This window comes from Dendrobates tinctorius, unplaced genomic scaffold, assembly GCF_039654945.1.
Source record: "Dendrobates tinctorius isolate UK_male_01 unplaced genomic scaffold, ASM3965494v1 ptg000098l, whole genome shotgun sequence".
Lineage (NCBI taxonomy): Eukaryota > Metazoa > Chordata > Amphibia > Anura > Dendrobatidae > Dendrobates > Dendrobates tinctorius.
Genome location: NW_027361766.1, coordinates 27,370,449 through 27,514,627, shown reverse-complemented (window position 1 = coordinate 27,514,627; position 144,179 = coordinate 27,370,449).

The window sequence follows — 144,179 nt, the reverse complement described above, 5'->3', positions numbered from 1 at the left end:
TGGTGTGTTGTACAGGCCAAATCGCTAGCAGCAGAAGCAGTTTTTTTTTCTTCTCAGCAGGACAAAAAAAAAAATTTGGGATGGCTTTTAAAAAAGCAGTTTGCGGAGCAGTGGGTAAACAGCAATGCAGGAATGTCAGGAAGCCTTAGAAGGCAGCCCAACAACCAACACCACTGATACACCACTATATAGCCTCCCCTTGCACTGCACAGTGATTGGTGTGTTGTACAGGCAAAATCGCTATCAGCAGAAGCAGTTTTTGGTGTCTTCTTCCCTGCCTAACGCTCTCCCTACAAAATCAGCAGCAGCAGCAGCTCTCCCTATTCTGAGATCAGCATGAGTAACATGGCGGTCGGCGTGCACGCCCTTTTATACCCCCTGTGACGCCCCCCAAAGCAAGCCAATCACTTGAATGCCCTTCTGAAAGATGGTGGTGACCCGTGCCTATGTCATCACGTTGCCCACAGTGTCCGTGGATCCTGATTGGCTGAAAAAGAGCGCAAAACAAACTTTTGAAACGTGACTTTGGCGCGTAAGTCGCCGACCTCGTGGCCGACCTCATCCTAGGGTCGGGTTTCGTTTCATGAAACCCGACTTTGCCAAAAGTCGGCGACTTTTCAATTTTTTCGACCCGTTTCGCTCAACTCTACTCCTAATATGTTACATGGGTAGATTATTTACACATTTTCCCATTAACATAGCTAAAAGGACCAACATAAAAAAGACTTACTTGTATATGTTTTAAAACTTTTGCTTTAAGTAGAGTAACATCTGTAACTGTGTCCTTGGTGTGCTGAAAAAAAGTCCAAATAAAAAAATAAATTATTACCATGTTCAAGTTCGCTGCAGGTGACCAGTACAACCGTAGGCAAAATATGGACAGTCCATTGGAAACCGCATTTTCAGCATTATAAAATATTAAACATACAAACAGCATCCTGAGCTATGTAAACTATAATACTCACACTTTTGTACAATCATTTTTTTCTTCAAAATATTTAGTTTTTTTTTCTAAAAGCTGGATTTTTTGTTTCACAGATTGTGTCTTTGATTTTTCAATGATAAGCATCATGGCATAATTCACAGCAGCTTTTGTGGCTATTTTTTAAAACTGTAGTTTATTCAAGTGAATGATGTAGAAAAAAACAAATATTACAAAAAAAGGACATATTTTTTTTTAAATAATATTCCAATTCCATGTACAGGGTGGGCCATGTATATGGATACAGCTAAATAAAATGGGAATGGTGGATGATATCAAGTTCCTGTTTATGGCGCATTAGTATATAGGAGGGGGAAAACTTTTCAAGATGGGTAGTAACCATGGTGGCAATATTGAAGTCGGCCATTTTGGATCCAACTTTATTTTTTCCAATGGGAAGAGGGTCATGTGATACATAAAACTTACTGAGAATTTCACAAGAAAAACAAATTCATCGCACCTATCTGGGTCATCCTCGTTGAGATACTGCAGCAGCTGAAGTTTGTAAGGGTACATTTGTGAGCTAATATCCGCCAAAGGGATGTTCGACTAATGCCTGATCGGCGTGCTGAATTCACAGAATGGGCAAAACAAAAACTGGAAGAGGACCCTCAGTATACACAGAACATTATGTTCAGTGATGAGGCAAACTTTTTTCAGTGGGCCATTTATATGGATACACCTAAATAAAATGGGAATGGTGACAGTTTTCTTGTGTAGTGTGTCTTGCATTGAAATCTGCTGCAATGACCCGGGTACTGTGTTCACCAGACATCAACACAATTTCCATCCGCTCCTCATGTGTTAATCTCTGAGACATGTCAATGGCTGTAAACAAAGAGAAACTTGTAAATAACTCATGAAAGAATAAATTTAAGTTAAAATGAAGCACACCATTGTTTTTCTTGTGAAATTCTCAATAAGTTTGATGTGTCACATGACTCTCTTCCCATTGGAAAAAATAATGTTGGATCCTAAATGGCCAACTTCAAAATGGCCAACATGGTCACCACCCATCTTGAGAAGTTTTCCCTCTCCCATATACTAATGTGCCACAAACAGGAAGTTGATATCACCAACCATTCCCATTTTATATAGGTGTAACCATATACATGGCCCACCCTGTAGATTTTTATCTGAAAAAATTTACCCATGTTCTGTATGTTTGAAATCCCTGTTAATTCATTTATATATTTTACCCTTGAGAGACATCTTTATGTCTATGAAGATTAAATATTTCATTAGCACTCTTTTGAAAAACATCAATATACCTTTGACTCTTAGCCATTTTGAAACATAATCGCTAATTTTAAGTAACTCCCCAATTCTGATATTCCTACTGTATGAATATCTAAATAGCCAGGGATCCCAACTTACCTTGTATTTACAAGTAGGTGGGAGGATAACATTGGCTCCTAATTATTCAGAATCTGGAGACTAGGGAATGTACATCAAGGAACTCTTTCTATAAGGCTCCTTTCACACATGGTTTTTGCTTACGTTCATTGGTCTTGCTGGTGCTTACGTCCGGACCCCCCCATTAAAAACTGAATTCGAACTCATGTGCTGACAGGGCCTTTAACTATACTGGTACCTGCAGAGTCAATGTGTGCTCTGCCGTGGATCATTTTCAGGTGTATACACCTGCTGGAGGAGGCTACTGAGGTAGACTGCATCTGGGAGTCAATCTCTAGTAAACTATGCACATCAGAGCACACGTTTGCTCTTTTGGCACTATTATAGTCAATGGCCTCGTCGATGTATACACCCGCATCCTTTTTTGCGAAGGGGTCCAGACATAAACCCTGACTGGACCAAGGTATATGGGCAAAACTCTGTGTGAAAAAGACCTAAGTTCAGTCCAAAATCTCCTGAAAAATTTTGCTCAACTGGAACTTAGTCCCCAATAGGCTCGCTTATGTTTTTCCAGGATATTCCCCTAATTGGTTTAGAGGTTGCTTTTCACCAAGTGGCATGTATCAAATTATGTTCACTCCTTGGATATTTTCTCTTATTGGCACTGTTTGTTACATTTCTTTCAGCAGCCTTGCTTCTTAAGTCTATTAAATGTGTTCTTCACAATGGGCAAAAATGTATCTTCTTCCTCCTGACAACTAAGGAATGCTTTTCAAAAGTTTTGTAGCAACTGAATTTTGAGTTCTTTGAAGTCAAGCAGAGACTAAATTTTCACATAATTAATGAAAAACTTAATGTTCCCACAATGGGAAACATAAAAACTTGTCACACCTGTTGGCTTGCATATCCCCCTCTTCTTTGAAGACTCCATTGAGATCGTAAGCAATCCATCTCCAGTTTTCCTTGCAACACCCTACCCTCCATCCTGTGTGTACCATTCCAAAAGCATCTTAATTTATAAGTGAGCTCAAAATATAAGAATTATGCAATAAGCATCTACGCCTTCTCTAAATCTAGTAGCAAGAATTAATACATTTAACTCTATGGTTATGAAGGCAATTTGGAACTAAAAAAAGGAAGATACAATATGCACAGAGTTTAGAGCCTAACTAACAAGCTATTTGTTATGTACTGTATATGTACAGATTATGTTATTTATGGAAACCATGTAAGGTATGGAATAAAAATATATTAACTCTGAATTTCCATATTTTATGGGCATACATCAAGTACAGAAGGCATAAAATGCAAAGTCATAACATTTTCTAAATCGATCAAATAAAAATATACTTTTCTCTACTAATAATTTATCTCACCAAAAATCTTTCTGTCATGTCGGACGCTATTCACACCACAGCGTCTGGCAGGCAGCGGTAGTTCCATCTCCGTCCACTATAGCCTCAGTGGCGCCGGCTTGATTTTACTCAGGTTATCAGGGGTTAATCTAGCTGGAAATCAGCTGGGATGTTTGGTCACGCCCACGGTCTTTAAATAGTCGTGCTGGCCTGTGGGCGTCGCCGATTATAGCTTGTGTTTTATGCCAAGTGGTTCCGGTCTGGAGAGAAGGTGTTGGAGAGAGAAATTCATATCTGGTGTCGTATGATCCGTTGTTACCTTTTCACCTTCCTTTATTTGTGCTTTGTTTTGCCCTGTTCACATTATGGTATTGTCCTGTGTGTATGCGGCGCGGTGCGGTTTAAGTTCTCCCTGTCTGTCATTACTGTGTGGGCTTTGGTGGTTTGACAACTCACTGGGTGGAGGGTGGAGGGTTCAGCTTAGGGCTGAGCAGGAGATAAGGAAAGGTTGGAGGCTCAGGCATTTGCACCATTAGCAAAAACCCTGGGTTGAGGGTCAGACAGGGTTTTCCCTAGCTTGACGGACTCCGCAGGGGCCCCAGGTATTTAAGCCTCCTTTGACCTAAGCCCCACATAACATTATAATCGGGCCAACATTTTTCCATGGATTCCATGACTTCTATAAACCGCCAGTTGGCGGCGCTGTCCTTACAGGTCACCGAGTTGAAGGGGGCAGTTCAGCAGCAGGGCCTGGTTGTAGCTAATGTGCAAGCGGCTTCTGCAGGTGCAGGTGTAGAGCCAAAGATTCCACTGCCTGAACGATTTTCTGGGGAACGCAGCAAATTTGTCATCTTTCGGGAGGCCTGCAAGTTATACTTTCGCATGCGCCCTGTCTCCTCAGGTAATGAGGCTCAGCGGGTGGGTCTGGTGTTATCCTTACTGAGTGGGGACCCCGAAGCATGGGAGTTTTCCTTACCAGCTGACTCTGCTACGTTTCATTCGGTTGAGAATGTTTTTTCAGCACTCGGGCTCATTTATGATGATCCCGACAGATTGGCTTTGGCGGAATCTAAAATCCGCGCCCTCCGTCAGGGGGAACGTATGGTGGAAGACTATTGTTCAGAATTTCGCCGTTGGGCAGTAGACACACAGTGGAACGACCCAGCGCTGCGGAGTCAGTTTATTCATGGGGTTTCAGAAAGAGTTAAACAGGCCCTCCTGATGTATGAGACTCCTGCATCGCTAGAGTCTGCCATGAGTTTGGTTATTCGTAGAGTTGAGCGACTTTTGGTTTTTTAGGGTCGCGTTTCGTTTCGTGAAACCGGACTTTTCCAAAAGTCGGGTCGAGCAAGATCGTCCGATTATAGGGAAAAGTCGGGGTCGTCCCGAAACACGAAACCCAATGTAAGTCAATGGGGAATAAAAGTCGGCAGTGAGAGGAGGACAGGAAACACACCTACAGTGCCCATTTGAATGCCAAAAGCATCAATTCTTCTTACTTAAGCTTGTCAACCTTAATTAACTTCATAATACAAGTTACGCACTAAAAAATGGGGGTTATTTGGCTAAAGTTGTGGGGGGGGAGGGCTGGCTGCAGGTTTTCATGTGCCCTGGGCGAAAAAGCGCCCCTTTAACACATACCACAACTCATCATGCTCCGATACGGCAGAGAAATAGCGGTATAGTACAATGAAAAATACCTCACTTTTTACATCTCATGACGAGGCCCATCTATTTCTCCATACAGAATCATTGGTCCCATATAATGTTTGAAACAGTATATGATGAGCTCCACATAATGCTACAGTATATATTGGTCCCCATGGATGAAGCTCCACTGTCTTATGGGCCCAAATAATGCCACAAACATAATGGGCCCCATTTCTAATGCTCTAGTGTATAATGGGCCCTGTAAATGCTGCTCCAGTGTCTGATGTCCACCTTTGGAATGTTCCAGTGTATGGTGGGCCCCATCTATCATTCTCCAGAGTATAGTGCTCCCCAAAAATTGCTGTCCCAACATTGAAAACAATCAAATAAGTCTCCTCGCTAGGGAATCCCTGTACTTGTCTGGACAGGTGCTATAGCTTGCTTAACAGCTCGCCAGCCGTTCTCACGCAGAGTATGGATTGCACGTGATTGCACAAAGGTTAGAAAGGGTACCGTATCCCTGGATAACATGTATGGATAGCGTACACATTCAAAATATATGTCTCAGGAGGCAGGCTCAGACGGTGTTAGGCCCAGTATGGATTGCACGTGATTGCACAAAGGTTAGAAAGGGTACCGTATCCCTGGATAACATGTATGGATAGCGTACACATTCAAAATATATGTCTATACAGCATGAGGCAGGCTCAGACGGTGTTAGGCCCAGTATGGATTGCACGTGATTGCACAAAGGTTAGAAAGGGTACCGTATCCCTGGATAACATGTATGGATAGCGTACACATTCAAAATATATGTCTATACAGCATGAGGCAGGCTCAGACGGTGTTAGGCCCAGTATGGATTGCACGTGATTGCACAAAGGTTAGAAAGGGTACCGTATCCCTGGATAACATGTATGGATAGCGTACACATTCAAAATATATGTCTCAGGAGGCAGGCTCAGACGGTGTTAGGCCCAGTATGGATTGCACGTGATTGCACAAAGGTTAGAAAGGGTAACGTATCCCTGGATAACATGTATGGATAGAGTACACATTCAAAAAATATGTCTATACAGCATGAGGCAGACTCAGACGGTGTTAGGCCCAGTATGGATTGCACGTGATTGCACAAAGGTTAGAAAGGGTACCGTATCCCTGGATAACATGTATGGATAGCGTACACATTCAAAATATATGTCTCAGGAGGCAGGCTCAGACGGTGTTAGGCCCAGTATGGATTGCACGTGATTGCACAAAGGTTAGAAAGGGTACCGTATCCCTGGATAACATGTATGGATAGCGTACACATTCAAAATATATGTCTATACAGCATGAGGCAGGCTCAGACGGTGTTAGGCCCAGTATGGATTACACGTGATTGCACAAAGGTTAGAAAGGGTACCGTATCTCTGGATAACATGCATGGATAGCGTACACATTCAAAATATATGTCTCAGGAGGCAGGCTCAGACGGTGTTAGGCCCAGTATGGAATGCACGTGATTGCACAAAGGTTAGAAAGGGTACCGTATCCCTGGATAACATGTATGGATAGCGTACACATTCAAAATATATGTCTATACAGCATGAGGCAGGCTCAGACGGTGTTAGGCCCAGTATGGATTGCACGTGATTGCACAAAGGTTAGAAAGGGTACCGTATCCCTGGATAACATGTATGGATAGCGTACACATTCAAAATATATGTCTCAGGAGGCAGGCTCAGACGGTGTTAGGCCCAGTATGGATTGCACGTGATTGCACAAAGGTTAGAAAGGGTACCGTATCCCTGGATAACATGTATGGATAGCGTACACATTCAAAATATATGTCTATACAGCATGAGGCAGGCTCAGACGGTGTTAGGCCCAGTATGGATTGCACGTGATTGCACAAAGGTTAGAAAGGGTACCGTATCCCTGGATAACATGTATGGATAGCGTACACATTCAAAATATATGTCTCAGGAGGCAGGCTCAGACGGTGTTAGGCCCAGTATGGATTGCACGTGATTGCACAAAGGTTAGAAAGGGTACCGTATCCCTGGATAACATGTATGGATAGCATACACATTCAAAATATATGTCTATACAGCATGAGGCAGGCTCAGACGGTGTTAGGCCCAGTATGGATTGCACGTGATTGCACAAAGGTTAGAAAGGGTACCGTATCCCTGGATAACATGTATGGATAGCGTACACATTCAAAATATATGTCTCAGGAGGCAGGCTCAGACGGTGTTAGGCCCAGTATGGATTGCACGTGATTGCAAAAGGTTAGAAAGGGTACCGTATCCCTGGATAACATGTATGGATAGCGTACACATTCAAAATATATGTCTATACAGCATGAGGCAGGCTCAGATGGTGTAAGGCCCAGTATGGATTGCACGTGATTGCACAAAGGTTAGAAAGGGTACCGTATCCCTGGATAACATGTATGGATAGCGTACACATTCAAAATATATGTCTATACATCAGGAGGCAGGCTCAGACGGTGTTAGGCCCAGTATGGATTGCACGTGATTGCACAAAGGTTAGAAAGGGTATCGTATCCCCGGATAACATGTATGGATAGCGTACACATTCAAAATATATGTCTATACATCAGGAGGCAGGCTCAGACGGTGTTAGGCCCAGTATGGATTGCACGTGATTGCACAAAGGTTAGAAAGGGTACCGTATCCCCGGATAACATGTATGGATAGCGTACACATTCAAAATATATGTCTATACATCAGGAGGCAGGCTCAGACGGTGTTAGGCCCAGTATGGATTGCACGTGATTGCACAAAGGTTAGAAAGGGTACCGTATCCCCGGATAACATGTATGGATAGCGTACATATTCAAAATATATGTCTATACATCAGGAGGCAGGCTCAGACGGTGTTAGGCCCAGTATGGATTGCACGTGATTGCACAAAGGTTAGAAAGGGTACCGTATCCCCGGATAACATGTATGGATAGCGTACACATTCAAAATATATGTCTATACAGCAGGAGGCAGGCTCAGACGGTGTTAGGCCCAGTATGGATTGCACGTGATTGCACAAAGGTTAGAAAGGGTACCGTATCCCCGGATAACATGTATGGATAGCGTACACATTCAAAATATATGTCTATACAGCAGGAGGCAGGCTCAGACGGTGTTAGGCCCACTATGGATTGCACGTGATTGCACAAAGGTTAGAAAGGGTACCGTATCCCCGGATAATATGTAAGGATAGCATACACATTCAAAATATATGTCTATACATCAGGAGGCAGGCTCAGACGGTGTTAGGCCCAGTATGGATTGCACGTGATTGCACAAAGGTTAGAAAGGGTACCGTATCCCCGGATAACATGTATGGATAGCGTACACATTCAAAATATATGTCTATACAGCAGGAGGCAGGCTCAGACGGTGTTAGGCCCAGTATGGATTGCACGTGATTGCACAAAGGTTAGAAAGGGTACCGTATCCCCGGATAACATGTATGGATAGCGTACACATTCAAAATATATGTCTATACATCAGGAGGCAGGCTCAGACGGTGTTAGGCCCAGTATGGATTGCACGTGATTGCACAAAGGTTAGAAAGGGTACTGTATCCCCGGATAACATGTATGGATAGCGTACACATTCAAAATATATGTCTATACAGCAGGAGGCAGGCTCAGACGGTGTTAGGCCCAGTATGGATTGCACGTGATTGCACAAAGGTTAGAAAGGGTACCATATCCCCGGATAACATGTATGGATAGCGTACACATTCAAAATATATGTCTATACTTCAGGAGGCAGGCTCAGACGGTGTCAGGCACAGTATGGATTTGACGGCCCAGATTACACAGCGGAGGAGCAGGGAGAGGTAAAGATTGCAAATGCTGGGGCCCTGCCCAAGCAAGGGGGGCCCACTCATGGGCGTCGGTACTGGCACTGGGCCCCTCATAGTACAGCGGTGTGTCTGACGGCGGGTGTGCACCACCACCGTCAGAGACACTTGATTGCACTATGAGGGACCCTGTGCCAGTGCCCGCACCCAAGAGTCGGCCTACCCACCTGTCCAGGGCAACGGCACTCGCACGGTGTCGTGCGCTAGGTGGTGACCCCGGCCACGGGGAGGGAGGCAGCACAGTTAGGGAGTTTTAAAAAGTGTCATATGTTGATGTTGGACATTCAGCTGATGCAAAAGGCGAAATAGGTGAAGTCCCAGGAAGAGGTGGACCAAAGCAAGCCATTTTTCTGTCACCCTATGTGTCATCAGGGGAAGGTGGGACAAAATCCTTGGAAACCCATGCATGGTTCATTTTAATGAAGGTTAGATCATCCACATTTTGGGTTGACAGACGGGTCCTTTTTTCTGTCAGGATTGATCCAGCTGCACTGAAGACTCTTTCCGATAGCACACTTGCAGCTGGGCAAGCGAGCTCCTGTAAGGCATATTGGGCCAATTCAGGCCAGGTGTCCAGTTTAGCGGCCCAATAGTCAAAGGGGAATGACCTGTGTGGGAGAACATCGATATGGGAGGAAAAGTAGTTTGTAACCATAGTTAACAACTGCTGTCTCCTGTCACTTTCCATCGATGCAGTATTACCAGTTGTGTGAGCGGTATTTGAAAAATCAGTCCACAACATTGTCATGAAACCCCTGTCTCCAACGCCACTTCTGCTGTGTGCACCACGAACACCTCTGCCAAGCTGCCCCCGGCCCGTACGGCTCGTGTGAGAACCATCACCACTGCTGTGTGCTGGGAATGCCTCAAGCAACCGATTTACCAGAGTTGCTTGTTTATTAGCCAATATTAGGTCAAGGTTCTCCTGTGGCATGATGTTTTGTAATTTGCCTTTATAGCGTGGATCCAGGATGCTGGCCAACCAGTAGTCGTCATCGTTCATCATTTTGGCAATGCGGGGGTCCCTTTTTAGGATCTGCAAGGCATAATCTGACATGTGGGCCAATGTTCCCGGTGTCAATGATGCACTGCGAGTGCTGGGTGGAGGAGCACTTTCTGGCAAATCCACATCCCTCCAGTCACGCACAAACCCTGTACCAGACCTTGCCACGCCAACATTTTCACCTGCCCCACGAGATGCATCCTCCTCCCCTAAGTAATCATCCCCATCATCATCCTCCTCCACCTCTTCTTCCTCCACCTCGTCCAGGAGAGGTCCCTGAGCAGACAATGGCTGAATGTCATCAAGGATTCCCTCCTCCTCTTCCTCCTCATCAACATTGGCTGCAGACGCCGGCTCCTTAAGGTGCGTCAAAGTTTGCATGAGCAGACGCATAAGTTGGATGCTCATGCTTAGGATGGCATCGTCTGCGCTTACCAGCCGTGTGCATTCCTCAAAACACTGAAGGACTTTACAGAGGTATTTCAGCTTCGACCACTGCACACCTGTCAACTCCATGTCTGCTCTCAAATTGCCTGGCCGTGTATCCTCCCACAAATGCATTATGGCCTGCCTCTGCTCGCACAGCCGCTCCACCATGTGCAGGGTGGAGTTCCACCTTGTTGCAATGTCGATAATGAGGCGGTGGTTGGGAAGGTGGAGCAATCGCTGCAGCTTCTGCATACGAATGGAGTGTACAGGCGACCGGCGGATGTGCGCGCACAGTCTTCGCACCTTCTGGAGCAGGGCTGTTAACTCCGGATAATTTTTGAGGAAGCACTGCACCACGAGGTTCAAGGTGTGAGCCAAGCAAGGTATGTGGCTGAGTTTTGAAAGGGCTATGGCTGCCACAAAATTACGGCCGTTATCACTAACTATATACACTGCCCAGCCATGACTCAGTTTGTCGCTTCAGGTACTCGGCCAGCACCTCGGCGGTGTGTCTGTTGCCCAAACACATCATCTGCAACACAGCCTGCTGACGCTTTCCACTAGCTGCTCGAAAGGGGATCACATCGTGTGTAACAGTGGCAGCTGCAGATGGCGCGCTCGTACGACTGCGCTCTGTGGACGAGTTTTCGCTTCTGGAGGAGGAGGAGGAGGAGGAGGAGGGTCGAACGCCTACAGCCAACTGTTTCCTATACCGTGGGCTAGGCAGCACTGTCCCACCACCGCTGTCCCCTGTGGACCCTGCATCCACCACATTAACCCAGTGCGCAGTGATGGACACGTAACGGCCCTGGCCATGCCGACTGGACCATGCTTCAGTTGTGAGGTGCACCTTTCCGCTCACTGACTGCTTGAGTGCATGGACAATGCAGTCTTTCACATGATGGTGGAGGGCTGGGATTTCTTTGTGAGAGAAGAAGTGGCGACTGGGTAGGTCATAGCGTGGTACTGCATAGGCCATGAGTTCGCGGAAAGCTGTGCTTTCCACCAACCGAAAGGGCATCATCTCAAACGAGATTAGTTTGGCAATGTGGGCGTTCAAACCCAGTGTACACGGATGAGAGACTGAGTACTTTCTTGACCTACTCATAGTGTCTGGGAGGGTGAGCTGGACTTGAGAGCTGCATATGGTGGAAGTAGCGGTGGACAGGGCGGACTGAGAGAGGGTTGATGATGGTGATGGAGTTGTTGTTCTTTCTGATGGCCTAGAATCAGTTTTTCGTTGATATAACAGTGGGATTCCCTGACTGCTGTGGCCTTGCAACGACACCTCAACATTTGCTGCTGTGCTAACCGGTGGGCTTACAGTGGGGGAAACAATGTAGCGTTGCTGACTACTTTCGTTGTGATCAGTTGCACATGTGGCACCTGAGGTTTGCTGTTGTGTCCACGCTTGCAAGTGCATGCTGGTTAAATGTCTAAGCATGCAACTGGTATTCAAATTTTTCAGATTTTTCCCTCGGCTAAAGGTCTTTGCGCACTTCTTACAGATAACCTTGGCCTGATCATGAGGATTTTGTTCAAAAAAGTGCCACACTGCACTCTTCCTACTTTGGCAGACATTTTGCGGCCTAGCACGCTGTGATCTTTTGACCCTCTGGACAAGCTGTCCAGCAACTATTTTGATGTTTGGAACCTGTCTTTGGAGTGCTCCGGGCCTGCCAGATAACAGCTGTTGCGATGTCAATGTCTGCTGTGGATGCTCCTCATCTGAGCTATTGGAAGCAGCACCCTCTTCCCCCAATGGATGCCAATCTGGGTCAACAACTGGGTCATCCATCACCTCCTCTTCTATGTCATGTGCACCTTCCTCTGTGTCACCGTGTATGGTGGTATAGTGTGCGGGAAGGGGCACCTGAGTCTCATCAGGGTCAGAATCTGGCTCTGTACACTGCGAGGACAATGTAGTGCTCTGAGTGAATGTACCAGCAGAATCATCCATCAGCGGCTGTGCATCAGTGCACTCCATGTCAGATTCATCTTGGCCTGGGTAATTCACCATTTCACTTGATAATCCAGGCATGGTATGTGAAAACAGCTCCATGGAGTAATCAGTACTATGGCCTGCGTCATCCTTCAATCTTGGTTGGGGTGAAGGACACAAGGAAAGGTGTGGTTCATGAACATGAGCCTCCAATGACGACTCAGTGCTTTTACTTTTTACAACTGAAGAAGAGGAGGCGATAGAGCTGGAGGCTGAGTCAGCAATGTAAGACAAAACTTTTTCCTGATGCTCTGGCTTTAAAAGCGGTTTGCCAACTCCTAGAAAACTAAGCGTTCGAGGCCTTATGTAGCCAGACGATGACGCAGGCTCAACACCTCCTGCATTCGGTCCTATTTTGCTCTTGCCACTACCATCAGATCCACCACCAACACCATCATTACCAGCTGCCAACCCCCGCCCAATTCCACGGCCTCTTCCACCAGCCTTACTCATTTTTGGTAGAAATGTAGACAAAACCCAACAAACTATATAGTAATGTAAAACAAGGTACAATGTGTCTATAGGACAGGGGAGATTTTTAATTTCTGCACACACTTGTGGACACTGGACACTTTTGGATTGTGTGAGGCCCAATGAATATCTGAGCGCTATGTGACAGGCTCGATGGCACAGCTGTGACCAAAGTGACTAGAGGATAAAGGAGATTTTGAATTTCTGCACACACTTGTGGACACTGGACACTTTTGGATTGTGTGAGACCCAATGAATATCTGAGCGCTATGTGACAGGCTCGATGGCACAGCTGTGACCAAAGTGACGAGAGGATAAGGGAGATTTTGAATTTCTGCAGACACTTGTGGACACTGGACACTTTTGGATTGTGTGAGGCCCACTGATATCTGAGCGCTAGGGCTCGATGACACAGCTGTGACCAAAGTGACGAGAGGATAAGGGAGATTTTGAATTTCTGCAGACACTTGTGGACACTGGACACTTTTGGATTGTGTGAGGCCCACTGATATCTGAGCGCTATGTGACAGGCTCGATGGCACAGCTGTGACCAAAGTGACTAGAGGACAAGGGAGATTTTGAATTTCTGCAGACACTTGTGGACACTGGACACTTTTGGATTGTGTGAGGCCCACTGATATCTGAGCGCTATGTGACAGGCTCGATGGCACAGCTGTGACCAAAGTGACTAAAGGATAAGGGAGATTTTGAATTTCTGCAGACACTTGTGGACACTGGACACTTTTGGATTGTGTGAGGCCCAATGAATATCTGAGCGCTATGTGACAGGCTCGATGGCACAGCTGTGACCAAAGTGACTAGAGGATAAAGGAGATTTTGAATTTCTGCACACACTTGTGGACACTGGACACTTTTGGATTGTGTGAGACCCAATGAATATCTGAGCGCTATGTGACAGGCTCGATGGCACAGCTGTGACCAAAGTGACGAGAGGATAAGGGAGATTTTGAATTTCTGCAGACACTTGTGGACACTGGACACTTTTGGATTGTGTGAGGCCCAATGAATATCTGAGCGCTATGTGACAGGCTCGATGGCACAGCTGTGACCAAAGTGACTAGAGGATAAGGGAGATTTTGAATTTCTGCAGACACTTGTGGACACTGGACACTTTTGGATTGTGTGAGGCCCAATGAATATCTGAGCGCTATGTGACAGGCTCGATGGCACAGCTGTGACCAAAGTGACTAGAGGATAAGGGAGATTTTGAATTTCTGCAGACACTTGTGGTCACTGGACACTTTTGGATTGTGTGAGGCCCACTGATATCTGAGCGCTATGTGACAGGCTCGATGGCACCGCTGTGACCAAAGTGACTAGAGGATAAGGGAGATTTTGAATTTCTGCAGACACTTGTGGACACTGGACACTTTTGGATTGTGTGAGGCCCAATGATATCTGAGCGCTATGTCACAGGCTCGATGGCACAGCTGTGACAAAATTGACTAGAGGATAAGGGAGATTGGATTGCTTTTAAAAAAGCAGTTTGCAGAGCAGTGGGTAAACAGCAATGCCAGCCTGTCAGGAAGCCTTAAAAGGCAGCCCAACAACCAACACCACTGATACACCACAATATAGCCTCCCCTTGCACTGCACAGTGACTGGTGTGTTGTGCAGGCCAAATCGCTAGCAGCAGAAGCAGTTTTTTTTACTTCTCAGCAGGACAAAAAAAAAATTGGGATTGCTTTTAAAAAAGCAGTTTGCGGAGCAGTGGGTAAACAGCAATGCAGGAATGTCAGGAAGCCTTAGAAGGCAGCCCAACAACCAACACCACTGATACACCACTATATAGCCTCCCCTTGCACTGCACACACAGTGACTGGTGTGTTGTACAGGCCAAATCGCTAGCAGCAGAAGCAGTTTTTTTTTCTTCTCAGCAGGACAAAAAAAAAAATTTGGGATTGCTTTTAAAAAAGCAGTTTGCGGAGCAGTGGGTAAACAGCAATGCAGGAATGTCAGGAAGCCTTAGAAGGCAGCCCAACAACCAACACCACTGATACACCACTATATAGCCTCCCCTTGCACTGCACAGTGACTGGTGTGTTGTACAGGCAAAATCGCTATCAGCAGAAGCAGTTTTTGGTGTCTTCTTCCCTGCCTAACGCTCTCCCTACAAAATCAGCAGCAGCAGCAGCTCTCCCTATTCTGAGATCAGCATGAGTAACATGGCGGTCGGCGTGCACGCCCTTTTATACCCCCTGTGACGCCCCCCAAAGCAAGCCAATCACTTGCATGCCCTTCTGAAAGATGGTGGTGACCCGTGCCTATGTCATCACGTTGCCCACAGTGTCCGTGGATCCTGATTGGCTGAAAAAGAGCGCAAAACAAACTTTTGAAACGTGACTTTGGCGCGTAAGTCGCCGACCTCGTGGCCGACCTCATCCTAGGGTCGGGTTTCGTTTCATGAAACCCGACTTTGCCAAAAGTCGGCGACTTTTCAATTTTTTCGACCCGTTTCGCTCAACTCTACTCCTAATATGTTACATGGGTAGATTATTTACACATTTTCCCATTAACATAGCTAAAAGGACCAACATAAAAAAGACTTACTTGTATATGTTTTAAAACTTTTGCTTTAAGTAGAGTAACATCTGTAACTGTGTCCTTGGTGTGCTGAAAAAAAGTCCAAATAAAAAAATAAATTATTACCATGTTCAAGTTCGCTGCAGGTGACCAGTACAACCGTAGGCAAAATATGGACAGTCCATTGGAAAACGCATTTTCAGCATTATAAAATATTAAACATACAAACAGCATCCTGAGCTATGTAAACTATAATACTCACACTTTTGTACAATCATTTTTTTCTTCAAAATATTTAGGTTTTTTTTCTAAAAGCTGGATTTTTTGTTTCACAGATTGTGTCTTTGATTTTTCAATGATAAGCATCATGGCATAATTCACAGCAGCTTTTGTGGCTATTTTTTAAAACTGTAGTTTATTCAAGTGAATGATGTAGAAAAAAACAAATATTACAAAAAAAGGACATATTTTTTTTCAAATAATATTCCAATTCCATGTACAGGGTGGGCCATGTATATGGATACAGCTAAATAAAATGGGAATGGTGGATGATATCAAGTTCCTGTTTATGGCGCATTAGTATATAGGAGGGGGAAAACTTTTCAAGATGGGTAGTAACCATGGTGGCAATATTGAAGTCGGCCATTTTGGATCCAACTTTATTTTTTCCAATGGGAAGAGGGTCATGTGATACATAAAACTTACTGAGAATTTCACAAGAAAAACAAATTCATCGCACCTATCTGGGTCATCCTCGTTGAGATACTGCAGCAGCTGAAGTTTGTAAGGTTATATTTGTGAGCTAATATCCGCCAAAGGGATGTTCGACTAATGCCTGATCGGCGTGCTGAATTCACAGAATGGGCAAAACAAAAACTGGAAGAGGACCCTCAGTATACACAGAACATTATGTTCAGTGATGAGGCAAACTTTTTTCAGTGGGCCATTTATATGGATACACCTAAATAAAATGGGAATGGTGACAGTTTTCTTGTGTAGTGTGTCTTGCATTGAAATCTGCTGCAATGACCCGGGTACTGTGTTCACCAGACATCAACACAATTTCCATCCGCTCCTCATGTGTTAATCTCTGAGACATGTCAATGGCTGTAAACAAAGAGAAACTTGTAAATAACTCATGAAAGAATAAAGTTAAGTTAAAACGAAGCACACCATTGTTTTTCTTGTGAAATTCTCAATAAGTTTGATGTGTCACATGACTCTCTTCCCATTGGAAAAAATAATGTTGGATCCTAAATGGCCAACTTCAAAATGGCCAACATGGTCACCACCCATCTTGAGAAGTTTTCCCTCTCCCATATACTAATGTGCCACAAACAGGAAGTTGATATCACCAACCATTCCCATTTTATATAGGTGTAACCATATACATGGCCCACCCTGTAGATTTTTATCTGAAAAGATTAACCCATGTTCTGTATGTTTGAAATCCCTGTTAATTCATTTATATATTTTACCCTCGAGAGACATCTTTATGTCTATGAAGATTAAATATTTCATTAGCACTCTTTTGAAAAACATCAATATACCTTTGACTCTTAGCCATTTTGAAACATAATCTCTAATTTTAAGTGAATACCCCAATTCTGATATTCCTACTGTATGAATATCTAAATAGCCAGGGATCCCAACTTACCTTGTATTTACAAGTAGGTGGGAGGATAACATTGGCTCCTAATTATTCAGAATCTGGAGACTAGGGAATGTACATCAAGGAACTCTTTCTATAAGGCTCCTTTCACACATGGTTTTTGCTTACGTTCATTGGTCTTGCTGGTGCTTACGTCCGGACCCCCCCATTAAAAACTGAATTCGAACTCATGTGCTGACAGGGCCTTTAACTATACTGGTACCTGCAGAGTCAATGTGTGCTCTGCCGTGGATCATTTTCAGGTGTATACACCTGCTGGAGGAGGCTACTGAGGTAGACTGCATCTGGGAGTCAATCTCTAGTAAACTATGCACATCAGAGCACACGTTTGCTCTTTTGGCACTATTATAGTCAATGGCCTCGTCGATGTATACACCCGCATCCTTTTTTGCGAAGGGGTCCAGACATAAACCCTGACTGGACCAAGGTATATGGGCAAAACTCTGTGTGAAAAAGACCTAAGCTCAGTCCAAAATCTCCTGAAAAATTTTGCTCAACTGGAACTTAGTCCCCAATAGGCTCGCTTATGTTTTTCCAGGATATTCCCCTAATTGGTTTAGAGGTTGCTTTTCACCAAGTGGCATGTATCAAATTATGTTCACTCCTTGGATATTTTCTCTTATTGGCACTGTTTGTTACATTTCTTTAAGGAGCCTTGCTTCTTAAGTCTATTAAATGTGTTCTTCACAATGGGCAAAAATGTATCTTCTTCCTCCTGACAACTAAGGAATGCTTTTCAAAAGTTTTGTAGCAACTGAATTTTGAGTTCTTTGAAGTCAAGCAGAGACTACATTTTCACATAATTAATGAAAAACTTAATGTTCCCACAATGGGAAACATAAAAACTTGTCACACCTGTTGGCTTGCATATCCCCCTCTTCTTTGAAGACTCCATTGAGATCGTAAGCAATCCATCTCCAGTTTTCCTTGCAACACCCTACCCTCCATCCTGTGTGTACCATTCCAAAAGCATCTTAATTTATAAGTGAGCTCAAAATATAAGAATTATGCAATAAGCATCTACGCCTTCTCTAAATCTAGTAGCAAGAATTAATACATTTAACTCTATGGTTATGAAGGCAATTTGGAACTAAAAAAAGGAAGATACAATATGCACAGAGTTTAGAGCCTAACTAACAAGCTATTTGTTATGTACTGTATATGTACAGATTATGTTATTTATGGAAACCATGTAAGGTATGGAATAAAAATATATTAACTCTGAATTTCCATATTTTATGGGCATACATCAAGTACAGAAGGCATAAAATGCAAAGTCATAACATTTTCTAAATCGATCAAATAAAAATATACTTTTCTCTACTAATAATTTATCTCACCAAAAAATCTTTCTGTCATGTCGGACGCTATTCACACCACAGCGTCCGGCAGGCAGCGGTAGTTCCATCTCCGTCCACTATAGCCTCAGTGGCGCCGGCTTGATTTTACTCAGGTTATCAGGGGTTAATCTAGCTGGAAATCAGCTGGGATGTTTGGTCACGCCCACGGTCTTTAAATAGTCGTGCTGGCCTGTGGGCGTCGCCGATTATAGCTTGTGTTTTATGCCAAGTGGTTCCGGTCTGGAGAGAAGGTGTTGGAGAGAGAAATTCATATCTGGTGTCGTATGATCCGTTGTTACCTTTTCACCTTCCTATATTTGTGCTTTGTTTTGCCCTGTTCACATTATGGTATTGTCCTGTGTGTATGCGGCGCGGTGCGGTTTAAGTTCTCCCTGTCTGTCATTACTGTGTGGGCTTTGGTGGTTTGACAACTCACTGGGTGGAGGGTGGAGGGTTCAGCTTAGGGCTGAGCAGGAGATAAGGAAAGGTTGGAGGCTCAGGCATTTGCACCATTAGCAAAAACCCTGGGTTGAGGGTCAGACAGGGTTTTCCCTAGCTTGAGGGACTCCGCAGGGGCCCCGGGTATTTCAGCCTCCTTTGACCTAATCCCCACATAACATTATAATCGGCCCAACATTTTTCCATGGATTCCATGACTTCTATAAACCGCCAGTTGGCGGCGCTGTCCTTACAGGTCACCGAGTTGAAGGGGGCAGTTCAGCAGCAGGGCCTGGTTGTAGCTAATGTGCAAGCGGCTTCTGCAGGTGCAGGTGCAGAGCCAAAGATTCCGCTGCCTGAACGATTTTCTGGGGAACGCAGCAAATTTGTCATCTTTCGGGAGGCCTGCAAGTTATACTTTCGCATGCGCCCTGTCTCCTCAGGTAATGAGGCTCAGCGGGTGGGTCTGGTGTTATCCTTACTGAGTGGGGACCCCGAAACATGGGAGTTTTCCTTACCAGCTGACTCTGCTACGTTTCATTCGGTTGAGAATGTTTTTTCAGCACTCGGGCTCATTTATGATGATCCCGACAGATTGGCTTTGGCGGAATCTAAAATCCGCGCCCTCCGTCAGGGGGAACGTATGGTAGAAGACTATTGTTCAGAATTTCGCCGTTGGGCAGTAGACACACAGTGGAACGACCCAGCGCTGCGGAGTCAGTTTATTCATGGGGTTTCAGAAAGAGTTAAACAGGCCCTCCTGATGTATGAGACTCCTGCATCGCTAGAGTCTGCCATGAGTTTGGTTATTCGTAGAGTTGAGCGACTTTTGGTTTTTTAGGGTCGCGTTTCGTTTCGTGAAACCGGACTTTTCCAAAAGTCGGGTCGAGCAAGATCGTCCGATTATAGGGAAAAGTCGGGGTCGTCCCGAAACACGAAACCCAATGTAAGTCAATGGGGAATAAAAGTCGGCAGTGAGAGGAGGACAGGAAACACACCTACAGTGCCCATTTGAATGCCAAAAGCATCAATTCTTCTTACTTAAGCTTGTCAACCTTAATTAACTTCATAATACAAGTTACGCACTAAAAAATGGGGGTTATTTGGCTAAAGTTGTGGGGGGGAGGGCTGGCTGCAGGTTTTCATGTGCCCTGGGCGAAAGAGCGCCCCTTTAACACATACCACAACTCATCATGCTCCGATACGGCAGATAAATAGCGGTATAGTACAATGAAAAATACCTCACTTTTTACATCTCATGACGAGGCCCATCTATTTCTCCATACAGAATCATTGGTCCCATATAATGTTTGAAACAGTATATGATGAGCTCCACATAATGCTACAGTATATGTTGGTCCCCATGGATGAAGCTCCACTGTCTTATGGGCCCAAATAATGCCACAAACATAATGGGCCCCATTTCTAATGCTCTAGTGTATAATGGGCCCTGTAAATGCTGCTCCAGTGTCTGATGTCCACCTTTGGAATGTTCCAGTGTATGGTGGGCCCCATCTATCATTCTCCAGAGTATAGTGCTCCCCAAAAATTGCTGTCCCAACATTGAAAACAATCAAATAAGTCTCCTCGCTAGGGAATCCCTGTACTTGTCTGGACAGGTGCTGTAGCTTGCTTAACAGCTCGCCAGCCGTTCTCACGCCCAGTATAGATTGCACATGATTGCACAAAGGTTAGAAAGGGTACCGTATCCCTGGATAACATGTATGGATAGCGTACACATTCAAAATATATGTCTCAGGAGGCAGGCTCAGACGGTGTTAGGCCCAGTATGGAATGCACGTGATTGCACAAAGGTTAGAAAGGGTACCGTATCCCTGGATAACATGTATGGATAGCGTACACATTCAAAATATATGTCTATACAGCATGAGGCAGGCTCAGACGGTGTTAGGCCCAGTATGGATTGCACGTGATTGCACAAAGGTTAGAAAGGGTACCGTATCCCTGGATAACAAGTATGGATAGCGTACACATTCAAAATATATGTCTCAGGAGGCAGGCTCCGACGGTGTTAGGCCCAGTATGGATTGCACGTGATTGCACAAAGGTTAGAAAGGGTACCGTATCCCTGGATAACATGTATGGATAGCGTACACATTCAAAATATATGTCTATACAGCATGAGGCAGGCTCAGACGGTGTTAGGCCCAGTATGGATTGCACGTGATTGCACAAAGGTTAGAAAGGGTACCGTATCCCTGGATAACATGTATGGATAGGGTACACATTCAAAATATATGTCTATACAGCATGAGGCAGGCTCAGATGGTGTTAGGCCCAGTATGGATTGCACGTGATTGCACAAAGGTTAGAAAGGGTACCGTATCCCTGGATAACATGTATGGATAGCGTACACATTCAAAATATATGTCTCAGGAGGCAGGCTCAGACGGTGTTAGGCCCAGTATGGATTGCACGTGATTGCACAAAGGTTAGAAAGGGTACCGTATCCCTGGATAACATGTATGGATAGCGTACACATTCAAAATATATGTCTATACAGCATGAGGCAGGCTCAGACGGTGTTAGGCCCAGTATGGATTGCACGTGATTGCACAAAGGTTAGAAAGGGTACCGTATCCCTGGATAACATGTATGGATAGCGTACACATTCAAAATATATGTCTCAGGAGGCAGGCTCAGACGGTGTTAGGCCCAGTATGGATTGCACGTGATTGCACAAAGGTTAGAAAGGGTACCGTATCCCTGGATAACATGTATGGATAGCGTACACATTCAAAATATATGTCTATACAGCATGAGGCAGGCTCAGACGGTGTTAGGCCCAGTATGGATTGCACGTGATTGCACAAAGGTTAGAAAGGGTACCGTATCCCTGGATAACATGTATGGATAGCGTACACATTCAAAATATATGTCTCAGGAGGCAGGCTCAGACGGTGTTAGGCCCAGTATGGATTGCACGTGATTGCACAAAGGTTAGAAAGGGTACCGTATCCCTGGATAACATGTATGGATAGCGTACACATTCAAAATATATGTCTATACAGCATGAGGCAGGCTCAGACGGTGTTAGGCCCAGTATGGATTGCACGTGATTGCACAAAGGTTAGAAAGGGTACCGTATCCCTGGATAACATGTATGGATAGCGTACACATTCAAAATATGTCTCAGGAGGCAGGCTCAGACGGTGTTAGGCCCAGTATGGATTGCACGTGATTGCACAAAGGTTAGAAAGGGTACCGTATCCCTGGATAACATGTATGGATAGCGTACACATTCAAAATATATGTCTATACAGCATGAGGCAGGCTCAGACGGTGTTAGACCCAGTATGGATTGCACGTGATTGCACAAAGGTTAGAAAGGGTACCGTATCCCTGGATAACATGTATGGATAGCGTACACATTCAAAATATATGTCTCAGGAGGCAGGCTCAGACGGTGTTAGGCCCAGTATGGATTGCACGTGATTGCACAAAGGTTAGAAAGGGTACCGTATCCCTGCATAACATGTATGGATAGCGTACACATTCAAAATATATGTCTATACAGCATGAGGCAGGCTCAGATGGTGTTAGGCCCAGTATGGATTGCACGTGATTGCACAAAGGTTAGAAAGGGTACCGTATCCCTGGATAACATGTATGGATAGCGTACACATTCAAAATATATGTCTCAGGAGGCAGGCTCAGATGGTGTTAGGCCCAGTATGGATTGCACGTGATTGCACAAAGGTTAGAAAGGGTACCGTATCCCTGAATAACATGTATGGATAGCGTACACATTCAAAATATATGTCTATACAGCATGAGGCAGGCTCAGACGGTGTTAGGCCCAGTATGGATTGCACGTGATTGCACAAAGGTTAGAAAGGGTACCGTATCCCTAGATAACATGTATGGATAGCGTACACATTCAAAATATATGTCTCAGGAGGCAGGCTCAGACGGTGTTAGGACCAGTATGGATTGCACGTGATTGCAAAAGGTTAGAAAGGGTACCGTATCCCTGGATAACATGTATGGATAGCGTACACATTCAAAATATATGTCTATACAGCATGAGGCAGGCTCAGACGGTGTTAGGCCCAGTATGGATTGCACGTGATTGCACAAAGGTTAGAAAGGGTACCGTATCCCTGGATAACATGTATGGATAGCGTACACATTCAAAATATATGTCTATACAGCATGAGGCAGGCTCAGACGGTGTTAGGCCCAGTATGGATTGCACGTGATTGCACAAAGGTTAGAAAGGGTAGCGTATCCCTGGATAACATGTATGGATAGCGTACACATTCAAAATATATGTCTCAGGAGGCAGGCTCAGACGGTGTTAGGCCCAGTATGGATTGCACGTGATTGCACAAAGGTTAGTAAGGGTACCGTATCCCTGGATAACATGTATGGATAGCGTACACATTCAAAATATATGTCTATACAGCATGAGGCAGGCTCAGACGGTGTTAGGCCCAGTATGGATTGCACGTGATTGCACAAAGGTTAGAAAGGGTACCGTATCCCTGGATAACATGTATGGATAGCGTACACATTCAAAATATATGTCTCAGGAGGCAGGCTCAGACGGTGTTAGGCCCAGTATGGATTGCACGTGATTGCACAAAGGTTAGAAAGGGTACCGTATCCCTGGATAACATGTATGGATAGCGTACACATTCAAAATATATGTCTATACAGCATGAGGCAGGCTCAGACGGTGTTAGGCCCAGTATGGATTACACATGTTTGCACAAAGGTTAGAAAGGGTACCGTATCCCTGGATACCATGTATGGATAGCGTACACATTCAAAATATATGTCTCAGGAGGCAGGCTCAGACGGTGTTAGGCCCAGTATGGATTGCACGTGATTGCACAAAGGTTAGAAAGGGTACCGTATCCCTGGATAACATGTATGGATAGCGTACACATTCAAAATATATGTCTATACAGCATGAGGCAGGCTCAGACGGTGTTAGGCCCAGTATGGATTGCACGTGATTGCACAAAGGTTAGAAAGGGTACCGTATCCCTGGACAACATGTATGGATAGCGTACACATTCAAAATATATGTCTCAGGAGGCAGGCTCAGATGGTGTTAGGCCCAGTATGGATTGCACGTGATTGCACAAAGGTTAGAAAGGGTACCGTATCCCTGGATAACATGTATGGATAGCGTACACATTCAAAATATATGTCTATACAGCATGAGGCAGGCTCAGACGGTGTTAGGCCCAGTATGGATTGCACGTGATTGCACAAAGGTTAGAAAGGGTACCGTATCCCTGGATAACATGTATGGATAGCGTACACATTCAAAATATATGTCTCAGGAGGCAGGCTCAGACGGTGTTAGGCCCAGTATGGATTGCACGTGATTGCAAAAGGTTAGAAAGGGTACCGTATCCCTGGATAACATGTATGGATAGCGTACACATTCAAAATATATGTCTATACAGCATGAGGCAGGCTCAGACGGTGTTAGGCCCAGTATGGATTGCACGTGATTGCACAAAGGTTAGAAAGGGTACCGTATCCCTGGATAACATGTATGGATAGCGTACACATTCAAAATATATGTCTATACAGCATGAGGCAGGCTCAGACGGTGTTAGGCCCAGTATGGATTGCACGTGATTGCACAAAGGTTAGAAAGGGTACCGTATCCCTGGATAACATGTATGGATAGCGTACACATTCAAAATATATGTCTCAGGAGGCAGGCTCAGACGGTGTTAGGCCCAGTATGGATTTGACGGCCCAGATTACACAGCGGAGGAGCAGGGAGAGGTAAAGATTGCAAATGCTGGGGCCCTGCCCAAGCAAGGGGGGCCCACTCGTGGGCGTTGGTACTGGCACTGGGCCCCTCATAGTACAGCTGTGTGTCTGACGGCGGGTGTGCACCACCACCGTCAGAGACACTTGATTGCTCTATGAGGGACCCTGTGCCAGTGCCCGCGCCCAAGAGTCGGCCTACCCACCTGTCCAGGGCAACGGCACTCGCACGGTGTCGTGCGCTAGGTGGTGACCCCGGCCATGGGGGGGAGGCAGCACAGTTAGGGAGTTTTAGAAAGTGGCATATGTTGATGTTGGACATTCAGCTGATGCAAAAGGCGAAATAGGTGAAGTCCCAGGAAGAGGTGGACCAAAGCAAGCCATTTTTCTGTCACACTATGTGTCATCAGGGGAAGGTGGGACAAAATCCTTGGAAACCCATGCGTGGTTCATTTTAATGAAGGTTAGATCATCCACATTTTGGGTTGACAGACGGGTCCTTTTTTCTGTCAGGATTGATCCAGCTGCACTGAAGACTCTTTCCGATAGCACACTTGCAGCTGGGCAAGCGAGCTCCTGTAAGGCATATTGGGCCAATTCAGGCCAGGTGTCCAGTTTAGCGGCCCAATAGTCAAAGGGGAATGACCTGTGTGGGAGAACATCGATATGGGAGGAAAAGTAGTTTGTAACCATAGTTGACAACTGCTGTCTCCTGTCACTTTCCATCGATGCAGTATTACCAGTTTTGTGAGCGGTATTTGAAAAATCAGTCCACAACATTGTCATGAAACCCCTGTCTCCAATGCCACTTCTGCTGTGTGCACCATGAACACCTCTGCCAAGCTGCCCCCGGCCCGTACGGCTCGTGTAAGAACCATCACCGCTGCTGTGTGCTGGGAATGCCTCAAGCAACCGATTTACCAGAGTTGCTTGTTTATTAGCCAATATTAGGTCAAGGTTCTCCTGTGGCATGATGTTTTGTAAATTGCCTTTATAGCGTGGATCCAGGATGCTGGCCAACCAGTAGTCGTCATCGTTCATCATTTTGGCAATGCGGGGGTCCCTTTTTAGGATCCGCAAGGCATAATCTGACATGTGGGCCAATGTTCCCGGTGTCAATGATGCACTGCGAGTGCTGGGTGGAGGAGCACTTTCTGGCAAATCCACATCCCTCCAGTCACGCACAAACCCTGTACCAGACCTTGCCACGCCAACATTTTCACTTGCCCCACGAGATGCATCCTCCTCCCCTAAGTAATCATCCCCATCATCCTCCTCCTCCTCCTCTTCTTCCTCCACCTCGTCCAGGAGAGGTCCCTGAGCAGACAATGGCTGAATGTCATCAAGGATTCCCTCCTCCTCTTCCTCCTCATCAACATTGGCTGCAGACGCCTGCTCCTTAAGGTGCGTCAAAGTTTGCATGAGCAGATGCATAAGTGGGATGCTCATGCTTAGGATGGCGTCGTCTGCGCTTACCAGCCGTGTGCATTCCTCAAAACACTGAAGGACTTTACAAAGGTCTTTCAGCTTCGACCACTGCACGCCTGTCAACTCCATGTCTGCTCTCAAAGTGCCTGGCCGTGTATCCTCCCACAAATGCATTATGGCCTGCCTCTGCTCGCACAGCCGCTCCACCATGTGCAGGGTGGAGTTCCACCTTGTTGCAATGTCGATAATGAGGCGGTGGTTGGGAAGGTGGAGCAATCGCTGCAGCTTCTGCATACGAATGGAGTGTACAGGCGACCGGCGGATGTGCGCGCACAGTCTTCGCACCTTCTGGAGCAGGGCTGTTAACTCCGGATAATTTTTGAGGAAGCACTGCACCACCAGGTTCAAGGTGTGAGCCAAGCAAGGTATGTGGCTGAGTTTTGAAAGGGCTATGGCTGCCACAAAATTACGGCCGCTATCACTAACTACCTTGCCTGCCTCAAGATGTACACTGCCCAGCCATGACTCAGTTTGTCGCTTCAAGTACTCGGCCAGCACCTCGGCGGTGTGTCTGTCGCCCAAACACATCATCTGCAACACAGCCTGCTGACGCTTTCCACTAGCTGCTCGATAGGGGGACACATCGTGTGCAACAGTGGCAGCTGCAGATGGAGTGCTCGTACGACTGCGCTCTGTGGACGAGCTTTCGCTTCTGGAGGAGGAGGAGGAGGAGGGTCGAACGCCTACAGCCAACTGTTTCCTATACCGTGGGCTAGGCAGCACTGTCCCACCACCGCTGTCCCCTGTGGACCCTGCATCCACCACATTAACCCAGTGCGCAGTGATGGACACGTAACGGCCCTGGCCATGCCGACTGGACCATGCATCAGTTGTGAGTTGCACCTTTCCGCTCACTGACTGCTTGAGTGCATGGACAATGCGGTCTTTCACATGATGGTGGAGGGCTGGGATGGCTTTGCGAGAGAAGAAGTGGCGACTGGGTAGGTCACAGCGTGGTACTGCATAGGCCATGAGTTCGCGGAAAGCTGTGCTTTCCACCAACCGAAAGGGCATCATCTCAAACGAGATTAGTTTGGCAATGTGGGCGTTCAAACCCAGTGTACGCGGATGAGAGACTGAGTACTTTCTTGACCTACTCATAGTGTCTGGGAGGGTGAGCTGGACTTGAGAGCTGCATATGGTGGAAGTAGCGGTGGACAGGGCGGACTGAGAGAGGGTTGATGATGGTGATGGAGTTGGTGTTCTTTCTGATGGCCTAGAATCAGTCTTTCGTTGATATAACAGTGGGATTCCCTGACTGCTGTGGTCTTGCAACGACACCTCAACATTTGCTGCTGTGCTAACCGGTGGGCTTACAGTGGGGGAAACAATGTAGCGTTGCTGACTACCTTCGTTGTGATCAGTTGCACATGTGGCACTTGAGGTTTGGTGTTGTGTCCACGCTTGCAAGTGCATGCTGGTTAAATGTCTAAGCATGCAACTGGTATTCAAATTTTTCAGATTTTTCCCTCGGCTAAAGGTCTTTGCGCACTTCTTACAGATAACCTTGGCCTGATCATGAGGATTTTGTTCAAAAAAGTGCCACACTGCACTCTTCCTACTTTGGCAGACATTTTGCGGCCTAGCACGCTGTGATCTTGTGACCCTCTGGACAAGCTGTCCAGCAACTCTTTTGATGTTTGGAACCTGTCTTTGGAGTGCTCCGGGCCTGCCAGATAACAGCTGTTGCGATGTCGATGTCTGCTGTGGATGCTCCTCATCTGAGCTATTGGAAGCAGCACCCTCTTCCCCCAATGGATGCCAATCTGGGTCAACAACTGGGTCATCCATCACCTCCTCTTCTATGTCATGTGCACCTTCCTCTGTGTCACCGTGTATGGTGGTATAGTGTGCGGGAAGGGGCACCTGAGTCTCATCAGGGTCAGAATCTGGCTCTGTACACTGCGAGGACAATGTAGTGCTCTGAGTGAATGTACCAGCAGAATCATCCATCAGCGGCTATGCATCAGTGCACTCCATGTCAGATTCATCTTGGCCTGGGTAATTCACCATTTCACTTGATAATCCTGGCATGGTATGTGAAAACAGCTCCATGGAGTAATCATTAGTATGGCCTGCGTCATCCTTCAATCTTGGTTGGGGTGAAGGACACAAGGAAAGGTGTGGTTCATGAACATGAGCCTCCAATGACGACTCAGTGCTTTTACTTTTTACAACTGAAGAAGAGGAGGCGATAGAGCTGGAGGCTGAGTCAGCAATGTAAGACAAAACTTTTTCCTGATGCTCTGGCTTTAAAAGCGGTTTGCCAACTCCTAGAAAACTAAGCGTTCGAGGCCTTATGTAGCCAGACGATGACGCAGGGTCAGCACCTCCTGCATTCGGTCCTATTTTGCTCTTGCCACTACCATCAGATCCACCACCAACACCATCATTACCAGCTGCCAACCCCCGCCCAATTCCACGGCCTCTTCCACCAGCCTTCCTCATTTTTGGTAGAAATGTAGACAAAATCCAACAAACTATATAGTAATGTAAAACAAGGTACAAGATGTCTATAGGACAGGGGAGATTTTGAATCTCTGCGCACACTTTTGGACACTGGACACTTGTGGATTGTGTGAGGCCCACTGATATCTGAGCGCTATGTGACAGGCTCGATGGCACAGCTGCCTGTGACAAAAGTGACGAGAGGATAATGGAGATTTTGAATCTTTGCGCACACTTTTGGACACTGGACACTTGTGGATTGTGTGAGGCCCACTGATATCTGAGCGCTATGTGACAGCCTCGATGGCACAGCTGCCTGTGACAAAAGTGACAAGAGGATAATGGAGATTTTGAATCTCTGCGCACACTTTTGGACACTGGACACTTGTGGATTGTGTGAGGCCCACTGATATCTGAGCGCTATGTGACAGGCTCGATGGCACAGCTGCCTGTGACAAAAGTGACGAGAGGATAATGGAGATTTTGAATCTCTGCGCACACTTTTGGACACTGGACACTTGTGGATTGTGTGAGGCCCACTGATATCTGAGCGCTATGTGACAGGCTCGATGGCACAGCTGCCTGTGACAAAAGTGACGAGAGGATAATGGAGATTTTGAATCTCTGCACACACTTTTGGATACTGGACACTTGTGGATTGTGTGAGGCCCACTGATATCTGAGCGCTATGTGACAGGCTCGATGGCACAGCTGCCTGTGACAAAAGTGACGAGAGGATAATGGAGATTTTGAATCTCTGCGCACACTTTTGGACACTGGACACTTGTGGATTGTGTGAGGCCCACTGATATCTGAGCGCTATGTGACAGGCTCGATGGCACAGCTGCCTGTGACAAAAGTGACGAGAGGATAATGGAGATTTTGAATCTCTGCGCACACTTTTGGACACTGGACACTTGTGGATTGTGTGAGGCCCACTGATATCTGAGCGCTATGTGACAGGCTCGATGGCACAGCTTCCTGTGACAAAAGTGACGAGAGGATAATGGAGATTTTGAATCTCTGCGCACACTTTTGGACACTGGACACTTGTGGATTGTGTGAGGCCCACTGATATCTGAGCGCTATGTGACAGGCTCGATGGCACAGCTGTGACAAAAGTGACTAGAGGATAAGGGAGATTGGATTGCTTTTAAAAAAGCAGTTTGCGGAGCAGTGGGTAAACAGCAATGCCAGCGTGTCAGGAAGCCTTAAAAGGCAGCCCAACAACCAACACCACTGATACACCACTATATAGCCTCCCTTTGCACTGCACACACAGTGACTTGTGTGTTGTGCAGGCCAAATCGCTAGCAGCAGAAGCAGTTTTTTTGTCTTCTTCCCTGCCTAACGCTCTCCCTACAGAATCAGCAGCAACCTCTCCCTATACTAAGATCGGCAGAAGTAAGATGGCGGTCGGCGTGCACGCCCTTTTATACCCCCTGTGACGCCCACCAAAGCAAGCCAATCACTTGCATGCCCTTCTGAAAGATGGTGGTGACCCGTGCCTAGGTCATCACGTTGCCCACAGTGTCCGTGGATCCTGATTGGCTGAAAAAGAGCGCAAAACAAACTTTTGAAATGCGACTTTGGCGCGTAAGTCGCCGACCTCGTGGCCGACCTCATCCTAGGGTCGGGTTTCGTTTCATGAAACCCGACTTTGCCAAAAGTCGGCGACTTTTGAATTTTTTCGACCCGTTTCGCTCAACTCTAGTTATTCGTATTGATCGCCGTTTGCGGCAAGGGGCTCAGGAGACGCTGCCCCTGGGGGAAAGCAGGGGTGCAAGTGTGGTGGCTGCAGGTGAGCCCACGGAACCTATGCAAATCGCTGGGGTATCACATGTGCAGCGTCGCGTTCCTGGGTTCAGGAAGCATGGAGCATGTTTTTACTGTGGTAAAAGAGATCATTATGTAAATGCTTGTCCTGTGCTACCTAAGAAAGTTGCACTGGCGGAAAACTGGTAAGCTCAGAGGGTATGGAGGAGGCCCAACTGAGCGTATGCATATCCTCCATGATGGTATCTCAATGTATGCTCCCTGCCAGGGTTATTATTGCGGGCAGAGAGCTACCAATATCAGTGTTTGTGGATAGCGGTTCCACCACCAATCTCATGGATGAGGAGTTTGCACACATGGCAGGTTTTAAGATCGAAAAACTCCCTCATCCTATTCGCGTGGTTACCATTAATGCCGCTCCCCTCCCACAGGGGGAGATTACTGAGTTTGTAGCTGAGGTTAAACTCCACATTGGGTTCCTACATTCTGAGTGGGTTACATGTAGGGTACTCAATAATCTCCCAGCACAAATGGTCCTGGGTTTCCCATGGTTGTCCAAGCACAACCCGGTGATTGACTGGAGAACCCAGGACATAGTTCAGTGGAGCGGTTTCTGCCAGGAAAATTGCTTGGCCACATGTGTGTCCGCCGTGAAGTCCAGCCTTCCGGAGGCGTTGCTGGATTTTGCGGAGGTATTCTCTGAGAGGGGTTGCTCAGAACTACCTCCACATCGAGCCTATGACTGTGAGATTAGGTTAAAGCCCGGGGCTAAATTGCCAAAGGCGAGGATGTTTAGTATTTCTGGTCCGGAGAGACAAGCTCTTAAAGACTACATCGCAGAGAGTTTAAGTAAAGGGCACATCCGGCCTTCATCCTCACCTGTAGCAGCGGGGTTTTTCTTCATTAAGAAAAAAGATGGGGGGTTACGCCCGTGTCTGGGTTTCCGGGAGTTAAACCAGATTACGGTCCGTGATCCCTACCCGATGCCTCTGATCCCTGATTTGTTCAACCAGGTGGCTGGTGCGAAGTGGTTTTCCAAACTTGACCTCAGGGGGGCATATAACCTCATAAGGGTCCGTCAGGGGGATGAGTGGAAGACGGCATTTAATACCCCTGAGGGTCATTTTGAAAGCCTAGTTATGCCATTTGGGTTGACAACTGCGCCTGCTGTTTTCCAACATTTCATAAATGATGTATTCGCTCATGTGCTGGGGAAATTTGTGATTGTGTACCTGGATGATATCCTCATCTATTCGAGCGACCAGGACACTCATTTAGAGCATGTCAGGCAGGTGTTACAGTTGCTCCGTGAGAATAAGCTCTATGCTAAGCTTGAAAAATGCGTATTTTTTGTTCAGGAGTTGCCTTTTTTGGTTATATTGTATCCGCCGCAGGGTTTAAAATGTACGCCGCGAAGGTGCAAGCGGTGCTGCGATGGGAACGGCCTGATAATCTAAAAGCGCTCCAGCGGTTCCTTGGGTTTGCCAACTATTATAGGAAGTTTATTAAGAATTTCTCTACTATAGCCAAACCGCTCACGGACATGACGAAAAAAGGTACCAATCTCGCTATCTGGTCTAATGATGCGGTGCGTGCATTTGAGCTTCTGAAAAACCGTTTTGCTTCAGCCCCCATTCTGGTGCAACCGGACGTATCTAAACCTTTTACGGTGGAGGTCGATGCGTCTGAGGTGGGAGTGGGGGCAGTACTGTCACAGGGCTCGTCCTTGAGCAATATGCGTCCATGTGCCTACTTCTCCAAGAAGCTGTCGCCTGCCGAACGGAATTACGACATCGGCAACAGGGAGTTGTTGGCCATCAAATTGGCTTTTGAGGAATGGCGACACTTCCTGGAGGGGGCGGCCCACCAGGTCACGGTCATCACCGACCATAAAAACCTGCTCTATCTGGAGTCGGCCAAGCGTCTGTCTCCCAGGCAGGCTCGCTGGGCATTGTTTTTTACACGTTTTAACTTTCTGGTGACTTACCGTCCTGGGGCTAAAAACACCAAGGCGGATGCCTTGTCCAGGTGTTTTCCGGGGGGAGAACCTCGGGAAGATCCGGTACCCATCCTCCAGGAAGGTGTAGTGGTTTCGGCTCTCACTACTGAGGTAGAGGCGGAGATTGCCGAGACCCAGGTGGAGGTACCGCCAGGACTTCCCGCTAATAAGTCATTCATACCCCTTCATCTTCGTCTTAAAGTGTTTAGGGAACACCACGACTCTGTCCTGGCCGGTCATCCAGGGGTTAGGGGCACCTTGGAGCTGGTATCGCGCCGCTTCTGGTGGCCAAAAATCCGGCAGGACGTGGTCTCATACGTGACAGCTTGCATCAAGTGCACCAGGGCCAAGTCGCCCAGAACCTGTCCTGCTGGCACTCAACAGCCTCTGGGGATACCTAGTAGGCCATGGACAGAAATCTCCATGGACTTTATCACGGACTTGCCTGCCTCGGCGGGGAACACGGTCATCCTGGTGGTGGTTGATCGATTTTCGAAGATGGCGCATTTTGTGTCGTTGCCTTCCTTGCCCAACGCGAAGACGTTGGCTCAGGTCTTTGTGCAGGAGGTGGTCAGACTACACGGAGTTCCGTCGGACATAGTGTCTGATAGGGGGACCCAGTTTGTGGCGAAGTTTTGGAAAGCTTTTTGCTCACGATTGGGGATCAAGTTGTCTCATTCGTCGGTGTTTCATCCGCAGTCAAATGGTCAAACTGAGCACATGAACCAAAATCTGGAGCAGTATTTGCGATGTTTTGTGTCTGACAACCAAGAGGAGTGGTCGATGTTCCTTCCCTTGGCCGAGTTCGCATTAAATAATCACCGCCAAGAATCATCGGGAGAGTCTCCGTTCTTTTGTGTTTATGGGCACCATCATCAATTTTGTACCTTGCATCAGGGGGGCTCTGGGGGCGTCCCAGAGGAGGACCGGTTAGGAATTCAACTATCATCGGTCTGGAGGAGTGTGAAACAGCGATTGCTGAGCATGAGTGCAAGGTACAAACGTGTGGCTGACGCTAGACGCGTGCCAGGTCCGGACCTGTGTGTGGGTGATTGGGTGTGGTTAGCTACTAAAAACATAAAACTCAAAATTCCATCATTGAAATTTTGTCCAAGGTTTATTGGCCCTTTTAAGATTGCTGCCATCATTAACCCGGTTGCTTATTGGTTGGAACTTCCTGCGGTATACAAGATACACAACATGTTTCACAGGGCTTTATTGAAAAAGGTGGTAGGCTCTGTGGACACGACACCGATGCCACCTCCAGTCATGGTGGATGGCGATTTAGAGTTTGAAGTCTCCAAGGTGGTGGACTCTCGAGTACTGCGCCGTTCTCTTCAGTATTTGGTACAATGGCAGGGGTATGGTCCGGAGGAGAGGTCTTGGGTACCAGCCACGGACATACATGCGGATCGGCTGGTCAGTTCGTTTCACCACCATCATCCGGACAAGCCGGGTCCTATGAGTCTTGAGGGCCCTGGGGTCCCTCGTAGAAGACGGCGTACTGTCATGTCGGACGCTATTCACACCACAGCGTCCGGCAGGCAACGGTAGTTCCATCTCCGTCCACTATAGCCTCAGTGGCGCCGGCTTGATTTTACTCAGGTTATCAGGGGTTAATCTAGCTGGAAATCAGCTGGGATGTTTGGTCACTCCTACGGTCTTTAAATAGTCGTGCTGGCCTGTGGGCGTCGCCGATAATAGCTTGTGTTTTATGCCAAGTGGTTCCGGTCTGGAGAGAAGGTGTTGGAGAGAGAAATTCATATCTGGTGTCGTATGATCCGTTGTTACCTTTTCGCCTTCCTATATTTGTGCTTTGTTTTGCCCTGTTCACATTACGGTATTGTCCTGTGTGTATGCGGCGCGGTGCGGTTTAAGTTCTCCCTGTCTGTCATTACTGTGTGGGCTTTGGTGGTTTGACGACTCACTGGGTGGAGGGTGGAGGGTTCAGCTTAGGGCTGAGCAGGAGATAAGGAAAGGTTGGAGGCTCAGGCATTTGCACCATTAGCAAAAACCCTGGGTTGAGGGTCAGACAGGGTTTTCACTAGTTTGAGGGACTCCGCAGGGGCCCCGGGTATTTCAGCCTCCTTTGACCTAAGCCCTGCATAACACTTTCAGTGTGTCAAAAGAACTTTGAAATTCATTGATATTAGCAGAAATGAGGCACTGATATCTATTAGCTTCAGTGTTTGTAATTAAAATCCAAGATATGACAATCCCGAAAAAAACAAACATAGCTGTGATGGTAAGAAATACGGAAAAGTTGTTGATACCTGAAGAAAAAGAATAAAGTAGAAATAAATTCTTGCAAAATACATAATTAAAAAGTTAAACATTTTGAATGTGTTTCAGTAAATTTCTAGTGTAATAAATCTATGTATATTACTTACAATTGTTTTGATTTCTGACTATAAAAGGTTTATATAATATGTGATATATAATAGGTGATATGAGTTCCAGGTTGGGGTCCTCTCTTATATACTGTACTAAGAATCCTTATGTCACTTTCATTTCCCAGGTGTAAAAAATGTTGGTACCTGCATGTTCATCAGTAGGTTTCTGAAAAATCCCATTTATGACTATCATCCTTCTTCTAAGCCCTATGTTAAATATACAACCCCTGTAACTAGTGTATCTATTTAGAGTATAAAACTGAAATTAATATTAGCAATACAAATCAGAATATTTAGTCAAGTATCAGTGTAAACGAAAAAAAACAAAAAGATCAAAGATGTTTTGGCCCTTACTTACAGGGCCGTAACTAGTGGATCTGGGTATCTGGGTTCTCCATTTATAACAAAAACAAGTATATATATATATATATATATATATATATATATATATATATATATATATATATATATATAGTTTTCTTCTTATAATAATACAACTTAATGGAAACCCAGACAGATGACACATGTTGCCCGATGCACGGACAGCATATATTAGACACTGACTGTATGATCTCAGCCATGTATGTTTAACTCTTAAACATTGCTGCATTTCAGAGAAAAATATAGTTTAATTGTCACCAGGGGCTGAGCTGTACAGGGGTCTCGGTTGGACAGACAGGTCCCTAGCGGCTTCTGTCCACCCACTACCAATGATTTACAGGTCTCTCCCAATACATGCACGCAGTAAGAGACCTGACAATCAAGCGCAGCAGGCAGGGAGAAGCCTCCGGAGACCCGCTGGATGACTAGTCTCCTGTGCGGCTCAGTCCCCAGTGGCTATTAAGCTACGTCTTTCTCTTTTCTCACACTAACTCAGTATGGCTGCCACATCATTCTGCAACAACATGCTATCGCAACTTGATTACTCTCAGTGGAACCATCATTTGTCCTGATCAAGGACGATGATGAAAAAAACACCTCCAGTCTATATAAGTTTTACTTGACCAAGTAAGAGAGTGGTATATTGCTGCATCACATGACATGGTATCCACAATCACCCAACCTTAACCCAATTTCAATAATTTGGGGTGATTTAGATGGCAGAGTGAACTCCTGGAAAGCCATTCCAGTTGACTACCTGATGAAAATGATTGAGAAAATGCCAACGGTGTGTAAAACTGTCATCAGAATAAATGGAATCTAAGGTTCAACACTAGAGATTAGCGGATCGATTCGCAGAGGATCGAGTTTGAGTAGCATTTCCTGAAATTAGCTATTTCAAGTAAATTCAAACACTTTGAGATTCATTACAGGGTTCGCAAAGATAAAAAACTCTTGTCTGGCATCATTTCCCACAGTGCTGAGACATCAGAAAGCAGTCAAATATTTTTTTTCATTGCACGTGAGCACAGCAGAGCACGTGAGTTCAAACAGTTTGCCTGGCAGAATCTCTTTCCATCTCCAGAGTCACTGGATAAGTCCCTCTCTTCTGTAGAGTGTAAGCTCTTATGAACAGCGAGTGTCTCTTTCTCAATCACGCCTGTCAAGTGTAAGCTCTTATGATCAGTGGGGTCCTCTCCTTCCTATAGCATGTAAGCTCTTATTGTCATCAGCGCCCCCTCTCTCTGTAAATTGTAAGATCTTATTATCAGTGGGGTCCTCTTTTTCACGCCTGTAAAGTGTAAGCTCTTATGGTCATCCATGTGATATCTCTCTGCTCTGCTTATGTGTATTTTACAAGCAATTATAAGCCTTGCAGTTTTGAAATATACATGAATCGAAGTTTTGGAGAAAGTTTGTCAAAGTTGGTGAATTTGAATTTCAAAAGTTCTCCCATCTAAACTTAACACATGATCTGATTTGATCCTTTACGGCTCTTTACCACATTTGCGTCTTCTTGATTTTGCTGCCTATGATCTGAATTTACAATTTGCATTTCTATGAGAAGAAGGAAAACCAATGCATGAACAGGTGTGTCCAAACTTTTCCCTGGTACTGTACATTGCTTTAAACTTATCTGGTTCTATTAAAGCATAAGATTGAACGTGACAGTCTTCTGTTTATTAGAACAAGACAAAATGTAGCTGAATCCAAAAAGATCATGTTTATTCTTATGTGGGATTAGCTATCCCTTTTTGTTTTGATCTCCAATCATGGTTTAAGAGGATTTGAATATAGAATAAGTTTTTTACAAATCAAGAAGATGTGCTGGATAATTATGGATTAACTTTGCATGAGGACTTAAACGCTATTCCCTTCGCCTTCATGGATAACTGCACCTGCTGTGTCAATTTAAGGGTGAGCTGATAAAACCTTTAATTTTAGTTCATGAGAAAGGTATTTAAAATTTTTAAAGATGACATTGGGAACACATAAAAATTTTGGCCGGATTATACTTTTGACCAGATTTTTACACCCCTGTATTAAGAGCATTATGATTTTATTGTTTCCTTCATTAATAAAATGACTGGTGTGCAGTTAAGGTCATGAGACTTCCAAGGTCAACTACGTTTCATTTTTAATTGTATAATATGTTTGCCTATTTAATAGGGTAGAACATGATTCTAATTTGGTTATAAATAGATCAATTTTCAAAGTTTTACAAGTTTATCTTGGAATTAGAAAGGGCACCAAATTCAGTAAATATTACATGATTGCCTCATCTTGTCTTAAAGGGAATCTGTCACCCCATTTCTGGCCTATGAGATGCAACCACCGCCATCAGGAGCTTAAGCCCCCGATGTAACCTGAAAGATAAGAAAAACGAGTTAGATTATACTCACCCCAGGGTCCGGTCCGGTCCGATGAGTGTCGCGGTCCGGTCCAGCGCCGTCCATCTTCTAGCGATGATGTCCTCCTCCTTGCTTCTGCTACAGCTCCTGCGCAGATGTACTATATCTGCCCTATTGAGGGCAGAGCAAAGTACTGCAGTGCGCAGGCACCGGAAAAGGTCAGAGAGGTCGGGTGCCTACTCACTGCAGTACTATGCTCTGCTCTCAACAAGGCAGAGCATTACACCTGCGCAGGAGCCGCGGCAGAAGTAAGAAGGAGGATGTCATCGCTAGAAGCTGGAAGGCGCTGAACCTAGACCGCGACACCCATCAGACCGGACCGCCCCCCGGGTGAGTATAATCTAACGTGTTCTTTCAGGTTACATCGGGGGCTCATCTACAGCATTACAGAATGCTGTAGATAAGCCCCTGATGGCGGTGGTTCCATCTCTTAGGCCAAAAATGGGGTGACAGATTCCCTTTAATAGCTTATTTTTTCAGGATTTTTTCTTCTTGTTTGAATAAGGGATTCCAATCTCAACACATATATGAATGGTGATAAGGAATGGGGATGTGAGAGAATCATCTAGGTGCAGTCTGGCTGTACGAGGTGCATCTATCTATTACATATTATTTTTACACCAGCATATTTCAGTTCCTGCTAAGTTTGTTTTTTAGTTCAAATACAATATGCCATAAGGTGAAATTTTAGAAAATGCACAGTATGACGTCAATGTTGTTTTACATGGAGAATGGAAGCACGTACGACATAGCTCATCACTGAAATTCCTGGACTGATGCAGGAGGAAATATCTAAGCAGCTTTCTAGAGTGACTAATATTCCTACTTCTGTTAATTTTAAGTTTCCTTAACACCCCCACAAAAAAGTGTTATTATCCATGTCTTTCATGTATCAATTGTTCTCTTGTTATCAAGGGACCTACCTAGGTTTACACACCTGAATGCTCAGATCACATATGAGATTTGACATTATTTTACCTGTAATACTGGTCATGTCAGATATTTATTTTAGCGCCCCTGCTAAATATTATAATATGTAGGAGAGATAACTTTGGCTCTCAAAACAAGGATTAATCATGACCGGTATATGATAAGGAGTAAATGTTTTGATTTACCAGGCTGAACACTGAGAAAGACAATGAAAGGGGTGGTCCGAAAGCAAAGGTAAATGTTATCTAAATCCCTATATATTTGATGCCATAATCTAAGCTATTTTCTAATATCCTTGCTTTAAAATTCCCTACCACTGCCTAACCACACACTCTAACTACTAGTCTATTTATTTTATTTCTTCCTGTCTAATGATGATTCATTTGAGAGCCCCCCAGTGCATCAGAGCGGGGGGCAGAGGCTCTGCTCTCTTACTGAAATGAGCATTAACACTGCAACACTGACACTCTTTTCTGGTGCTGGGCTAGTCCCTGCTCTGTTTTTACGCTGTGCATTGCGCGATGATCACAGTGACAGTGCTCGGCATCACGATACCCCTATGAATGCCGACCAATGGTGATTATTGCTATACATAGCAGTGCTAAAGCTTTAGCACTGCTATGTATAGCATGAATGATTGCTGCTTCACATTACCTAAGGGGACTATTAAAACAAGTAAAAAGTGAAAAGAAAGGTTTAAAAAATAAAAAGACAAAATTTCAAATTACCCACCTTTTGACCCATTAAAAATAAAACAAAAAAAATTAAAATATACATATTTGGAATCACTGTCTTAAAAAAAGTCTGATATATCAAAATATAAAGTAAATTAAACCAATTGGTAAACGACATAGCAAGGAAAAAAATCAAAACGCCAGAATTACAGTTTGCACAAAATTGCAATAACATGCAATAACACATAAAATGATATCAATGAAAATGTCAGCTCGGGTTGCAAAAAATGAGCCCTCACCCAGCCCCAGATCATAAAAAATGAGAACGGTACAGACTTTGGAAAATGGCGACAAAAGCAAAAAAATGTTTTCTTACAAATTTAAACATTTTTTTCACTACTTAAATGAAAAATAAACTATACATGTTTGGAATCTGAATACTTATAATGACCTAGGAAATCATATTGTAGGGTCAGTTTTACCATATAGTAAACAATGTAAATAAAAATCCCAAAAACCAATTGTGAAAATGCACTTTTTTTTGCAATTTCAGCTCACGTACATTATTTTTTTTTCCATTTTCCAGTATTCTATATGGTCAAATCAATAGTGCTCTTCAAAAGTATAACTCATCCTGCAAAAAACAAGCCCTCACATGACCATATTGACGGAAAATAAAAAAAAGTTATGGTTCTTGGAAAATGGGAAGGAACAAGTAAAAATGAAAACAGGAAAATCACTTGTGGGTGAAAGGGTTAATATAAAAATATGGCATCATTTCTGTAGTTTAATCCATTTGGCTGTTTTTGGAAGTGCATTGAGCAGCAGGGTGGTGTGCTTGTAAAAGGGAAAGAAAATCTTTTATATCTTCTGCCTGAGTGAGTGTGAATGAGCTGAGTGTGACTTGAGTGCAAGTGCGAACTGTGGTAAGTGTGTGACTTGTGATTCAGTGACTTTGGATTCAGGGAGTTTCCAAGGGAGGTATTACTGAATTGCTGTTATATTTTATTAATACGTTTTATTTGTTTTTGCTTATCTTTTTGTCTGGTGCAATCCCCATTAGGATGTGCTCCACTATTGCCAATGCCATCCAGTGCACGCCTTGCCACATGTATGAAATCCTTGAACAGCTGGTCGAGGGTGCATACTGCTGTGCGAGATGTGAGCACGTTGTGCATTTGGAAGCCCAGATACTGGATCTAAATGTGCAGCTGGCAACACTGAGATCCATAGACAATATGGAAAGGAGTCTTCTGCTCACTGAGCAGACGCTCAATGGGATAGATGAAGGGGGGATGCTAGGTTGGAGCTGCAGGACAATGAAGCAGCTAGCTGGGTGACAGTTAGAAGGCGGGGTAGAGGGAAGAGCACCAGGGAGGCTTGTCCTGATCTGGCACACCCCAATAAGTTTGCTAAGTTGGCAGATGAGGGGAGTGTTAGTGCAGGAGTAGCACTGCTGCAGCAAGGCATGTCCTCTGAAAGCCGGAGGAGTGTCTGCTCCAGTAAGGGGGGAAATAGGAGAGCAGGGCAGGCCAGACAGGTTCTGGTAGTGGGAGACTCAATTATTAGGGGAACAGATAGGGCAATCTGTCACAAAGACATGGATCGTCGAACGGCGTGCTGCCTAACTGGCGCTTCAGTCTGACACATCGCTGATTGGGTTGACAGATTACTGGGAGGGGCTGGTGAGGATCCAGTGGTCATGGTCCACCTTGGCACAAATGACAAAGTTAGAGGTAGGTGGAAGGTCCTTAAAAATGATTTCAGGGAATTAGGCTGTAAGCTTAAAGCAAGGACCTCCAAGGTGGTATTTTCGGAAATACTTCCTGTACTACGTGTCACGCCAGAGAGGCAATGGGAGATTAGGGAGGGTAATAAGTGGCTCAGGAATTGGTGTAGGAAGGAGGGGTTTGGGTTCCTGCAGAACTGGGCCGACTTCTCAGTTGGCTACAGGTTCTACTCTAGGGACGGGCTGCACCTCAATGGGGAGGGTGCAGCTGTGCTGGGGGAGAAAATGGCTAGAAGGTTGGAGGAGTGTTTAAACTAGGGATGGAGAGGGAGGGTATTCCTTTTATAGGAGGGGAAGACAGTGCAGATAGAGACCTGGGCACAAATAATGAAATTGGGGGTGGGGGTGGTATGGGGGTGGGGTAAGAACAGCTAATAATTTAAGAAAGAATAGAGGTACAGAGAGATACATAAAGTGCATACTAATGCCAGAAGCCTCGTCAACAAAATAGAGGAATTGGAGTTAATGTTGTTGGAACATAATTATGACATGGTGGGGATATCTGAGACATGGCTGGACGAGAGCCATGACTGGGCGATTAATTTACAGGGCTATAGTCTGTTCAGAAATGACCGAACAAATAAGCGAGGGGGAGGCGTGTGTTTATATGTAAAATCATCCTTAAAACCCATCCTTTGTGATAATATATATGAATCTAATAAAAATGTAGAGTCCCTGTGGGTAGAGATAAGGGGAGGGGGGAAAAATAATAAATTACTGATAGGGGTTTGTTATAAGTCTCCAAAAATAATGGAAGCAACAGAGAATATCTTCATAAACCAAAAAGATGAAGCTGCGACTCAAGGAGAAGTCATTATTATGGGGGACTTCAACTACCCTGAAATATATTGGGGAACCGAAACCTGCAGTTCCAGCAAAGGTAATAGGTTTTTGACAACTATGAGAGACAATTACCTTTTACAACTGGTTCAGGACCCAACAAGAGGGGGATACTGCTAGACCTAATATTAACCAACAGGCCAGACCGCATATCAAATGTAAGGGTTGAGGGTCACTTGGGTAATAGTGATCACATATTAATAAGTTTTCATGTATCCTTTAATAAGATGTGTAGTAGAGGGGTTACAAGGACACTAAACTTCAGGAAGGCAAATTTACAACGGATAAGAGATGATCTTGGTGCAATTAACTGGGACGATATCCTGAGACATAAAAATACACAAAGAAAATGGGAGACGTTTATTAGCATCCTGAATAGGACTTGTGCACAATATATACCATATTGGAATAAACATGCTAGAAAAAGGAGGAAACCACTATGGCTAAATAGAGCTGTAAGGGGTGCAATAAGAGATAAAAATAAACCATTTAGAGAATTAAAGCAAGTAGGTAGTGATGAGGCATTTAATAAACACAGAAAATTAAATAAATTCTGTAAAAAGCAAATCAAGACAGCAAAGATTGAGACAGAGAGACTCATTGCCAGAGAAAGTAAAAATAATCCCAAAATATTCTTTAACTACATAAATAGTAAGAAGCTAAAAAATGATAGTGTTGGCTCCCTTAAAAATAGTCTGGGTGAAATGGTGGATGAGGATGAGGAAAAAGCCATTATGCTAAATAACGTTTTTTCAACAGTATTTACACAAGAAAATCCCATGACGGATAACATGATCAGGGATAAAAATTCTCCATTAAATGTCACCTGCTTAACCCAGCAGGAAGTGCGGCGGCGTCTAAAAATCACTAAAATTGACAAATCCCCGGGCCCGGATGGGATACACCCCTGAGTACTGCAGGAATTAAGCACAGTCATAGATAAACCATTATTTTTAATCTTTAAAGATTCCATAATAACAGGGTTTGTACCACAGGACAGGCGTATAGCAAATGTGGTGCCAATATTCAAAAAGGGGACAAAAACTGAACTTGGAAATTATAGGCAGTAAGTTTAACCTCAACTGTGGGTAAAATCCTGGAGGGTTTTCTAAGAGATACTATACTGGAGTATCTGGAGAAGAATAACCTCATGACCCAATATCAACATGGGTTTACAAGGGACCGTTCCTGTCAGACTAATCTGATAAGCTTTTATGAAGAGGTAAGTTCAGGACTGCGCCAAGGGAATGCAGTGGACGTGATGTACATGGACTTTTCAAATGCTTTTGATATGGTGCCACACAAAAGGTTGATACATAAAATGACAACAATGGGGGATAGGGGAAAATATGTGTAGGTGGGTTAAGGGCTGGCTCAGGGATAGGAAACAAAGGGTGGTTGTTAATGGAGCACACTCGGACTGGGTCACGGATAGCAGTGGGGTACCACAGGGGTCAGTTTTGGGTCCGCTCCTTTTTAACATATTTATTAATGACCTTGTAGGGGGCATAGAGAGTAGAATTTCAATATTTGAAGATGACACTAAACTCTGCAGGGTAATGAATACAGAGGAGGACAATTTTATATTACAGGAGGATTTATGTAAACTAGAAGCTTGGGCTGATAAATGGCAAATGAGCTTTAATGGGGATAAATGTAAGGTCATGAACTTGGGTAGAACGAGCAAGATATATAATTATGTGCTTAATTGTAAAACACTGGGCAAAACTGTTACTGAAAAAGACCTGGGTGTATGGGTGGATGACAAACACATTTAGTGGCCAGTGTCAGGCAGCTGCTGCAAAGGCAAAAAAATAATGGGATGCATTAAAAGAGGCATATATGCTCATGAGGAGAGCATCATTTTACCTCTATATAAGTCACTAGTGCGACCACACTTAGAATACTGTGTACACTTCTGGTCTCCGGTGTATAAGAAAGACATAGCTGAACTGGAGCAGGTGCAGAGAAGAGCAACCAAGGTTATTAGGGAACTAGGGGGTCTGCAATACCAAGACAGGTTATTACACTTGGGGTTATTTAGTTTAGAAAATTGAAGGCTTAAGGGTGATCTTATTACAATGTATAAATATATGTGGGGAAAATACAAAGACCTTTCTAATGATCTTTTTACTCTTAGACCTGTGATGGGGACAAGGGGGCATCCTCTACGTCTGGAGGAAAGAAGGTTTAAGCATACTCACAGACGCGGATTCTTTACTGTAATAGCAGTGAGACTATGGAACTCTCTGCCATATGATGTTGTAATGAGTGATTCTGTGGCGCCCCTGAGGGTTCAGTCGCCACAGAGGTATTGCACCTCCTCCTGAGGTGTGGTACCCAACTATCCAGGTAAGGTGGAGACACCTGACCATGCTCCAACACCTGCACCCCACACCACAAAGTAGTGTAGCAAAGCACCTTCGGCGGCTCCCTGCTTGAAGTGTAGCATAGCACCCCTTGGTGGCTCCCTGCTTGGAACACAAAACATGCTGGAAGGTGGGTGGAGTTTAGTTTACATAAAAGAGCGGGAAAAGTTGAGTCAGTCAGTCATTCAGTCAGTCAGTGAGTGAGGATGTAGAAGGACAGAGCGTGAGACAGAGAAGATCCCTGGGAGAGGGATGGAAGAAGGAAGTGCTGCAGCAGGCCACAGTGATCTGGGTCTGCTGGCACAGGAAAGAGACAAAGAAAGGAAGCTTGATTCTCCATTGGGAAGAAGGATTAGCATGGAATGTGAGGAAAATAGGAGGACTAAGGATCAGGGTTGGAAGAGAGAACCCTTCCCAAGTTCACAGTGCAAGGCCGGGGTCCGGTCCCCGAGGTTGTACGGATACTAATGGTCCTGCAGCAGACACTGGAGGAATAGAAGTAGTGACCACTTTATTCCAACCAAAGACTTGGGGGCACAACAGCAACATAATAGTGAGCTGGGACTTAGTAGCAAGGAGTCCCCGAAGCAGGCTACATCTGACTGCCGTACAAGTAGAGTTCATAGGAACATCTGACAGGAGGAACTCCAGTGTAACTCAGTACTAGGAGTACTTCATTCAAAGGCGCTATAAGAGGAGACGTTCAGAAAAGGCACATATGTTGGCGGAGTGTTAGAAAGGAGTACTTCATCTTGCTTGGAAGTTGGCTGAGCTCCTGACCCGGAGGACACGGCACGGATGCGGGCACCTGTACCTGCAACAGACTGTGAGTAAAGCTTTGGAACTACATGTCCTGGTGTCCTCCACTTATTCCTGCGCCAACCTGCCTAGCACTGCTACATACATTGCGCCCGACACTACACCATCTATGTGTCACTTCACCTACTCTGCCCTGGGACTACAGCCCTGCCTGTGGAGGGCTATAACATCATTGCTGCACCACACCATCTGTCTGCAGCGTCGGCTTACATCTCAATTGCCGAACACCACTGGTGGCGTCACGAATCTCTTATAAACTTTCATCACCATACGCACACTGCAACAACTCTTTTTACAATGGGTGCCCAGGGCCACGGGTCGGGTCCCAGCTGCCGTGACATCTCCCATTGAAGCTGCTCATTGGGCCCAGTACCGAGTACCCAACAGCCCTGGGAGGGCGACCCAATTCCCTACTAAAATTTGAGAAAGGACTGGATGCCTTTCTTGAAAAGTATAATATTACAGGGTATATACACTAGTTTCCTTAATATTGCATTGATCCAGGGAGCTAGTCTGATTGCTGTATGTGGAGTCAGGAGAGTATTTTTTTCCCCAATGTGAAGCTTATTGTTTGCCACATGGGTTTGTTTTGCCTTCCTCTGGATCAACATATTAGGATAGGATATGGGTTGAACTTAAAGTCTTCCTTCAATGTTAATAACTTTGTTACTGTTAGGTGTCAGATTCCTGCAGCTGCACAGCAGGAATCCAGAGGCATGCATCCAGCGGTCTCCCATTCCTCTCTGACCGCTCAGGGACCTGCACAGCAATCTCAGTGATCCAGGCGCCCTGCTCAGACCAGCTCTCTGGGTCTGGATATTGCTGCTGCTTCTGGACCAGCAATGGTGGCACAACCTGCTTTGCAGGAAACCACTCCAGAGGCTAAGTCCTCTCGTTGCGCTACTGGGCATGCCCACGAGACGATCTCCTAGTGGAGATCGGGGGTCGCATGCTCAGGTCCTTGTCCTGATCTGATTGGCCCATCTCAGAGGTCTGGAAGGTCCCGGAAGCGCATGGCTATAAAAGGCCCGAATGGCCGCTCGTCCATGCGCTAGTATAGACTTTACTTGCTATGTGTGAATGGTGATGGATGTATGATTCTGGTGACTGACTCATTATGATACCCCTTCCCTCTGATATTACGCATGTGGATAGGAAATTAGAGTTATAGTCAGCACCAGTCAGTGGCAAGCCATACGCCACAGTGCATACTGCACCGCTACACTAGCGTCCGATAGTGTGATGCCTCACGGCACTGTCGTACAGCAGCAGTAGTTACCACCGCGCTGCAGTTAGCAGCACTTACTGGCGTCCGCGGTAGCGATGCTGCATGCACGGTAGGTCAAGACGGACACCGACCTCTGTCTTGGGCCGTGTCCTGTGACCATATACCGTGTGTGCACGCCAGCTGAGACCTGTGAAGCTAACAGGCTCGGCGTTTATGCTTTATTTGCACCTCGGGTGACGTTTAACCCGAGCGCAGTATACCGCCAAATAGCGAGTCTGCCATTACTCAACAGCAGTTGTTACACTTACTGCACAGTGGACCCCGGGCAGCGAACGCACTTCCTATTATTTATATCTAGTGCGTTCCACCGTCCCTAACAGTTACTATGTTACTATGTTTTGTATTTAATAAAAGTATCCAGTATATCTTCAGTGTCAGTACTTTTTTATGCCAGTTCCCTCCCCTTTCAGGACAAAGAACCCTTTCTATTCCATAGCACCTAAGACTGTTGATGCTACTGTTAGGTGCTTTAATCCCTTAGTGAACAATTTGCAGCTTAATGACCAGGCCAATTTTTACAATTCTGACCACTGTCACTTTATGAGATTATAACTCTGGAATTCTTTAACGGATCCCGCTGATTCTGAGAATGCTTTCTCGTGACATATTGTACTTCATGACAGTGGTAAAAATTTTTCAATATGACTTGTGTTTATTTATGAAAAAAGCGGAAATATGGCAAAAAAATTTAAAATTTTGAAATCTTCAAACTCTTAATTTTTATGCCCTTAAATCAGAGAGATATGTCACACAAAATACTTAATAAAAACATTTCACACATGTCTATTTTACATCAGCACAATTTTGGAACCAAAATTTTTTTGTTAGGAACTTATAAGGGTTAAAATTTGACCGGCGATTTCTCATTTTGACAGCAAAATTTACAAAACCATTTTTTTAAGGACTACATCACATTTAAAGTCACTTTGAGGGGTCAATATGACAGAAAATACCAAAAAGTGACAGCATTCTAAAAACTGCACCCCTCAAGGTGCTCAAAACCACATACAAGAAGTTTATTAACCCTTTATGTGCTTCACAGGAACTGAAGCAATGTGAAAGAAAAAAATTAACATACAACTTTTTTTTACAAACATTTTACTTCAGAACCATTTTTTTTTAATTTCACAAGTGTAAAAGGAGAAAATGAACCACAAAATTTGTTGTGCAATTTCTCCTGAATACGCCGATACCCCATATGTGGGGGTAAACCACTATTTTGGTGCTGGGAACGCCCCCAAATTTTTATTTTCACAAGGGTAACAAGAGAAATTAGACCCACAATGCTGTTGTGCAATTTGTCCTGAGTACGCTGATACCCGATATGTGGGGGTAAACCACTGTTTTGGTGCATGGCAGAGCTCAGAAGGGAAGGAGCGCCATTTGACTTTTTCAATGAAGAATTGGCTGGAATTGAGATCATGTGCCATGTCGCATTTGGAGACCCCTGATGTGCCTAAACAGTGAAACCCCCCCCACAAGTGACATAATTTTGGAAACTAGACCCCTTAAGGAAATTATCTAGATGTGTGGTGAGCACTTTGATCCTCCAAGTGCTTCACAAAAGTTTATAACGTAGAGCTGTAAAAAAATCATTTTTTTTCCTCAAAAATGATTTTTAGCAAGGGTAACAGGAGAAATTGGACCACAAAAGTTGTTGTGCAATTTTTCCTGAGTATGTTGATACCCAATTTGTGGGGGGAACCACAGTTTGGGAGAATGGCAGAGCATGGAAGAGAAGGAGCGCCGTTTTGGAATGCACACTTTGATGGAATGGTCTGCGGGTGTCATGTTGTGTTTGCAGAGCGCCTGATGTTACTAAACAGTAGAAACCCCAACAAGCAACCCCATTTTGGAAACTAGACCCCCTAAGGAGCTTATCTAGATGTGTGATGAGCACTTTGAACCCTTAAGTGCTTCACAGAAGTTTATAACGCAGAGCCGTGAAAATTAAAAATGATTTTTTAGCCCACAACTTTTTATTTTCCCAAGGGTAATAGGAGAAATTAGGCATCAAAGTGACATCAGTAACGTTACTGACATCATCGTTTATCACAGTGGCTGGATGTTCTGGAGCATACTGGAAGCCAGGAGTGGATGCTGCTCAAAGCCTGAGACTGAGAAAGAGGTTCTATGGTCTTTGATCGTCAAAATCGTGGGATGCACTGGCCTACGTCAGATCTACAGTCATGGCCAAAAGTATTGACACCCCTGCAATTCTGTCAGATAGTACTCAGTTTCTTCCTGAAAATGATTGCAAACACAAATTCTTTGTTATTATTATCTTCATTTAATTTGTCTTAAATGAAAAAACACAAAAGAGAATGAAGCAAAAAGCAAAACATTGATCATTTCACACAAAACTCCCAAAATGGGCCAGACAAAAGTATTGGCACCCTCAGCCTAATACTTGGTTGCACAACCTTTAGCCAAAATAACTGCGACCAACCGCTTCCGGTAACCATCAATGAGTTTCTTACAATGCTCTGCTGGAATTTTAGACCATTCTTCTTTGGCAAACTGCTCCAGGTCCCTGATATTTGAAGGGTGCCTTCTCCAAACTGCCATTTTTAGATCTCTCCACAGGTGTTCTATGGGATTCAGGTCTGGACTCATTGCTGGCCACCTTAGAAGTCTCCAGTGCTTTCTCTCAAACCATTTTCTAGTGCTTTTTGAAGTGTGTTTTGGATCATTGTCCTGCTGGAAGACCCATGACCTCTGAGGGAGACCCAGCTTTCTCACACTGGGCCCTACATTAAGCTGCAAAATTTGTTGGTAGTCTTCAGACTTCATAATGCCCATGCACACAATCAAGCAGTCCAGTGTCAGAGGCAGCAAAGCAACCCCAAAACATCAGGGAACCTCCGCCATGTTTGACTGTAGGGACCGTGTTCTTTTCTTTGAATGCCTCTTTTTTTCTCCTGTAAACTCTATGTTGATGCCTTTGCCCAAAAAGCTCTACTTTTGTCTCATCTGACCAGAGAACATTCTTCCAAAACGTTTTAGGCTTTTTCAGGTAAGTTTTGGCAAACTCCAGCCTGGCTTTTTTTATGTCTCGGGGTAAGAAGTGGGGTCTTCCTGGGTCTCCTACCATACAGTCCCTTTTCATTCAGACACCGACGGATAGTACGGGTTGACACTGTTGTACCCTCGGACTGCAGGGCAGCTTGAACTTGTTCAGATGTTAGTCGAGGTTCTTTATCCAACATCTGCACAATCTTGCGTTGAAATCTCTTGTCAATTTTTCTTTTCCGTCCACATCTAGGGAGGTTAGCCACAGTGCCATGGGCTTTAAATTCTTGATGACACTGCACACGGTAGACACAGGAACATTCTGGTCTTTGGAGATGGACTTGTAGCCTTGAGATTGCTCATGCTTCCTCACAATTTGGTTTCTCAAGTCCTCAGACAGTTCTTTGGTCTTCTTTCTTTTCTCCGTGCTCAATGTGGTACACACAAGGACACAGGACAGAGGTTTAGTCAACTTTAATCCATGTTAACTGGCTGCAAGTGTGATTTAATTATTGCCAACACCTGTTAGGTGCCACAGGTAAGTTACAGGTGCTGTTAATTACACAAATTAGAGAAGTATCACATGATTTTTCAAACAGTGCCAATACTTTTGTCCACCCTCTTTTTTATGCTTGGTGTGGAATTATATCCAATTTGGCTTTAGGACAATTCTTTTTGTGTTTTTTCATTTAAGACAAATTAAATGAAGATAATAATAACAAAGAATTTGTGTTTGCAATCATTTTCAGGAAGAAACTGAGTATTATCTGACAGAATTGCAGGGGTGTCAATACTTTTGGCCATGACTGTATGTGTTGGAACTTTGCTTTATATTAAATTGGTGAATGAGGGACAGTGTCTTGTGTTTATTTCTCTCTTTTTATGTTTTTCAGGTTTTCATTTCTGGAATAAGTCAGATTCCCTGGGGTACATCGGACCTGTATGGCTTTTTTATTTTGTAATAAATTGATCAACCAGGGAAAAAGTCGGGCCTTGTTTTTAAAATAAAATATTTGTGTGTTTTTTTCTTTTTGCTTACTTAGTAATGGGGGTGTCTGATAGACACTTTCTATTACTATCACCAAGAAATGGGGTATGTAAACTTTTGATCAGGGTCATTTGGATGTTTTGGGTTGCCATTATGATTTAAAAAGAGAAAGCACAGTAGTTTGACAATAAATATCTTCACTCAACCAATAACCATGAGTGGAGAAAAAGTTTTGGTGTTATCATCCATATTCTCTGAAAAAAGGCCAAGAAAGCAAAAATTTTGCCGGGGTATGTAAACTTTCGAGCACAACTGTATATATCAGTTTTTTGACATTGGAATCTTGTGGTGGATCATTATTTCGATCCTCTCTTTCAAAAGAGATTTTGCAAATCAGTGATGCAAAACATGAATGTCCATAAAACACTTTCACAATAGGCTAGTGGTAGAGATACTTATACAAGTTGGTGTATGAGTCATGGTAGCTAAAGTAAAAACCCTTACTATACATAAAAATATATTTATAATTAGAGATGAGCGACTTTTCCTTTTTTCGGGTCGAGTCGGGTTTCATGAAACCCGACTTTCGCAAAAGTCAGGTTGAACGAAATCGGCCGATTTTTGTGAAAAGTCAAAGGCCGACTGAAACACGAAACCCAATGCAAGTCAATGGGGAAGCAAAGTTGGCAGGGAGTGGAGGACAGGAAACACACCTACAGTGCCCTTTTGAATGCCAAAAACATCAATTCTTATTACTGAAGCATTTCAACCTTAATTTACTTCATAATACTAGTTACGCACTAAAAAATGGGGGTTATTTGGCTAAATTTGTGGGGGGGTAGGGATGGCTCCAGGTTTTCATGTGCCCTGGGCCAAAGAGCGCCCCTTTAACACATAGCACAACTCATGATGCTCCGATACGGTAGAGAAATAGCGGTATAGTACAATGAAAAAAAACTTCACTTTTTACATCTCATGACTGATATCCATTTTAAATTCTCCAGTAGCTCCAAAAATGGACAGTATATTACTCCATACAGTATTATGGCCACCGCATAGTGCGCTATACAGAATAATGAGGCCATTATATATCTCCATACAGAATCATTGGTCCCATATAATGTTTGAAACAGTATATGATGAGCTCCACATAATGCTACAGTATATGTTGGTCCCCATGGATGAAGCTACACTGTCTTATGTGCCCAAATAATGCTCTATATATAATGGGCCCCATTTCTAATGCTCTAGTGCAGTGGTCCCCAACCTTTTTTGCACCAGGGACCGGTTTCAAGCAAGACCATTCTTCCATGGCCCGGCAGGGCGGGGATGGAGGTGTGGCAGGGGCGGGGCTTTGGTCATAAGGGGGCGGGGCTATGGACATGGTTGTAGTGTAGCAGTGCATACTTATAATTAAATAACATTTATAATGTGACTCAACTCACCATAGGTTTTGAATGAGTGCTCCATCACCCCCTTCTCCCCATCATTGCCTTCACCCCATCACTCCCTTCTCCCCATCATTGCCTTCACCCCATCACTCCCCTCTCCCCATCATTGCCTTCACCCCATCACTCCCCTCTCCCCATCATTGCCTTCACCCCATGACTGCCGTCTCTCCATCATTGCCTTCACCCCATCACTGCCGTCTCTCCATCATTGCCTTCACCCCATCACTGCCGTCTCTCTATCATTGCCTTCACCCCATCACTGCCGTCTCTCCATCATTGCCTTCACCCCATCACTGCTGTCTCCCCATCATTGCCTTCACCCCATCACTCCCCTCTCCCCATCACTGCCTTCACCCCATCACTCCCTTCTCCCCATCATTGCCTTCACCCCATCACTGCCGTCTCTCCATCATTGCCTTCACCCCATCACTCCCTTCTCCCCATCATTGCCTTCACCCCATCACTGCTATCTCCCCATCATTGCCTTCACCCCATCACTGCTGTCTCCCCATCATTGCCTTCACCCCATCACTCCCCTCTCCCCATCATTGCCTTCACCCCATCACTCCCTTCTCCCCATCATTGCCTTCACCCCATCACTGCTGTCTCCCCATCACTCCCCTCTCCCCATCATTGCCTTCACCCCATCACTGCCGTCTCTCCATCACTCCCCTCATGGTCTTCTCCTCATATCCCCATCTCCTCCAGGGCCAGGCTACACAAACACAGACCAACACACATATACACACACACACACACACACACACACACATTATATATACATACACACACACACCACCTCTCTCCTCTCACCTGTCGCAGCATCGCCCGCGCTTCCTCGCTCTGACACAGCAGCGGCCGCGCTCTCCTCTCTGTGTCAGTCAGAGACAGGAAGCGCGGGCGGCGGGCAGGAAGCTGGACGCAGTGGACAGGTCCTTGCAGCTCCACTCCTGCTATTCCCTCTTGCAGGCAGCGGAGCTGCTTGGATCGCTCCCTGGCCGCCGCTACACACGCCGCTAAGAACTGCTGCGCGCCGCCCCAGCCCCCGCTACGCCACTGACCGCCCCTGGCTCCCCTTGTGTCCGCGGACCGGCAAGGGCACTGCAGCGGCCCGGTGCTGGGCCGCGGACCGGCGGTTGGGGACCCCTGCTCTAGTGTATAATGGGCCCTGTAAATGCTGCTCCAGTGCCTGATGTCCACCTTTGGAATGCTCCAGTGTATGGTGGGCCCCATATATCATTCTCCAGAGTATAGTGCTCCCCAAAAATTGCTGTCCCAACATTGAAAACAATTAAATAAGTCTCCTCAAATAAGTATTCTCGCTAGGGAATCCCTGTACTAGTCTGTGCGTACAGACGTGATGTCATTGTGCTCCCTGATCAGAATATCACTGTCAGGAAACGCGGAAGACGTCATTGCGGTGGAGCAGGGAGAGGTAAGTATTTCAACTTTGCAAGTGTTGTGATCCTGAGCAAGTAGGGGGGGCCCACTCGTTGGTGATGGCACTGCCACAGGGCCCCTCATAGTACGGCGGTGTGTCTGACGGCGGGTGGGCCGAACCTGCACTTTCATCTGCACCTTCCTCTTTGTCACTGTGTAAGGTGGTACAGTATATGGGAAGGGTAACCTGAGTTTCATCAGGGTCAGATTCTGGCTGTGTAGAGTGCGAGGGGAATGTAGTGGTCTGGGTCAATGTACCAGCAGAATCATCTAGCAGTGGCTGGGCATCAGTGCACTCCATGTCAGATTCATCTTGGCCTGGGTAATTCACTATTTGACTTGATAACCCAGGCATGGTATTTGAAAACAGCTCCATGGAGTAATCTGTAGTGTGGCCTGCCGCATCCTTCGATTTTGGTTGGGGTGAAGGACACAAGGAAAGTTGTGGTTCATGACCATGAGCCTCCAATGACGACTTAGTGCTTTTATTTTTTAAAATTTCAGAAGAGGAGGCGATAGAGCTGGAGGCTGAGTCAGCAATGTAAGCCAAAACTTGTTCTTGAAGCTCCGGCTTTAAAAGCGGTTTACCTACTCCCAGAAAAGGGAGCCTTCGAGGCCTTGTGGAGGCAGAAGATGATGCAGGCTCAACACCTCCTGCATTAGGTGCTATTTTGCTTTTGCCACTACAAGCAGATCCACCACCAACACCAACACCATCATTATCAGCTGCCAACCCCCGCCCACTTCCACGGACTCTTCCACCACACTTCCTCATTTTTGGGGAAAATGTACCCAAAAAACCAACAACTCTATGGTCCTGTAAAACAAGGTACAAGGTGTATATAGTAGTGGGGAGAATTGGAATCTCTCTAGACTTCAGGACACAGTTGGATACTGCCAGGCCCTGTTTATATTACACCGCAATGTGACAGTCAGATTCTGGATGGTATTAGAAAGTTGTATAGAGGACTGTTGAGAATTGGAATCTCTCTAGACTTCTGGACACAGTTGAATACTGTCAGGCCCTGTTTATATTACACCGCAATGTGACAGTCAGATTCTGGATGGTCTTAGAAATGTGTATATAGGACTGTTGAGAATTGGAATCTCTCTAGACTTCAGGACACAGTTGGATACTGTCAGGCCCTGTTTATATTACACCGCAATGTGACAGTCAGATTCTGGATGGTCTTAGAAAGGTGTATAGAGGAGTGTTGAGAATTGGACTCTCTCTAGACTTCAGGACACAGTTGGATACTGTCAGGCTCTGTTTATACTGTATTACACCACAATGTGATAGTCAGATTCTGGATGGTCTTAGAAAGGTGTATAGAGGACTGGTAAGAATTGGAATCTCTCTAGACTTCAGGACACAGTTGGATACTGTCAGGCCCTGTTTATATTACACCGCAATGTTACAGTCAGATTCTGGATGGTCTTAGAAAGGTGTATAGAGGACTGTTGAGAATTGGAATCTCTCTAGACTTCATGACACAGTTGGATACTGTCAAGCCCTGTTTATATTACACCACAATGTGACAGATTCTGGATGGTCTTAGAAAGGTGTATAGAGGACTGGTGAGAATTGGAATCTCTCTAGACTTCAGGACACAGTTGGATACTGTCAGGCCCTGTTTATATTACACCGCAATGTTACAGTCAGATTCTGGATGGTCTTAGAAAGGTGTATAGAGGACTGTTGAGAATTGGAATCTCTCTAGACTTCATGACACAGTTGGATACTGTCAAGCCCTGTTTATATTACACCACAATGTGACAGATTCTGGATGGTCTTAGAAAGGTGTATAGAGGACTGGTGAGAATTGGAATCTCTCTAGACTTCAGGACACAGTTGGATACTGTCAGGCACTGTTTATATTACACCGCAATGTGACAGGCAGATTCTGGATGGTGTAAGAAAGGTGTATAGAGGACTGGTGAGAATTGGAATCTCTCTAGACTTCAGGACACAGTTGGATTCTGTCAGGCCCTGTGTATATTACACCGCAATGTGACAGGCAGAAATTGCCTAGTGTATGACAAACTACAAGGTGTATATAGAATTGGGCAGAATTGGAATCTCCCTAGAGTGTAGGTCTGTAAGAACGGACAAACTCCTCGGCTTTTCCTTACAGAGTCACACACGTATATAGCTTCAATGTGGCCGTGATAACAGCCGTTACACGGTACTGAGAGAGGAGCGTACACGTACACCACTGTACGGTGTATGTAAAATTGTCAAGCTCCATGTTTTTGTATACGGACTGACGCACGCTGTCTCTCTCTACTTTTGAATGTAATCAAACAGCAAATATACTAAACTGTTTGAAAAACAGACAAAACTATAAGGTGTAGGTCTGTAAGAACGGACAAACTCCTCGACTTGTCCTTACAGAGTCACACACGTATATAGCTTCAATTTGGCCGTGATAACAGCCTTTACACGGTACTGAGAGAGGAGCGTACACGTACACCACTGTACGGTGTATGTAAAATTGTCAAGCTCCGTGTTTTTGTATACGAACTGACACACGGTGTCTCTCTCTAGCTTTGAATTTAATCAAACAGTAAATATACTAAACTGTTTGAAAAACGGACAAAACTATAAGGTGTAGGTCTGTAAGAACGGACAAACTCCTCGACTTTTCCTTACAGAGTCACACATGTAGATAGCTTCAATTAGGCCATGATAACAGCCGTTACACGGTACTGTGTGAGGAGCGTACACTGCTGTACGGTGTGTGAAAAAATGAACGCTCACTACCTCACCAGGACAAAACAATACAATTTGGATTGCTTTTAAAAAAGCAGTTTGAACACCAGTGTGCACACAGCAATGCAGCTAGCCTTAAAAGGCAGGCTAATCACCACCAGCGCTGCTGCACAAAAGCAAAAATCTTCACCTTTCACTGCACAGTAACTACAGTGAAAAGCGCTAGCAGCAGAAGCAGTTTTTTTTTCTTTTTGAATTCCTAACGCTCTCCCTACAGAATCAGCAGCAGCAGCAGCAGCTCTCCCTATTCTGAGATCAGCATGAGTAACATGGCGGTCGGCGTGCACGCCCTTTTATACCCCCTGTGACACCCCACAAAGCAAGCCAATCACTTGCATGCCCTTCTCCAAGATGGTGGTGACCGCTGCCTATGTCATCACGTTGCCCACAGTGTCCGTTCTTCCTGATTGGCTGAAAAAGGGAGCTAAAGCATCTTTTGAAACGCGACTTTGGCGCTGTGGTGCCTCTGAGTCTTAGATGGGAATAGAGCATTTACAGCTTCCTATTCCTCTTGTTTCTGTTGCAGGACCATCAGTATCCAAACAACCTTGGAGACCAGGCTCCAGATCATGCGCTCTAGCTGGGAATGAGCCTCAACTCTCTGCTCAATCTTCTCGCTCCTCTCCTTACGTCCACACACTTCGCCCTCGTCACAGAACTAACTACTTTTTCCCCTTCCTGGCCCCCAGAGAGCAGCTCTTCCCCCAGTTTTGGTTCAGAGCTCCCCCTACTGGCCTGGAGTGGGAACTGTGTTGTGTGTATTGATTAACTGCCAGAGAGACCCTTCATTGCTTCCAGGCATGACATCACACTCCCTAGGAGGAAGGTAATGCCACTGTGGCGACCATACTCCTGGGGGCGCCACAAAAGCATCCTAAGGCTTGTTCATGCTGCTGTTATGTGCTTCAACAGTGTTTAACCGCACCTGAGCTCTGTTGTTACCTTTTTTAATTCTACACATGTGTTCAGAAACATGTTTTTTAAACTTTCTTATGGTGCAACCGATGACACACAGATTACAGTCAGTACATTTGATACGATATACTATATGCTCATTGTCGTAAAAAATACAATAATCTCATTGTCGTAAAAAATACAATAATCACATTTTCATGTGATGGTGTCTCCGCGGCTTCTGTTTTGCATGTTTTGCATATTTCCCATAAGGGATGGGGGCAGTGCTCTAGAATCACTGCGTTGAGAAACATGTGATGGTGTCTCCGCAGTGTTGGATGTTGATCTCCATGAGTTCATTCATCCTCATTTTTCACAGTCTTTTACTAGGCATTGCTCCTACCAGCCAGTTTCCTACTCTACACTGATGAGGGGCAATACCCTGAAACAGCTGTCTGTGGATGGATACCATGTTTTGGCATAGGTGGTTTCCTTCATTGGAGACTGCCCTTCCCGTGGTTGTTCCTTCCCGGGGAAAGACCTGGCTGGTCATTGCTTGCGTTGAGAAACATGTGATGGTGTCTCCGTGGCTTCTGTTTTGCATGTTTTGCATATTTCCCATAAGGGATGGGGGCAGTGCTCTAGAATCACTGCGTTGAGAAACACGTGATGGTGTCTCCGCAGTGTTGGATGTTGATCTCCATGAGTTCATTCATCCTCATTTTTCACAGTCTTTTACTAGGCATTGCTCCTACCAGCCAGTTTCCTACTCCACACTGATGAGGGGCAATACCCCGAAACAGCTGTCTGTGGATGGATACCATGTTTTGGCATAGGTGGTTTCCTTCATTGGAGACTGCCCTTCCCGTGGTTGTTCCTTCCCGGGGAAAGACCTGGCTGGTCATTGCTTGCGTTGAGAAACATGTGATGGTGTCTCCGCGGCTTCTGTTTTGCATGTTTTGCATATTTCCCATAAGGGATGGGGCAGTGCTCTAGAATCACTGCGTTGAGAAACACGTGATGGTGTCTCCGCAGTGTTGGATGTTGATCTCCATGAGTTCATTCATCCTCATTTTTCACGAATCACTCATAAACTTTATTCCACCACTCAACCCCTTTTACATGGGCGCCCAGGGCCACGGACCGGGTCACCGCTGCTGTGATACCTCCCTCTGAGAGACCAGCCCGGTACCGAGTACCCCACAGCCCTGGGAGGGCGACCCATTTTGGCATCACGAACAGGATTTACGGAGCCCGGTGTCCCCGGGTCCTGTGTGCTAGAGACTGTGTTGTGTGCATTAGACTGTTTGTACCATTGCCGCCCTTATCCCACTGCTTGGCGCGGGCAGGAACCCAAAGAGGCGGGCCGTCGTGGGCGGAGCCAGCCGAAGAGCGCAAAGAAGTGAAGTGCAGCGCGGGAAGAGACCAGCGCGTGAGAGGTGGGAGGAGCAGAGGCCTGCAGCCCTGGCGCCCCCCGATCATCCAACCGGTAAGCCAGCGCAACCCAGGGCTTGGCCCAACGTTAACTAGGGGGAAAGAGAATGTCCGAGGCACGCGCAAACGTGGTGATGGACACCCCCGCCAACCTGTGGCTCCGACGGCGCCTCAGAATCCATCAGCCGGCACCACCTCCGGAGCACAGCAGGAGCAAGCGTCCACCGCAGCAGTCCCCATAATGCTGCTCTCTATGCCCTACATACCGGGAGCTGCCTGGCTACTGCAGTATTCAGGGGAGTAACATACCCTGAGTGAATTCAGAGAGAGACTGTGCAGTTTGTTTGAGGTGTATCCTTTGTCTGAAGGCCAGAATGTGAATATCCTTATTGGGCAACTAACAGGTGCAGCACAGAGGGAAGTAAAAGCCTGGCAGGACACTGATAAACAGACTTTTAAAACAATTCTGGCCAAGCTAAGATGCAACTTTGACACCCGTCCTGCAGCTGAGATCAAGATGAGATTCTTTGGATGTAAGCAGAGAGCGCAGGACAGTATACGGGACTATGCTCTTAACCTGCAGAAGGCACTGCGAGCCATCAAGCAGATTGATCCAGACAGTGTGAAAGATAGAGACAGACTGTTAAAGGAGCAGTTTATTGAAGGACTCTTATCCAGCACCCACAGAGCACAGCTGCGCATCATAGCCCTACAGAACCCTGATCTGGACTTCGCAGACTTAAAAGACCGGGCTATTCGGGTACTGCATGAACCAACTGCTAGCCATCCAGCGCCCCCTAGGCACCCAGCAATCACATACCATCAGGAGGCAGCATCTTTAACCTCTCAGCCCTGCGGAGGCTGATGCACAGACTCTGGATAAAGATCCGTCTGAAGAGCTGCGTCTTCAGGTCCAGGAGTTGACCAAAGGTATGGCTGCACTTGCTAAAACTGTGCAGTCCCTGCAGGTGTCCTCAAAGGAGAAGATCCAGCTGGCTTCCAGTCCAGAGGATGTCCCATGGCTACGGTAGAAGAGGATCCCGCCACTCCGAGGGAGAAACAACGATCGCTATGACCAGGACGTACGTCCCATCTCTCGTCACTGCCACAAGGCAGGCCACATCGCAAGATTCTGTTATTTAAACGAGTAACACCTGGGGCAGAGGACCAACCCCTAGGAGTAGTACCACAAGGCCCATAGAACTGGCGAGCCAAGTATGTTGGAGGACGACCGGTCCTCCCAGTGGTGATTGATGGCATCCCCATGAACGCTTTGCTGGACGCTGGCTCTCAGGTGACAACTATGCCATATATCCTTTACAAGCGGTATTGGGCTGACTCTGAACTTACCCGTGGCCCAAGTGATGAACTCACAGTAGTTGCCAGTAATGGTCAGTCTTTACCGCAAGTAGGATGTAAAGAGATTACTATTAAAGTGGGGCGAGTAGAGTTAAAGTCTCAAGGTCTGATAGTTGTAGATATTGATCGACGAGAATGTAACCCAATGATGACTCTAGGTACCAATGTGATTGAAAATTGTCTTTCCGAGGTTATTGTTTTGTTGCAACAGGTAGCCGAGACTGCTGGTTCCAGTGAACAACGAGTCCTGCAGAAGGAGATCAAGGCCCTGATGCAAAGACAGCAGGTAGAACTGTCTGGCGGAGAAATTGGCAGCGTCAGAGTGAGTGATTCTTTCCTCATAGCGATACCCCCCAGATGTGAAATGTTAATTTGGTGTCGGGCAGCCATAGGCCTCAGAGGAAAAGATTACCAAGCATTGGTAGAGCCAGTGTACTCTGATAGCAGGCCCACTGTCCTGACAGCCAGAGGGGTAGTTGATGTTCGCAAAGGGAGAGTACCTGTACGCCTCTTGAATTGTGGGAAGGAGGAGGCCACAATACCTCGGTATGCCACAGTTGCTAAGCTGCTTACTGTCAGTAACAATGGAATACGGGCAGCAGAGCCCTTTGTCTCATCCAACCAGGTGGAGGACAATGGCTCTGTAAAGCAGCTGGTGGGGTGGTGTCAGCAGCTGCAGGTAGGGACTGACTCCACCCCTTCATACCAAAAGAGTGGGGTTTACCGAGTGACCCAGGAGTATGAGCGGGTATTCAGTAAACACCCCCTAGACTTTGGGATGGCAAAAGTGGTTCAACACCATATCACCACTGGAGATCATCCACCCATTAAAGAAAGGTACCGGCCTATACCCCCAACACAATACCAATGTGCCAAAAGTATGTTGCGGGAAATGAAGGAAGCTGGGGTGATCAGAGACAGTTGCAGCCCCTAGGCAGCTCCAATAGTCTTTGTGAAAAAGAAAGATGGTACTATGAGAATGTGTGTTGATTACAGAAAAATTAACAGCAATACACATAAGGATGCCTACCCATTACCCAGAATTGAAGAGTCATTAGCCGCACTTAAAACTGCTATTTTTCCACCTTAGATCTCACTAGTGGGTATTGGCAGGTTCCCGTGGCAGAGGCAGACAAGGAGAAAACATCGTTTACCACCCCAATGGGTCTCTGCGAGTTCAGCTACATGCCATTCGGGCTCTGCACCGCCCCTGGGACATTTCAATGGCTAATGGAGTGCTGTCTTGGACACAAGAACTACAAGACAGTCCTGTTGTACCTTGATGATGTCATTGTTTTCTCCAAGACTTATGAAGACCATCTGAAGCACCTGGCTGAGGTGTTTGAAGCCTTGTCCAACTTTGGCCTGAAAGTGAAGCCATCCAAATGCCACCTCCTGAAGCCCAAGGTACAGTACCTCAGTCATGTGGTGAGTGCAGAATGTGTGGCACCGGATCCTGACAAAGTCACCATCATCCGGGACTGGCAGAAGCCCAGCAACCTCCATTAAGTACGTCAATTCCTCGGGTTGGTAGGCTACTACCGAAGGTTCATCAAAGGCTTCACTGAGATAGCCACCCCTATGCAAAATCTTCTGGTGGGCTAGCCCAAGAAAGCCAGGAAGAAGAGTCCTACATTTGAATGGAATGAGGAACTGGAGAGGTCCTTCACTCGACTGAAGATGGCTCTCACAGGAGATGAAGTTCTGGCCTACCCAGATTATGACCAACGATTTGTGTTTTATACTGATGCCAGCAATATGGGACTGGGAGGAGTACTGTCACAGGTACAGAATGGCAAAGAAAGAGTGATCTCCTACGCCAGCAGGAAGCTTCGTCCCACTGAAAGGAACCCTGACAACTACAGTTCATTCAAACTGGAGATCCTCGCCATAGTCTGGGCTGTGACTGAATGATTCAAGCATTACCTAGCTTCAGCCAAGTTTACCATCTTCACGGACAACAACCCGTTGACTCACTTGGAAACTGCAAAACTGGGTGCACTGGAGCAGCGATGGATGGCCCAGCTGTCTAACTATGAATTCACCATCAAGTACCGAGCGGGGCACAAGAATGCCAATGCTGATGCGCTGTCCAGAATGCCCAATCTGCCAGATGCAGTAGAAGACCCTGAGGCACTTGAATAAATAGAGTTACCTGCCTTCCACCGGCCAATTGCGGCCCAACGTGCCCAAGGAGTGAGAAACAGACGGTCTATCATGAAGCAGGCCACCCTAAATCCATTGCCTCATCATGACTGGGCAGAAACCCAAGATAACAACCCCGCAGTCCACCTGGTGAAGGAGCTACTGTCACAAGCTGACTCACGCCCAGAGTCGGATGCTCCTGAAGAAACCCAGCAGTTGTGGAAGGAAAGAGGCAGACTGTTCATTTATGAAGGAAAGCTGTGTCTGAGGAGTATCAATGCCCGCACTCATGAGTTGGTCTGGCAAGTGGTAGTCCCAAAGAGGGAGGCATCAATGGTCTTAGAAGCCTATCACAATGGAGCTGGACACTTCGGATGGAAGAAGTTGGAAGCCTTGCTCCGGAAGAGATTCTACTGGGCTGTAATGAGGAAGGCCATTGAAAATTGGTGCCGGGAGTGTGGACAATGCAACCTGCACAGAAAAGACCGTAACAGCTTTGCAGGAAATAATAACCAAACAGCCACTTGAGTTGGTTGCCCTGGACCATGTGAAGCTGGTCCCAAGCCGTTCAGGCTACATTTATGCTCTTACCATCGTTGACCACTACTCGAGATTCCTGGTAGTCATGCCTGTCAAGGATCAAACAGCCAGGACAGCAGCCAGAGCATTCCAACAGCACTTTTGTAGACCACACGGATATCCCGAGCAAGTGCTTACAGATCAAGGTCCAGCCTTTGAGGCAGAAGTGTTCCAGGAATTCTGTAACTTGTACGGTTGCAAGAAGATCAGGACAACACCGTACCATCCACAGACCAATGGCATGTGTGAAAAGATGAACCAGGTGGTGATCGAGCTACTGAAGACCTTGCCTTTGGAAGAGAGGAATCTTTGGCCAGAGAAGTTGCCAGATCTGGTCAACCTCTACAATCACATTCCTGTGAATTCCACCAACTGCACTCCAGCCCCTCTAATGAGAGCGAGGCCTGGCAAGCTGCCTATTTATTTGGATATGGGAGTCCTTACACCTGAGGTAGCATCACCAGATGCTGACTGGGATACTGAGCGGCAGCAGCAATATCAAAGAGTACAAGACTGTGTAGAAATGAGTCTAGCTCAGGCGAGACAAAAACAAGAAGAGAACTACAATCAGCATGCATCTGCAGTTCCCTTGTCACCAGGAGAACAAGTCCTAAAGAGGAAAAGAAGGATGCATAAATTGGATGACCAATGGGAAGCTGAACCCTCCACCGTCCTACCATCAAACTTTGACAACGTCAAAGTGTGCCTTATCAGTAAGGATGGAGGAGAAACCTCATCAGCAGTGTCGAGGGATCATCTGAAATTGTGCCCTGACCAACTAAAGGACAGAATGGAAGAGCAAAACAACATCCAACCCATAGAGAAGGAAGAAAAGGTCAGCACTGTACTCGGAGAATTCCCTGCAAATTGGACTAGAGTGAATCAAGCCATAGTGGTGCCAGTTTTGACCTTTCCCCAACTGGTAGTGCAAGAAGAAGTGACTCAAGAAAATTCTGAAAATCAGGAAATTCAGGCAGCAGATGCCACACCAACAGTGGAGCCAGAGAATCCTCGTCCTGTCAGTGGTGAATCTGTCATGCCCTTGGTGAGTCTAAGAGTTCACAGACAGCTACTACCTAGTTTACCTACAGGGAACAGAAGTGGTCCCAGGAAGTCTAGTAACCCTGTGTTATGCAGAACCACCAGTAGTGTATCCAGTACAACACACACTACACCAGTAGTTAGCACCGCGCAATCAGTGAGGTCACCAACCACACCAGTGCTACGGAGGTCTGTCCGTAGTACCCAAGGTATACCACCCCTCAGGTTTCGTATCTAAATAAATAATGTAAGTGTTAACTTGTAAATATGTAACGTTTTAAGCTTTGTGCCTACAGAGACTCTGTAAGAACCCTTTCTGAACAATCTTATTTTTGTTTCAATGGACAGCTGGACCACAGGACTATGTGTGGTCAAATCTCTACTTGTAAATAGTTTACCAACTTGCTCAGGAATTGCACCATGGACAATGACACATAGACTAATCGTCATAGGTCTCTTTTTGAGCTGTGTTTTTTGTATTTTTCATTTTTTTTTCTTAAATCTTGTACATTTATAATTGTTTAATTGTTTATATGTTTTACTTGTTTTTTTTTCTTCAGTCCGGGAGTACTGAATTGCACTAGGGGGGAGTGTGGCGCCTCCAGGAGTATGGTCGCCACATTGGCATTACCTTCCTCCTAGGGAGTGTGATGTCATGCCTGGAAGCAATGAAGGGTCTCTCTGGCAGTTAATCAATGCACTCAACACAGTTCTCACTCCAGGCCAGCAGGGGGAGCGTTGAACCAAAACTGGGGAAGAGCTGCTCTCTGGCGGCCAGGAAGGGGAAAAAGTAGTTAGTTCTGTGACGTGGGTGAAGTGTGTGGACGTAAGGAGAGGATCGGGAAGATTGAGCAGAGAGTTGAAGCTCATTCCCAGCTAGAGCACATGATCTGTAGCCTGGTCTCCAAGGTTGTATGGATACTGACGGTCCTGCAACAGAATCCAGAGGAATAGGAAGCTGTAAATGCTCTATTCCCATCTAAGACTCAGAGGCACCACAGCGACGTGTGAGCCAAAGTAGATAGAAGGCTACAACTGTCTGCCATACGAGGGAGTTCTAAAGAGAATAAGCAGCTGGAACTTCAGTGTAACACCGTACTGCAAGTACCTAAAAATAAGTGCTAGAGAGGAGACCACACAACCCGTCTGACAGAGAGATTCCTAAGTTGCTTTCAGGCTAATCAGCTCCTGTGCCGTCTGTAATCTGGACCCTGGACTGCACTTACAAAGTAAAGGTAAAGAAACTACATTCCGCTGTGTCCTTGCCTTCTTTCTGCAACTTCTCCAGCACTGCTACATCTCTGTGCCAGACACTGCACCCTCTTCCTCAACCCCTATTCTCTTCATCTACTCTGCCCTAGGACTACAGCCCTACCTGTGGAGGGCTATAACATCACTCCTGCACCCCACCATCTGTCCCAGAGGATCTGTCTGCAGGGTCGACTTAACACCTCCCTTGCTGAACACCACAGGTGGCGTCACGAATCACTCATAAACTTTTTTCCACCACTCAACCCCTTTTACATGGTCACCCAGGGCCACGGACCGGGTCACCGCTGCTGTGACACCTCCCTCTGAGAGACCGGCCCGGTACCAAGTACCCCACAGCCCTGGGAGGGCGACCCATTTTTACATTGCATTTGTCGTCCCACTGTCGCTTACTTTTGAATTCTACACAAAACTGGATTTGGACGTATGAGCCATAGACTATACTGATGCCAGCAGAATGAACAAACTATTGCATGAATAAAGGAACCCAAATTTCTAATGTTCTTGAAAGTGCCAGCTCTTTTTCTTTGTATTTTCCTATATGTATCAGTCGAAACTCTACTTTTGGATGTCCTGATCTCTCTGAAGCATTTTACACCAAGGACCACCAACTTCTTCTCACAATGCCCTGCTCTATCAGTCTCAAGGATAAGGCCCCTTTTTTGGTTGTCCTCCAATCTCTTTGACCACTCCTTCAGTGTATCATTTCCTGGCACTTCTTTCTCTCCTGTTTGCTTTACATATGTGGTTCCTCAGGATTCAGTCCTAGGTCTCCTACTCTTTTATTTAGGCTGGGATCACACATACGAGAAACTCGGACGAGTCTCGCATCTTAATACCCAGCACAGCCGTCAGCACTCAGGAGTGGAGTGTGCGGCTGCATGTATTTCTATGCAGCCGCATGCTTGGCTCCTGACTGCCGGCGGAAGTGCAGGGTATTAAGATGCGAGACTCGTCCGAGTATCTCACATGTGTGATCCCAGCCTAATATCATCACTAGTGATGAGCGAGTATACTCGTTGCTCGGTTTTCCCCAGCATGCTTGGTTGTCCTTCGAGTATTTGGGCGTGCTTGGAGATTTAGTTTGTGCCGACCCAGCTGCATGATTTGCGGCTGCTAGACAGCCTGAATACATGTGGGGATTCCCTAACAAACAGGCAATCTCCACATGTATTCAGGCTGTCTTGCAGCCGCAAATCATGCAACTGCGTCAACACAAACTAAATCTCCGAGCACGTCCAAACACTCGGAGGACAACCGAGCAACGAGTACACTCGCTAATCACTAATCACCACCCTTATTGAACAAATCATCAGCATGCATATTTGGTTTTCATTAACATCTCTGTGCAAATGACACCCAAATATAAGCAACTGCTCTTGAGATTACTCAGTACCACCGCAAAATGCATGTGACTGCCTGTGTGTGGTTGTACCATAAGTCCCAAGAAGCACATCCACTATCTTGGGGTTATATTTGATTACACTGTGTTCCAAATTATTATGCAAACAATATTTCCTCATATTTTCTCTAAATTACCTATATGAATTGCAGTCATTGTTATTTTCCAGTCATCTAATATTCTAGTATAATTGCAATGTTTTTGAACAAACTGCCTATGAAAACAGTATATTTTTAAAAATAAGAAACACTCAAAATGCATGTTCCAAATTATTATGCACAGCAGAGTTTTCAACCTTTTTATTTTTATCTTCTAGGTGATGTTACATTTGCACGTAGGACCCCTTGTTCGAAAGAAGCTTCTGAACTCTCTCGTCCATTGAATTTGTCAGTTTTTGGATAGTTTGTGCTTCAATTGTTTTGCATGTGGACAGAATACCCTCCCAGAGCTGTTGCTTAGATGTGAACTGCCACCTACCATCATAGACACTCCTTTTGATGGTGCTCCAGAGGTTCTCAATGGGGTTGAGGTCAGGGGAAGATGGTGACCACACCATAAGTTTGTCCTCTTTTATGCCCATAGCAGCCAGAGAGGCAGATGTGTTATTTGCAGCATGAGACGGTGCATTATCTTGCATGAAAATGATCTTGCTGCGGAAAGCACGGTTCTTCCTCTTGAACCATGGCAGGAAGTGCTGTTTTAGAAACTCCACATAGATTATGGAGTTCATCTTTACCCCTTCAGGGATCCTAAAGGGGCCGGCAATCTCTCTCCCCATGATTCCAGCCCAAAACATTACTCCACCTCCTCCTTGTTGGCACCATAGCCGTGTTTTCATGGGGTGTCCATCAACCAGCTATCCTCCACTCCATCCATCTGGACCATCGAGCGTTGCACGGCACTCATCGGTGAACAAAACAGTTTGGAAGTCAGTCTTCATGTATTGTTTGGCCCACTGGAGCCGTTTCTGCTTGTGTGCAGTGGATAGAGGTGGTCGACAGGATGGCTTACGCACAGCTGCAAACCTCTGAGGGACCTTGCATCTTGTTGTTCGGGGGACGTTGGAGGCACCAGCAGCTTCCAAAACTTGTCTGCTACTATGACAAGGCATTTTTGCAGCTGCTCTTTTAACCTGACGCAATTGCCTGTTGGAAAGAGTCCTCAATTTTTCCTTATCAGCACGCACACGTGTGTGCTGGGAATCAGCTACATACTTCTTGATTGTGCGCTAATCACGATGAAGTGTCTTGGCAATGTTGATTGTAGTCATGCCTTGACCTAAATACTCCACAATTTGTTGCTTCTCAGCAGCAGACACATCCTTTTTCTTTCCCATTTTGGCAAAAATGTAGGCTGCTTAATAATGTGGAACAGCCTTCTTAAGTAGTCTTGCCTTTATTTGGACACACCTGCCAAACTAATTTGCACAGGTATCTGCAATTGCTTTCAGTGATATAAAGAGCCCTGACACACATCACCATCATTGAGTTTAAATTACAAACAAAACTAGATGTGTATTTCCTGAAGGAAGTACAGATAGTGGTTTGAAATGGTGCCCAGGCTGCCCCTTTAAGAGAGACTTGCCTGATGCCCCTGCAAGACTTTCAACTCAGGATCCGTTTTAACTGTGGGTGCCTCTCAGGGGCCACTTTGGCCCCAGGGTCTGATTTTGTGGGTGGGGCCCCTCAAGGCCCGATTTTGTGGGTGGGGCCCCTCAGGGTCCGATTTTGTGGCCGGGGCCCCTCAGGGTCCGATTTGGTGGGTGGGGCCCCTCAGGGTCCGATTTGGTGGCCGGGGCCCCTCAGGGTCCGATTTGGTGGGTGGGGCCCCACAGGGTCCGATTTTGTGGCCGGGGCCCCTCAGGGTCCGATTTGGTGGGTGGGGCCCCTCAGGGTCCGATTTTGTGGCCGGGGCCCCTCAGGGTCCGATTTTGTGGCCGGAACCCCTCAGGGTCTGATTTTGTGGGTGGGCCCCTCAGGGTCCAATTTTGTGGCCAGGGCCCCTCAGGGTCCGATTTGGTGGGTGGGGCCCCTCAGGGTCCGATTTTGTGGCCGGGGCCCCTCAGGGTCTGATTTTGTGGCCGTGGCCCCTCAGGGTCTGATTTGGTGGGTGGGGCCTCTTAGGATCCGATGTGGTGGGCGGGGCCCCTCAGGGTCCGATTTTGTGGCCGGGGCCCCTCAGGGTCCAATTTTGTGGTCGGGGCCCCTCAGGGTCCGATTTTGTGGCCAGAACCACTCAGGGTCCAATTTGGTGGGTGGGGCCCCTCAGGGTCCGATTTGGTGGGTGGAGCTCCTCAGGGTCCGATTTGGTGGGCGGGGCCACTCTTAGTCCAATTTAGTGGGTGGGGCCCCTCAGGGTCCGATTTTGTGACTGGGGCCACTCTGGGTTCAATTTTGTGGCCGGGGTCTCTCAGGGTCCGATTTTGTGGCCGGGGCCCCTCAGGGTCCGATTTTGTGGTTGGGGCCACTCAGGGTCCAATTTTGTGGTTGGGGCCCCTCAGGGTCCGGTTTTGTGGTTGGGGGCCCTCAGGGTCCGATTTTGTGGCCGGGGCCCTTGAGGGTCTGATTTTGTGGTTGGGGCCCCTCAGGGTCTGATTTTGTGGCCGGCGCCCCTCTGGGTTAAATTTTGTGGCCGGGGTCTCTCAGGGTCCAATTTTGTGGTTGGAGCCCCTCAGGGTCCGATTTTGTGGCCGGGGCCCCTCAGGGTCTGGTTTGGTGGGCGGGGCCCTTCAGGGTCCGACTTTGTGGGCGGGGCCCCTCAGAGTCTGATTTTGTGGGCGAGGCCCGTCAGGGTCCGATTTCGTGGGCGGGGCCCCTCAGGGTCGGATTTCGTGGGCGGGGCCCCTCATGGTTCGATTTTGTGGCCGGGGCCCCTCAGGGTCCGATTTTGTGGGTGGAGCCCCTCAGGGTCCGATTTTGTGGGTTGGGGCTCAGGGTCCGATTTTGTGACTGGGGTCCCTCTGGGTTCGATTTTGTGGCCGGGGTCTCTCAGGGTCCGATTTTGTGGTCGGGGCCCCTCAGGGTCCGAGTTAGTGTTTGGGGCCCCTCAGGGTCCGATTTTGTGGTTGGGGCCCCTCAGGGTCCGATTTTGTGGCCGGGGCCCCTCAGGGTCTGATTTAGTGGTTGGGGCCCCTCAGGGTCTGATTTGGTGGGCGGGGCCCCACATGGTCCGATTTGGTGGGTGGGGCCCCTCAGGGTCCGATTTCTTGGGGCGGGGCCCCTCAGGGTCCAATTTGGTGAGCGGGGCCCCTCAGGGTCCGATTTGGTGGGTGGGGCCCCTCAGGGTCTGATTTGGTGAGCACAGCCCCTCAGAGGTCGATTTGGTGGGTGGGGCCCTTCAGGGTCCAATTTGGTGGGTGGGGCCCCTCAGGGTCCAATTTGGTGGGCGGGGCCCCTCAGAAACCGATTTGCTGGGTGGGGCCCCTCAGAACCCGATTTGGTGAGCGGGGCCCCTCAGAGTTCAATTTGGTGAGCGGGGCCCCTCAGGGTCCGATTTGGTGAGCGGGGCCCCTCAGGATCCAATTTGGTGGGTGGGGCCCCTCAGAGTCCGATTTTGTGGCTGGGGCCCCTCAGGGTCTTATTTTGTGGGTGGGGACCCTCAGGGTCCGATTTTGTGTCCGGGGCCCCTCAGGGTCCGATTTTGTGGTTGAAGCCCTTCAGAATCCGATTTGGTGGGCGGGGCCCCTCAGAGTCCGATTTGGTGAGCGGGGCCCCTCTGAGTTCGATTTTGTGAGCACGGCCCCTCAGGGTCCGATTTGGTGGGCTGGGCCCCTCAGGGTCCGATTTGGTGGGCGGGGCCCCTCATGGTTTGATTTGGTGGGCGGGGGCCACTCTGGGTCTGATTTGGTGAGCGGGGCCCCTCAGGGTCCGATTTTGTGGTTGGGGTCCCTCAGGGTCTGATTTTGTGGGTCGGGACCCTCAGGGTCCGATTTTGTGTCTGGGGCCCCTCAGGGTCCGATTTTGTTGTTGGGGCCCCCTCAGAATCCGATTTGGTGGGCGGGGCCCCTCAGGGTCCGATTTGGTGAGCGGAGTCCCTCAGAGTTCGATTTGGTGAGCGGGGCCTCTCAGGGTCCGATTTGGTGGGCGGGGCCCCTCAGGGTCCGATTTTGTGGGTGGGGCCCCTCAGGGTCCGATTTTGTGGCCGGCGCCCCTCAGCGTCCGATTTCGTGACCGGGGCCCCTCAGGGTCCGATTTTGTGGCTGGGGCCCCTCAGGGTCCGATTTTGTGGCCGGGGCCCCTCAGGGTCCGATTTTGTGGTTGGGCCACTCAGGGTCCGATTTTGTGGCTGGGGCCCCTCAGGGTCCGATTTTGTGGGTGGGGCCCCTCAGGGTCCGATTTTGTGGCTGGGGCCCCTCAGGGTCCGATTTTGTTGGTTGGGCCCCGTAGGATCCGATTTTGAGTGTGGGGCCCCTCAGGGTCCGATTTTGTGGCCGGGGCCCCTCAGGGTCCGATTTTGTAGTTGGGGCCCCTCAGGGTCTGATTTTGTGGCCGGGGCCCCTCAGGGTCCGATTTTGTAGTTGGGGCCCCTCAGGGTGCGATTTTGTGGGTGGGGCCCCTCAGGGTCCGATTTTGTGGCCGGGGCCCCTCAGGGTCCGATTTTGTGGGTGGGGCCCCTCAGGGTCCAATTTGGTGGGTGGGGCCACTCTGGGTCTGATTTGGTGGGCGGGGCCACTCTGGGTCTGATTTGATGGGCGGGGCCACTCTGGGTCCAATTTGGATGCCAGGGTTGCTCAGCCTCCTTTTTGTAGGCCAGGGTCTATCAGCCTCCGATTTGGAGCCTTGGGTCACTCAGCTTTTGATTTGGCGCGCCGGCCCTTTAAGACTCATTTTGGTGCGCCGGCTCTTTAAGAATCACTTTGGCGCGTCGGCCCTTTAAGAGCCAGGGTGGCTCACTGGGCTTCTAAATCCACTTTGGCGCACATTCTCTCTCAGGGGCATACGTCATGTGATGAAGCTAGATTTGCATTTGTGCTGTGGGTTTTGCTTTAAGAGCTGATATTATGTGGCAGAAGCTCTATCTTGGAGAGGTCATGTGACGTTCGTAGGCGTTGGCATAGCAACTGGGTCTGCCTGCGCATATCAATGAGCTCAACTGCCATTTCAATCGCCTCAGGGCATGTTTTGTCTATAGCAAAATTTCCCCATTCAAATGCATTGAGACAGTGCATTCCAATGACGGGAAAAAAAATTTTCAAACGCAAATTGCGCAAAAACTACAAATCCGATCGACACGAAAAATACTTAGCACACCTCTCATGGACGCTGGCTTCGAAACGACACCTCAACGGAGTCTGTGCGTGTAGCGGTTCGGGCCGTATTAATTGCGGAAATCAACTTAATAATAATAACTAGATGTGTATTTCCTGAAGGAAGTACAGATAGTGGTTTGAAATGCTGCCCAGGCTGCCCCTTTAAGAGAGACTTGCCTGCTGCACCTGCAAGACTTTCAACTCAGGATCCGTTTTAACTGTGGGTGCCTCTCAGGGGACACTTTGGCCTCAGGGTCCGATTTTGTGGGTGGGGCCCCTCAGGGCCCGATTTTGTGGCCGGGTCCCCTCAGGGGCTGATTTGGTGGGTGGGGCCCCTAAGGGTCCGATTTTGTGGCCGGGGCCCCTCAGGGTCTGATTTGGTGGTTGGGACCCCTCAGGGTCCAATCTTGTGGCCGGGGGCTCCTCAGGGTCCGATTTTGTGGGTGGGGCCCCTCAGGGTCCGATTTTGTGGCCGGGGCCCCTCAGGGTTCGATTTGGTGGGTGGGGCCCCTCAGGGTCCGATTTTGTGGGTGGGGCCCCTCAGGGTCCGATTTGGTGGGTGGGGCCCCTCAGGGTCCGATTTGGTGGCTGGGTCCCCTCAGGGGCTGATTTGGTGGGTGGGGCCCCTAAGGGTCCGATTTTGTGGCCGGGGCCCCTCAGGGTCTGATTTGGTGGTCGGGGCCCCTCAGGGTCCAATCTTGTGGCCGGGGCCCCTCAGGGTCCGATTTTGTGGGTGGGGCCCCTCAGGGTCCGATTTTGTGGCCGGGGCCCCTCAGGGTCCGATTTGGTGGGTGGGGCCCCTCAGGGTCCGATTTGATGAGCGGGGCCCCTCATGGTCCGATTTGGTGAGCGGGGCCCCTCAGGGTCTGATTTGGTGGGCGGGATCTATCAGAGTCCGATTTGGTGGGCGGGGCCCCTCAGGGTCCAATTTTGTGGGCAGGGACCCTCGGGGTCCGATTTGGTGGGCGGGATCCCTCGGGGTCCGATTTGGTGGGCGGGGCCCCTCAGGGTCCGATTTTGTGGCCGGGTCCCCTCAGGGTCTGGATTTGTGGGTGGGGCTCCTCAGGGTCCGATTTTGTGGGTGGGGCCCCTCAGAGTCTGATTTTGTGGCTGGGGCCCCTCAGGGTCTGATTTTGTGGCTGGGGCCCCTCAGGGTCCGATTTTGAGGGTGGGGCCCCTCAGGGTCTAATTTGGTGGGCAGGGCCCCTCAGGGTCTGATTTTGTGGGTTGGGCTCCTCAGGGTCCGATTTTGTGGCCGGGGCCCCTCAGGGTCCGATTTTGTGTCCGGGGCACCTCAGGGTCCGATTTTGTGGCCGGGACCCCTCAGGGTCCGATTTTGTGGCCGGGGCCCGTCAGGGTCCGATTTTGTGGCCGGGGCCCGTCAGGATCCGATTTTGTGGTTGGGGCCCCTCAGGGTCCGATTTTGTGGGTAGGGCCCCTTAGGGTCCGATTTTGTGAGTGGGGCCACTCAGGGTCCGATGTTGTGGCCGGATCCCCTCAGGGTCCGATTTTGTGGGTGGGGCCCCTCAGGGTACAATTTGGTGGGCGGGGCCACTCTGGGTCTGATTTGGTGGGCGGGGCCACTCTGGGTCCGATTTGGTGGGCGGGGCCACTCTGGGTCCGATTTGGTGAGCTGGGCCCCTCAGGGTCTGATTTGGTGGGCGGAATCTAGCAGAGTCCGATTTGGTGGGCGGGGCCCCTCAGGGTCCAATTTGGTTGGCGGGGACCCTCGGGGTCCGATTTGGTGGGCGGGGCCCCTCGGGGTCCGATTTGGTGGGCGGGGCCCCTCGGGGTCCGATTTGGTGGGTGGGGCCCCTCGGGGTCCGATTTGGTGAGCGGGGCCACTCTAAGTCTGATTTGGTGGGCGGGCCACTATGGGTCCGATTTGGTGGGCGGGGCCCCTCAGAGTTCAATTTGGTCAGCAGGGACCCTCAGGGACCGATTTTGTGGGTGGGGCCCCTCAGGGTCCGATTTTGTGGTTGGGGCCTTTCAGAATCCGATTTAGTGGGCGGGGCCCCTCAGGGTCCGATTTGGTGGGCGGGGCCCCTCAGGGTCCAATTTGGTGGGCGGGGCCCCTCAGGGTCCAATTTGGTGGGCGGGGCCCCTCAGGGTCCCATTTGGTGGGCGGGGCCCCTCAGGGTCCGATTTGGTGGGCGGGGCCACTATGGGTCTGATTTGGTGGGCGGGGCCACTTTGAGTCCGATTTGGTGGACGGGGCCCTTCAGGGTCCAATTTGGTGGGCGGGGACACTGAGTCTGATTTTGTGGGTTGGGCCCCTCAGGGTCCGATTTTGTGGCCGGGGCCTCTCGGGGTCCGATTTTGTGTCCGGGGCCCCTCAGGGTCCGATTTTGTAGCCGGTGCCTCTCAGGGTCTGATTTTGTGGTAGGGGCCCCTCAGGGTCCGGTTTTTGGGGCCGGGGCCCCTCAGGGTCCGATTTTGCGGGTGGAGCCCCTCAGGGTCCGATTTTTTGGGTGGGGCCCCTCAGGGTCCGATTTTGCGGTTTGGGCCCCTCAGGGTCCGATTTTGCAGGTGGGGCCCCTTAGGGTCCGATTTTGCGGGTGGGGCCCCTCAGGGTCCGATTTTGCGGGTGGGGCCCCTCAGGGTCCGATTTTGCGGGTGGGGCCCCTCAGGGTCCGATTTTGTGGCCGGGGCCCCTTAGGGTCCGATTTTGCGGGTGGGGCCCCTCAGGGTCCGATTTTGTGGCCGGGGCCCCTCAGGGTCCGATTTTGTGGCCGGGGCCCCTCAGGGTCCGATTTTGTGGCCGGGGCCCGTCAGGATCCGATTTTGTGGTTGGGGCCCTCAGGGTCCGATTTTGTGGCCGGGGCCCGTCAGGGTCCGATTTTGTGGCCGGGGCCTGTCAGGATCCGATTTTGTGGTTGGGGGCCCTCAGGGTCCGATTTTGTGGGTAGGGCCCCTCAGGGTCCGATTTTGTGAGTGGGGCCACTCAGGGTCCGATGTTGTGGCCGGATCCCCTCAGGGTCCGATTTTGTGGGTGGGGCCCCTCAGGGTACAATTTGGTGAGCGGGGCCAGTCTGGGTCTGATTTGGTGGGCGGGGCCACTCTGGGTCCGATTTGGTGGGCGGGGCCACTCTGGGTCCGATTTGGTGAGCTGGGCCCCTCAGGGTCTGATTTGGTGGGCGGGATCTATCAGAGTCTGATTTGGTGGGCGGGGCCCCTCAGGGTCCAATTTGGTTGGCGGGGACCCTCGGGGTCCGATTTGGTGGGCGGGGCCCCTCGGGGTCCGATTTGGTGGGCGGGGCCCCTCGGGGTCCGATTTGGTGGGCGGGGCCCCTCGGGGTCCGATTTGGTGGGTGGGGCCCCTCGGGGTCCGATTTGGTGAGCGGGGCCACTCTAAGTCTGATTTGGTGGGCGGGCCACTATGGGTCCGATTTGGTGGGCGGGGCCCCTCAGAGTTCAATTTGGTCAGCGGGGACCCTCAGGGACCGATTTTGTGGGTGGGGCCCCTCAGGGTCCGATTTTGTGGTTGGGGCCTTTCAGAATCCGATTTAATGGGCGGGGCCCCTCAGGGTCCGATTTGGTGGGCGGGGCCCCTCAGGGTCCAATTTGGTGGGCGGGGCCCCTCAGGGTCCCATTTGGTGGGCGGGGCCCCTCAGGGTCCGATTTGGTGGGCGGGGCCACTCTGGGTCTGATTTGGTGGGCGGGGCCACTTTGAGTCCAATTTGGTGGACGGGGCCCTTCAGGGTCCAATTTGGTGGGCGGGGACACTGAGTCTGATTTTGTGGGTTGGGCCCCTCAGGGTCCGATTTTGTGGCCGGGGCCTCTCGGGGTCCGATTTTGTGTCCGGGGCCCCTCAGGGTCCGATTTTGTAGCCGGTGCCTCTCAGGGTCCGATTTTGTGGTTGGGGCCCCTCAGGGTCCGGTTTTTGGGGCCGGGGCCCCTCAGGGTCCGATTTTGCGGGTGGAGCCCCTCAGGGTCCGATTTTTTGGGTGGGGCCGATCAGGGTCCGATTTTGCGGTTTGGGCCCCTCAGGGTCCGATTTTGCAGGTGGGGCCCCTTAGGGTCCGATTTTGCAGGTGGGGCCCCTCAGGGTCCGATTTTGCGGGTGGGGCCCCTCAGGGTCCGATTTTGCGGGTGGGGCCCCTCAGGGTCCGATTTTGTGGCCGGGGCCCCTTAGGGTCCGATTTTGCGGGTGGGGCCCCTCAAGGTCCGATTTTGTGGGTGGGGCCCCTCAGGGTCCGATTTTGTGGGTGGGGCCCCTCAGGGTCCGATTTTGTGGCTGGGGCCCCTCAGGGTCTGATTTTGTGGCTGGGGCCCCTCAGGGTCTGATTTTGTGGGTGGGGCCCCTCAGGGTCTGATTTTGTCGGTGGGGCCCCTCAGGGTCCGATTTTGTGGGTGGGGCCCCTCAGGGTCCGATTTTGTGGCTGGGGCCCCTCAGGGTCTGATTTTGTGGCTGGGGCCCCTCAGGGTCTGATTTTGTGGGTGGGGCCCCTCAGGGTCTGATTTTGTCGGTGGGGCCCCTCAGGGTCCGATTTTGTGGGTGGGGCCCCTCAGGGTCCGATTTTGTGGGTGGGGCCCCTCAGGGTCCGATTTTGTGGCTGGGGCCCCTCAGGGTCCGATTTTGTGGCTGGGGCCCCTCAGGGTCTGATTTTGTGGGTGGGGTCCCTCAGGGTCTGATTTTGTGGGTGGGGCCCCTCAGGGTCCGATTTTGTGACCGGGGCCCCTCAGGGTCTGATTTTGTGGCTGGGGCCCCTCAGGGTCTGATTTTGTGGGTGGGGCCCCTTAGGGTCTGATTTTGTGGGTGGGGCCCCTCAGGGTCTGATTTTGTGGCTGGGTCCCCTCAGGGTCTGATTTTGAGGGTGGGGCCCCTCAGGGTCTAATTTGGTGGGCGGGGCTCCTCAGGGTCTGATTTTGTGGGTGGGGCCCCTCAGGGTCCGATTTCGTGACCTGGTCCCCTTAGGGTCTGATTTTGTGACTGGGTCCCCTCTGTGTTCGATTTTGTGGCCGGAGTTTCTCAGGGTCCGATTTTGTGGGTGGGGCCCCTCAGGTTCTTATTTTGCGGCTGGGGCCCCTCAGGGTCTGGTTTTTTGGGGGGTCCCCTCAGGGTCTGATTTTGTGGCTGGGGCCCCTCAGGGTCCGATTTTGTGACCGGGGCACCTCAGGGTCTGATTTTGTGGTTGGGGCCCCTGAGGGTCCTATTTTGTGACTGGGGCCCCTCTAGGTTCGATTTTGTGGCCGGGGTCTCTCAGGGTCCGATTTTGTGGTTGGGGCCCCTCAGGGTCTGATTTTGTGGCCGGGCCCACTCAGGGTCCGATTTTGTGGGTGGGGCCCCTTAGGGTCTGATTTTGTGGGTGGAGCCCCCTGGGTCCATTTTGGTGGGCGGGGCCACTCTGGGTCCGATTTAGTAGGCGGTGCCCCTCATGGTCCGATTTGGTGAGCGGGGCCCCTCATGGTCCGATTTGGTGGGCGGGGCCCCCTGGGTCCGATTTGGTGGGCGGGGCCCCTCTGGGTCCGATTTGGTGGGCGGGGCCATTCAGGGTCCGATTTGGTGGGCGGGGCACCTCTGGGTCCGATTTGGTGGGCGGGGCCCTTCAGGGTCCGATTTGGTGGGCGGGGTCAATCTGGGTCCGATTTGGTGGGTGGGGCTCCTCGGGGTCCGATTTGGTGGGCGGGGTCAATCTGGGTCCGATTTGGTGGGCGGGGCTCCTCAGGTTCTGATTTGGTGGGCGGGGCCCCTCAGGGTCCGATTTGATGGGCGGGGCCCCTCTGGGTCCGATTTGGTGGGCGGGGCCACTCTGGGTCTGATTTGATGGGCGGGGCCCTTCAGGGTCCGATTTGGTGGGCGGGGTTACTCTGGGTCCGATTTGGTGGGCGGGGCTTCTCAGGGTCTGATTTGGTGGGCGGGGCTCCTCAGGGTCCGATTTGGTGGACGGGGCCCTTCAGGGTCCGATTTGGTGGGCGGGGCCACTCGGAGTCTGATTTGGTGGGCGGGGCCCCTCAGGATCCGATTTGGTGGGCTGTGCTACTCTTGGTCTGATTTTTTGAGCGGGGCCACACTGGGTCCGATTTGGAGGCCAGGGTGGCTCAGCCTCCGATTTGGAGGCCGGGGTGGTTCAGTCTCCGATTTGGAGGCCGGGGTGGCTCAGCCTCCGATTTGGAGGCCGGGGTCACTCAGCTTTCGATTTGGCGCGCCGGCCCTTTAAGACTCATTTCGGTGCGCTGGCCCTTTAAGAATCACTGTGGCACGTCGGCCCTTTAAGAGCCAGGGTGGCTCACTGGGCTTCTAAATCCAGTTTGTCGCACATTCTATCTCAGGGGCATGTGTTATGTGATGAAGCTAGATTTGCATTTGTGCTGTGGGTTTCACTTTAAGAGCTGATATTATGTGGCAGAAGCTCTGTCCTTGGGATGTCATGTGACGTTCGTAGGCGTTGGCATAGTAACTGGGTCTGCCTGCGCATATCAATGAGCTCAACTGCCATTTCAATCGCCTCAGGGCACGTTTTGCCATTACCCATTGAAAAGCATTGGAGACAGTGCATTCCAATGACGGGAAAAAAAAATTTCAAACGCAAATTGCGCAAAAACTACAAATCCGATCGACACGAAAAATACTTAGCACACCTCTTGTGGACGCTGGCTTCGAAACAACACCTCAACGGCGTCTGTGCGTGTAGCAGTTCGGGCTGTATTAATTGCGGAAATCAACTTAATAATAATAACTAGATGTGTATTTCCTGAAGGAAGTACAGATAGTGGTTTGAAATGGTGCCCGGGCTGCCCCTTTAAGAGAGACTTGCCTGCTGCCCCTGCAAGACTTTCAACTCAGGATCCGTTTTAACTGTGAGTGCCTCTCAGAGGCCACTTTGGCCTCAGGGTCTGATTTGGTGGGTGGGGCCCCTCAGGATCCGATTCCTTGGCCTGGGCTCCTCAGGGCTTGAATTGTTGGCGGGGATCTCTCAGGCTCCGATTTTGTGGGTGTGGCCCCTCAGGGTCCGATTTTGTGGGTGGGGCCCCTCAGGTTCCGATTTTGTGAGTGGGGCCCCTCAGGGTCCGATTTTGTGGCCGGGGCCCCTCAGGGTCTGATTTTGTGGCCGGATCCCCTCAGGGTCCGATTTTCTGGCCGTGGCCCCTCAGGGTCCGATTATGTGGGTTGGGCCCCTCAGGGTCCGATTTTGTGGCCAGGGCCCCTCAGGGTCCGATTTTGTGGCCGGGGCCCCTCAGGGTCTGATTTTGTGGCCGGGGCCCCTCAGGGTCCGATTTTGTGGTTGGGACCAATCAGGGTCCGATTTTGTGGTTGGGGCCCCTCAGGGTCAGATTTGGTGGGTTGGGCCCCTTAGGGTCTGATTTTGTGGGCGGAGACCCTCTGGGTCCGATTTGGTCGGCGGGGCCACTCTGGGTCCGATTTGGTTGGCGGGACCACTCTGGGTCCGATTTAGTGGGCGGGGCCCCACAGGGTCCGATTTGGTGGGCGGGGCCCCTCAGGGTCCGGTTTGGTGGGCGGGGCCTCTCTGGGTCCGATTTGGTGGGCGGGGCCACTCGGTAAGATTTGGTGGGCGGGGCCACTCTGGGTAAGATTTGGAGGCCGGGGTCGATGAGCTTCCGATTTGGAGGCCGAGGTCAAAGAGCCTCCGATTTGGAGGCCGGGGTGGCTCAGCCTCCGATTTGGAGGCCGGGGTGGCTCAGCCTCCGATTTGGAGGCCGGGGTGGCTCAGCCTCCGATTTGGAGGCCGGGGTGGCTCAGCCTCCAATTTGGAGGCCGGGGTGGCTCAGCCTCCGATTTGGAGGCTGGGGTCGATCAGCCTCCGATTTGGAGGCCGGGGTTGCTCAGCCTCCCATTTGGAGGCCGGGGTGGCTCAGCCTCCCATTTGGAGGCCGGGGTGGCTCAGCCTCCGATTTGGAGGCCGGGGTCGATCAGCCTCCGATTTGGAGGCCGGGGTGGCTCAGCCTCCCATTTGGAGGCCGGGGTGGCTCAGCCTCCCATTTGGAGGCCGGGGTGGCTCAGCCTCCCATTTGGAGGCCGGGGTGGCTCAGCCTCCCATTTGGAGGCCGGGGTCGATCAGCCTCCCATTTGGAGGCCGGGGTCGATCAGCCTCCCATTTGGAGGCCGGGGTCGATCAGCCTCCCATTTGGAGGCCGGGGTCGATCAGCCTCCCATTTGGAGGCAGGGGTGGCTCAGCCTCCGATTTGGAGGCAGGGGTGGCTCAGCCTCCGATTTGGAGGCCGGGGTGGCTCAGCCTCCGATTTGGAGGCCGGGGTGGCTCAGCCTCCGATTTGGAGGCCGGGGTGGCTCAGCCTCCGATTTGGAGGCCGGGGTGGCTCAGCCTCCGATTTGGAGGCCGGGGTCGCTCAGCCTCCGATTTGAAGGCCGGGGTGGCTCAGCCTCCGATTTGGAGGCCGGGGTGGCTCAGCCTCCGATTTGGAGGCCGGGGTCGATCAGTCTCCGATTTGGAGGCCGGGGTCGATCAGTCTCCGATTTGGAGGCCGGGGTCGATCAGCCTCCGATTTGGAGGCCGGGGTCGATCAGCCTCCGATTTGGAGGCCGGGGTCGATCAGCCTCCGATTTGGAGGCCGGGGTCGATCAGCCTCCGATTTGGAGGCCGGGGTCGATCAGCCTCCGATTTGGAGGCCGGGGTGGCTCAGCCTCCCATTTGGAGGCCGGGGTGGCTCAGCCTCCGATTTGGAGGCCGGGGTCGATCAGCCTCCGATTTGGAGGCCGGGGTGGCTCAGCCTCCCATTTGGAGGCCGGGGTGGCTCAGCCTCCCATTTGGAGGCCGGGGTGGCTCAGCCTCCCATTTGGAGGCCGGGGTGGCTCAGCCTCCCATTTGGAGGCCGGGGTCGATCAGCCTCCCATTTGGAGGCCGGGGTCGATCAGCCTCCCATTTGGAGGCCGGGGTCGATCAGCCTCCCATTTGGAGGCAGGGGTGGCTCAGCCTCCCATTTGGAGGCCGGGGTGGCTCAGCCTCCGATTTGGAGGCCGGGGTGGCTCAGCCTCCGATTTGGAGGCCGGGGTGGCTCAGCCTCCGATTTGGAGGCCGGGGTGGCTCAGCCTCCGATTTGGAGGCCGGGGTCGCTCAGCCTCCGATTTGAAGGCCGGGGTGGCTCAGCCTCCGATTTGGAGGCCGGGGTGGCTCAGCCTCCGATTTGGAGGCCGGGGTCGATCAGTCTCCGATTTGGAGGCCGGGGTCGATCAGCCTCCGATTTGGAGGCCGGGGTCGATCAGCCTCCGATTTGGAGGCCGGGGTCGATCAGCCTCCGATTTGGAGGCCGGGGTCGATCAGCCTCCGATTTGGAGGCCGGGGTCGATCAGCCTCCGATCTGGAGGCCGGGGTGGCTCAGCCTCCGATTTGGAGGCCGGGGTGGCTCAGCCTCCGATTTGGAGGCCGGGGTGGCTCAGCCTCCGATTTGGAGGCCGGGGTGGCTCAGCCTCCGATTTGAAGGCCGGGGTGGCTCAGCCTCCGATTTGGAGGCCGGGGTGGCTCAGCCTCCGATTTGGAGGCCGGGGTCGATCAGCCTCCGATTTGGAGGCCGGGGTCGATCAGTCTCCGATTTGGAGGCCGGGGTCGATCAGTCTCCGATTTGGAGGCCGGGGTCGATCAGTCTCCGATTTGGAGGCCGGGGTCGATCAGCCTCCGATTTGGAGGCCGGGGTCGATCAGCCTCCGATTTGGAGGCCGGGGTCGATCAGCCTCCGATTTGGAGGCCGGGGTCGATCAGCCTCCGATTTGGAGGCCGGGGTGGCTCAGCCTCCGATTTGGAGGCCGGGGTGGCTCAGCCTCCGATTTGGAGGCCGGGGGGTCGATCAGCCTCCCATTTGAAGCCTGTGGTCACTCAGCTTTCGATTTGGCGTGTTGGCCCTTTAAGACTCATTTCGGTGCGCCGGCCCTTTAACAGTCACTTTTGCACTTCGGCCCTTTAAGAGCCAGTTTGGCTCACTGGGCTTCTAAATACACTTTGGCGCACATTCTCTCTCAGGGGCATGTGTCATGTGATGAAGCTAGATTTGCATTTGTGCTGTGGGTTTCGCTTTAAGAGCTGATATTATGTGGCAGAAGCTCTGTTCTGGAGAAGTCATGTGACGTTCGTAGGCGTTGGCATAGTAACTGGTTCTGCCTGCGCATATCAATGAGCTCAACTGCCATTTCAATCGCCTCAGGGCACGTTTTGCCATTTCCCCATTCAAATGCATTGGAGACAGTGCATTCCAATGACGGGAAAAAAAATTTTCGAACGCAAATTGCGCAAAAACTACAAATCTGATCGACACGAAAAATACTTAGCACACCTCTCGTGGACGCTGGCTTCGAAACGACACCTCAACGGAGTCTGTGCGTGTAGCGGTTCGGGCTGTATTAATTGCGGAAATCAACTTAATAATAATAATAAGAATAAGAATAAGTTAGCAGCGTTCGGATTACAATATAGTGTTTTTTTCAAACCACTATAAAAATTCTAACCTTATCACTCCTAAACTCTTTTTGCATAATAATTTGGAACACAGTGTAAAATCACCTACTCCTAATAAAAAGAGCTACAGAACTTGCCTTTTTCTTACCTTTAAAACTGCAAAGACTCTTAGGCTACTTTCACACATCAGGTTTTCGGCGTCAGGCGCAATCCGGCGTCGTGCCGGAACGCCGGATCCGGCAAATGTTTCGTAAAACCGGATGTGACGGATCCGGTTTTCTGGCGGATCCGTCTTTTTCTGGACAGACAAAACCGGATCCGTCTCATCCGGTTCATCCGTTTTTCTATCCGTTTTTCGACGGATTACGCCGGATCCGGTTTTTAAAATTGACCCTTGTGGCCTTCCGAACGGGATTGGCTACTGGAAAACTATATATAGCGTGTTCCTACAGCCCTTCTTTGACAGGTTGTAGAGGAGAAAGTGCAGGTTGGAGAGAAGAGCAAGTTACTGGTGAAGATGGATGTTGTCATTGGAAATATTTTGAAGAATTTGGCGGATTTTACAGCGGAGGCAAATCGTTTGAGGGTGATTGTTCTGGAGAAGGAGAGAGCGAGACAGCAGCGCATCAGGCATCGTAGACGACGTTTGTGGATCCACCCCATCACAGCCAAGAGAATGACGCGTGGGGTCTATTCTACACTATGCATGGACCTTCGACGAAACCCGGATACATTTTTTGGATATGTTAGGATGAAAATGGAGAATTTTGATTACTTGGTGGAGCGCATTGCACACCTCATAAGAAAAGCGGACACCTATTGCCGCTTCTCTGTTTCACCCGCAGAGCGTCTGATGGTGACTTTAAGGTAAGCCACATTTATTGGATATGATCGCATCAGAGCACACTTTCACTGCAATCTTGTTGGTGGTAGTTTGTATCTCCAAGTGTTATAGGTCAGTTTTGGTATGTAATGCTGTGATTTAAAACTAATTTATTGTTTTTTAATTCCCCACAGATTTCTTGCAACTGGAGAATCCCTTTCGTCACTGCATTTCCAGTACAGACTCGGGATTTCCACCATATCTGGAATAGTGAAGTACACATGCCGTGCACTGTGGGACTCCTTAGCTGAAGAGTTTTTACCAGAGCCCACAACAGAGAGGTGGATTGAAATTGCTGACAAGTTTCAACAGATATGTCAGTTTCCAAACTGCTTGGGCGCTGTGGACGGGAAACATATCCGCATTGTAAAGCCAGCTGGATCGGGATCGGAATATTTCAATTACAAGAAATATTTTTCAATTGTCCTCATGGCCATCGCTGACGCGGAATACAAATTTATTGCGGTTGATATTGGGGCCTATGGCCGCTCCAATGACTCTCAAGTTTTCAAACTGTCTGCCATGGGGCGTAAACTGTATGGAAACACCTTCCAGTTCCCACCACCTAGACCGCTGCCGCAAACATCTGGTCCACCTATGCCATTTGTCTGTGTAGGGGATGAAGCCTTCCAGCTGTCAGAACACCTTTTGAAACCGTACTCTAGCAGAGGATTGACAAGACCAAAACGCATTTTTAATTACCGCCTCACAAGAGCAAGAAGAATGGTTGAATGTACCTTTGGTATTCTGACAGCCAAATGGCGGGTCCTATTGACTGCGATCAACCTCAAGACAGAAACTGTGGACGAGGTGATCAAAGCGTGCGTGGTACTCCACAATTTTGTTATCTGCAAGGAACCCATTTCCATTGAGGACACCTCTGAAGAAACCACCTTGCAAGATTACCATGACATTACCACTAGAAGTTCTGTGACGGTTTCAGTAATGAGGGACAATTTTGCACTATACTTTATGTCACCTCAAGGCAGAGTACACTGGCAGGATGACAGAGTGTGAAAGATTTGTGCCCAACCAAACTTGTGTACCTTCTGTACCAACAGTATATACCTTTGCCAACCAAAGTTGGCTATCTTGTCATGGTCTCTATTTTTAGCTTTAGGCCACAGGTGTGTACCTGGTTGTGTTTTATGCAAAGTATTTCACCTTTTAACAAAAGTTGTGTACATTGTTAGGAAATCACCAACAATAAACACAACTTTTTAGGTGAAATACTTTGCTTCAAACACAACCAGGAACACAACTGTGGCAAAAAGCTAAAATTTACCCACAGTTATATACCTAGTTTTGAATACCATTTCACCTTTTAAATACCCTGTATTTAACCTTTTTCGCCGCAGAAAGAAATGACAGACAACCAGTGTAAAATAATTTAACTTTTATTGAAAAATGTTTTTTTAGTAAACTTTTTTAAAATTTTAATAAACTTGTTTAATAAAACTTTGAAACTATAAAATTGAAACCATAAAACTGGTCATTTTTATTTAAATACACACATTATAAATCTGTGTAGTGTGTGGTGGAAATACTGCTGTAGGGGCTGCGGGACACTTCGACACTGGGAGTGTGGAGAGAGGACTGGGATCGTGGTGGGGAAGGAACAGTTAGAGGTGAAGGTGTGGAAAAAACTACAGAATGGGTGGACATGTGGGAAGCAGAAGAGGTGGTGGGTGGTGGAGTGGAGGGTTGGGCAGGGACTGTAGGAGCAGATGATGTTGATGGCAAGTTGTATGGGGAAGGAGTTTGGTACGGGGCAGGTTGCTGGAAGTGGGGAGATGTCTGGTACGGGGCAGGTTGCTGGAAGTGGGGAGATGTCTGGTACGGAGCAGGTTGCTGGAAGTGGGGAGATGTCTGGTACGGGGCAGGTTGCTGGAAGTGGGGAGATGTCTGGTACTGGGGAGGTTGCTGGTACTGGGGAGTTTGCAGGTACTGTGGAGGTTGCTGGTACTGGGGAGGTTGCTGGTGCTGGGGAGGTTGCTGGTGCTGGGGAGGTGGATGGTGCTGGGGAGGTGGATGGTATGTAATAGGAGGGGGAGGATGGAAAGTGGCTGGAGGTGGATGGTATGTAATAGGAGGGGGAGGATGGAAAGTGGCTGGAGGGGGTGTAGATGTAATAGGAGGGGGAGGATGGAAAGTGGCTGGAGGGGGTGTAGATGTAATAGGAGGGGGAGGATGGAAAGTGGCTGGAGGGGGTGCAGGTGGAGGAACTACTGTGGTGGGAGGAGGAGGAGGTTGGGAGGTAACTTGCTGGAGAGCAGCGTGTCATGAATGCATTACATGCATCTGCTGGGCAGGAGAGAGCGTTTCCATGCGCTCCACAACAGACCTGAAAAAGGTGTGGTTTGGCGAAGATCTTGCTTCTGAATGCATGGTTTGCAGAAGTGTCTTCACCTCCAGAATGCTGGAGTTGATCTGCTGATAGCCTGCGGAGATTTGCTCTGACAAGACTTTTAGACAGTTCTGGAAAGATGCATTCAGATGCAAGAACTCTGGCGCATAAGTCTTTTCCTGACCCCTCTGCCGCTGCCGCTCAGTACCCGCAGGTGTACTAGAGGTGGCAGGGGCAGAAGGGTGGGGTAAAGGGAAAGCGATCTCCTCACCAGCAGCTTCATGTAATGTAGGCGGCCACGATGCTCCTGTGCTGGTGGATGGGACAGATGGGTCGAATGTGTGGGAAGGCTGGGAAGGTGCAGATGTACCGGGGCGGTCGAAGTGTCCCTCGGTGCCGATCTCCTCAGGGATCGCCTCAGAAGGGTCCAATCGTGCCGGCTCCCGAGTGCTGCTCACCGTGCTGTGGAATAAAGAGAAAAAAAAACAATTAAAATACTGACATGGTATGGCCCTGGCTGAAAAAAAAATTTACATCTAACATTTTTTTTCACATGTGGTGTGTAATATTTACCTTCTGGTGACCTTTGTTTCCCGGAGGAACGACAGGGCTTCTGCGTACTTGTACTTGCTCCTGCGTCCTCCAGATCCACTCGGGGCCCGCATCTCTTTATTGAACTCCTTCTTGAAACGATCTCTCACAGACCGCCACCGATTCACAATTCTGTTCCCTGAAACGAGAAAGGAGTGGTTAGTATACAACATCAGTGTTTCCCAAACTCCAGTCCTCATGGTCCCCAGGGGTCATGTTTTCAGGATTTCCATAGTAAATAGAAATCCTGAACACATGATCCGTGGGGACCACGAGGACTGGCGTTCGGGAAACACTGGTTTACATCAAGCAACCGGTACTGTATATACTTACGCTCTTTAATCTGGGCCCGAGCTTCGAGGTCCTCCCAGCGGCCCACAAGGAGCGAACAGATTTCCTCCCAGAGTCGTCGGGTAACGATCAGGTCAGCGTGGCAGCGGTCAGCCATATTCCAGAGCAGCTCCCTTTCTCTGACGAGATCGATGAGGCGGTCCACATCAATCCCTCCATCCTCACCATCAGAATCGGGAGCACGCTGTGAAGGCTGTTAAAGAAAAAGACAAAAATAACATAATTAGCCTCCACAAAAGAAATGAAATAAAAAGTGCAAAAAAACAAAGCAAAAATATTTATACTTACACGCTGGTGACCGCCGCGTTGCTGTCGCCGACGACCCTGGGAGGCACTGCGAGGACCTCTTGGCCAAGCACCAGATTGGGAAGACTAGAGAAGAAAACAAAAAATGTTATGTCTTTGGATGTAGGCATTTGTTTGCTGTGTGTGGTCTGCAGAACATTGTTTTCTATGTGTTGTGTGTAGTGTGATGTTGTGTTTCTGCGTTTGATGCAAAAAACTTACCAATTGTGAGCCCACTCCAGGTGTCTGTCCACCCCTTCCTTCTTCTTCTGGGAGCTCCTCTTCATCTTGTGATTCCTGTTTTGAAATAAAAGGAAATGAATAGACATATATTACAGAGAAGATGGATTTTGGAAATAAAAACTTACCGTCAAACGCTGACGATGCGAGGGAGGGCTCCCAGAAGATGATGTGCTGTCTTCCTAGTGGCCACACTCCATGCCTGTGGGTGGTGTTCCAGCTGCTGCCATTGCTGCTGCTGCTGCTGCATCTATTGGGCGGCTGTTGAATAAAGAGAAACAAAGGGCCAATGAATATCTTGATATTCAATAGCCCTAGTTTGGAGGAATGGGTGATTTGATAATTACCGTCTCTCATCTGCTGCTGGCCTCCCCTCCTCAGCATGTTCTATTTGCTGCTCCATTTGGGGTGGTGGTGGTGCGGATGGTGCTGCAGTGGTCTCCTGCCTTCTCCTGCTTCGCTTGGTTGCTTTCTTGGGTGGCATGTTGGGTGTGGCTGTGGGTCCCACTGTCTTGCTTTTATATATGTCTTGTGGGCAGAGATACTGAGCATGCTCAGACCAAAAAACCGGATCCGGCCGCCAGATCCGGCTTTTGCCGGATCCGGCGCATTGCGGCGCTCATAGGCTTTCATTGTGTGAAAAAGCCGGACGCGCCGGATCCGGCGTGTCCGGCTTTTTCGCCGGAGACAAAAAACGTTACAGTCACCGTTTTTTCCAGACGCCGGATCGCGACACATTGCCGGATCCGGCGAAAACCGGATGAAACGCATGGCCATCCGGCGCAAATGCAAGTCAATGGGGGGAAACCGGATCCGGCATTGCATTTCGCCGGATCCGGTTTCTGTCAAAAGCGCCGGATCGCGCCTGACGGCGAAAACCTGATGTGTGAAAGAGGCCTAAGTGTTGCTTTTTTTTCATTCTCTTCCTGAGTACTGCAACTTTCTATTAATCGATCTCCCTCTTACTAAACCCTTCTCTATTTAATCCTTTCCTGACCTTGGATGCACACAGTACGTCAGGGTTGGTAAGTACTTGCCAACCTTGGACATACTGGGTACGTCATGGCTAAAATGTGGTACCGCAATCGCGGAAATCGCTTTCAGGTGCCTGCTAAATATTACAGGAGGCCACTAATGCAGCAGCTCATGCAGAGTCATCCTTCACTTCTGAAAACACTGTGATTGACTGTTCACTTCTGAACAGCCAATCAGCGTGTTTTCAGTGTTTCAAGAAAAGGAATTGCCTGAAACACTGATGTCTAGCCTATGATTGGTACTGTAGGAACATCGATCATAGGCTGAAGCCTAGCAATCACTGCGTCAGCAGGGCCAGCTCTGATTGGTGCAATTGGATCATGACGATGATCGCACCAATCAGAGTGCACAGATGTGATCTGACCCCACAGTGACCGCCCTGTACTTCCTCATTCTAGCTGCGGAATTGTACAGGTTGGTTACTGTGTCATGCCATCACACTGTGCTGGGCCTTTTGTTGTCATAGACTTTTTCGAGCCTGTGCTATTACTTCTGCTGGTGCTGCTACTGCTGATGAAGAAAGATTAAATAAGGCATTCCGGGTTCTTCCCTGATCCATTCATGATCCCTGATCCTTCCTAATCCACCCCAATCACCCTTTTCCTCTATTTTCCTTCCTTTTCCCCCACTCTCCTTAACCACCTCCACAACAACACTTCTTCTGCCACCGACTGCTGATCAATATGTGATCACTTGATTTTTGGCAAGTTTTTTTTATTTTTGCTTCCTGAAGCTGCTGAACACTGATCAATGATGCAAATCATTGATGAACGTCCGTGCTCGCTATTTTTGAGGACATTTTTGTTTTTTTGTCCAAGTATATTTCCCCTCCCCCCTTTGCACCACCTCTGTGCATACGTCTTGCAGCTGCCGAGTGCTGATCAGTCATACAAATTACTGACTTGCACTTGTGCTCACTGTTTTACAGGACTTTTTTTCCCTGTCTACTTTTTCTCCCCTCCTTTGCACCACCTCCATGTGTGCGTCCTATAGCCGCCGAGCTGCTGATCAGATGCACATCACTGATTGTCACCTGTGCTCGCTTTTGGCAAGGACTTTTTTTATTGTCTATTTCTTTATTCCTTTTTGTATTCTATGTCCTATGGACTTCAAGCGCTGGTCGGTGACAGAAATCACTGTCTCCTGTGGTTTTTTTTCTTTTTTGTGTAAAAAAAGAATAAAACAAAATAATTTAGATTAGTTGATAGGACTAAATTAGGAACAGTAAAAATATACTGTAGTAATTGGCGTCTACTACTGTATTTTTTGCAGAATTTAGTCAGGGTTATTGTCAGAGTGGAAAAAAAGAATCACATCAGTACGTGCGTCCTACATCCATCAGCAACACCTCACTGATAAACTTCTAGTTGTTTTTTTGGGTGGAGAAATAAAAAAATAATTTAGATTAGTCGATAGGACTAGATTATGGAGAATGAAACTATATTGTAGTAATAGTGCCTCACAATGGACAGTTGGGCTCTCAGTGTGGCGCCCGCAGAGCTGCCATATGCTATTAACCTACATAACCTCATATCTGCAGGTTAGAGTTGAGCGAAACAGGTCGGTCAGATTCATAAGTCGCCGATTTTCGCCAAAGTCAGGTTTCGTCGATCGAAACCCAACCCTAACGTGAGGTCGACCATGAGGTTGCCGATCAGCACGCCAAAGTCGCGTTTCAAATGATGCTTTCAGCGCCTTTTCTCACCCAATGATGGAGGACGCACACTGTGGGCAACGCGATGACATGCACAGCGGCCAGCACCATCTTAGAGAAGGGCATTGAAGTGATTGGCTTGCTTTGTGTGGCGTCACAGGGGCTATAAAAGGGCGTGCACGCTGACCGTCATCTTCTGCCGATCTTAGCATAGGGAGAGGTTGCTGCTGCTGATTCTGGACAGGGAGAGCGTTAGGCAGGGAAGAAGAAAAAAAACCTGCTTCTGCTGATAGCGCTTTTCACTGTACAGTTAAAGGGGAGGATTTTTGTTGTGTGCAGCAGCACTGGTGGTGATTAGGCTGCCTTTTAACCCCTTCCTGACATCAGATGTACTATCCCGTCCATGGGACCCGGGCTCCTATGCCCATGGACGGGATAGTACGTCTCAGCGATAAGCGGCGCCTAAGTGGTGAGCGCCGCTGATCGCGGCCGGGTGTCAGCTAATTATCACAGCTGACACCCAGCACAATGTTAACCCCTTGCACACCGCGATCAAACATGATCGCGGTGTACTGGGGGTTAAAGGGAAGCATCGGCAGGGAGGGGGCTCCTTCCGTGCTTCCCTGAACCCCCACGGCAGCGCCTTACAAGATGGCGACGGGGCCTTCGGGGGCCTGCAGGGAGCCGGCTTCCTCAGTGCCTGCAAAGCGCAGGCATGAGGAAGTCTGCAGCAGTGCCTTGGACAGATCGCTGATCTGTCACAGTGATCTGTGATGTGACAGATCAGCGATCTGTCACAGGACAGTGATGTCCCACCTGGGACTATGTAATAAAGTTAAAAAAAAAGTGTTAAAATAATTTTTAAAAAATCGCCAAATAAATTAGAAAAAAGAAAAAAATTCCCCCAATAAATCCATTTTTTGGAAATAAAAAAAACAAACAATAAAAGTACACATATTAGGTATAGACACGTCCGTAACGACCTGCCATATAAAACTGTCCCATTAGTTAACCCCTTTAGTGAACCCCTTAAAAAATAAAAATAAAAAACGAAGCAAAAAATAATGATTTATTATCATACCGCCAAACAAAAAGTGCAATAACGCACGATCAAAAAGATGCATATAAATATCCATAGTACCGCTGAAAACGACATCTTGTCCCGCAAAAAACGAGCCACCACACAGCATCATCAGTGAAAAAATAAAAAAGTTATAGCTCGCAGAATAAAGCGATGCAAAAATAATTATTTTTTATATAAAATTGTTTTCATTGCATAAAACTGACAAAACATAAAAAAAGACCTAAATGTGGGATCACTGTAACCGTACTGACCCGAAGAATAAATCCGCTTTTTCAATTTTACCGCACGCGGAACGGTGTAAACGCACCCCCCAAAAGAAATTCATGAAACGCTGGCTTTTGTTCATTCTGCGTCCCAAAAATCAGAATAAAAAGCGATCAAAAAATGTCACGTGCCCGAAAATGGTACCAATAAAAACATGAACTCATCCCGCAAAAAATAAGACCTCACATGACTTGGTAGGTCAAAATACGGAAAAATTATAGCTCTCAATATGTGATGATGCAAAAACTATTTTTACAATAAAAAGCGTCTTTTAGCGTATGACAGCTGCCAAATATAAAAACCGCCATAAATAGTAAATCAAACCCCCCCCGCTATCACCCCCTTAGTTAGGGAAAAATAATAAAATTAAAAGAAAATGTATTTATTTCCTTTTTCCCATTAGGTTTAGGGTGAGGGTTAGGGCCAGGGCTAGGGTTAAGGCCAGGGCTAGGGTTAGGGCTAGGGTTAGAGTTAGGGCTAGGGTTAGGGCTGAGATTAAGGTTAGGGGTGTGTTGGGGTTAGGGTTGGAGTTAGAATTGGGGGTTTCCACTGTTTGGGCACATCAGGTGCTCTCCAAATGCAACATGGCGCCTGATCTCAATTCCAGCCAATTCTTAGTAGTGTTGAGCATTCCGATACCGCAAGTATCGGGTATCGGCCGATATTAGCGGTATCGGAATTCCGATACTTAATTCCGATACTTTTTTCATATCGGATTCCGGGATCGGAATCGGAATAGGAAGTTCCCATCATGCTATGAGCCTGCTTGCTTTGATTAAGCCAATGGGAATCCTCCGAAGTGTGGGCACATCCTGTTAGGCATGTAGGCATGTTAACTATTGGCATGGCTGTGATTGGCTGCCGAAATGATGTCATGATGCACTATAAAAGCCACCGCAGCCGCCATTTCTGGTCACTCTGCTGTGAATTCAGTTAGGGACAGGCTGCTGTAGAAGACTGTGAGGGACAGTTAGAAATAGCGATTCCACCAAACATCTAGTGCTTTACCCAGGCTACATAAACCACCACTGTAGCGTTCTTTGCCCTAGCAGCAGTGTTCACAGCTGTCTGCAAGGGCTGTGTGAGTGCAGCTCACGCTGTGGAGTGGGTCCTGCAGCCACGTCAGGCTGTAGGCCACCCAGTGTGATCACTGCTGCCTCATACATCTTTTATTTTTTGAGCTGCATTTTTTAAATAATTTCAATCTAGTGTGCTTCCATCCGTATCCATATACGTTGGTTGCAAACACTAGTAGTAGACAGCGGAGCCTTTCTGCAGCCTTTCAGTGCTAGTGTCCACTTTGCTGCACTGTTCACGGCTGTCTGAGAGGTCTCTGACTGTGTGTGAGTGCAGCTCACGCTGAGTAGTGTGTCCTGCAGCTACGTCTGGCTGTAGGACGCTCAGCGTGCGTCACTGCCTCACACATATTTTTATTTGAGTGCAGCTCATTTTTTCTTCTATTAGTGTGCATCCATCCGTCTCCATCTACAGTGGTTGCAAACACTATATAGGAGTACACAGCGGAGCCTTTCTGCAGCCTGTCAGTGCCAGTGCCCACTTAGCTGCACTGTTGACGGCTGTCTGAGAGGTCTCTGACTGTGTGTGAGTGCAGCTCACGCTGAGTAGAGTGTCCTGCAGCTACGTCTGGTTGTAGGACGCTCAACGTGCGTCACTGCCTCACACATATTTGTCTTTGAGTGCAGCTCATTTTTTCTTCTCCTATTAGTGTGCATCCATCCGTATCCATCAACATTGGTTGGTTGCAAACACTATATAGGAGTAGATAGAGGAGCCTTTTTTTCTGGCTTGTGCCCTGCCGGCGCAGCCAGATTAGTATTACCCAATTTTTTGGGAGCCTCATCTTTTGCATTGTAGGTTACCTGCCTGCATTGTAATAGCTCCAAAAAGTTGGTGATACTATCAGTTTCAATTCTTTGTTCTCATACTTTGAGTTTGTTTCAAACAAAGAAACCACATAAAAAGTTCACCAAACACTACATTTTGAACTTGTGTAGGCCACATCAGCTCCTATTAAAGTCTAGTCCACACACACACACTTCATAAAATTAGTGTTTCTTGTACCTGTAACCAGCTGTTCAGGAATAAGCACACTAAGGCCCCCCTTTGTACTTTTTTGCCTATCTTAAGCAGTCTTGCAAGATGAAGAAGGCAGGGAGTAAGGCGCGGGGGCGTGGGCGTGGAGTTTCAGCAGGGAGAGGACGTGGGGATTCTGCAGGGAGAGGACGTGGGGATTCTACAGGTAGAGGACGTGGGGATTCTGGGCCTGCTGCGGGCACCAGTGGATCAGCATCCCCCAGTTTTAGCAGGCAACAGTCCTTTATGCGCAGCTTTGTAGGACCTCAACGTACCCCACTGCTGCGGGAGGAACAAATTGAAGCCGTTGTCGGATGGATGGCAGCTAACGCATCGACTTCAATTACTTCCGCATCCTCTCAGGGTCAGAGCACCGAAGAGCAACCATCTGTCTCTTCACCACCTGCCAAAGTGCCCAGGCAGTCAGAGAGACATGGACAGGAGCCATCACAGTCTCTACTTCTGTTCTCGGAATCTGTTGGCTTGGAAAGAGGGGGCCAGCCAAGCAGCATTCCTGAATGTGAAGAAGAGGGAGTATGCAGTGATGCGCAACTTCTTTGTCCCTCTGAATCTGAAGAGGCGAGTGGGCCAGTGCCTATGGTCAGCACACCTCAGTACGCATCAGATGATGACGAGACTCAGTTGCCACTTTCTGGTGCGTACGGTGCTGGCGAGACAACCCCGGAGAAGCAGCTGTTTGAAGAGGGGAGGGAAGATGATGAGGTCCTTGACCCATCATGGCGTGAGCAACAGGAAGGTGGTGGTAGCAGCTCTGAGGAAGAGATTCCCCTACCGGCCAAAACAGGAGGCAGAGGGAGGGGGAAGACTTGGTTGCCTGTACCCTCCACTTCGGCACCCGTTAGGAGCATTCCTCCTTCCAAAGGCAAACCGGGCGCTCACAAGAGTTGCAGTGCGTGGTCCTTTTTTGACACAGTTGCAGATGACATTTGCTTTGTCAAATGCAAGCTGTGTCATCAGAGAGTCAAAAGAGGGAGAAATGTCAGCAACCTCAATACCACAAATATGTGGAAACATGTGCGCACCAAGCACGAGTTGGAGTTGCAGAGACACCCTGAAGACGTAGGCCAACGTACAGCACCACCTACCACCTCTTCAGTTCGTGTTGGGCCCTCTTCCTCCAGCTCACACACTGCTGGTTCGGCTTCCTCACAGGATCGCCAAGGAAGAACCTCTGCCACTGTTGTCCGGAGACCCTGTCAGATTCCACCCATAACAGCACGTTCCCATCCATCACAGCCATCGGTAGCACAGGCATGGGATAAAAGGCGCCCTTACTCGGCAAACCATCCCCGAGCACAGTCTCTGAATGCTGGCATTGCCAAACTTCTGGCAGTTGAAATGCTGTCATTCAGGCTGGTGGACACTGACACCTTCCGGGACTTAATGGCATTGGCAGTCCCCCAATACAACGTGCCCAGCCGCTTTTATTTCAGCAGGCGAGCCGTCCCTGCCCTGCAGAAACATGTTGAGGGCAAAATAAAACATGCGCTACTGAACGCCGTTAGTAGCAAGGTCCACCTGACCACCGATGCGTGGACCAGTAACCATGGACAGGGACGATACCTTTCCCTCACTGCCCACTGGGTCAATGTTGTGGAGCCGGGTACGGATCTGGAGAGTGGCGCTGTACGTGTTCTTCCAACGCCACGGATTGCAGGACTCCAGTCTGTACACATAGACTCCTCCTCCTACTCAAGTTCCTCAGAAACAGCAGAGCAGGAGCCTGTTACGACCGATATGAGCACAGCCGTGGCCAAACGTCAACAGGCTGTACTCAAATTAATTTCTTTGGGGAATCGAAGCCACACAGCGCAGGAGCTCTGGAATGCTATCAAGCTGGAGAGCGATGTGTGGTTTGGGCCAGCGAATCTCCAGCCGGGCTTGGTAGTGTGTGACAATGGCCGAAATCTGGTGGCAGCTCTTGGCCTAGGCAACCTCACACACATCCCATGTCTGGCACATGTTCTTAACTTGGTCGTGCAGAGCTTTCTGAGGGACTATCCGGATCTTGATGCACTGTTACACAAGGTCCGCATAGAGTGCGCTCACTTGCGACGTTCCAGCACGGCAAGATCGCGCCTCGCTGCTCTGCAGCGACGATTTGGCCTTCCGGAACATCGCATCATATGTGACCTACCCACCCGGTGGAATTCAACGTTACATATGTTGGAGCGGTTGTGTGAGCAGCAGGCAGCAGTCATGGAGTACCAGCTGCATCAGGCGCAAACAAGTCGCACTGTGCGCCGTTCACACTTCAGCACCATTGAGTGGGCCTCTATGAAGGACATCTGCCTCGTTTTGCGTGCCTTCGATGAATCCACGCGGATGGCGAGTGCAGATGATGCACTAGTCAGCATGACTGTCCCCCTTATCTGCCTGCTTCAACAAACACTGCAAGCACTAAGGGATGAGGTTTCAGAAGAGGTGGAGGATGAGGAGTCCCAAATGCCATCTGCTTCTGGACAGTCTGCGCTACGTGTTTCCTCACAAAGGCCTAGGCAGGGGACACTTTGTGAGGAGGATGAGGAGGAGTCGATGGAGGAGGAAGACATCTCTCCAGAGGAGGGAGGTACACAAACCTCTACTCAGTATGTACAGCGAGGGTGGGGTGATGCAGAGCAGGTCGAGGTCACGCCTCAAACAGGGGACAGCGGTTCTTTGGCAGTTGGGAGTCTGCAGCACATGGTTGATTTCATGCTGCAGTGCCTGAGAAACGACCGCCGCATCGCCCACATTCTCGTCTCGGCTGATTATTGGGTGTACACCCTCCTAGATCCTCGCTACCGGGACAGCGTACAAAGGCTCATACCAACGTTGAACCGGGAGCGTAAAATGCGGGAGTACGAAGAGTCACTGGTGCAGTCCATAATGTTTTCCATTCCACCCGACAGCATTGTTGCTAGTGCTTTACAAAGCAGCTCTGTGCGTCGAGGCAGTGGAGGAAACTCTGCACAAAGAGGGAGCAGAGGCAGTGCCGCAGCACAAGGCAAGACCACTATGGCCCAAATGTGGCAAAGTTTTGTGTGTCCACCACAATTGTCTACACCATCAGCGACGCCTCGAGTCAGCAGGAGGCAACGCTTCCGTCAGATGGTGTCAGACTACATGTCTTGCCCTGTCGCTGTACTCCCAGATGGCTCTTCCCCCTTCAAGTTTTGGGTCTCTAAGCTGGATACATGGCCAGAGCTTAGCCAGTATGCATTGGAGGTGCTGGCTTGCCCTGCTGCCAGTGTATTATCGGAACGTGTCTTTAGTGCCGCAGGTGGTGTACTAACAGACCGTCGCACGCGACTATCTTCCGATAATGTTGACCGGCTGACTTTTCTGAAAATGAACAAGGCCTGGATCTCCAAAGACTTTGCCATTCCTCTTACAGACTAAATTAGTGGTTGGCAACTGTATCCAGGTCTGCTGGTGTGTTCATTTTTCTACCACCTGAACTATAATCCCTGTGCTTCAACACAGCCAGTTGTCGCTCAGATGTGTCGTCTGCACAGAGAAACACACTAGCTCCTGTGTTACTGGGGTTCAGTAATGCCAGCTGATCCCCTGCTGTGTGGACGGCAGAGTCACCAGCTCCATCAACATTCAAACCACTACTGATTTTTAACCGTGCCCAACTTAGGTCTCTGGCTCCACTGTCTCTACTATTTCCCCTGACCTCCAACCCCGCCATCTACATCTCTGAAGTGGCGTCAGCACAATCTACACTTGTTCCTGTGTTCCTGTGGCTCAGTCCCATCAGTTTATCCCCTGATGTGTGTCCGGCAAGGTCTCCTGCTCTGTCCACATTCCCATAACCAGTAGTGGGAATGAGGACAGAGCTGGCGAACTTGCCGGACAAACATCAGGGGATCAACTGATGGGACTGAGCACCAGTAACACAGGAACAAGTGTAGATTGTGCTGACGCCACTTCAGAGATGTAGCTGGCGGGGTTGGAGGCCAGGGTAAATAGTAGAGACAGTGGAGCCAGAGGCCTAAGTGGAGCATGGTTAGAATCAGTAGTAGTCCACAACCTCCATAAAAACCGATGCCCATTGGCCTCTGCATGCGGCATGCGTAATCCTGGGCTCCAACAGCGTCAGTTGGTGTTCAGAAGTGTCGTCTCCACAGAGCCAAACACATTCGTTCAAGTGTTAGTGGGGTTCAGCACTGCCAGCTGTTCCCCTGCTGTGGAGATGGCAAGTCTCCTGCTGCCTTCACCTGCCAAAATCCAGTAGGCCCCAGCCTGCTCCTCGCCTAATCCTGGGCTCCAACAGCGTCAGTTGGTGTTCAGAAGTGTCGTCTCCACAGAGCCAAACACATTCGTTCAAGTGTTAGTGGGGTTCAGCACTGTCAGCTGTTCCCCTGCTGTGGAGATGGCAAGTCTCCTGCTGCCTTCACCTGCCAAAATCCAGTAGGCCCCAGCCTGCTCCTCGCCTAATCCTGGGCTCCAACAGCGTCAGTTGGTGTTCAGAAGTGTCGTCTCCACAGAGCCAAACACATTCGTTCAAGTGTTAGTGGGGTTCAGCACTGTCAGCTGTTCCCCTGCTGTGGAGATGGCAAGTCTCCTGCTGCATTCACCTGCCAAAATCCAGTAGGCCCCAGCCTGCTCCTCGCCTAATCCTGGGCTCCAACAGCGTCAGTTGGTGTTCAGAAGTGTCGTCTCCACAGAGCCAAACACATTCGTTCAAGTGTTAGTGGGGTTCAGCACTGCCAGCTGTTCCCCTGCTGTGGAGATGGCAGTCTCTCCTGCTGTCTCCGCATTACAAAGACAGTAGGCCTCTGCCTACACCCTCCTATTTCCTGGGCTTCAACACAGCCAGTTGTAGTTCAGAAGTGCCGTCCACACGGAAAGAGACACTTGCTCCCGTGTCTCAGTGGGGTTCAGTAACGTTAGCTGATCCCCTGCTGTGTGGATGGCAGTCTCTCCTGCTGTCACCTCTTTCAAAATACAGTAGGCCTCTGCCTACACCCTCCTATTTCCTGGGCTTCAACACAGCCAGTTGTAGTTCGGAAGTGCCGTCCACACGGAAAGAGACACTTGCTCCCGTGTCTCAGTGGGGTTCAGTAACGTCAGCTGATCCCCTGCTGTGTGGATGGCAGTCTCTCCTGCTGTCACCTCATTCAAAATACAGTAGGCCTCTGCCTACACCATCCTATTTCCTGGGCTTCAACACAGCCAGTTGTAGTTCGGAAGTGCCGTCCACACGGAAAGAGACACTTGCTCCCGTGTCTCAGTGGGGTTCAGTAACGTCAGCTGATCCCCTGCTGTGTGGATGGCAGTCTCTCCTGCTGTCACCTCATTCAAAATACAGTAGGCCTCTGCCTACACCCTCCTATTTCCTGGGCTTCAACACAGCCAGTTGTAGTTCGGAAGTGCCGTCCACACGGAAAGAGACACTTGCTCCCGTGTCTCAGTGGGGTTCAGTAACGTCAGCTGATCCCCTGCTGTGTGGATGGCAGTCTCTCCTGCTGTCACCTCTTTCAAAATACAGTAGGCCTCTGCCTACACCCTCCTATTTCCTGGGCTTCAACACAGCCAGTTGTAGTTCGGAAGTGCCGTCCACACGGAAAGAGACACTTGCTCCCGTGTCTCAGTGGGGTTCAGTAACGTCAGCTGATCCCCTGCTTTGTGGATGGCAGTCTCTCCTGCTGTCACCTCATTCAAAATACAGTAGGCCTCTGCCTACACCCTCCTATTTCCTGGGCTTCAACACAGCCAGTTGTAGTTCGGAAGTGCCGTCCACACGGAAAGAGACACTTGCTCCCGTGTCTCAGTGGGGTGCAGTAACGTCAGCTGATCCCCTGCTGTGTGGATGGCAGTCTCTCCTGCTGTCACCTCATTCAAAATACAGTAGGCCTCTGCCTACACCCTCCTATTTCCTGGGCTTCAACACAGCCAGTTGTAGTTCGGAAGTGCCGTCCACACGGAAAGAGACACTTGCTCCCGTGTCTCAGTGGGGTTCAGTAACGTCAGCTGATCCCCTGCTGTGTGGATGGCAGTCTCTCCTGCTGTCACCTCATTCAAAATACAGTAGGCCTCTGCCTACACCATCCTATTTCCTGGGCTTCAACACAGCCAGTTGTAGTTCGGAAGTGCCGTCCACACGGAAAGAGACACTTGCTCCCGTGTCTCAGTGGGGTTCAGTAACGTCAGCTGATCCCCTGCTGTGTGGATGGCAGTCTCTCCTGCTGTCACCTCATTCAAAATACAGTAGGCCTCTGCCTACACCCTCCTATTTCCTGGGCTTCAACACAGCCAGTTGTAGTTCGGAAGTGCCGTCCACACGGAAAGAGACACTTGCTCCCGTGTCTCAGTGGGGTTCAGTAACGTCAGCTGATCCCCTGCTTTGTGGATGGCAGTCTCTCCTGCTGTCACCTCATTCAAAATACAGTAGGCCTCTGCCTACACCCTCCTATTTCCTGGGCTTCAACACAGCCAGTTGTAGTTCGGAAGTGCCGTCCACACGGAAAGAGACACATGCTCCCGTGTCTCAGTGGGGTTCAGTAACTTCAGCTGATCCCCTGCTTTGTGGATGGCAGTCTCTCCTGCTGTCACCTCATTCAAAATACAGTAGGCCTCTGCCTACACCCTCCTATTTCCTGGGCTTCAACACAGCCAGTTGTAGTTCGGAAGTGCCGTCCACACGGAAAGAGACACTTGCTCCCGTGTCTCAGTGGGGTTCAGTAACGTCAGCTGATCCCCTGCTGTGTGGATGGCAGTCTCTCCTGCTGTCACCTCATTCAAAATACAGTAGGCCTCTGCCTACACCCTCCTATTTCCTGGGCTTCAACACAGCCAGTTGTAGTTCGGAAGTGCCGTCCACACGGAAAGAGACACTTGCTCCCGTGTCTCAGTGGGGTTCAGTAACGTCAGCTGATCCCCTGCTGTGTGGATGGCAGTCTCTCCTGCTGTCACCTCATTCAAAATACAGTAGGCCTCTGCCTACACCATCCTATTTCCTGGGCTTCAACACAGCCAGTTGTAGTTCGGAAGTGCCGTCCACACGGAAAGAGACACTTGCTCCCGTGTCTCAGTGGGGTTCAGTAACGTCAGCTGATCCCCTGCTGTGTGGATGGCAGTCTCTCCTGCTGTCACCTCATTCAAAATACAGTAGGCCTCTGCCTACACCATCCTATTTCCTGGGCTTCAACACAACCAGTTGTAGTTCGGAAGTGCCGTCCACACGGAAAGAGACACTTGCTCCCGTGTCTCAGTGGGGTTCAGTAACGTCAGCTGATCCCCTGCTGTGTGGATGGCAGTCTCTCCTGCTGTCACCTCTTTCAAAATACAGTAGGCCTCTGCCTACACCCTCCTATTTCCTGGGCTTCAACACAGCCAGTTGTAGTTCGGAAGTGCCGTCCACACGGAAAGAGACACTTGCTCCCGTGTCTCAGTGGGGTTCAGTAACGTCAGCTGATCCCCTGCTGTGTGGATGGCAGTCTCTCCTGCTGTCACCTCATTCAAAATACAGTAGGCCTCTGCCTACACCCTCCTATTTCCTGGGCTTCAACACAGCCAGTTGTAGTTCGGAAGTGCCGTCCACACGGAAAGAGACACTTGCTCCCGTGTCTCAGTGGGGTTCAGTAACGTCAGCTGATCCCCTGCTTTGTGGATGGCAGTCTCTCCTGCTGTCACCTCATTCAAAATACAGTAGGCCTCTGCCTACACCCTCCTATTTCCTGGGCTTCAACACAGCCAGTTGTAGTTCGGAAGTGCCGTCCACACGGAAAGAGACACTTGCTCCCGTGTCTCAGTGGGGTTCAGTAACTTCAGCTGATCCCCTGCTTTGTGGATGGCAGTCTCTCCTGCTGTCACCTCATTCAAAATACAGTAGGCCTCTGCCTACACCCTCCTATTTCCTGGGCTTCAACACAGCCAGTTGTAGTTCGGAAGTGCCGTCCACACGGAAAGAGACACTTGCTCCCGTGTCTCAGTGGGGTTCAGTAACGTCAGCTGATCCCCTGCTGTGTAGATGGCAAAGTCTCCTGCTGCCTACACAGTCATACCACTACTGATTTTTAACCGTGCTCCAATTAGGCCTGTGGCTCCACTGTCTCTCGTATTTCCCCTGTCCTCCAACCCCGCCAGTTACAGCTCCGAAGTGGCGTCTGCACAATCCACACTTGTTCCTGTGTTACAGGTGTTCAGTCCGGTCAGTTAATCCCCTGATGTGTGTCCGGCAATGTCGCCTGCTCTGTCCACATTCCCATTATGGGAATGTGGACAGAGCAGGCGACATTGCCGGACACACATCAGGGGATTAACTGACCGGACTGAACACCTGTAACACAGGAACAAGTGTGGATTGTGCAGACGCCACTTCGGAGCTGTAACTGGCGGGGTTGGAGGACAGGGGAAATACGAAAATCAGTGAAGCCACAGGCCTAAGTGGAGCTTGGTTCAAATTAGTAGTCTACAACCGATCTTAAAATTTCTTCAATGCAGCCTCAGCCTGCTCCGTGCTTGTCCCTGGGCTTCAACACAGCCAGTTGTTGCTCGGAAGTGCCGTCTTCACAGAGTAAAACACTAGCTCCTGTGTTTGTGGGGTTCAGTAACGTCAGCTGTTCCCCTGCTGTTTTGATGGCAATCTGTCCTGCTGCCTCCCAATTGACAGCACATCAGGCCTCAGCCTGCTAAGTGCTTGTCCTGGGCTCCAACATCGCCAGTTGCTGCTCATAACTGACTTTGGCACGGGTACTCCCTCCTGTCCAGCTTGGTTCCAGCCCTGCCTGCTGTTTCCGGGAAGTGTCAATGTCAGTTTGCCACCTCAAGTTGCCATGTCGTGTTGCGGTTGGGTTAGCCGAGGCTAGGGTGCCAGCAGTTTAGGTGCTTCCTATGTGGACTGCGGGTTCTGGTAAGAAAGGCTTGTTCCATAGTGCCAGTAGGACAAGCACCCCCTGTAGGACTGTGTGATTCGGTAACTGCGGCCAGCTTGCGGCATGCCAACTTTGCTTTTCAGGGGTAACTTCTGATACCCCTCCGTGTTCCAGCACCGTCAGCTGGTTCTCGTCAGAGCCTTTGGCCTAGGTGCCTCCATCTCGGTATCCGAGTTCCGGTAACGTCTGCTGGTCCTTGGTAGTGCTTTGTAGCACAGGTACCTCCTGCTTAGTAACCGGGTTCCAGCACCGTCAGCTGGTCCTCGGTTGTGCCATTGGCTCTTATTCCTTCTGCTGCCCCTCCGGGTGCCAGCACTGTCAGCTGGTCCTCGCTATTTCCATTTGCTCTTGCAGCTTATGCTACCCCTCCGGGTTCCTGCACCGTCAGCTGGTTCTCGGCAGAGCCTTTGGCCTAGGTGCCTCCATCTCGGTATCCGAGTTCCGGCAACGTCTGCTGGTCCTTGGTAGTGCTTTGTAGCACAGGTACCTCCTGCTTAGTAACCGGGTTCCAGCACCGTCAGCTGGTCCTTGGTTGTGCCATTGGCTCTTATTCCTTCTGCTGCCCCTCCGGGTGCCAGCACTGTCAGCTGGTCCTCGCTATTTCCATTTTCTCTTGCAGCTTATGCTACCCCTCCGGGTTCCAGCACCGTCAGCTGGTTCTCGTCAGAGCCTTTGGCCTAGGTGCCTCCATCTCGGTATCCGAGTTCCGGCAACGTCTGCTGGTCCTTGGTAGTGCTTTGTAGCACAGGTACCTCCTGCTTAGTAACCGGGTTCCAGCACCGTCAGCTGGTCCTTGGTTGTGCCATTGGCTCTTATTCCTTCTGCTGCCCCTCCGGGTGCCAGCACTGTCAGCTGGTCCTCGCTATTTCCATTTGCTCTTGCAGCTTATGCTACCCCTCCGGGTTCCAGCACCGTCAGCTGGTTCTCGTCAGAGCCTTTGGCCTAGGTGCCTCCATCTCGGTATCCGAGTTCCGGCAACGTCTGCTGGTCCTTGGTAGTGCTTTGTAGCACAGGTACCTCCTGCTTAGTAACCGGGTTCCAGCACCGTCAGCTGGTCCTCGGTAGTGCCATTGGCTCTTGTTCCTTCTGCTGCCCCTCCCGGTGCCAGTACCGTCAGCTGGTTCAAGAGGACAAAGAACAGGAAGACAACCACCAAGATGCAGAACAACAAGAGAGAGAAGACCAAGAAGCATAAAAAAAACAAAGCAGAAGAACATTAAGCATAAGACTAATACTCTGAGCAAATGATATTATCTTATTTATAAGCAGAAGAAGACTAAGCAGTGTATGGGGGTGAGTCCGTTCCTCCTCGTGGTGCCCCTGGAAAAGGCCTGCTGCTGCAGGCCAAACTGAACGCGGACAAATCCTGTTGTAAATCTTTTGTGACAGGCAGAACGGAAGGTGTAAACTTCTAACTTTTCCAGATAACAACTACAGGAATGCCTGACACAAACAAGAATATGATGAAGAAGAATAGGAAGAAGATGAAGAAGTTGAATATGTAGAATAATAATTGTTGAATAAGAAGAATATGAAGAATGTAAGAAAAGGAAGAAGAAGAAGAAGAATGTAAAAAAAGGAAGTAGAAGAATTTAAAAAAGGAAGAAGAAGAAGAATGTAAAAAAAGGAATAAGAAGAAGAATGTAAAAAAAGGAAGAAGAAGAATGTAAAAAAAGGAAGTAGAAGAATGTAAAAAAAGGAGGAAGAAGAAGAAGAAGAATGTAAAAAAAGGAATAAGAAGAAGAAGAAGGTAAAAAAAAGGAAGAAGAATAAGAAAGAAGAAGAAAGAAGAAGAAGACATACATGTCTGGCAAAATATAAATGAGGCTAACATAGTCAATATCTTTGTAACTCCTAACATCTTTAAAAAAAAAGTTTAATTCCTGCTATTCCATTTGATTTGGCTAAACCTCTATGGCTTTAATGTCTCCTCCACCTCCCACAATACATTCTACATTATTCTTAGTTGTTTTTCTTCATGTAGAATTAACCTACAAGGAAAGAAAGGTTTTTTTTTAATTCCGATATTTTGGCCCCATTGACTTGCATTGGTTCCCGGTATCGGAATCGGCGATACCGATACTTTTTTTTAAGATCGGCCGATCCATTCCGATCTGATATTTTCAAGTATCGGCTGGTATCGCTCAACTCTAATTCTTAGTTGAAAAAGTCAAATGGTGCTCCTTCCATTCCAAGCTCTGCCATGCGCACAAACAGTGTTTTACCCCCACATGTAGGGTATCAGCGTACTCAGGACAAATTGCAAAACAACTTTTGGGGTCCAATTTCTCCTGTTACCGTTAAGAAAATAAAAAATTGGGGGCAAAAATATCATTTTTGTGAAAAAAATGATTTTTTTTATTTTCACACCCGGGCGTTATAAACTTCTGTGAAGCACTTGGGGGTTCAAAGTGCTCACCACACATTTAGATAAGTTCCGTGGGGGGTCTAGTGTCCAAAATGTTGTCACTTGTGGGGAGTTTCAATAGTTAAGTACATCAGGGGCTCTCCAAACACACATGACACCCACAGACCATTCCATCAAAGTCTGCATTCCAAAACGTCACTACTTCCCTAACGAGCCCCGACGTGTGCCCATACAAAAGTTTTCTCCCACATATGGGGTGTCAGCGTACTCAGGACAAATTGGACAACAACTTTTGGGGTTCAATTTCTCCTGTTACACTTGGGAAAATAAAAAAATTGGGGACTAATTGATCATGTTTGTGGAAAAAATATGATTTTTTTATTTTCATGCCCGGGCATTATAAACGTCTGTGAAGCCCTTGAGGGTTCAAAGTGCTCACCACACATCTAGATAAGTTCCTTAGGGGGTCTAGTTTCCAAAATGGGGTCATTTGTGGGGGGTTTCGACTGTTTAGGTACATTAGGGGCTCTCCAAAGGCAACATGACACCCGCAGACTATTCCATCAAAGTCTGCAATCCAAAACGTCACTACTTCCCTTCCGAGCCCCGACTTGTGCCCATACAGTAGTTTTCTCCCACATATGGGGTATCAGCGTACTCAGGACAAATTGGACAACAACTTTTGGGGTCCAATTTCTCCTGATACCCTTGGGAAAATAAAAAAATTGATGACTAAAAGATCAAGTTTGTGGAAAAAATACAATTTTTTTTATTTTCACACCCGGGTGTTATAAACTTCTGTGAAGCACTGGATGGGTCAAAGTGCTCACCACACATCTAGATAAGTTCCTTGGGGGGTCTAGTTTCCAAAATGGTGTCATTTGTGGGGGGTTTCTAAAGTTTTGGCACATCAGGGGCTTTCCAAACGCGACATGGTGTCAGATCTCAATTCCAGCCAAAAACGTCAAATGGCGCTGCTTCCCTTCCGAGCTCTGCCATGCGCCCAAATAGTGGTTTATCCCCACATGTGGGGTATCAGCGTACTCAGGACAAATTGCACAATAACTTTTATGGTCCTGTTACCCTTGGAAAATAAGAATTGAGGGTGAAAAGATCATTTTTGTGGAAAAAATATGATTTTTTAATTGTACGGCTGTATGTTATAAACTTCTTTGAAGCCCTTGGGGGTTCAAAGTTCTCACCACACATCTAGATAAGTTCCTTTGGGGGTCTAGTTTCCAAAATGGGGTCATTTGTGGGGGGTTTCCACTGTATTGGTACATCAGGGGTTTTTCCAATCGCGACATGGTGTCCGATCTCAATTCCAGCCAAAAACGTCAAATGGCGCTGCTTCCCTTCCGCGCTCTGCCATGCGCCCAAATAGTGGTTTACCCTCACATGTGGGGTATCAGCGTAATCAGGACAAATTGCACAATAACTTTTAGGGTCCTGTTACCATTGGGAAAATAAAAAATGGGATGTGAAAAGATCATTTTTGTGGAAAAACATGATTTTTTAATTGTACCGCTGTACGTTATAAACTTCTGTGAAGCCCTTATGGGTTCAAAGTTCTCACCACATATCTAGATAAGTTCCTTGGGGGGTCTAGTTTCCAAAATGGGGTCACTTGTGGGGGTTTCCACTGTTTAGGTACATCAGGGGCTCTCCAAACGTGACATGGCGTCCGATCTGAATTCCAGCCAATTTTGCATTGAAAAAGTCAAACGCCGCTCCTTCCCTTCTGAGCACAGCCATGCGCCGAAACAGTGGTTCCCCCCCCCCACACATCAGGTATCTGCGTACTCAGGACAAATTGCACAATAACTTTTGCAGTCCAATTTCTCCTGTTACCCTTGGTAAAATAAAAAAAATTGAACCTGAAGTATTTTTTTTGTGAAAAAAAGTTAAGTGTTCATTTTTTTTTAAAATATTCAAAAATTCCTGTGACGCACCTAAAGGGTTAATAAACTTCTTGAATGTGGTTTTGAGCACCTTAAGGGGTGCAGTTTTAAGAATGGTGTCACTTTTGGGTATTTTCTATCATATAGACCCCTCAAAGTGGCTTCAAATGTGATGTGGTCCATAAAAATAAAATGGTGTTGCAAAAATGAGAAATCGCTGGTCAATTTTTAACCCTTATAACTTCCTAACAAAAAAAATGTTGGTTCCAAAATTGTGCTGATGTAAAATAAACATGTGGGAAATGTTACTTATCATGTTTTTTGTGTGCCGTATCTCTGTGATTTAAGGGCATAAAAATTCAAATTTGGAAAATTGCAAAATTTTCAAAATTTTCGCCAAATTTCCAATTTTTTCACAAATAAACGCAAGTTATTTGAATGAAATTTTACCACTAACATGAAGCACGATATGTCACGAAAAAACAGTGTCAGAATCACCGGGATCCATGGAAGCGTTTCAGAGTTATTACCTCATAAAGGGACAGTGGTCAGAATTGTAGAAATTGGCCCGGTCATGAACGTGCAAACCACCCATGTGGGTGAAGGGGTTAAGGCTACCTGCTAGCTGCATTGCTGTGTGCACACTGCTGTTCAAACTGCTTTTTTCAAAGCACTCCAAATTTAGTTATTTTGTCCTGATGAGTTACTGAGCGTTCATTTTTTCACACACCGTCTAGCGGTGTTCGCTCCTCACACACTACCGTGTACCGGCTGGTATCACGGACAAATAGAAGCTATCTGGGTGTGACTCTGGAAGAAAATGCCGAGGAGTTTGTCCATTTTTCCAGACCTACACCTTAGAGTTGTGTCCGTTTTTCAAACAGTTTCGTATATCTGCTGTTTGATTACAGTCAAAACTAGACAGAGACAGCGTGTGTCAGTCCATATACAAATACACGGAGCTTGACAATTTTCCATACAGACACCGTCAAGCGGTGTACGCTCCTCACACACTACTGTGTACCGGCTGGTATCACGGACAAATAGAAGCTATCTGGGTGTGACTCTGGAAGAAAAAGCCGTGGAGTTTGTCTGTTTTTCCAGACCTACACCTTAGAGTCATGTCCGTTTTTCAAACAGTTTCGTATATCTGCTGCTTGAATACGGTCAAAACTAGACAGAGACTGCGTGTGCCAGTCCATATGCAAATACACGGAGCTTGACAATTTTACATACACACACCGTACAGCGGTGTATGCTCCTCACACACTACCATGTACCGCCTTATAGCACGGACAAATAGAAGCTACCTGTGTGTGACTCTGGAAAAAAAACGAGGAGTTTTTCCGTTTTTCCAGACCTACACCTTAGAGTCGTGTCCATTTTTCAAACAGTTTCGTATATCTGCTGTTTGATTACGTCAAAACTAAACAGAGACAGCGTGTGTCAGTCCGCATACAAATACACGGAGCTTGACAATTTTCCTTACACACATGGTATAGAGCTGTCCGATTCTCCAACAGTATTGTATATCTGCCGTTCGCATTACAGTAACTTTTATACCTAGTCAGCGTGTGTGTGTGACACTCCGTAAATACATATACGGAGATTGTTAGTTGCACAAAAATCGTATACAGGTGTACACTTCTGATACAGTTCCCTATATCTGCTTGTTGGATTACGGTCCAATACATACAGTGAGAGCGTCTGAGACTAACATAATATATACGTTGATTTAATTTGTTTAATACATCTTACACAGCTGGACGCTCCTCATACAGTACCATCTCTCTGCTGGTATTTTTGGTACATTTTCCCAAACATGAGGAAGTATGGTGGAAGAGGCCGCGGACGTTGGCAGGGGGGCGCAGCTGGTACTGATGGTGGTGGTGCATCGGCTGGTTCTGGCAAAAGCACAATAGCAGCTAAGGCAGGAGGTGTTGAGCCTGCGTCATTCTCTGACCCAAGAAGGCCTGTAAGGTTGCCTTTTCTTGGAGTAGGAAAACCGCTTTTAAAGCCGGAGCATCAGGAACAGGTTTTGGCGCACATTGCCGAAACAGCCACCAGCTCTATTGCCTCCTCTTCTGAACGGTCTAAACCAGCAAGCACTGAGTCGTGAGTGCAGAGTTCTGGTCATAAAAAACCCCTTTCCTTGTGTCCTTCACCCCACCAAAAGTTAAGGATGCGGCAGCCCACAATTCAGATTACTCTATGGAGCTCTTTTCACATACCATGCCTGGGTTATTCAGTCAAATCCTGAATTCCCTAGTCCAAGATGAATCTTACATGGAGTGCACTGATGCACAGCCACTGCTAGATGATTCTGCTGGTACATTGACCCACAGCACTACATTGCCCTCGCATTCCATTGAGCCAGAATCTGACCCTGATGAAACCCAGGTGCCCCTTCCCGCATAATATACCACCTTACACGGTGACACAGAGGAAGATAAAGAGGAAGGTGCAGATGACTTTGAAGAGGAGGTGATGAATGACCCAGTTCTGGACCCAGATTGGCATCCATTGGGGGAGGAGGGTGGCGTTGGCAATAGTTCAGAAAAGGAGAAGGATTCGCAACAGGCATTGACATCGCAGCAGCGGTTATCTAGCAGGCCCGTAGCTGTCCTAAAACGTGGAACAAAAACTAAAAGAGTTGCAGGACAGCTTGACCAGATGGTCAACTTAGCACAGCGTGCAAGGCTAGAAAATAGTTTACCATAGTAGGAAGAGTGCAGTGTGGCACTTCTTTGTCCAAAATCATACTGATGAGGTAAAGGTTACCTGTAAGAAGTGCAGAAGGACCTTTAGCCGAGGTAAACAACTCAAAAATTTGAATACCAGTTGCATGCTTAGACATTCAATCAACATGCACTTGTAAGCGTTGACGGACTACAAAACCTCAGGTAGCATATGTGCACCTGCTCCGACTGAAGGTAGCCAACAACACTCCATCGCTACCCCCACTGTAAGACCACCGCCACCATTAAGCACACCACCAGCACTAAATGTGGAGGTGTCGCAACTCAGGGAATCACAATGGTTTTGCAACCCAACACTGAATCATCACCAATACCATCACCAACCCCCTCTCACTCCATCCAGTCCCAGTTACTTCCCCCATATGCAGCTCTCCAGTCCAGCTCACCCTACCAGACACTCTGAGTAGGACAAGAAAGTACTCATCCTCTCATCCGCATACACTGTGTTTGAACGCCTACTGTTGTGAGTTCATTTTCCCCTCCGTCACTGAGGCCTGGTGAACTCCCTATTCTAGTGAAGGTAGGTAGTGAGCCTGATTATCAGGCACCTGGGACTAATGAAGACGATTGGCTGAGTGGAGTCACTGACTGGATTTAAGGCAGCCTACGCCCTTTCTGCCCTGCGGGTGATTTCTCTGTGGACTCTTGGACTCCAGTCTGATTCCTGCTCTCCTAAAGCTAAGTTTTCTGTTTTGCCTTTTGCATTTAAGATTTACTTTTGTTTTTCTTGCTTTTTGGATTCTGCCACTCCCTGCTGGAGTGTGCAGTGTTCCGTTAGCTCTGTCTTCTGAAAGTACCTGAGTGCTGATTTAGTTTTTGAAGCTTAGTTGCTTCAGGGCCATTTTTATATCAGCTTGTTGGCTTTTGTCTCTGATAGGGTTTTGGCAGATTGCAGACAGCAGCCTTCCTATCTGTTCCTATCTAGGTAGTTTTTGGGCCCCGTCTTTGCTCAGTCTGTCTTTCTGTCTGTGTGTTTTCATCTTGCTTCACCGTCATTATATGTGGCGGGCTGCCTATTGCTTTGGGGTCTGCTCTGGGGCAGATAGATTTCCCCTTTCCTTCTTTAGGCCTATGTATCTCTCCGGCTGTGATCGAGGGGTCTAGGTCATCGTAGGAACCCCCCACGGCTACTGCTAGTTGTGTTGATAGGTTCAGGGGTCTGCAATCTGATAGTTGCCAACTTCTCTGGTATTCTGGACTTAGCTAGCATTTCTGCTTTTGCCTCCTACGGTGACTCAATCATAACAGAATCACCCGCCGAACCGCAGATCCTTGGGTACTCAATAGCAGGAAAGAATTGTGTTTTAAAAAAAAAAAAAAAGGTGTGTATATTCTTTCCTCTATATCTCTGAGGCCGTAGGGGGAATTTTTTTTTCTCTCAATGGAGATTAAGCAAGTGTCTGATCGTGTGGAGCAGCTCGCTGCTGAAGTGCGAGGAATTTCCGCCTATCTTGCTCGTTCACATGCTGTTGAACCAAAGATTCCTACACCTGATGTATTTCTTGGGGATCGATCTAAATTTTTGAGTTTCAAAAATAATTGTAAATTATTTTTTGCTTTGAAGCCTAACTCGTCAGGGAGCCCCGCGCAGCAGGTTAAAATTGTCATCTCTTTGCTGCGCGGCGATCCCCAGGATTGGGCGTTTTCTTTGAAACCAGATGACCCTATTCTGACTAATGTGAACGCATTTTTTCAAGCCTTGGGGTTGCTGTACGATGAACCTAATGCTATTGATTAGGCTGAAAAGACCCTGTTAGCATTGAACCAGGGTCGAGAATCTGCAGAGTTGTACTGTCAAAAGTTCCGAAAGTGGGCGGTCCTTACTACCTGGAATGATAGTGCCTTGGCTGCTCTCTTTCGGAAGGGTTTGTCAGAAGCCATAAAAGATACTATGGTGGGATTTCCTGTTCCCTCTGGTCTGGACGATTCTATGTCTTTAGCCATTCAGGTTGATCGGCGTTTACGTGAACGCAGGATTACATGAAAGGTGTTGCCACCGGTTGAACAGACGTCTGAACCTATGCAATGTGATAGAGTTTTGTCTAAGGCGCAACGTCAGGAATTCAGAAGGCGTAATAAGCTGTGTTTTTTCTGTGGAGATGCCCCACATATTATTTCTGTTTGTCCTAAACGTGAGAAACGCTTTGCACACACGTTTTCTGTTGGTGGGGTTCAGCCTAAGTTTCTTTTGGCGCTTACTCTGATCTGTTCCCTGTCCACATTTTCCGCCAAGGCTTTTGTGGATTCGGGAGCAGCGCTAAACCTTATGGACTTGGATTTTGCTAAATGTTGTGGATTTCCGTTAACACCTCTGCAGACGCCTATCCCTTTGAGGGGGATTGATGCTACCCCTCTGGCTAAAAATAAACCTCAGTTTTGGACCCAGTTGGTCATGCGGGTCGCCCCAGACCACCAAGAAAATTGCAGATTTTTGGTGTTGCATGGTCTGCATGATGCCGTTGTTCTGGGGTTTCCCTGGTTGCAGATTCATAATCCAGTTTTGGATTGGAAGTCTGTGTCTGTGGTGAGTTGGGGTTGCCAGTGTACCTTTACTGAGGCTCCGGTTTTTTCCACCTCTCCTCAGTCGCATGAGGTTCCTGACTATTTGGCGGACTTCTATGATGTATTTAGTGAGAATGAGTCTGCGTTCTTGCCTCCTCATAGGAGTTATGAATGTGCAATTGAACTAAGCCCGGGATGTAAATTTCCTAAGGGTCGGCTCTTCAATTTATCTGTACCCGAGCACGAGGCTATGCGGTCCTATATTAAGGAGGCGTTGGAGAAGGGTCATATTAGACCATCCTCTTCACCCTTAGGTGCCGGTTTTTTTTTGTGGCCAAGAAGGATGGTTCTTTAAGGCCTTGTATTGATTATCGTGCCCTCAATAAAATTACTATTAAATATCAGTATTAGAGTTGAGCGAAACGGGTCGAAAAAATTCAAAAGTCGCCGACTTTTGGCAAAGTCGGGTTTCATGAAACGAAACCCGACCCTAGGATGAGGTCGGCCACGAGGTCGGCGACTTACGCGCCAAAGTCGCGTTTCAAAAGTTTGTTTTGCGCTCTTTTTCAGCCAATCAGGATCCACGGACACTGTGGGCAACGTGATGACATAGGCACGGGTCACCACCATCTTTCAGAAGGGCATGCAAGTGATTGGCTTGCTTTGGTGGGCGTCACAGGGGGTATAAAAGGGCGTGCACACCGACCGCCATCTTACTTCTGCCGATCTTAGCATAGGGAGAGGTTGCTGCTGATTCTGTAGGGAGAGCGTTAGGCAGGGAAGAAGACAAAAAACCTGCTTCTGCTGCTAGCGATTTGGCCTGCACAACACACCAGTCACTGTGTGTGCAGTGCAAGGGGAGGCTATATAGTGGTGTATCAGTGGTGTTGGTTGTTGGGCTGCCTTCTAAGGCTTCCTGACAGGCTGGCATTGCTGTTTACCCACTGCTGCGCAAACTGCTTTTTTAAAAGCAATCCAATCTCCCTTATCCTCTAGTCACTTTGGTCACAGCTGCGCCATCGAGCCTGTCACATAGCGCTCAGATATTCATTGGGCCTCACACAATCCAAAAGTGTCCAGTGTCCAAAAGTGTGTGCAGATATTCAAAATCTCCCTTATCCTCTAGTCACTTTTGTCACAGCAGTGCCATCGAGCCTGTCACATAGCGCTGAGATATCAGTGGGCCTCACACAATCCAAAGTGTCCAGTGTCCAAAAGTGTGTGCAGATATTCAAAATCTCCCTTATCCTCTAGTCACTTAGGTCACAGCAGTGCCATTGAGCCTGTCACATAGCGCTGAGATAACAGTGGGCCTCACACAATCCAAAAGTGTCCACTGTCCAAAAGTGCGTGCAGATATTCAAAATCTCCCTTATCCTCTAGTCACTTTTGTCACAGCAGTGCCATCGAGCCTGTCACATAGCGCTCAGATATCAGTGGGCCTCACACAATCCAAAAGTGTCCAGTGTCCAAAAGTGTGTGCAGATATTCAAAATCTCCCTTATCCTCTAGTCACTTTTGTCACAGCAGTGCCATCGAGCCTGTCACATAGCGCTAAGATATCAGTGGGCCTCACACAATCCAAAAGTGTCCAGTGTCCAAAAGTGTGTGCAGATATTCAAAATCTCCCTTATCCTCTAGTCACTTTTGTCACAGCAGTGCCATCGAGCCTGTCACATAGCGCTCAGATATCAGTGGGCCTCACACAATCCAAAAGTGTCCAGTGTCCAAAAGTGTGTGCAGATATTCAAAATCTCCCTTATCCTCTAGTCACTTTTGTCACAGCAGTGCCATCGAGCCTGTCACATAGCGCTGAGATATCAGTGGGCCTCACACAATCCAAAAGTGTCCAGTGTCCAAAAGTGTGTGCAGATATTCAAAATCTCCCTTATCCTCTAGTCACTTTTGTCACAGCAGTGCCATCGAGCCTGTCACATAGCGCTGAGATATCAGTGGGCCTCACACAATCCAAAAGTGTCCAGTGTCCAAAAGTGTGTGCAGATATTCAAAATCTCCCTTATCCTCTAGTCACTTTTGTCACAGCAGTGCCATCGAGCCTGTCACATAGCGCTGAGATATCAGTGGGCCTCACACAATCCAAAAGTGTCCAGTGTCCAAAAGTGTGTGCAGATATTCAAAATCTCCCTTTTCCTCTAGTCACTTAGGTTACAGCAGTGCCATCGAGCCTGTCACATAGCGCTGAGATAACAGTGGGCCTCACACAATCCAAAAGTGTCCACTGTCCAAAAGTGTGTGCAGATATTCAAAATCTCCCTTATCCTCTAGTCACTTTTGTCACAGCAGTGCCATCGAGCCTGTCACATAGCGCTGAGATATCAGTGGGCCTCACACAATCCAAAAGTGTCCAGTGTCCAAAGGTGTGTGCAGATATTCAAAATCTCCCTTATCCTCTAGTCACTTAGGTCACAGCATTGCCATCGAGCCTGTCACATAGCGCTGAGATAACAGTGGGCCTCACACAATCCAAAAGTGTCCACTGTCCAAAAGTGTGTGCAGATATTCAAAATCTCCCTTATCCTCTAGTCACTTTTGTCACAGCAGTGCCATCGAGCCTGTCACATAGCGCTGAGATATCAGTGGGCCTCACACAATCCAAAAGTGTCCAGTGTCCAAAGGTGTGTGCAGATATTCAAAATCTCCCTTATCCTCTAGTCACTTAGGTCACAGCATTGCCATCGAGCCTGTCACATAGCGCTGAGATAACAGTGGGCCTCACACAATCCAAAAGTGTCCAGTGTCCAAAAGTGTGTGCAGATATTCAAAATCTCCCTTATCCTCTAGTCACTTTTGTCACAGCAGTGCCATCGAGCCTGTCACATAGCGCTGAGATATCAGTGGGCCTCACACAATCCAAAAGTGTCCAGTGTCCAAAAGTGTGTGCAGATATTCAAAATCTCCCTTATCCTCTAGTCACTTTTGTCACAGCACTGCCATCGAGCCTGTCACATAGCGCTGAGATATCAGTGGGCCTCACACAATCCAAAAGTGTCCAGTGTCCAAAAGTGTGTGCAGATATTCAAAATCTCCCTTATCCTCTAGTCACTTTTGTCACAGCAGTGCCACCGAGCCTGTCACATAGCGCTGAGATATCAGTGGGCCTCACACAATCCATAAGTGTCCAGTGTCCAAAAGTGTGTGCAGATATTCAAAATCTCCCTTATCCTCTAGTCACTTTTGTCACAGCAGTGCCATCGAGCCTGTCACATAGCGCTCAGATATCAGTGGGCCTCACACAATCCAAAAGTGTCCAGTGTCCAAAAGTGTGTGCAGATATTCAAAATCTCCCCTGTCCTATAGACACCTTGTACCTTGTTTTACATTACTATATAGTTTGTTGGATTTTGTCTACATTTCTACCAAAAATGAGGAAGGCTGGTGGAAGAGGCCGTGGAATTGGGCGGGGGTTGGCAGCTGGTAATGATGCTGTTGGTGGTGGATCTGATGGTAGTGGCAAGAGCAAAATAGGACCGAATGCAGGAGGTGCTGACCCTGCGTCATCGTCTGGCTACATAAGGCCTCGAACGCTTAGTTTTCTAGGAGTTGGCAAATCGCTTTTAAAGCCAGAGCATCAGGAAAAAGTTTTGTCTTACATTGCTGACTCAGCCTCCAGCTCTATCGCCTCCTCTTCTTCAGTTGTAAAAAGTAAAAGCACTGAGTCGTCATTGGAGGCTCATGTTCATGAACCACACCTTTCCTTGTGTCCTTCACCCCAACCAAGATTGAAGGATGACGCAGGCCATACTACTGATTACTCCATGGAGCTGTTTTCACATACCATGCCTGGATTATCAAGTGAAATGGTGAATTACCCAGGCCAAGATGAATCTGACATGGAGTGCACTGATGCACAGCCGCTGATGGATGATTCTGCTGGTACATTCACTCAGAGCACTACATTGTCCTCGCAGTGTACAGAGCCAGATTCTGACCCTGATGAGACTCAGGTGCCCCTTCCCGCACACTATACCACCATACACGGTGACACAGAGGAAGGTGCACATGACATAGAAGAGGAGGTGATGGATGACCCAGTTGTTGACCCAGATTGGCATCCATTGGGGGAAGAGGGTGCTGCTTCCAATAGCTCAGATGAGGAGCATCCACAGCAGACATCGACATCGCAACAGCTGTTATCTGGCAGGCCCGGAGCACTCCAAAGACAGGTTCCAAACATCAAAAGAGTTGCTGGACAGCTTGTCCAGAGGGTCAAAAGATCACAGCGTGCTAGGCCGCAAAATGTCTGCCAAAGTAGGAAGAGTGCAGTGTGGCACTTTTTTGAACAAAATCCTCATGATCAGGCCAAGAAGTGCGCAAAGACCTTTAGCCAAGGGAAAAATCTGAAAAATTTGAATACCAGTTGCATGCTTAGACATTTAACCAGCATGCACTTGCAAGCGTGGACACAACACCAAACCTCAAGTGCCACATGTGCAACTGATCACAACGAAGGTAGTCAGCAACGCTACATTGTTTCCCCCACTGTAAGCCCACCGGTTAGCACAGCAGCAAATGTAGAGGTGTTGTTGCAAGACCACAGCAGTCAGGGAATCCCACTGTTATATCAACGAAAGACTGATTCTAGGCCATCAGAAAGAACACCAACTCCATCACCATCATCAACCCTCTCTCAGTCCGCCCTGTCCACCGCTACTTCCACCATATGCAGCTCTCAAGTCCAGCTCACCCTCCCAGACACTATGAGTAGGTCAAGAAAGTACTCAGTCTCTCATCCGCGTACACTGGGTTTGAACGGCCACATTGCCAAACTAATCTCGTTTGATATGATGTCCTTTCAGTTGGTGGAAAGCACAGCTTTCCGCGAACTCATGGCCTATGCAGTACCACGCTATGACCTACCCAGTCGACACTTCTTCTCTCGCAAAGCCATCCCAGCCCTCCACCATCATGTGAAAGACCGCATTGTCCATGCACTCAAGCAGTCAGTGAGCGGAAAGGTGCACCTCACAACTGATGCATGGTCCAGTCGGCATGGCCAGGGCCGTTACGTGTCCATCACTGCGCACTGGGTTAATGTGGTGGATGCAGGGTCCACAGGGGACAGCGGTGGTGGGACAGTGCTGCCTAGCCCACGGTATAGGAAACAGTTGGCTGTAGGCGTTCGACCCTCCTCCTCCTCCTCCAGAAGCGAAAGCTCGTCCACAGAGCGCAGTCGTACGAGCACTCCATCTGCAGCTGCCACTGTTGCACACGATGTGTCCCCCTATCGAGCAGCTAGTGGAAAGCATCAGCAGGCTGTGTTGCAGATGATGTGTTTGGGCGACAGACACACCGCCGAGGTGCTGGCTGAGTACTTGAAGCGACAAACTGAGTCATGGCTGGGCAGTGTACATCTTGAGGCAGGCAAGGTAGTTAGTGATAACGGCCGTAATTTTGTGGCAGCCATAGCCCTTTCAAAACTCAGCCACATACCTTGCTTGGCTCACACCTTGAACCTGGTGGTGCAGTGCTTCCTCAAAAATTATCCGGAGTTAACAGCCCTGCTCCAGAAGGTGCGAAGACTGTGCGCGCACATCCGCCGGTCGCCTGTACACTCCATTCGTATGCAGAAGCTGCAGCGATTGCTCCACCTTCCCAACCACCGCCTCATTATCGACATTGCAACAAGGTGGAACTCCACCCTGCACATGGTGGAGCGGCTGTGCGAGCAGAGGCAGGCCATAATGCATTTGTGGGAGGATACACGGCCAGGCACTTTGAGAGCAGACATGGAGTTGACAGGTGTGCAGTGGTCGAAGCTGAAAGACCTTTGTAAAGTCCTTCAGTGTTTTGAGGAATGCACACGGCTGGTAAGCGCAGACGAAGCCATCCTAAGCATGAGCATCCCACTTATGCATCTGCTCATGCAAACTTTGACGCACCTTAAGGAGCAGGCGTCTGCAGCCAATGTTGATGAGGAGGAAGAGGAGGAGGGAATCCTTGATGACATTCAGCCATTGTCTGCTCAGGGACCTCTCCTGGATGAGGTGGAGGAAGAAGAGGAGGAGGAGGATGATGATGGGGATGATTACTTAGGGGAGGAGGATGCATCTCGTGGGGCAAGTGAAAATGTTGGCGTGGCAAGGTCTGGTACAGGGTTTGTGCGTGACTGGAGGGATGTGGATTTGCTAGAAAGTGCTCCTCCACCCAGCACTCGCAGTGCATCATTGACACCGGGAACATTGGCCCACATGTCAGATTATGCCTTGCGGATCCTAAAAAGGGACCCCCGCATTGCCAAAATGATGAACGATGACGACTACTGGTTGGCCAGCATCCTGGATCCACGCTATAAAGGCAAATTACAAAACATCATGCCACAGGAGAACCTTGACCTAATATTGGCTAATAAACAAGCAACTCTGGTAAATCGGTTGCTTGAGGCATTCCCAGCACACAGCAGCGGTGATGGTTCTCACACGAGCCGTACGGGCCAGGGGCAGCTTGGCAGAGGTGTTCGTGGTGCACACAGCAGAAGTGGCGTTGGAGACAGGGGTTTCATGACAATATTGTGGACTGATTTTTCAAATACCGCTCACACAACTGGTAATACTGCATCGATGGAAAGTGACAGGAGACAGCAGTTGTCAACTATGGTTACAAACTACTTTTCCTCCCATATCGATGTTCTCCCACACAGATCATTCCCTTTTGACTATTGGGCCGCTAAACTGGACACCTGGCCTGAATTGGCCCAATATGCCTTACAGGAGCTCGCTTGCCCAGCTGCAAGTGTGCTATCGGAAAGAGTCTTCGGTGCAGCTGGATCAATCCTGACAGAAAAATGGACCCGTCTGTCAACCCAAAATGTGGATGATCTAAACTTCATTAAAATGAACCACGCATGGGTTTCCAAGGATTTTGTCCCACCTTCCCCTGATGACACATAGGGTGACAGAAAAATGGCTTGCTTTGGTCCACCTCTTCCTGGTACTTCACCTATTTCGCCTTTTGCATCAGCTGAATGTCCAACATCAACATATGCCACTTTCTAAAACTCCCTAACTGTGCTGCCTCCCCCCACATGGCCGGGGTCACCACCTAGAGCACGACACCGTGCGAGTGCCGTTGCCCTGGACAGGTGGGTAGGCCGACTCTTGGGCGCGGGCACTGGCACAGGGTCCCTCATAGTGCAATCAAGTGTCTCTGACGGTGGTGGTGCACACCCGCCGTCAGACACACCGCTGTACTATGAGGGGCCCAGTGCCAGTACCGACGCCCACGAGTGGACCCCCCTTGCTTGGGCAGGGCCCCAGCATTTGCAATCTTTACCTCTCCCTGCTCCTCCGCTGTGTAATCTGGGCCGTCAAATCCATACTGTGCCTGACACTGTCTGAGCCTGCCTCCTGATGTATAGACATATATTTTGAATGTGTACGCTATCCATACATGTTATCCGGGGATACGGTACCCTTTCTAACCTTTGTGCAATCACGTGCAATCCATACTGGGCCTAACACCGTCTGAGCCTGCCTCCTGAGACATATATTTTGAATGTGTACGCTATCCATACATGTTATCCGGGGATACGGTACCCTTTCTAACCTTTGTGCAATCACGTGCAATCCATACTGGGCCTAACACCGTCTGAGCCTGCCTCATGCTGTATAGACATATATTTTGAATGTGTACGCTATCCATACATGTTATCCGGTGATACAGTACCCTTTCTAACCTTTGTGCAATCACGTGCAATCCATACTGGGCCTAACACCGTCTGAGCCTGCCTCATGCTGTATAGACATATATTTTGAATGTGTACGCTATCCATACATGTTATCCGGGGATACGGTACCCTTTCTAACCTTTGTGCAATGACGTGCAATCCATACTGGGCCTAACACCGTCTGAGCCTGCCTCATGCTGTATAGACATATATTTTGAATGTGTACGCTATCCATACATGTTATCCAGTGATACGGTACCCTTTCTAACCTTTGTGCAATCACGTGCAATCCATACTGGGCCTAACACCGTCTGAGCCTGCCTCCTGAGACATATATTTTGAATGTGTACGCTATCCATACATGTTATCCGGGGATACGGTACCCTTTCTAACCTTTGTGCAATCACGTGCAATCCATACTGGGCCTAACACCGTCTGAGCCTGCCTCATGCTGTATAGACATATATTTTGAATGTGTACGCTATCCATACATGTTATCCGGTGATACGGTACCCTTTCTAACCTTTGTGCAATCACGTGCAATCCATACTGGGCCTAACACCGTCTGAGCCTGCCTCATGCTGTATAGACATATATTTTGAATGTGTACGCTATCCATACATGTTATCCGGGGATACGGCACCTTTCTAACCTTTGTGCAATCACGTGCAATCCATACTGGGCCTAACACCGTCTGAGCCTGCCTCATGCTGTATAGACATATATTTTGAATGTGTACGCTATCCATACATGTTATCCGGTGATACGGTACCCTTTCTAACCTTTGTGCAATCACGTGCAATCCATACTGGGCCTAACACCGTCTGAGCCTGCCTCATGCTGTATAGACATATATTTTGAATGTGTACGCTATCAATACATGTTATCCGGTGATACGGTACCCTTTCTAACCTTTGTGCAATCACGTGCAATCCATACTGGGCCTAACACCGTCTGAGCCTGCCTCATGCTGTATAGACATATATTTTGAATGTGTACGCTATCCATACATGTTATCCGGTGATACGGTACCCTTTCTAACCTTTGTGCAATGACGTGCAATCCATACTGGGCCTAACACCGTCTGAGCCTGCCTCATGCTGTATAGACATATATTTTGAATGTGTATGCTATCCATACATGTTATCCGGGGATACGGTACCCTTTCTAACCTTTGTGCAATCACGTGCAATCCATACTGGGCCTAACACCGTCTGAGCCTGCCTCATGCTGTATAGACATATATTTTGAATGTGTACGCTATCCATACATGTTATCCGGGGATACGGTACCCTTTCTAACCTTTGTGCAATCACGTCCAATCCATACTGGGCCTAACACCGTCTGAGCCTGCCTCCTGAGACATATATTTTGAATGTGTACGCTATCCATACATGTTATCTGGGGATACGGTACCCTTTCTCACCTTTGTGCAATCACGTGTAATCCATACTGGGCGTGAGAACGGCTGGCGAGCTGTTAAGCAAGCTACAGCACCTGTCCAGACAAGTACAGGGATTCCCTAGAGAGGAGACTTATTTGATTGTTTTCAATGTTGGGACAGCAATTTTTGGGGAGCACTATACTCTGGAGAATGATAGATGGGGCCCACCATACACTGAAACATTCCAAAGGTGGACATCAGACACTGGAGCAGCATTTACAGGGCCCATTATACACTAGAGCATTAGAAATGGGGCCCATTATGTTTGGAGCATTATTTGGGCCCATAAGACAGTGGAGCTTCATCCATGGGGACCAACATATACTGTAGCATTATGTGGAGCTCATCATATACTGTTTCAAACATTATATGGGACCAATGATTCTGTATGGAGAAATAGATGGGCCTCGTCATGAGATGTAAAAAGTGAGGTATTTTTCATTGGACTATACCGCTATTTCTCTGCCGTATCGGAGCATGATGAGTTGTGGTATGTGTTAAAGGGGCGCTCTTTCGCCCAGGGCACATGAAAACCTGGAGCCAGCCCTCCCCCCCCACAGTTTGTAGCCAAATAACCCCCATTTTTCAGTGCGTAACTTGTATTATGAAGTTAATTAAGGTTGACAAGCTTAAGAAAGAAGAATTGATGCTTTTGGCATTCAAATGGGCACTGTAGGTGTGTTTCCTGTCCTCCTCTCACTGCCGACTTTTATTCCCCATTGACTTACATTGGGTTTCGTGTTTCGGGACGACCCCGACTTTTCCCTATAATCGGACGATCTTGCTCGACCCGACTTTTGGAAAAGTCGGGTTTCACGAAACGAAACGCGACCCTAAAAAGCCAAAAGTCGCTCAACTCTAATCAGTATCCGTTACCCCTGATTTCGGATCTATTCTCTAGAGTCAGAGGTGCTTGCTGGTTTACCAAGCTTGACCTCAGGGGGGCGTATAATCTTATCCGCATTAAAAAGGGGGATGAATGGAAGACGGCGTTTAATACTCCGGAGGGACATTTTGAGTACCTGGTGATGCCTTTTGGGCTCACTAATGCCCCTTCTGTCTTCCAGTGCTTCATGAACGATATTTTCCGAGACTTTGTCGATAAATTTTTGATTATCTATCTGGACGATATTTTGATCTTCTCCAAGGATTGGGATGCTCATGTGGAACATATTCGGACTGTGTTCCGGATCTTGAGAGAGAATTCTCTGTATGTCAAAGGATCAAAATGCCTTTTTGGAGTACAGAGGATTTCTTTTTTGGGATTTATTTTGTCTCCGTCAACTATTGAAATGGACCCGGCCAAGGTACAGGCCATTTATGATTGGGTTCAGCCCACTTCTTTGAAGGCCCTCCAGAAGTTTTTGGGTTTTGCTAATTTTTATCGGAAATTTATAGCAAAATTTTCTAGTATTGCCAAACCATTGACTGACCTGACCAGGAAGGGTGCGGATGTGTTGAATTGGTCTCCGGAGGCGGTTGCTTCCTTTCAGGATCTGAAGCGTAGATTTACCTCCGCCCCGGTTCTGCGGCAACCTGATGTCTCACTCCCGTTTCAGGTAGAGGTGGATGCTTCTGAGATTGGTGCAGGAGCGGTGTTGTCCCAAAAGGATCCGGTAACATCTAAAATGAATCCCTGTGCTTTCTTTTCCCGAAAGTTCTCTTCATCTGAACGTAACTATGATGTGGGGAATCGGCAACTGTTGGCCATGAAATGGGCATTTGAGGAGTGGAGACATTGGTTGGAGGGAGCCAAACATCAAGTTGTGGTCCTCACTGATCACAAAAATTTGATTTACCTAGAGTCGGCTAAACGCTTGAACCCTAGACAGGCTAGGTGGGCCTTGTTTTTTACACGTTTTGATTTTGTGGTCTCTTTCATTCCTGGAACTAAGAATGTCAAGGCAGACGCCCTCTCTAGGAGTTTCTTTGCTGATTCTCCTGTGGTGACCAAGCCTGCTACCATCTTAGGCGAAGTGGTAGTTCTTTCTGCCATCTCGCCAGATTTGAGACTTGCTCTGCAAGAGTTCCAGGAGGACAAACCTGAGCGTTGCCCCAGTGGAAAGTTGTATGTTCCTGACCAGTGGAAGAAGAGAGTGATGTCTGAAGTTCATTGCTCTGCATTGGCTGGTCATCCAGGTATTTTTGGTACTAGAGATCTGGTGAGTCGCTCTTTTTGGTGGCCCACCTTTTCTCATGATGTCAGGAATTTTGTGCAGTCCTGTGGGACTTGCTCCTGGTCTAAATCTTGTTCTCGCTCTAGTGGGTTGTTGATGCCTTTGCCGGTCCCCAGGAGGCCATGGACCCATATTTCAATGGATTTCATCTCTGATATGCCGGTCTCTCAAAGAATGACTGTTATTTGGGTGATTTGTGATAGGTTCTCTAAGATGGTTCATCTTGTACCACTCCCTAAGTTGCCATTTTCCTCTGAGTTGGTGCCCCTGTTTTTGCAACAGGTGGTTCGCTTGCACGGGATTCCTGAGAACATTGTATCTGACAGAGGAGTTCAATTTGTGTCTAAATTTTGGAGGACGTTCTGTTCCAAGTTGGGAATTCAGTTGTCCTTCTCCTCTGCTTTTCACCCTCAGACCAATGGGCAGACAGAGAGAACAAACCAGACCTTGGAGTCGTATTTGAGATGTTTTATTTCCGCTGATCAGGATGATTGGGTTTCATTTTTGCCCTTGGCCGAATTTGCTTTGAATAATAGAGCTAGTTCTGCCACTTTGATGTCACCTTTTTTTTGTAACTTTGGGTTTCATCCTCGATTTTTTTCAGGGCAGGTGGAGCCCTCTGCCTGCCCAGGTGTTGACACTGTGGTGGAGAGAATGCACCAGATCTGGGACCAAGTGGTGGATAAGTTATCTCTCTCCCAGGAAAAGGCCCAGCGGTTTTCCAATCGACATAGGACCATTGGTCCCCAGTTTAAGATTGGTGATATGGTGTGGTTATCATCAAAAAATATTGCTATGAAGGTGGCTTCTCCTAAGTTTAAGCCTAGATTTATTGGACCTTACAAGATTTTGGAGATTATTAATCCGGTCTCTTTTCGTTTGGCTCTTCCTGTCACATTTAAGATCCATAATGTGTTCCATAAGTCCTTGTTGAAGAGGTTTGTTGAGCCAGTTGTGCCTGAGGTGGCACCTCCGGACCCTGTATTGGTTGAAGGTAACTTGGAATATGAGGTAGAGAAAATTCTGGATTCCCGTCTGGCTAGACGGAGACTCCAGTATTTGGTTAAGTGGAAGGGTTATGGTCAGGAGGATAATTCCTGAGTCTCTGCCTCTGATATTCATGCCAAAAGATTGGTGCGTGCCTTTCATCGGGCTCACCCTGATCGCCCTGGTAGCGTTGTTGAGGGTTCGGTGACCCCTCCTCAAGGGGGGGTACTGTTGTGAGTTCATTTTCCCCTCCGTCACTGAGGCCTGGTGAACTCCCTATTCTAGTGAAGGAAGGTAGTGAGCCTGATTATCAGGCACCTGGGACTAATGAAGACGATTGGCTGAGTGGAGTCACTGAATGGATTTAAGGCAGCCTACGCCCTTTCTGCCCTGCGGGTGATTTCTCTGTGGACTCTTGGACTCCAGTCTGATTCCTGCTCTCCTAAAGCTAAGTTTTCTGTTTTGCCTTTTGCATTTAAGATTTGCTTTTGTTTTTCTTGCTTTTTGGATTCTGCCACTCCCTACTGGAGTGTGCAGTGTTCCGTTAGCTCTGTCTTCTGAAAGTACCTGAGTGCTGATTTAGTTTTTGAAGCTTAGTTGCTTCAGGGCGATTTTTATATCAGCTTGTTGGCTTTTGTCTCTGATAGGGTTTTGGCAGATTGCAGACAGCAGCCTTCCTATCCGTTCCTATCTAGGTAGTTTTTGGGCCCCGTCTTTGCTCAGTCTGTCTTTCTGTCTGTGTAAGTGTTTTCATCTTGCTTCACCGTCATTATATGTGGGGGGCTGCCTATTGCTTTGGGGTCTGCTCTGGGGCAGATAGATTTCCCCTTTCCTTCTTTAGGCCTATGTATCTCTCCGGCTGTGTTCGAGGGGTCTAGGTCATCGTAGGAACCCCCCGCGGCTACTGCTAGTTGTGTTGATAGGTTCAGGGGTCTGCAATCTGATAGTTGCCAACTTCTCTGGTTTTCTGGACTTAGCTAGCATTTCTGTTTTTGCCTCCTATGGTGACTCAATCATAACAGCCTACATTGCCAGACTAATCTCATTAGAGATGATGCCCTACCGTTTGGTTGAAAGCGAAGCTTTCCGCGACCTCATGGCCTACGCTGTCCCATGCTATGACCTACCCAGTCGGTACTTCTTTTCTCGAAAAGCCATCACTGCCCTCCACCGGCATGTGAAAGACCAATTTGTCCATGCACTAAAACAGTCAGTGAGTTGAAAGGTGCACCTCACAACGGATGCATGGACCAGTAGGCATGGCCAGGGCCATTACGTGTCCATCACTGCGCACTGGGTTAATATGGTGGATGCAGGCTCCACTGGGGACAGCTGTGGTGGAACAGTGCTGCCTAGCCCATGGTATAGGAAACAGTTGGCTGTAGGCTTTTGCTCCTCCTCCTCCTCGTCTATCAGCAAAAGCTCGTCCACAGAGCGCAGTCGCATGAGCACTACATCCGCAGCTGGCAGTGTTGCACACGAGGTGTCCCTCTATCGAACAGCTAGTGGTAAGCGTCAGCAGGCTGTGTTAAAGATGATGTCTTTGGGCGACAACAGACACACCGCGGAGGTACTGGCTGACTACTTGCAGTGACAAACAGAGTCATGGCTGGGCAGTCTACATCTTGAGGCAGGCAAGGTAGTCAGTGATAATGGCCGTAATTTTGTAGCAGCCATAGCCCGTGCAAAACTCACACACATACCTTGTCTGGCTCACACTTTGAAACTGGTGGTGCAGTGCTTCCTTAATAATTATCCAGAGTTAACATCCCTGCTCCATAATGTGCGAAGACTGTGCTCGCACATCCGTCGCTCGGCCGTACACTCCAGTCGTATGCAGAAGCTGCAGCGAGTGCGCCCCCTCCCCAAGCAACGCCTAATCATAGACATTGCAACAAGGTGGAACTCCACCCTGCACATGGTTGAGAGGCTGTGCGAACAGAGGCAGGCTGTAATGCATTTGTGGGAGGATACACGGGCAGGCAGTTTGAGGGAAGGCATGGAATTGTCGGGTGTGCAGTGGTCAAAGCTGAAAGACCTTTGTAAAGTCCTTCAGTGATTTGAGGAATGCACACGGCTGGTAAGCGCAGACGACGCCATCATAAGCATCTCACTTATGCGTCTGCTCATGCAAAGTTTGATGCACATTAAGGATCAGGCGTCTGCAGCGGAGGAGGAGGAGAGAAGCCTTGATGACAGTCAGCCATTGTCTGGTCAGGGAACTGTCCTGGACGAGGTGGAGGAAGAAGAGGAAGAGGAGGAGGAGGAGGATAAGGGGGATGATTATTTTGGGCAGGAGGATGTTTCTCAGGGGGCAAGAGAAAATGTTGGCGTTCCAAGGTCAGGGACAGTGTTTGTGTGTGTCTGTAGGGATGTGGATTTGCCAGAAAATGCTCTTCCACCCACCACGGGCAGTGCATCATTGACACCTGGAATATTGGCCCACATGTGCGATTATGCCTTGCGGATCCTAAAAAGGGACCCCCGCATTGCCAAAGTGATGAGGGATGAGGACTACTGGCTGGCCAGCATCTTCGATCCACGCTACAAAGGCAAATTACACAACATCATGCCACAGGAGAACCTAGATATAATATTGGCAAACAAACAAGCAACTCTGTTAAACCGTTTGTTTGAGGCTTTCCCAGCACACAGCAGCTGTGCTGGTTCTTCCACGAGCCATAATGGGCACAATAGAAGAGGTGTTCGTGGTGCACACAGCAGAAGTGGCGTTGGAGACAGGGGTTTAATGACCATGTTGTGGAATGATTTCTCAAGTACCGCTCACACGACTGCTAATACTGCATCAATTAAAAGTGACAGGAGGCAGCAGTTGTCAACTATGGTTGCAAACTACTTTTCCTCCCATATCGATGTTCTCCCTCATAGGTGATTCCCCTTTGACTATTGGGCCTCTAAACTGGACGCCTGGCCTGAATTGGCACAATATGCCTTACAGGATCTCGCTTGCCCTGCTGCTAGTGTGTTATCTGAAAGAGTCTTCAGTGCTGCTGGATCAATCCTGACAGAAAAAAGGACCCGTCTGTCGACCCAAAATGTTGATGATCTAACCTTCATTAAAATGAACCATGCATGGGTTTCAAAGGATTTTGTCCCACCTTTCCCTGATGACACATAGGTTACCAGAAAAGTGCCACGGTTTTTTCCTCCTCTTCCTCGGACTTGACCAATTACGACCTTTGCAGCAGCTGAATGTCCAGCCAACACATCTACATATGCCAATTTTTAAACCTCCCTAACTGGCCTGCCCACCCCTCCCACAATGGCTGGGGTCAAGACCTGGCGCACCTGGGCAAGTGCCGTTGCTCTGAACAGGTGGATGGGCCCACTGATGGCCGACGGCAATGGCACAGGGCCCCTCATAGTACAATACAGTGTCTCAGATGGTGGGAGGGCCCACTCACCGTCAGACACACCAGCGTACTATGAGGGGCCCTGTGCCAGTACCGTCGACCACGATTGTGCCCCCCCTGCTTGTTCATGGCCACAGCACTTGCAAGTTGCAATACTTACCTCTCCCTGCTCCACTGCTGTGTAGTCTGGGCAGTTAAATCCTTCACAGGAACGGCCAATACAAATTTGGTGTATTGATCAATGATGGTTAAGATGTAGCTATGGCCTGTCTTGCTGGCCTCTACCTTCAGATGATCAATGGCTACCATTTGAAATGGACGTCAACTTACAAGCGGATGCAGTGGTGGTTTATGATCACCTTTCACAGTTGTGATAGTCACAGACATGTGACATTCCTGCCACCATTTTTCAATGTCTCCTCTCATGCCAATCCAATAGAATCGCCTACGGCCTGTGGCTTCTGTCTTTTGCACTCCAAAATGACCAGACACATCATGATAGGCAGTGAGGATCATGGGTACATCTCTCCCTGTGATCACAATTTGATGGAGATGAGTAACGGTGATGTGATCCACGCTACTGCGATAAAGCAATCCTTTCTTCACAACCTTTTTCGCTTTCTCCACAGACACAGTAATTGAGGGTCTGCATCGCCTCTGCAACATCTACCGGGAGGTTTTCCCGCGATGAGTAATTCCCAAATTTCTGCTAACACTCGACTTTGCGTCTATACTTGTATCCATGTAGTTTCCAGTGGCGGAGATTCTTGACTGGCTTACTGAGATTGAAATATATACGAAGATTTAAAAGTACCACAACACTGTATACTGGTGTACGCTATGAATACCTTTCCCTTTTTCAACTTTTTTAATTATGGTGTAATACATAGTGAGCCTGTGAGTGTCTGACTCCGGAAGTATAGACGTAAATTTAACCCTAGACTGGACACACCTGGTATGTGCTGATACAGTACCTTGTTTCAAAAATTTGTATTTAGGTATCATCTGTAGGATAACCAACTGTGGGGGGGACCCTCTTCTTGCAACAGACAAACACGAGACTGAGACAGAGTTTGTATTGAACATGTCCGATTTTAGTGCCCATCCTTCTGTCGCCAACAGCAATTCACCACAGCCCTTTCACATTTCTCTGTACACAGGCCCCAGTACCTTCACTTCCTTTGTAACTATAATCGTGGCGTCCTATGTGGCTCTTCCACTGTGGCTGGCCTAGGCCTAACCACCACAGCGCTGCACCAGTCTGAGCACACCGTCCGTATGATAGCCCCAGGCCGTCTTCGTCTGCGGCTACTGTCCTCTGGGCCACCCCCCTGTGACCGCCTCAACTGTCAGTCCTCTCTGGAGCCTTTCCACTGTCTCTATTTCCTCAGCAGAACTTCCTCTTTACTGTGCTCCCTTCGCTGACTGACTCTTCCAGAACCTTCCCTCAGCCTTTTATACTTCTAGTTCTGGTAACTCCGCCCACCATCACCTCACAGTTTCTCTGACCAATGGCAGTTATTCAGTCCCACTCCTACACTCTCCACTGCCCTCCAATGGGCAACTAAAACACTGCACCCTTTCTCTTTATCTTAGCGGTTTCACACCTACACTGTGCTACACCTCTGCTTCTCACTACAGGCTGGTTTGTCTGTTAGTCCACCTTCCCTACATCATCCATAGTGAGTGAGCATGTGTGTGGGTTACGCCTTCTATATATACGGTGAATCGGAGAAACAAATTTTTACACTATACTCGATACAGCTTGTATCTTGTTATACAGTACCTTTGTTCGACATTTAGCATTACGGTCAAATCCATACTGTGTAAACATCTGAGAGTGACTATGGGACTATTTATGCAGAGATTTCAATTGTACACTAAAAATATATATACTTGCTATCTTCTTATCCTGGACCTTTTTTACAACATTTTTTATTATGGTCAAAACCAAACTGAGTGAGCGTCTGAGGGTGACTACAAAAAAATATATACAATATTTTCAATTTGGCCAACACTGTATACAACAGAACGCTTCTGATACAGTAACCTTTTTAGCTATTTAGATTCTGGTGTAATCCATAATGAGCCTGTAAACGTCTGTCTGTTACTCCTGCAATATATTTGGAACTTTAAGATTACCCAAACACTGTATACAGCTGTACACTTGTGTTACATAACCCATTTACAGCTTTTCATATTCTTGTGTAATCCATACTGAGAGCTATTGTGTCTGCCTCCTGAAATGTATACAGAGAATCAGAATGTTTACACTATACTATATATACCTTGTATCTGGTGATACTGTACCCTTTTTCAACTTGTTATTTTATTGGGTAATCAATACTGAGCCTGTGAGCATCTGTGTATGCCTCATGAAATATATACGGAGATTTACTGTTATCCATAGACTGTATAGAGCTGTACGCTTCTGATACAGTACCATATATCTGCTGGTATTCCAAAAAATGAGGAAGTATGGTGGAAGAGGACGCGGATGTGGGCATGGAGGGCCACCTGGTACTGATGGTGGTGGTGGTGCATCTGCTGGTAGTGCCAAAAACACAATAGCAGCTAAGGCAGGAGGTGTTGAGCCAGCGTCATGGTGTAGCTCTGGAAGGCCTCTAAGGCTCCCTTTTCTGGGAGTAGGTAGACTGCTTTTAAAGCCGGAGCATCAGGAACTGTTTGTGGCTTACATTGCTGAAACAGCCGCCAGCTCTATCGCCTCCTCTTCTGAAGTTGCAAAAAATGCAAGCACTGAGTCGTAACTGAAGGCTTCTGGTCAGGAGCAACCCCTTTCCTTGTGTCCTTCACCCACACCAAAAGTGAAGGATGTGAGAGCACACACCTCAGATTACTCCATGGAGCACTTTTCACATACCATGCCTGGGTTAATTAAAAATAGGGCCCATCATGTACTGGAGCAATGTAAATGGGGCAGATCAGACACTGGAGCAGCATCTAAGGGGCCCATTATACACTGGAGCATTACAAATGGGGCCCATTATATATGGAGCATTATTGGAGCCCATCATACACTGGAGCATCATCCATGAGGCCCATCATGTACTGGAGCAATGTAAATGGGGCAGATCAGACACTGGAGCAGCATCTAAGGGGCACATTATACACTGGAGCATTACAAATGTGGCCCATTATATATGGAGCATTATTGGAGCCCTTCATACACTGGAGCATCATCCATGAGGCCCATCATGTACTGGAGCAATGTAAATGGGTCAGATCAGACACTGGAGCAGCATCTAACGGGTCCATTATACACTGGAGCATTACAAATGGGGCCCATTATATATGGAGCATTATTAGGGCCCATGATACACTGGAGCATCATTCATGAGGCCCATCATGTATTGGAGCATTGTAAATGGGGCAGATCAGACACTGGAGCAGCATCTAAGGCCTGTTTCACACTTCAGTTTTTTTGTGTCAGTTAAAATCCGCCAAAACGGCAGAAAGCGGATCCGTTGCTAACTGATACAAACGGATGCCACCGGACCCTTTTTTTGACGGATCCGTTGAATGAAGAATTTTAAAGGAACCGCTGCCCGGGGAGGAGAGAGAAAGAGAGAGAGAGAGAGAGAGAATTTTTTGCGGCCGCCAGAAATGATTTCAGGGTTAAATGTCTGGCTGAGTTCTTGCCTCCAGACATGCGCACTATAAAATGCGGATCCTGCAGCAACAAAAACATTACATGCTCCGTTCAGGCATGTCGGCAGACGGGAAAATTTCAGCGGATCCGCAAAAAAACGGATCCAATGGATGGCCATCCGTCAAGATCCGCCGGTAATGCAACTCAATGGGAAAAAAAACGGATCCGCCAAACAAAATGGGGGATCCATTTTTTTTTGCAAAACGGCAGATCTTGACTGATGGACAAAAACTGAAGTGTGAAACAGGCCTAAGGGGCCCATTATACATTGGAGCAATACAAATGGGGCCCATTATATATGGAGCATTATTGGAGCCCATCATACACTGGAGCATCATCCATGAGGCCCATCATGTACTGGAGCAATGTAAATGGGGCAGATTAGACACTGGAGCAGCATCTAAGGGGCCCATTATACACTGGAGCATTACAAATGGGGCCCATTATATATGGAGCATTATTGGAGCCCATCATACACTGGAGCATCATCCATGAGGCCCATCATGTACTGGAGCAATGTAAATGGGGCAGATCAGACACTGGAGCAGCATCTAAGGGGCCCATTATACACTGGAGCATTACAAATGGGGCCCATTATATATGGAGCATTATTGGAGCTCATCATACACTGGAGCATCATCCATGAATCCATGAGGCCCATCCTGTACTGGAGCAATGTAAATGGGGCAGATCAAACACTGGAGCAGCATCTAAGGGGCACATTATACACTGGAGCATTACAAATGGGGCCCATTATATATGGAGCATTATTAGAGCCCATGATACACTGGAGCATGATCCATGAGGCCCATCATGTACTGGAGCATTGTAAATGGGGCAGATCAGACACTGGAGCAGCATCTAAGGGGCACATTATACACTGGAGCATTAAAAATGTGGCCCATTATATATGGAGCATTATTGGAGCCCATCATACACTGGAGCATCATCCATGAGGCCCATCATGTACTGGAGCAATGTAAATGGGGCAGATCAGACACTGGAGCAGCATCTAAGGGGCCCATTATACACTGGAGCATTACAAATGGGGTCCATTATATACGGAGCATTATTAGGACCCATGATACACTGGAGCATCAATCATGAAGCCCATCATGTACTGGAGCAATGTAAATGGGGCAGATCAGACACTGGAGCAGCATCTAAGGGGCCCATTATACACTGGAGCATTACAAATGAGGCCCATTATATATGGAGCATTATTGGAGCCCATCATACACTGGAGCATCATCCATGAATCCATGAGGCCCATCATGTACTGGAGCAATGTAAATGGGGCAGATGAGACACTGAAGCAGCATCTAAGGGGCATATTATACACTGGAGCATTACAAATGGGGCCCATTATATATGGAGCATTATGTGGAGCTCATCAGATACTGTATGGAACATTATATGTGACTAATTATTTGGTATGGAGAAATATATGGGGCTCATTATTCTGTATGGCGCACAATGTGGTGGCCATAACACTGTATGGAGTAATATACTTTCCTGTTTTTGAGCTATTGTACAATTTAAAATAGATCTGTCATGTCATGAAAGCAGTGAAGTATGTGTCATTGTACTATACCTATACTTCTGTGGCGTATCGGAGCATCATGAGTTGTGGTATGTGTTAAAGGGGCGCCGGCGCACTGACACTCTTTGGCCCAGGGCACACGAAAACCTGGAGCCAGCCCAACCCCCCCACAACTTTAGTCAAATAACCCCCAGTTTTCAATGCGTAACTATTAGGAAGTAAATTAAGGTTGACAAGCTTCAGTTATAAGAATTGATGTTTTTGGCATTGAAATGGGCACTGTAGGTGTGTTTACTGTCTTCCACTCCCTGCCGACTTTGCTTCCCCATTGACTTCCATTGGGTTTCGTGTTTCAGTTGGCCTCCGACTTTTCCCTATAGTCGGCCGATTTTGTTCGACCCGACTTTTACGAAAGTCGGGTTTCATGAAACCCGACTCGACCCGAAAAAAGGCAAAGTCGCTCATCTCTACTGCAGGTTAATTGCATTTTTTTAAATGAAAGCTTTTTTTTAAGGTTTGATACAAAGGCAACACATAGATGATATGACCTACCTAGGCATAGAGATTCCTAAGATCTCTTTGGGATACAATGACCTTTACAATACTTTTCTGCTCCTCTATGTCCAAATGAGAGCTAAAATTACTGATAGGTTTACTGCCCTAAGTGTTATACTTGGTGTTAGGGTTGGTGGATTACGCTAAATTAAAATAAATTACAAAGTGCAATCGCTGTTAGTGAACAATGACGGAAACTAAACAGCGAGCGATTGCTTGAACACACTGTGTTAACGCCACACAGTGTGAACGGAACACTGAGCACCAAGCTCCGTTACTTCACAGAGCGGTACTGAACAAAAGTATACTAAGAGCAATATCCTGTTAAATGTCACAGGGAAAATGCATGCGGAACTTATATGATGCTAGATTTAATACCCTCTAGGCTAGGGGTTGGACTTGCCCAGTAACTCAACTGTGCTAAGCGCACACATGAAGGAAACTGGTGCTAAGCCAAGAGACTAATTGCCCCCACTGATGCTAATTGACTGCCTACGTGTACAGTCCCAGAGCTTAGACAGACTCACACAACATGCAGACAGAATGGTAGAGTATCCACACTCACACACCATTGCATACGTGATACTAGCACACCGGAGTGCACCTCTGAGAGCCTTTTATACACTAGGCTCCACCCCAAACACTCACACCCAGCTGGCTATGACATCGCCCGCAGGCCAATCTGGAGCTGCCACATCACCAGAGCAGGTAACGTCTGACCACCAATGAGAAGATGCCACATCACAGACATGCTCAGTACGGTGATCTCTGGACTTAGGCTCCAGAGTGCAGGACTGCACCTGTGCATCACTGGCTCCCATAGACTTAGCTGAAGAGCCGACAGCAGCCAAGTGTGTACTACGAGCCTCAGCAAGATGCTGGGACCGACATCTGTGCTGAGCAGCAATCTGAGCAGCCGGACCCGAATGGAGGACCACAGCACCAGGCAATGCCCAGGATCTATCCCGTGCAGCAGGAGGATCCTGGCGCATAACAACTTGGTACCATAATCCCACACATTTTACTAAAAGAAGAAATCTTTTTAATGTTTTTATTTGTATGTTTTTAACACATTCTTTTTGTTTCAATGTAGAAAATGCTGAAGACCATTGACAGCTTTCTGGAAATACAATTGATAATAAATCTTTATTTTTAAAAAGGATTCAGTCAACAAAAATAAAAAAAATTATAATATTGAGCAAAGTCCATCTAAGTTTCAATATTATTTCAGTTCAAACCAATAGCATAAATCTTTATAATGTAAAATTTTTCATATAAATAGAACAAATTGCACTAATACAATAAACAATTACTGTCACCTTAAATAACTATATAAATCAGTTTGTTTTAAATAAATAAATATTAAATAAATATCACTTTGCTTATATCAAAATGGCAGTAGTAAGATAAAAGGGTTGGCCAAAATTTTTGATGTTTTTGAGAGGGTAGGAAATCATTCTTCTTTAAACAAATTAAAAAATAAAGAATGGAATTATTCCTTAAGAAATATTTAGGCTCCTTAGTTTTTAAAGTTCATCTCTATCCAATGGAACAGAACGTTCAGCTCTCCAATAGCTTTAACGGTAGCATCTTGTGTTTTCATCTGTAAAAAGAGAAATTGCAATTAATCAAGTGAAAAAGTAAATCTTGATAAATTTTTAGACTTTTTTTCTAAATATAATTATAATGTTTTAACAATGAAAACATTTGTGAAAGGGTCATCACTATAAGCAATACATTCATGAGAATATGGCCTAACATCCAGGTCGGTGGTACCTGGCAGCTGGATGGGAAACCTATGAATCTCTTACCTTTCAGCATCTGATTTGTTGAGACTAGCGTGTCATCATCTGTGTGATGTGATGAACAGATGACATTGCACTAGTCCTGGCTAAGGAAAAGCTGTGCCGTGGTTGCCAGAATGTAAGAAATTAATGGGCCTCCCATGTAGCTGTCATGCACAACCGACTTGGACACTGGCCTGGAGAACCGCAAATTGATCTGCTCATTTCTAGTCATCATTGTCAAATCTTGTGAACCTAACACCTTTTATGCATCCCTCACCCCCCAAAAAAAAAATTTTATAGAAAAGTTCGAAATATTGCCATTCATAGAAGAGCCTTACAGAAAATAAAAACAAGTGTATTGTTTCATAACACTGAGGTTATTGAAAAAAAGAATTAGAGAATTAGGAAAATATAAATTTACAAAATATCACATACCTTGTAATAGTCATTCTTGAATTCTTCCATCATTATTTGGGCTTGTTCCCCACATGGGCACCTCATTGTAGCATGCTGTAAATGAAACAAAAAATCAGTAATTCTACCTACAAGATGTTAAGATTCTGTACTCATTACATTTGAATATTTGGTCCATTTTTGTATGGATATCTTACAATATTTTTTAAAAATTAGCTGCTTAATGTATGTATAAATAAGTACTGTAATTTTCAGATCATAAGATGCACTTTTTTCTTCCAAATTTGGGAGGAAAATAGGGGTGTGTTTTATAATCCGAAATTAGCTTACCAGGGGGCAACAGTAGTGTAGCGGGATTACAGCAGGCAGGGTCGCTGCCTCAGGGGGTAGGTGGCAGCAGGAGCGCTTGATGCTGGGGTGCCTGGGATCTCAGGTGTCAGCGCTGGTGAGCGGAGTCCATTGTACCTAGTATTGCCCTGCAAAGGTCTTCTGGAAAATGGCCGCCTCCGGCTGCTCATGTGTAAATTGAAAATTCGGGGGATCTAGATCTAGTCTTCCAAGATCTCAATATGTACTTGTGCTGTCTCCGGTGGCCATTTTCCTGATGCCTGCTACAGTAACATCTTAGGGAAAATATACTCCTCTCACTAACACTGACACCTTTTGAGGTCCCAGGCACCACAGCATCGTGCCCCTCCTGTGACCTCACTTCACTAAGCTAACGTTAAAAGGGAATATCATCTCCCTAAGTTTCCAAAAATGATGGAAATGAATGCAAATACATACACAATGCTTGAGTTCTATCTTCAAACCAAGCATAGAATTTGCTAGATGGCTGAATTCTCTGTGGTATTTGCTGATGTTGAGCTCAAGCTGAGGGAAAATGTTGGTCACATAAAATGTTCCAATTTTAAGGAGAAAGCAACATTTTTCAAATACCTAAAAGCAAAGACCAAAACAAAGAAAATTAGTGCAAAGTTTAAGACCTTCAATTTCAAGCATAATCAATCACAAGTGCAGACTAGTTTATGCACAAAAAAATGTTCAAAATGTAATCAAACCTGTCTGGAGAGTTTTGGGCGACATCGCTGCATTGTTTTCATATGCTCTTATATCTTACACTATTCAGTAGTTTACTTTTTACTGTCTGCATAAAGTATTTTGCTTTTAAAAAAGTTGTCTTTTCTCAGATAAAATTATGTTACACAACAATTTTGCTTGAAGCTGTTACTAATTGTTTTGAAGAGATATTAGTGGAAGACCATGATGTCTTATTAGAGATTGTAAAATCAAGATATTAAAGTGGTTTTCAGCCCTAGACATTTATAGCATAAGTTATGAGTAAACGTTCATGGGTAACTCAACCTAATATGTCCCCTTAAGGCTTGTCCATCATGTGGCGAATGTTGAATTTAGGTCTATTGAGGTGTGACTAAAACTTCATGTGTATGTCTCTCTCTACTGAAGACTATTGAAGTTACAGAAACAGATAGATGTGTGTCCCACTTCTGGGACCTTCACATAAAATTCGTATCAGAAATATATACTATGAGTATGCCATAAATGTCTATTGGAGAATAACACTTTAAAGGTTACCTTTCAAGTCCCCAAATTACAAAGCTCATCTTAATGAAAGCATGGCTACTGGGAGAGAATGAACTTTCTTCCTCCTCGAAACTGCTGGTATTCAGTCATAGAGTCATGTCACTGCTCAGTATACAGTGAGGACAGCTGTAATTTTGGCATTCCCTGGCACTTTGACAGCTCTCTCTGCAGCGCATCTGTGCAAAGTGTGCTGTCAAACTGCCAAGGAATGCTTACAGCCGTATCTCACTGTATAAGGAACAGTGACTTAATTCGCTTCTGTCTCAACTCCTTGATTGAATGCAGGCAGCCAGTTGCATAACTAGAGTCCCATAGCCCTGGAGCAAAATTTGGACCTGGGTCCCCACATGTCAGTCAGATATATGGGCCTTTGCAGCATTCTAAATCCTATAAAAATGTGTTCAACCTCCATCTACTATTGTCCTCCATCCTAGGCCCCTCTATGTAATAATGTCCCCTATCATAAGCCCTTTCTGTAATAATGTCCTCTGTTCTGGCCCCTTCCTGGTATAATGTCTCCCATCCTGGACCCTTTCCTGGTATAATGTTATCCTTCCTGGTATAATGTATCCTATCCTATAACAATGTTCCCCATCCTAAGCCCCTAACTGGTATACTGTCTGCCCATCCTATAACAATGTTCCCCATCCTGGGCCCCTTCCTGGTATAATGTCCTCTATGTTATAACAATGCCCCTGATCCTGGTATAAAGACTTCCATCCTGGGCCCTTCCTGGTGTAATGTTCTCCTAGTGTAATCACCTCCATCCTTTTATAATGCCCCATCCTGTGGCAGCCTGCAAAGTCAGGCATCTAAAATATCTGTGAATTCTGTCAGAAGTCAGCTCTTCTGCCATTTTAACACACATGGATGTAAGTAGTGTAAGGGCAATTGTGAAGTCTGGTGGTTAGCAGCCAATACAGGAGAACTACCAAGCCTAGAAGAAGCAACCCTGCACCCCTGAGATTTAGTGGTGCTGGAGATCAAGGAGGCCAGGCTGTGCCTTCATTGTGTTCACTGTCTGGGACTCCAGCGAAATCTGTGCAGGCGCATGGGACGTAGTGTCCTGCGTGATTCAAGAAGCACCCAACTGCCAGACAACACCAGTTAGGGATTAGAAGAGGGATGTCTTGATACGATCCTTAATTGTCAGCAGTGTGAAGAGAGCTGATGTACTTTCCTGTAAACCTGAGGTGCTGTGGATGCCAAGGTCCAGGCCAAGCGGAGAATTTTTAGTACAATAGAAGAAAAATCCAGCTCCATGATTGAGTGAAAAATTCAGATTCTTTATTCAGTTGAAAATTCCAAAGTAGAGGATAAAAGTATCAGCACAGCTAGCAGCAGGTCATGCGTTATCAACGCGTTTCAGGTGTTGCAGCACCCTTAGTTCATGGTAAAAACATTCCCTTTAAGGTGCTCATTCAGGTTGGATAGCTGTATTTGTCCTGACTCCTCGACACACATGAACACTTGGCTTGACTAAGAGTTCACTTGTATTCAACAGGTAGAGAGGAGAAAGATTCTGCCAAGATCCTCTGGCAGTGGCTTATTCCCAGGAAGACCACAAGTTTTTGCAATTTGAATTTAAATTGTCTAACTCTTTTCTCTTTCAACATCATTTGTCCTGTAAGAATGCCAAATGCATTAGCTGTTTGGCCAGCCCTAACTTCAGACTGCTATGTATGCACACCTTTAGGCAAATAGCTACAATACTGACTGTATGTGGCACTACATCATCTCTCTCTAGTTATACTGGACATAATATATAAAGTGCTCTCAGTGAGAGAAACAAAATAGGAATCTTGTGGGTATGATACCTTTTAATGGCTAACAAATAATAGTGAATGTTGTTACAAAGCAAGCTTTCGGGACTGCTTATGTCCCTTCATCAGGCTAATTTGCATCACATTTATCGGTCTGCCTTTTATTGGTGAGTGATACGTTATATTTACTGCATATGCCATAACCTTTTATATATATATATATATATATATATATATAGTGGTGTAGTGACCACTAAATGACCATTATGTGCCTGAAGGTGGGTGGCCTTGGGATGCAGGCTCCAGGGTGTATTGATCTGCAGAGGTACTGCTGATATTTCTGTTACACTGTGTCAGAGAAGCCTGTGTGTGTCAGTGTACAATAGAACCTTTAGTGAGGTCATAGCCATGTGATCACCTGTGGGTGTGGTTACAGGGCTATGTAATTGAGGTGTTTAGCACATGGGAGAGTGTGAGAGAGAGTCTGTCAGAGTGTGGACAGACTTCCATGTGTCCAGGTGGGACACTACAGAAAGTGTATATGGGGAGGACTACACCTCCTAGCATGTGCTGAGACTCTCGGTCCGAGTCTCCAACCACGGACATTTGTGTTCCTTTGCCTGAGCTGAAGGTTACTTTTCAGTGTTACTCTGTCTTGTGGGTTTATGAAGTGAATAAACCACATGAACTTTGTGAAGAACCTGTCGCATATTTGTCTCCCGCTGCACCTAAGCGAGTCGCATCCTTACAATTGGTGACAGACTGCGGGCAACGATTCCCAGAAGCACGCGTGGCAGTGCTGGCGATTCTGAGCCAGGAGAGCAGACGGTCTGACAACCGTGAGTAATACTGACCGAGGTCAGAGAAAGTGACTATTAATATTTGTGGGATACCTCTGAGGAGAAAAGGCATCCGAGAACCTGTGTGGCCGACACAGGTAACAGATAGGAGTCTGTGTTGCACTGACCAGGGTCAGTGAGAGACTGTGTTCCTGGAGGGGTCAGTGAGCAAGGTCCTGGAGGGTCAGTGTTGGGAGGTTCTGGGAGAGGAATCGGATCCCTGGAACACGTGATATGACCTTGGACCTGGTGAGGCGTGTGTTGGGCAGTCTCAGGCGGAGACGGATGTCCTGAAGTGCACCCGCTGAGCCCCTGGACCTGGTGCTTGCTGTGGCTCAGTGGGGTCACGAAGGTCTCGCAGCACAGGGACCTGGTGTTTTCTTTTTGGGATCTGCCCTGGGAGCATTAGTAGCAGACGCTGTCTGTCTACACCATCCTGCTGCAGCTTTATTGCATGTGACTAAGCGGATACAGTAGTTGTGGCTTTACACAACTATTAAGGGTGAGTACCCTGTATTATGTCGTTATACCCATTATACCTGCTTTGGTTTTTTTTATCTTTGAGGGTGACAAGTGGCTTCCGGTGGATCGGCGCGTGCACGAAGACGGCATAGCAGGAGCTGCAGAGACACCAGCAGCTGCTTGTGAGCGACGGCAGGAGCTGAGGCAGTGCCAGAAGGAAGTGGTGTCGTGCATAAAGGGCCAGTACCAGAAAAAGGCATAAACTGTACTGTGTGAACTGTGGCCTAAGAAGTTCTGCAGGACAGACATGGGGAGATCCCAAAAAGGGGTGGAGTCCCAAAAGGGGGCGGTGGCCCAAATCGGGGTGGTAGCCCGAAAAGGCGTGGAGTCCCAAAAGGGGGCGGTGACCCAAATTGGGGTGGTAACCCAAAAAGGAGTGGAGTCCCGGGAGGGGGCGGCAACCCAAAGCGGGGTGGTGGTCCAGAAATGGGCCAAGTTTGAAGAAATGACAGCACTGGGTGACTCAGTGGGTATGTCTGGAGTACCGCAGTGTATGTGCAGGTCTTTTGCAGAATGTGGAATATCCTTTCCGGGTAGTAATGATGGGCCACAGATGTGTACAGTGATGCTGCAACGGGAAGGAGCCTTTGGTCGGCTGGAATCAGAGAGTCAGGTGACTCTGACAGGAACTCCTCTCGTTTTCTCTCTGACCGAGAAAAACGCCAGGGTTCGCTGTAAACACGGGGTCACGGTGAACTACGCGGTAGACAGTGTAGTGTTTGAGGGGACCAAAGGTGGTGAGTGCCAAGGTAGAGGGATACCACGGGACTTAGTCTATGCCTGGGAGAGGGGCCGGGACTTTGTTTTGTTTGATGACGTTTGGTCGGACGATGGAGATGCTTCGACTGTGGGGCCAGCGGACACTGAGATAGTGACGGCTCCTGACGTGGACAGGTCAGAGGTAGAACTGACCGGAATGAGAAGGACATCTGCCCAACTTATGGACCTGACGTCTCGTGACATGACGGATGGTGGGCTGGGAGATGAGACGACTGTGAGTAGCTCGGTCAGTGAACTGACACTACAGTGCCCCTTCTGGCTGGATGGAGAATGGGTGATGGGATTGTTAGACCCTGGCAGTCTGGTATCTGTGCTAAGAACCACTCCTGGATGTTCTGTGTCGCCTGGGACGGTGACAAGAGTGAATGGCTTTGGTGCGGACGATAAAGAACTTTTGACAGCATACCTCTACATTGACACGACTGAGAGTTCCACGTACCATGTAGTGACAGTAGTCCCAGACTTACAGTATACTATGGTAATAGGGCGGGACTTAGAAGCCCTGTGGGACTGGTGGACAAAAGGAGAAGTGTCTGTTGACATAATGTGTATGGGAGGTAATGGTGTGAAAAGTCCGCCTCCTAAAGTTGACAGGCCTAAGTTAAGCATGACCAGAGAGAACAGTGCGTCGGCCCCACTTACGGACATGATGTCACCTGACGGGTACCACAGGGGGACTGATAGTGGTGTGGTAATTAAAAAGAGTGGACCTGACACCTGAACAGAGAGCAACATGAGTGTTTCCCATACGGTGGGGTGTGACAAAGGTACCAGGCGTGACTGTAAGATGTTATTGCCAGTAGCAACCACTAGGGCTGAAGACAGTGTTTGTCAGACAGAAGCACGAACCCAGTGTAATGACAGTTTGCACCAGGTAGAAGCGCACCTACGAGACTTGGACCAAGGGCGCGAAGAGATGTGTCAGCAGCTGGCGAGGGAGTGTCTGAAGGTGGCGAGTCTGGAAGTCGCCAACTCGGCGCAGGTGGAGCGGCTGCACCACCTAGAGTCCGAGCTCTTGGCAGGCAAGGCACTGAGACAAGTGACTGAGCACAGAGTGGATGAGCTGGAGAAGGAAGTCTCTGAGCTCAGAGGTCACCTGTCGGCGTGTAAAACCATGAACAAGACCCTGTTGGAAGATATGGAGGTGCTCAGAGAAGCCAAGAGAAGCATCAACAGGAGATTATCAGGAGAGAGGATCAGCGTCGCTACCTGGCAGAGGAGCGAGATAAAGTTCTGCAAGAACTCAGAGGAGTAGTTAACAGTCTTCTGCGGGAGAAATAAGACTTACCGCGGTTGAGCACGAGTGAGAATAAGATAGAACTGCCAGTAGCCATCTTAGAAAAGGGTCCTGAAGACTGTAAATCTCAGGAAGATGGTGAGCCAAGAACTGCACAAGACAGTCACCCGGTCTTGTCAGATACCTTGAGGGAAGTGTCCGTGGGGAACCCAGAGCCATCTGTCCAGGATGAGAGCAAGTCCATGACCTTCAAGTGCGTGATGGAGGTACCCAAAGAAGTGCGAGAAGCGGGTGCCAGCGAAGGTGTGCATGAGACCTTTAAAAAGGCAGTAAAAGCCTATAGTGTGAGCTGGGCACCAGAAACAAACCAGTTAGTGATACTGGCAGAAATGGAAGACACAGAGAGAAGGGTGGCTGTCCTGAAAGAGATGCACCTACAATGTCTCCGCACGAAACAGATGCTCGTGGAGTGTAATAGGAAAGCCGCTCGACGTCTGGAGCTTGCAAGGGAAGCTCAAAGTCGGCTGGGCTTTGTGGAAGACATAATTCCGGTACCCAGAAATCTGGTGGGGAAAGTCATTGGCAGACTTGGAAAGGTGATGCAGGAGATGGTGAATCGATCCAGTGTGAAGAGAGTGAGGATCCCACCTGCTGGTGAAATCCAAGTCGCTGTTGAAGATGACATGGTTCCTGTCATTGTCGTTGGTTCGGTGGAAAGCATTGGGAAGCTTCGCATGCTCCTGGAATATCGGGTAGCGTACCTGAAGGAGATTGAGCAGCTAAGACAGGAAAGACTGCAGATGAATAAGCAGATACAGAACGTTAGGTGGCGTCCACCTCCAACCCAAGATGTAAGGACCCGAAGGGATCCTCCAAGGAATGAAAGGGCAGGTAGTCAAAGGCAAGAATGTCGAGAGTCCGCAAGTGGCCGTTCTAATCTTAGTAACGTAGGCACAAGACCCGGTAGTGGACATAGCGACAGAGGGTCAGACTCAGACCAGCCAGTTAGCCCAACTGCATGTGGGACTCATGACCGTATGAACTGGGAGGGAACACTGAAGGCAGGACTGGAGTAGGACGGCAGGAACACAAGGCAGGGCTGGAGTAGGACGACAGGAACACTGAAGGCAGGACTGGAGTAGGTCGGCAGGAACACAAGGCAGGACTGGAGTAGGACGACAGGAACACTGAAGGCAGGAGTGGAGTAGGTCGGCAGGAACACAAGGCAGGACTGGAGTAGGTCGACAGGAACACAAGGCAGGACTGGAGTAGGTCGGCAGGAACACAAGGCAGGACTGGAGTAGGTCGGCAGGAACACAGGTAGCGGGACTGAGAAGCTGCTGTGAGGAGCAGCCGAGACAGGAACTGCAGCAGCAGTGTGTGCACGATGGAGCGAGGCCAGAGTGTCAGGAAACACAACGATCAGGCGCCTCCCTCAGGGGGAAGCGGCCTGATATGGCCCCGTCTGGTCAGCCAGTGGTCCAAAGGTGCCTCCGGGTCAGGGCACAGCCGGAGCATAAGAAGCAGGAAGGAGGCGCGGCCGCGGCCTATGGCGCATGCGCATAGCATGCAGGGAAGGCATCGGTCGCGGGCCTGTCTCAGGTGACCGCCGCGGCCGTCGGGTGGAGAGAGGCTGCGACGTGGGAGCGGAGGGCGACTGCGGCGTGGGAGCGGAGGCCGGGTGAGTATGGCGGAGCGGTGTAACAAAACCACATGAACTTTGTGAAGAACCTGTTGCATATTTGTCTCCCGCTGCACCTAAGCGAGTCGCATCCTTACAATATATATATATATATATATACTTATTTTATCCATGCATACTTTAGAGTGGGTTGTTTCTCTGTTTGGTTTTTATCATTGTTTATTTTCTTTAGTCCTAAAGCGCAGGTCAATCTGCATATTTAAGCTTTGGAATTTGTTTTCACCATTGAAATAAAAAAGAACCTAGACATGTTTGGTGTCTATGAACTCGTAATAACCTGGAGAATCATAATGGCAGGTGAGTTTTAGCATTTAGTGAACGTGTTAAAAAAAAACAAAACACTGTGGGATTGCACTATTTTTTGCTATTTCACCGCACTTGGAATTTTTTTCCCTTTTTCTCAGACACAATATGTTAAAACCAATGTAGTAGTTCAAAAGTACAACTCGTTTTACAAAAAACAAGCCCTCACATGGGCATTTTAACCAAAAAATAAAAAAGTTATGACTCTGAGAAGAAGGAGAGCAAGAAACGAATATGCAAAAACAAAAATACCTCTGGTCATTAAGGGGTTAAGTAGGCAAGATATTTCAAAACAGGTACCTCTAACACTTATGTTTATCCGCAAAAAAAGGTATTTCACATAAAAATCAAATTTTAGAGAAATTTACAAAGAATTAATTTTTAATTTAAAAAAAAACATTCAGCCCTGAATCTGGTTTATGGCATTCAATTACTTGCAAGCTATTGAAATCGGTCATTTAAGCAAATATTTAAGACGTGTTACTTACTTGTATTTTATTAAGTGCACTTCTACTTAGTAGGTTTATATCTGTGATTTTGTCATTGTCATGCTACGGAAAAAGAAAGCAACAATTAAAATGTCAAGTTAAAAATAAAATTTAGTATTTCATAAGTAATTTTCATAACTATTAGTAGTATAAGGGTGTTAGGGCACCTATAATGTT